Below are 132,500 nucleotides of genomic sequence, written 5' to 3' on the forward strand. Positions count from 1 at the left end.
GTTTTTATTGAATTAATTTTACGCATATGATTTATTATATCTAAAGTTTTAGATTATATATAAAATATACAGTAAATTAATGTTATTTAAAATAAAGTTTATATAAATTAGATAATTTTATAAAATATTTGGTAGATTGAAGTTATGACGGCTTATTAATGGCTCTTAACTTATTAATTATTATATTGTATTTGTATATATTTATTTTGAGTTAAAAATCACTATTTATTTAATAATAATAATATTATAAATAAGTCACTGATTGTATATAATTTAAAAGATTATTAATGTAAATGAGAGCTATAAAAAACAAATAAAGTATATTTGTTGAAATCATAAATACCAATCTATGTTTTCCATTAAATTAATGTTTTATTTAAAAATATAATTATTTTCCAAATTTAATTAACAWTATATTTCCGTTTTTTGAATATAAGCGATACATTTGTTGTATTRTRTGATAACATGATATGTTTGTTGTCTCCTTTAAAATCATTTGTTCAGATCGTATGACTCAAAACCTCTTAAATATCATATTTCTGTTGTAAAGCAAATGCTTATTCTGACTGTCCCTACAATATTGAATCAATTGAGTCCATCACCAGATGTTAACAAATAGTACTCATTTTAAAACATTTTATCATCTTTTTAATTGTCAAAACTTTACTCTTGTATTTCATTACATTTTCAACCAAATCAATCATTTTTGATAACAAAAACTTTTAAAAATAAATACTTACAAATTTTAATCTATATTATAGATTCTATAACAATTAATTAAAGTTTTTATAATAATAATAATATACAGTATTTAATATTTTAAACATGTCTTAATTATGACTAATATTTATTTAAATAATAATTGTTATATAYTGTATAATATTTCATCAATTTATTATAGTATATAAAATATATATGTAAACACAATATTAGTGATAATTTTTATACAGTATAATCTAACATTAATACAATACATTATCACAATATAAAATCATTTATAAAAAGTTTTTAATGACCTCACTCAACTATAGTTTTTTTTGTTAAATAAATATAACCCATATGTGTAAAAATTGTATAAAAATCATTAGTTTAAAAATAAAATATTAAAGAAATGTTGCGAAAGTTCACATTGTTATTCATTAAAAATACTACAATAAAAATACTACAATAAAAAACCTCAACAAAAAATATCAATTTTATACTGTATTTGTATGAATTATATTTAATGCTTTTATAACACGTGAACTTAGCTAAAAACCATTTGAGATATCATATCACAAAAAATTGCTTTAATAATAATAATTTTATTATTATAGACTATATATATTTTTTTATCCATTCCCATCCCATGATATAGTTTGAAACACCAAAATAAAAATGCATAGAAAATTTATATTAACGTGAAATACACTAACATTATAAAAATCTATATAAGAAGTTAAGTTTAGATCATTTTATATCAAATACTAAGTCATGATATCACAAGTGATAAGCGTTTATAAATAAAAATTATTAGGTTTTAAAAGTTGTTTTAGTAACCGCCTTTTAATTAATTTCTATTTAAAAAAATTAAATATTTATTTTATATTGATATTTGATACACAAATCAAAGCAATTATGAACTGTGAGAATCAAAATCAATGTTTATAATGTATTTTATTAAACAAATTTTACTGTTTATAAGTTATTAAAACAGTTTTTAATTGTACAAAAATAAGCAGTAATTTAATATTTATAAAATTACTGTTAAAATAATATGAATAATAAAAATATAATATATTGTATATTCATTGAATAATAATTTCTTTCTAAATTTTATTCAATTATAATAATAACTCCAATTTAGTTGTCAGAGTCTATACAATCTTAGTTTAAAAGAGTGTTTATGTTATGGAGACACCCGTCTCATCCGGACATTGCTTAACATGTATTTGATTTGATATATAATAGTAATAGTAATATGTTTATAACTTATGAATTAAATATTTAATTTATTGTTACACATAGTATTAAAAACAAGTGTGAAACATGTTTATTGAACTCATGAGCTTTAGTAGCCGTCACGCATTCAATGGCTCAAAGATTACCACAATATTACAAAAAAAATAAACACAAAGCCATACCTGTATTGTGTTAGTAATACAATAGAAAAATATATAAAACCATATATATATATATATATATACTACAATCTAAATACCTATTTTGAAAATAGTCGATATTATTAATAAACTGTCTATAAATAAGACACATATTGGACTCCCTGAGCCTCAAAGATTCCGATATAAAGTTGCTTACAATTGTATACACGGGTCTAAAGACCTCAAACTGTGAGCTAAAACTGTGGGCGATATTCAAGTTATTCAATGAATTTGTCGTCTCATATCATATGCATTGACTCTATATTTATTGAAAATCTCTCACAACTATAACAATGAGATCAGATTTGAGCAAACAATTGAATTTACGGCTAAACTATGGTATCGAAAGAAGTAATAAAAGAAGGGAAAGACAATAACACATATATTTAATTTGTTTGAAGCAATTGCTTAAATGAATCAATTTTTGGCAATGAATTACGTGACGAGTGTTTGAGTGGCTTTTAACAAGAAATGCTTCAATTCTTGAGATACCATTTAATTTGTTTTATATTATATATGGCATTAAATACCAGAGTTAGTCATTGATTTTTGTGGACATCACTTGAATGCTTATGTTTAACATTCAATCACTTATTATAATCTTTCCCTCTCTTATGATATCAAAAGTAAAAAATATGACTCAATTTTTTTAAAAATTAGAAATAATTGGTACTGAATTAGATTTGAATTGTAGTTCACATTATTAATATTACTGTCCTTGAAATAAGTCATAAAAAGTTAGAGTATGAGAAGCCCAATGCCTTTTAACTGCAACTAAACATAAGATTAATGACTAAAACACTGCGGGAAACAACACTTTAATATAATTCATATGATATGAACTTTCTTTACACACATTTGAGAGCAACAAACTATCTTTTCTATCATTTCTTTTTGTTAGTAATAATAATAATAATAATTATGATATTTAGTTATAAAATTATTAGTATCACTATTATTATTATTTTGTTGATTCCTTATCTATTGCTTATATGAAAAGTAATTTATAAAAGATTATTATTAATATTTATAATTATTTTTCTATTGATTTTTTGTTAATAATGTAAAGTTTTTAAAGATAACACACTGTATTTTTATTATTTACTWAMAGTATATTAATTAAGCTAAATTTTAATAATTTTTTTTGGCCCCAAGTGGTCATAATATCATTAACATTAGCGTTGGTTGTTATGAGATATTTTGGTGCAATATATCTGACTGTAAATGGCATATAAAGTGCATCAAAGAGTAGTATCTGTTGTATAACACATTATTTATAGTTTATGTGACAAATGTCTTGCAATATAATCACTGCAATGCATGCGATAATCAGTAAATATATGGATTGAGAGACGATTCGCAATTCATTACTACAACTCATGAGATGTTCACTGAGAGACACAAAGACACACATCATTAATAAATGTAGTTTTTGTCTCCCATTCCCACCCATACCTTACGTATGCTTTTGTCAAACACAYACACATACACACACACACACACAAACACAAACACAAACACACACACACACACACACACACACACACACACACACACACACACACACACACACTTAACTCTCTCACTCGTATAACAACAAATTATTGTAAAAATTTGTCCATTTGTGTATAATATACTATATATATATATATATATATTGCTTTTACTTTTAATAAATTTTGATAAATAGATTCAAACTATACTATAATAGAGGCAAATATTTTTTTAATATAAGATTATGTAAATATAAAACACAATATATTTTGTCCATTTTATGTCAAAATCCTTGTGAATATGATTTATTCACAGATAAATTATGTAAAAATATATTGTTTAATATACTCTATATATRTATATATATATCAGGGTTAAGTAAGGGGGTAAAGCCAAAATATCCCCCTTAGATCGAGATTTTGGGATTTTACCCCCACAGACTTTTTGAGCAAATGGGAAAAATTGTCACTTAAAACGAGGAGAAATGACTTCCCCTAAAATTTCGGCACTTGGATTGAAGTTTATAAAAAAATTAATTTTAGTTGATACTATTTTAGTAAGTGTTATGTTTTTAAAATTTATATGAATCTAATTATTGATTAAAAATAAGTAAAATAGTTAAAATAATGTTAAAACTCATCTAAAATAACATTAATTTAATTAAAATATTAAACTAAAAAATTAAAAATTACTTATTAGTTGAAAAGAGTAATCATATTACAATTTAAATATAAGTTTAAGATAGTTTAAGAAGTTAGTTAAACAATAAATACTTATATTATAAAGATTTTATTAATAATTTTTAAAATTTTAAATAAAAAAATTTGAAAATATTTTCAATTTTATAACTAATATAACTAAAACTTGTGAATATTTACCTATTTTCCTGGGAATTTATACGGGAATTTATGGAAATTTTAAGTAATTTACATAGGAATATTCGGGAAATTAAGGAATTTTTAGGGAATTTTCTCTTGACTCCCCCTCCTTGATTTTGGATTTTTGAAAAAATTGCCGTTTAAAAATGCAATAAAAGTCTATACCCCACCCTATACCCATTCCCAAGATTTTTCGAAAATTTTGTAGTTTTCATCCCAGTCTACCCCCCCTAAAATCCAAAACCTTGCTTAACCCTCATATATATATATATAATACAAATACCTGTAACAAAAATATGACAAAACAAAGACAATAGATGGGAACAACCAAAATATATTTCTCATGATTTAATAATACCTTTACTATTGGTTATCACTTTCATTCAAAAAAGCACATAAAACAACAAAATTATTATATTTGAAAAATAATACAAAACAACATATTTTTGATAAAAGATTTTATGGCAAATATATCATTGCAGTCACTCGTATAAAATATTTTGTATACAATCAGACTTTACTGCAATATATATATTCAATATTTAGACGTTTTCTAGATTTATATTCTTATATTTTTCTTTCTGTTTTAATACTCGTTTTTGTGTATAATTTATTATATTTTGTTTTTCTGATGTCTAACAGAAACGCATAAATAAAACACAATAAGTCTGACTTTAGGCCATTGTTTTGATGATTGTTTGAGTGAGAGTTGAGAGCAGTTCTCACTTTTATGGCTTATGTATTAATGGATTAAATTTTATAAGTTATGACATTAATGACAGACAAAAATCAGGTAAAAATTGAGTAAATAAACTATAATTTTTATAAAACATTGCAATATATATATATATAATTAAGTAAAAAAATAATTGCAATTATTTGGTTCAAAATGTTTTATGAGACAATATGTTTGTTTTGTAATTCAAATAAACGATTAATTGAGTGATAGGTAGGGATAGGTAGGCGTGCGATCAATAAAAGTATGTTTTGCGTGAGTCCTGAAGGAAATCAAATAAATGGATAGTAATGGCTCTCTCTCTTTCTCCATGTACTCCATGTACTCCATCACACCATATATAACAATATTAGTTTGTTATGTGATGTATAGTATGTACATTGTGTATATTGACTGAGCCAGGAGTCGCCAGTTTTACTGACAGGTATGGTATGGTTCCGTATGACTCATCCGGTGCTGAGAAATCACATTTGGCTCCGACAGTAAAGGATCGATAATTTAGTTAAACCATAGCAACTGACAAACTAATATCATTTTATTTTATGCAGCCATACGTACCGGCGCCTCATTTATAGTGTGTATTATATTTTTAAGGCTTTGATGGCTCTAACAGTGCACTAGAAATACATGAAAAGGCTTACATAACAATATACGGTAAATATAGACACGACATGTATTGTGTAAATGAAAATATATGTAAAGTACACACAAAAAGGGATTATTACATGAAATCAAAAATGTTTTGTTACTTAATTTATAATGAATTTTATGAATCACTTACTATAATTAAAGCCATCATTATAGCATAGAGTATTGAATTGTAGTTTTTATGATAAATATTAAAACTTATTGGGGTTTTCCAGTGTTATATTAATCTTTAAACATAACATTTTATACAGTCATTAATGTAGACAAAATTTTCTGCAAATTTGCTTTCATTGAATTACTTTAATTATTCATAACATTTTTATAAATATTTTATTATGATTTATAAATATTTAGATTTTACTATATTATGACGACTATTTTTGTATAAAATATTTTATGCAAAAAAATACAATTATATACATGAATATATGTATTTACATAACACAATAATAATTAAAGTAAAAGTATACACAATATTTACTCATTAGTAAAATATTTATAAAATTCATGAAATTCTTGTAATTAGAGAAAATAGTTGTCACAAACATACATAACATTATCACAACAACTAAATTTCATATAAATATTAAATCAATTTTATAAACTTATGAAATAATTTTAATTATTACTTATGTGTTTGTATTAAATTTACGTTTAGTAACAAAACATTGAATGCCTCAGAGTATAGTATCCTTTAAATAATAAATATATATATATATAATTTAGTCATCTGTTTTTAATTAAACTTTATTTTACAATGAAATGTCAAATTTATATATGTTTTGAATTACAGAATTTTTTCATTTATTATAAGAAACACCAATTCATGACTTAAGTAATGATTTTCCATTCACTCGACATTTGTATTGATATACTGAATAATTTTATGATAATTGATAGTCATTTACTTAATAATTCTATTTCATTACTTTTTCTTAAAATTAAATTATTTTTGATTTAAAGTACAGTATTATTATTAGAGTTATTTATTTTATAGCAAATAATAATACTAGTGATATATCGTACTATTAATATTAATTATTAGATGTATAATTGATGTCTATAAATATATTTAAACAAAATAAAATATTAGACTTAATAGCGATGTTTATCAATAGTTAATTGAATARTATTTTTTATGGTGCGGACAGTTGACTGTCATTAAAGCGATGAATGAGTAATGATTTCAAACGTTATTCTACGGTCACTAAACATAGTGTCTGTAAAGTGCATTAAGTCATCATTGCATACAATGTTAATAATTATAGGTTAAAGTTAATTATTATTAATTCATTTTTATTGCACATCTATACAAATCTATAATATAAAGAAAAACAACAATTATATAAATTATATTTTTTTATAATAAAAGTTATGAAAAAACAAATTAATAAGTATTGCTATATCTTTTAAATATTTATTAATACATACATAAATTGATTGTTGTGTGAATAATGTGATAATAACCAAATTGTTAGATCCGATTAAAGTGATTAATCTAAATGTATATAATGTTATAATATTAGACATTTTGGTCATTATTATCATTCTTTTCTTAATAAAAATTCCTGAAATATAAGCAAAAATCTATATTTTTCTTCTTTTAGTTATTTCCTTCTTTTTGCTTTTTATTAAGTGAATCTAATATTACATAAATTGTATCCAATTTATTRGTTGTTTATGTYTGTATATACTGTATAATAATCATTATATAAATAGATCGATACACTATTGCTAACTATTTATTTGTCTTTAAGAGTATAGTATGTTTAGATTCGTGACTATATTTTTGGTTTACAATCATAAAAGGTTTGTGAGATATATCACAACAAATAAAAGTAGAATCAAAATAAGTGAAGATTTTATTTTAGAAAAAGTTTACTTTTCTTGTTTATTGTCAAAAAAATGTTATTTTAAACTATCTCTTGTTTTATTTTTATTTGTCTTAATTTTTTTATAATATGCCTTTTCTATTGTATAAAAATATTTAATGTTTTCTTATATTAATATAGAAACGCAATTATTGAGACATTTAGAGGAATAGATAAAGTAATTACACCGTTATATACATATATATCTTATGGTTTGTAAATTAATCCATTATTCATCATTAGGTGCAATGAAAGTGAGAATAATGTTTGAAAGTTTGAATGCAATACAAGAAAAGATTAGAAAATAAGTGATTTCGAGACCAAAAATAATGAGATAAAGCAAAGGCTGTAATATATGAATCATATTAAAGAATTAGATGAAAGACCTAATGATATACTTGTTTACAAATTGTCAGCTTTTACTCTAAGGTTTGTTTGTATGCTTTTCTCAGATATGCCACCAAAATATCGATAGAAAAACAAMTTTTACAACATTTTCATTATATATTAAGTTATAATTTATACTTTTGATAATATAATGGTATTATGAGATAACAATAATAAGTAATTATAACAATAGTCAACAAAAATGACTTAATAATTATAATAATTTCATTAAAAATGTCAAACTATTAGATAATTCAAATGAAACAATAAAATAAATTTTATTTTATATTTTCATATATTTTAAGTAATTTTTAATATTTTTATATATAAATAGCATAAAAATATATAAACTACTTAATTAACTATTATAACACATTAATGGTTATTTACAGTAATAACTATCACTAATTTTGTTATAAAATTAACCAAACATTTTTCACACATAAAAATAAAAAATAGTTTTAGTCTTATGTTGTGATTTATACAGTAATTGAATGACTCTCTGAAATTCAATACTAATTTTGACATCAAATAGCAATCAACTCTGGCTTTAATGTTAACGAAATTCACATTATTTACTACTTTAATGTAAAACTTATGGCATTTATTTCCACATTTATTGCCAAATAGTCTTCTATAACAAACATTTGCTGTTATGGCACTAAAACTCCATAAGACTCTCAACTATCATAATGTTGTCTATTATCGGTACCAGAGAAGGGTTGGTTGTCTTCATTGGTTTCATAGACATTAAGACAACACTAATGGCTACTATAAATAAAATAGACTGTATATAACAAATGATTATATTTTACCAATATATATATATATATATATATATATTAAAACAAATTAAATGATTTAAGTTTGACTATTATCTTATTATTTAACAACTTAATAGCTAATCTAATGCTGAAGCTACAGGTGCCTTAATTTTAGATTTAATGATTCAACATATATAACTAATTTTAATGAAATCAATATTAAATTTTGTTTGTTTTTTGATACTTTATTGAATTTTTAGTTTGAATAAAGATTATATATTTTTAAATAACATTTATATATAGAAATAAAATATAGCAAATGTCTTATTCATATTAATCTTGTTTAATGTTATTTAAAGTAATTTATGAGCGGATTATATAAGTATAAATTGAATTGAAAACTATTTTTACTTTAGAAGAGAGGAAAATAAAGGGAAACTGACGAACAAATACAATATATTTCTTTATTCATGAGAATCGACCAAAAATTGTTAACTTTTTATACTATACGAGACTAATGCGTTTACTCTAACAGTTATATATATATTATAATATATATTTATATATACAGTATATATATATAAATATAAATATCTTCTAATATATTGAATGTGACAATTGAAAGCACTTTTACCTTACAAACTGAGCGCATATGTTGTCTATGATATCGATTTTGCCATTCATTAGTTCATAAGATATTCAACACAATAGAAAACTAAAGTGAAGTAAAACACCAAACTTAAGGCACACAATAGTATACTGTTTATTATGTATTCATAATGTTTAATACRGAATATTACCTCCCGTTCCCATTAATATATAATAAAATTGGAGTTTCCCTCTCTTAACAATCAACGTTTCAAACAAGCAATTTATCGTAACAACAATTGTTAGCTATAATRTATAAGACATAGTTATATATCAATTTGAAAACACAATGTAATAATAGTATGTAATAATTAAGTGAATTTGCATATTTGATATTTTATTAACTGGTTTTATAATCCAATAATGATTTTATTACTAAAAAATTATCAATATATAATAATATTGATTAAGCAATAATCATAGTAATATTAAAAATAAAAATAATAATCTTACTATTAATACAAAAATAACAACAATTTTCATCATATAATATTACTGTACTATAAAATTAATATTAATATACATACATATAACAATAAATATATTATTTATACACTTGATTACCATATAAAATTTGATGTTACTATTATATTTTAAATGAATTTTAGCAAAATTATAACTAATAATAAATATTTTTTATGGTAAAATTATTATTGTATGTAATAATCATATAAAATAAAAAATAATATAATATAATATAATATAATGTGTATGACTTGTCATAATATCTTATTACATATTTTATAAATTCATGTGACAGTACACAGAATATTCTTAAGGTAATTCTTATGGTGAATAATATATGATAAAAATATGTAACATTTTATAAATTTTAATTTTAACATAAAATCGAGAATTATTATACATTTTGAGTTTTACTAGTTTTTACACAAATGTTTTTCCATATATTTTATATATTTTAGTATAATGTAATAAACCAAAAGACTTTATTGCATATAAAAGTAGAAACTCTCTCTCTCTCTCTCTCTCTCTTCTACTTCAGGCAATTGAAGCATTAAATATATAAAAATGCAAAAAAAGTAATTTTAAGACGACTTTCACTCAGTTTAAGCTATTTTTCTTGTTATTTGCGTTAAAGAAATTTTATGTTATATTGGATTTGATACTAAATTTTAGTGAATTATATCGATCTTAATCTAAACACTGAATACTATTTGGCTTAGAAATAATAGTTTTATGAGTAGTGCTATTGTCGACAATATAATACATTTGACAATTTAGCACAAAATATAATGCAAGTTATTTAATGCCATATAATAATAAAATAATTAGTTTTTAGTTTTAATATTTTCAAATTATTTGTTTCTATATATATATATATATTATGAAAAATTTACTAATCCATTATAAATCAATTAAATATATGTCATTATTTTTAAAATGTTATATAATTTATATTATAACCTTATAATAAAATTATAATTTTTATGCAATTTATTATCWAGTGATAGACTATCTTTAAAAAAGTAAATTAATATTTAATAAGTTTGAAGTATAAGTTATGAAAATTAAAAAAAATAAATTTTATAATTTTTATTTCAACAAAAAATAATAAAATTAACTAATTTCTCACTTAAATGAGTTTCACACAAATTATCTTAAGTTGCGATATATTTAAAAAATAATCTCAGTTTATATGCATTGAATGCTAATTAATATATTTTTTGCTACTTTTAATTTTACCGAAAATAATTTTATACATCAAAAAAGATAAAATATAATAATAATAATATTAACAGTGAATATCATTTATCTAATATATAGTTATTTAAGATAACATATCTTTCTAATAGCATATATACATAAAAAGAAATGCAAATTATTTCATAAAACATTTGTCACTTTGTTATCATTAAATTATTTAAAACTTTTTTTCTGTCAAATTATTTGAAACAAGTGTTTAACAATTTATGGTATTTTTTGTTTTGTTTTTTCTCATTAAATCTCTCTCTCTCTCTCTCTCTCTCTCTCTCTCTCTCTCTCTCTCTCTCTCTCTCTCTCTTTCACTTTTAAAKGCAAACCAAATGAATAAATAACTCAATAATTATAACATTTTCTAATCATTAACTCCAATCTTCTCAACAAAAAAAATGAAAACTTGTTTATAAATAAAGATAACAAAAAAATCTTTAAATTAAAAAACTAATGAAATTTATTTTTAATTTATTATTAATAAAATCACTTAAATTTAAAAGTGTCTAAAAAGGTTTAATAAAATTATTTAAATTTATATAAAATATGCCTTTTTTACTAAAAACATGTTAAACATAACATAGACTGTAATGAAAAAAGGCTTACAATATATTTGTTATTTTCATTATATAAACCCTATTTGTGATCATAAGATATGTGTMTAATATTTATGAGTTATTTATTAGTTCCTCACAACTGTTGGTGACCTCTAGTGTGACAACAATTGACAAATCAATTGGTATTTCAAATATAATATGATTTGTTGTTATTGTTGTGTTTTATCGATAAGTTTTCAACAATTGTCACCAATTGGTGTCACTTTTGGACATTAAAACTAATGGATATATTTTAATGTCTTATTTTCACAAAATCTACTGATTTTTTGTCAACCGATGTAAACAACAAACCAATCGATAATTTGATCAAAACTTGTCATCAAATTATCAGATGATTTGATGTTTTTATTACTCTCATTGATAATCATTTATTTGATAATTTGTTGATAACTCAAGACATGGAGGAAGTGTTATATAATCATCTGTTGGTCGAACAGATCTTTCGGCACATCCGATGCATTCGTCARCTGAAGAGTATATCCCGTGTTTGTAAACTTTGGCACAACTGTAGTGATCGTGAAGTGAAGTACCGGTGCTGTCGTCTTCAGTTGGATCACATCTTCTATTGTTTTCCAATTGAATCGTCGGTATTGTCGGACACCGATCTCAATGACATATCTGATGAAAAACCTTTTGTATTATCTGATCCACAATTACTTATCAAAAAACTTTGTGAATATTACCGAAATGACATCCAAACGATACCCGAAATGATTATTATGTTTAACGCGAAGTTAAGCCGTGAAGACGGTTGGTATTCGRCWCTTAAGGTTAACGCTTACCGCAAATATCTTCCAAAGGACTGTATGTTTATTCATTTGGAGAGTCAGACCATTATTGGCACTTCCAGTCATAATTGCAATCCATATCCAGTGGCCAATGGATTGGCCGGTATTTCACATTTGCTGTTATCAAAGATTAGCGGCGTTTCTATAAAAGTGTTTTTTGATGACGAAATACAAAAGTCATTAAAAGCAGATCCAGATATCAAATGTATTATATTTTTTGAATCTTCGGCAGAGTTTGACCGGAAGGACAGTTCGGGTCAATATCTGTGGAACAGCTGTAGTCATCATATGTGGGATGTTATGAAAGAAATGAACTTTAAGTTAGCATTTGGCGGCACACGTCTGGCCGCTATCGATGTCTGTGACGGCCAACAAGCGACTGAACCTCATAAACCTTTTGCATGTATAGTGATTAGTGGCCAGAATGTGAACGCATGTAGTCTTGAGATTAAGACAGGAAATGCCGAATCAACTGAAAAGTTATTAATTGAATTTAAGTCACGACTCGGTTTCAATGCTGACGATCAACGACTGTCCACAACATTTGCTTTTGTCTTCTGTCGTGTCATTCCCTACCGATTCAACCGTTACTGTCATTTCAAAGAGGGTGAGCCCTCACAACTCATTCATAAGATCTTTCCAAACGTCACTTTTATTGGTTCAATAAATGTGATGAACTTTGGCCACAATTATTGGCCGGCACTGCCATTCAAGTCCGATGAGGACAGCAATTATCGGACCACACATTTTGACAGCACTATCATTGTGTTGGTTAACATATGTAAGGATTCCCATAAATTAATATAAATTATACAATAATTAGTTTATATTAATTTAGTTTTAAGAAATTTATTAATTGAAGACTTATTTTATAAGAATAATAAATACTTTATTTTTAATAAAAGATTTTATTGTAAATTATTTTATTTAATATATTCTAATCTTTAAAAATTATTTAAACCAAAAATATCATATTTCATATTTAAAAATTATTAACTCGATATTAAATTTAAAATAGTTATATAAATATACTATAARTACTAATCTGAAAATTGCTGTTTGTCTTAATGTAAAATAATTTGAAAATTTTCATTAGGCGTGGTTCACATATTACGTTAGCACTTGAGGGGAGAGGGGTTAGACAAAAGCGAACTTTTACGAACGAGGGGGAAGGGAGGGGTAGAGACTTTAAGAACCTACGCATTTAGATAATATCTTATTTCTTGAGGTGGGGAGGGGAGGGGTAGCGATTAGGGACAAGCGAACGTAATTTTTAAATGACTACATGCGAACATAGGGGAGGGAGGGGCTCTAGATTTCTTAAAAAGTGCGAACGTAATATGTGAACAGCCCCTTACAAGTATTACTCTTAATCTTAAATGAAGATTAATTAAAATTATAATGAAAAAACTAATTGTTATAACAATATATTTATAAAATACAACTTTTAATAGATTTATTTATTTATTGAAGATAACAAAATTGAATTTAAAGTTTGTATTATTATCTATAAAAAAATATGTGAATATTGTGAACATCCTTTCTATACTGTCTATCAAATGATAATATTTTTAATTTGTAGTCTAGTATTATAATTGTGATGAATCATAAAATGTTATTTAAAGCGATAAAATTAAATAAAATTATTAAATTTATTGATTTTACAATATTTAAGGATTAATTATTTATTGTTAATAACTAAAATAGTTTTTTTTGATGGCAAAAAAATATGCTGTATTATACAATAAACTTCATATAAGGTATATTGATATTAAGTAACATAAAATTTGTTTATTAATTATTTTTGAGTTGCAATTTAATAAGTATTTTTTATTTTAACAATTTTATAAAATAATAACTCAAAATAGTTCAATCAAAAAATTATATACTTATAGTGTGTGACCAATTCAATTGCCAATTCAAAAGTAAATTAAAGTTAATGTTTTTTTGCTGAGAGTCGTCAGTTTATAATCCATTGGTTGCCATCAGTAAACCTCTACAGTGTCTACACAATACATCTAATAATACTTAATTTTTTATAATATTAAAAAGTACTGTAGGTTTTATTGATATATTACTCTTTTCGGAAAGTGTATGCGTATGGTGTCTAAAAAATTAAAAGCTAAATTTTTCAATTAATATTATTTAATTGCATTCAATGTATGTGCCCTATTGTTAAGCAACATTTAAACATTTGTTAAGTAATTTTTGGAACCCTTCCACAGAACAGCTTTTCTTCTGTAAGCGAAAAAAGAGATCGATGTCTTCTACGATATCCTCTATTCCTCTCAGGTTTTAACCATTAAGGAATGTCCCCAAAAATCGATACAAGTGATAAACTTATAACTCAATATCGGGAGAATAAAGTGTACGATGAACCATTTTTATTAATAACACCATATCTTTTTTTAGTCACTTTTAATATTTCAAGTTACCTTCTGTTAGCTATTTGCTTAGGTGTAAAATCATTAAGAATAAAAAACTCAAATTTTAAAAATATAACCGATTTATTTAATATTATCAGAGATGATAGTTAGTTTTACCAATAACTTAAAAATCATTTGAAAAAATAATTTTGTGGATCAGGGTCGTTAAGGTCTCACAAAACGTCATAATTCACAACTCATTATCTTAAACTTCTTTGACTGTCTGCAATTGATCTGTAACCATCTAAAAATATACCATATTATTTTTGTATTTGATAATCATAAATAAATGTATCATAATCAGTTTCAAATCGATTGACGTCTTTAATAAAGTTTAACAGAGCATTTTCGATATCATGACAAACTCGAAATGAGTTCAACATTTTTTAAAACGATTTAACAAATTTTTCAATTCTTTCAGCCAAAAATTTGAAGTCACAATTTAAAGATAAACATCTTATCTCATAATTAAAAAAGTAAAATCAGTGATACCTTTAAAAGTTTTTACAGTAATAACATTACTTTTAGAACATACATAATGCGCATACACTTTCCGAAAAGAGTATTATTGGTTAAATAAATTTCCTTTGTTATCAATATCATTTATACATTACATATAAACTGTAGTTTACAGTACATCAATAATACTGTAGTTACGGTATATAAATTAATTGATACGATTTTGTTTAATTTTTTTAATTATATATGATATTTTAAATTTACTAATCAAAATTGTTGTACTTTGAAGTATAGACAAACAATTTTAAACTAATTATATTGTAATATATAATAACTTATATTAAGTAAAACTATTTTTAAAACTTATACTAACCTTCAATTTGGTGCAAACTCTGTTGTTTCGTTATTATAATCATGTGATAGTTAAATGACAGTGAAATTAAATAAAAATATATATTAAATCTACGGTATTTTATACTTTAATATATTCAATTTTATATCAATTTAACTTTTATTTGTTATTAAAAATCATCTATATATGTAATGTATATACTGTAGTATATTAAATCTAAATTAGTGATAAATAATTTCATACGATTTTAATACATTAAGTATAGCATATAACTTTATATGATATTTATATTTACCTGTATTTGCTTTAATAATATCAAGTTTTAAATGATAAATGAATTTATTATTGAGTTAATTACATAATAAAAATCTAATGCAATGTAATTTGGTGTGGAATTAGCATTTTATTTTTATATAACATCAAAGCTATTAACTTATATAAAGCATTGCTATTATTGTTTGTAATGCAAAATTTGTATAAATATTATACCTTATAACAGTATAATTATAATAATTTACTATAACAAATATAATCAATTTATACATTTATAACATATTTATAACCATTGGTTAGCATATATTGAGATACATAATAATCTATTAAAATATAATCAATTTTAATCTATTTATCATTACTTAAATTAATGAGCAAATAATGATGTTATATATAATAGTAAATACTATATAATTTATTTCTTATATCATAAATATACTGTAAATTGATGTCAAATTGTTTTGTTTGTTTTACTTGTTGTTCATATCTTCAGCAATTGAGAACATGTCTAATAACGAGTCGATATTTGAAGATAACTCAGAGGACTGGGARCCCAATGATAGGTAAGTAGACTACAAAAATACCACAACTTTTTTACTTTAATTAGGAAATTATAGTCCAATATAGAGATAATATATAAATTAGACACAAAACTTACTTTCTTTAGCAAACATAGCGTTAGTATTGATAGCAAAGCCAACACCAGATATAAGGCGTGGATAAAGCAATCATTAGTTAATAATGACTTAATAATGGCTAATATCTTCAGATGGTTAGAGCCCTCGCAGTTGATTAAGTGTTCCCGAGTTTGCCTCAAATGGCGAATCTTTACACAACTAATTGCTTATAAAAGACATTACTTTTCGCATCAACTTTTGTATTATCCGTTATTATCAATGCAATCATCACTACAATCGGTACAAACATTTGATGATAAATATCAAAATATTTTGAACCAATCACTGGAAAATCTAATTGAAGTCTACAATAATTATGTAAAACATAATAAATTTAAAGAATTTCATTTTATTATTGTCTTTTCAAGACTTGAGTTCAATGAAATGCAAGTATTTCTGGCTAATCATTACCTCCCGGATGATTGCACTGTTGTTCACATCAATTGTCGCAATCATCAAATCTTTGGTACCCAAGAGTCACTTCTAAGAGATCACCGAACTTTGACTTCAGATCAATACATTGAATATCAGTCACAGTTTGATCTGTTGTCCGGAATATCAGTATTATTGACATCACGATCGGTACCAGGATTTCAAATGGATGTCTATCAAGACTCTAAAATAATGGACATTCAACCAGATAGACACCTTAAAGGTATAGTTATGTTACATATATGGCGATCACTTTATGGACATTTTAGTCGATTGAAGACCGATAGTCAATATTTTGAACATTTGGATCAATTTATTAATAATTGCAATAATAATATAGCGTTTGCCGGCGTGACTGTCGATAGTTTGGTCACTTCTCATGTTAATAGATCCCTTCAGTACATCGATTATATCTGTTGTATAACTTTTTCAGGACCTAATGCTTATGCTTTCAGTTTTGTTATTGATTTTAATGACACAGAGATTTATAACAAATTATTACAAATAAACAATGATTTAAAATTTAAAATCAAATCAAATCCCAAACTAGAAACTATTGGTTTTATTTTTGGTGATAATGCCARACATGCAATCATTGAGTTGAAAAGCATTTTCAACAATTYAATTAAAATCATTGGCTGTTCTGGTATTGGACACGGTTTAGACAATAATTATTCACAGATATTCAACAATCAATACAATGGCATCAAAAACAACATTAATAAGAAAAACTTATTCTTCAAAAAAGGAAAATGTATTTTACTTGTCGTGCAAATCAACAAAACATATATTAATTAACAATTAATTGTGTCTTTTATAATTTTTAACGTTTTTTTAAATGAATAAATTGACATATTTTTGTTAAATTTCAAAATATTATGTCGACAATAGTCTCTCTTTTAAATAAAAGATACGGAAATTTTTGTGACATTGATCTTTGTTTGTGATAATTGTATTTTCACACATATGGCAGTTCATGGCGATGACCTAACACCTGACTGACCCCATCAAAGGACATCAAAACAATAAATTTTTAAAATATTTAAGATTTTTCAAGACTGTTATCATAATATACTTTATAAAAACTTATCGGTTCGTAGATTTCATATAAAAGTGTCACTCCATGACAGTCAACATCCGTGACATTACATTATTTAGTCGTTTAATTGACACAAATTGTTTACCAAAATTTATATATATATATATGTTATTTATTATTATTACTTAATTTACAATTTTTATTWAAATTTAATACATTTCTTTTGTGTAAAATGCATTTATTATTAACTTTGATTCTATTTAATTTTATTTCAAAAATAACAATTTTAAAAAAATTATTATCCTAGATATGAATGCAATTATTGTTCAAAAATATRTAAATAAAAAATATATTTTATAAACTWATTAAGATTTATCAACAATTGATATTTTTAAATAATATAATAGATAATTATATTCAACTTATCAATATATAATCTGATAATAACAAATAAAAATAAAATTCATTAAAATCTAATTAATAATTACCTTATATTCCATGTTTGATATAATGGTGTGCTTGAAAAGGACAGGGATATCGTCGGGCACAGGATTCTCCTTTAAGTGCATCCTTTGCCACATTATAATACATTTTGACGGTCGGTATTAATTGCAATTTAAAGTCTCGTCTCTCCACAGCAATACTATTATATTTAAAATAAAATATTTTTAATTAAATTTTGAAACATATATTAAAAAATATGTTTTATATAAACCCGAAAACATTGATTATAGCGTTTTCAAAGACCGGTAATTTAGGTTTTTCACCGCTTTTTAACACTTGATAATAGACTTTACAGGTGTAGTACTTCTTGCAAATAGGATTCTCGATTTTTCTTGCCTTTTATTAAATCAATTAATTAACATATATTTAGATTAATTAATTTATTAATAAACTTACGGCTAAAGTGCTTTCAAATAGTTTTAAAAATTTATAGGTTTCTTCATTATTAAGAAGTGGTAATTGTCTATAAGTATAGGACTCATTCACCAGTGATCTCTTACGACGACCCAAACTACTGAATAGACCTAACGATACAACAAAATTGTTTAAATAATTTATTAAGTATTAAACTATTGACTTACCTGCTAATGGAGATGAACCGGTAGTTAATGCAATAATAGCCGGCAACATAGTTAGTCCATATAACAGACCGCTCATCATTAGAGTACTCATACCAATCTGTCGGGCCATCGCTGGATTGTAGACTGGATTGGCATATAATAAACGATTTGGTGATGTTTGTGGAGAATTGATTGATGGGACAGTAGTTGGTGTGTTGTCTACAACCGGAACAATCACTTGTTTCCAGTGCTCCTCATTATCACTCTTAGCTGTCGATACCTTAGTTGTCATGTTTTGTGGGGTCTGTGTTGGCAATGATAGCTGTGATGTGGGAGTCGTTTGAATTTTATTATTAAATTTGAAGCTATCGATCAACTTATAAGTGCCGAACACTTCTTTGTCAGCATTATATCCGTACAAATCATGAGATAAACTCAATACAAACAAATAAAAACAATAATTTACAAAATATCCCATTTTATCATTTATATTACAAAACTTATGTTTAAAAAATATTAATTTTTAGATGCATTTCATAACTTGAAAAATAATTGTCATTCGATAAAACAATTTAGTAGAAAATTTTTTGAAAACTTATTTCAAACTTTTAAATATTTCAAATAAAAGCTAAACTCAAGACAACAGTTGGTTGTCGGGGCTGATCCACACCCGCTAGTCGTCCATTAGACATAAAGACACGCTTTGATGAACTCAATGACAGCTTAATACCAAACAAAACGATGAAACACTTGGACTATAAGAGACAAACACTACTTTCTGATCCGTAACGGGTTTTGGCTAATAAAAGACAAACTTATCAAACGTTACAATAGATGTGTTTTTATGCGTAAGTGAGTGAGTGAGTGTGTGTGTGTGTGTGTGWGTGAGTGTGTGTGTGTGTGTGTGTGTGTGTGTGTGTGTGTGTGTGTGTGTGTGTGTGTGTGTGTGTGTGTGTGTGTGTGTGTGTGTGTGTGTGTGTGTGTGTGTGTGTGTGTGTGTGTGTGTGTGTGTGTGTGTGTGTGTGTGTGTGTGATGTGTGTGTGTGTGTGTGTGTGTGTGTGTGTGTGTGAGTGAGTGAGTGAGTGAGTGAGTGAGTGAGTGAGTGAGTGAGTGAGTGAGTGAGTGAGTGAGTGAGTGAGTGAGTGAGTGAGTGAGTGAGTGAGTGAGTGAGTGAGTGAGTGAGTGAGTGAGTGAGTGAGTGAGTGAGTGAGTGAGTGAGTGAGTGAGTGATTGAGTGAGAGAGAGAGAGAGAGAGAGAGAGAGTGAGTGAGTGAGTGAGTGAGTGAGTGAGTGAGTGAGTGAGTGAGTGAGTGAGAAAAAAGAGAGAGATTTTACAAAAATCAATAATATTATAGTTTTTGATCATTTATTTATTAAATCTATCCGATAGATTGCAATACACTATAATAACTTAGAGTTTACCATATTATATATAATTAATAAATTATAATTATTATTAATATAATACTACAGTATTATATAATTTATATTTCTATTAAAACTTATTATTTGTTTAATTTTATATAAGTTTTATCAATACTAAATACAAAAACTAAAATTTAAATATTATTAAAATAATGATTTTTTATAAGTTTTAAACTATAATCTATAAATCTGCTAATATTATAAAATTAAAATATATCTAATCTATAATAAACTATCAATAACAATTTTTGTTTACTGATGTAAAATCACAGTAAGATTAACAAAAATTAATGATAATTATTTTATTACTTTTGACGACAAAATATTATTTTTTTAGATTTTTTATTAAATTAATTTTTATGACAATTTGTCTCTATTTGCATGACTTAAGGTATTACAAACTCGTCTTAAATTTTAATTTGATTAAAAATCTATTGATTTCTACTTTCATTTTAAATAAATATCGGATTTTGAACTCAAAATATAAAACACAAAAAATCAATGATTTTTCAAAATATTAATTTGACTTTCTTTTAAATGTTAGAAAATCAATATTAAGTTAATGGCCACACATTTACAACTTGGTTTATATCATATAAATTTTTATAATATTCACTAAAGATAATGATAATATAATTTACGTTATACGTAAATAATTTAAAAATATAATTATAATTAATCAAATTTCTTTGCTGTAATTATAATAATGAGATTACCGGGATAATTATGATTAGATAATGAAAATATGTCAGAAATAAATAATAATTATTGTGCAAAATATTATTTTTTATAAGAATTATCTCTAAAGAATATAAAAAATAATAGTAAAATATTCAAAAACAAAAATTCATATCATATAAAGTCATATCAAATAGTTTTTTGTGAATTTTACTATCAATTCACATCACTATTCAAATTGAGTTCAATTTCCAGATGACTAACAAAAGTCTTCTCTCTCTTGAAAATTCAATACAAAAAAAAATATATATTTATTCGTATACTTATAATGTATAAGTCATACATACATATAGTTAGATATATTACTGCAAATACAGTATATATTGTATAAACAGAAGTATTTCTATTATAGTTATCCTTCAGATTTGTTGAATAAAAATCCTTTTTTCATAAATCACAGCTCAAAAGTTTAATGGTTTGCAAACGTTTTTTTCTTTTAACAATATATTGAGAGAAAACATTTTAAAAATGCATTTTCTGGTGATATCAATATTACATGACTTTATATATTGTAAATAAAGATTTCCAATAATAAAATATGAATGAGTGTTCAATTCAATGAAATTAAATTCAATGGTAAATATAATATTCAAGTCTTAGGTTTTCTATGCAATATAAAGTGAAAAACTTTTTTCAATATTTTTCAATATCTTTCTCTGACTCTCTCATGACTTAACAATATTTGTTGATTCATCTAAACATTTGTAGACATTGATTAAAACTATATAAACGATTGATTTTGACTTTGATTACATTTCAAGGAAGTCTGCAAATATTGACGTATAATATATTAAATATAGTGACTGTATATGATATATATGTGTGTTTGTGGGGATAAAACAAATATACCACATCTCTCTCTTTTTCTCTCTCTCTCTTTCTCTCTCTCTTTCTCTCTCTCTTTCTCTCTCTCTTTCTCTCTCTCTTTCTCTCTCTAATACATTAAATTTTATGCTCCATTAAAATGTTTGACATAATAATAWTAATACAAGAAATACAATATYAGATTATTTAATTATACTATTTYTGTACCRAAAATATCAAATATATAGAAATCATAAAATATATAAAATATAGTATTAATAAATWTAAAAACAGTAGTGAATTGATATGAAAGCTATATATTAACTTTGTTTGTTATTTATATTAAAGACAACTAAATTGTTTGGATGGCTTTGACTTTATCTATAGTTTKACTTATATTTGTTACGATTCCGGTTATATAATGAACACAATATATACAGTGTTTGTGATATATGAAGTGCATTCAATTGACTATTGATTTTGAATTACACAATAGTTTTGGTGAATCTATTTTTGAGCTCAAATGTATTATTGAATCTACAGATACTCATAATACTGTATTATATATTAAATATATGCRATAGTATCTTACAATTGAAGMRAACATAMAATTATTTWTATAAATGTTTAATTTATTATAATTGTCAAAACAATTCATTTTTTGATATTAGTTAATATATAGTATAAATTCTTTTAATAACAACACGTCTATTATATAACAGAAAAATAGTCATTAAGAGTAAACATCAAAATCCATTGGTATTTGTCTTATATTCAATAGTAGTATATATTTAGTTGTAAAAATTCAACACAAATTAGTCCAGTCATGCATTAGTTTATATGATTTGAAATCCAATGCATGTTTGTAACCAACATTTCTTACTGTTATTATTGGATATAAAAGAATTGAATGGACAACACATTAGAGACTACTATATAACAACACTATAGAAGAATAGATATCAGAAATTGAGTTAATATGTAATATATTTTACTATATTTTCTATTATTTTTCGATACAATTGTTAGCTTAACATTGAATCCACTTTTATATTCATTTTCTTTGGTAAAGACTGTCGTGTATTGTGTTTTGGTATCATTTCAAACACTTTCTTWTATAGAAAATAATATCATTCTTTAGTAYACAATATAAACCATAAATTGTTTGAAATCGGATAATAATATTTTAGTTAATTTTTATTTTGGTTTTTATATACTTATTAAATAAAAAACAATATAATTGAAAATTTTGCCAATTTTATTAAATAATTTTATTTAATTAAATTTCACAAAAAATTATAAAATTTACAAACAATATAAAATTTAATATAAATTATGGGTTTTGTGTAATATAAATATAACTTTGACAATATAACGKTTTWYTATATGCTATAAAATAAYCTGATGTAGGTCTCGCAAYCTAATCCTAATTATAATAATAGCAATATACATCCTTAATCAATAAATTAACATTAATTAAAAATACATTCAATTAATATTCAATATATTACATGACTAYTTAATGTGRTATTTGTGGATCAAAAAATAACGCTACATTRTCAAACCTATATGACACTATGGCCATATATATATATATATATACGGTATATATAAACACATATACATAAACATATATACTGTATATATATATGTCGATGTTTGCAATAATGATTTCTATTAWCAATTGTTATGTGTTAACAATCTGTATCTCATTGTCAAGTAATCCCAATCGGACAATATATTCAATATTACAATATATATATATATATACTGTATATTACTGACGCAATTTGCAGTAATTTGGTACAATATCATTGTTTCTGTTTATAAATTATAATATTTATATTGTTAAAAAGTTGGATAAAATAATTATACATAAATTTATATATTAATAAAAAACTATTGAAATATTTTTTTATAATTGGGTTATCATAATAAAAAAAATTGTAAATGATACTACTAAATAATGTATGCTATTTATACACTAATACTACAACATTAACTCTACATTATAATTTTTGCTAATTACAAAATTGAACAAATAGTTTAGTTAAAAAAATTTTAATTTTTGATAACCTTTCATATAGTGTAACAAATGAGAGAGAATTTTAGCATTTACTGTATATATTTCATATTTATTATATACAGTATATACTATATACCATAAGAACAAAGACAATACAGTATATATATATATATTTATATTATATTTGTATTTTTGATAAAAACAAAATTCATAAGAATATTCTTAGTTTTATATGCTTTATATAATGTGGTTTATATGACACATATTATATACGGTATATAATATATAAATATAATATAACATATATTTATAACATTACTATATCTATGACTTTTTATCTATTTATCAAAACACATAACATATTCTTCTCACGAAAAAAGTTGACTCAAAACTCAATGAAAATGTTTTGCCTCTCAATACTCGATAAGGAATGTGTGTTCTCTCGACTACTAAATTAAATTTCTCTCTCTYTCTCTYTCTCTTTCTCTCTCTYTCTCTYTCTCTTTCTCTCTCTCTCTCTCTCTCTCTKTCTGTCTGTTTCTGTCTCTCGATTTCTTTCTTTTATTTTGTATTTTCTCTATTTTCTCTATTTTTAATAACATATTTATAGTCGTCTATAACGACAAATATGTCTCTGTTTTCTTGAAATAAATGATTTTAGTTGAAATGTGTGTTTAATATTTCCTCCAAAAAACATGTCATTCATTGCATTATTTCACTTTCGTTTTGTAAATATTTTATTTCACTTAAACTTAGTTGATATATATATATATATATATAYAWATAWATACCAAACATATCATAAATGTTTAAATATTTCTTTTAAACAATTAAAATTTTAACTTCTCTCTTAAATGCTCAATTTAATATTTTTATTATACTATTAAATTAATAAATTTGTCATTAATAAAAAGTTTTATTCAATAAAAGTTAACAATACATTTTTTAAACAATTTATTTTTTATATAATAAATAAGTAATATTTGCAATACGATTTGTTTAAAAAAATAATTTTGAAAATTACAGTAATTTTGCTAATGATACATAAGTTTTTTAATTGTTTTATTATTTTAATWCATTATTAATACATAAATAAATTAATTTAATAAAACTAATTTTAAATATCTTATTTATTAGTCTAATATCTTTATAAAAAAAGAAAAATTCAAAATTTTGTTAAAACAAATCATTAAAATTAAAATCAAATTATACACATATTTTATGTTTTATATTTAGGTGTTAATTCTAAATATATAAAATTTATAAATGAATTATTAAAAGTCCTATTAATAGCAAAATATTAAATAAAAGATAAAATAAAAGAAATAATTATTGAAACAAATATTATTTTTAAAATAAATGTATATTAGAGTAAATATATTTAAAAGCTATAGATAATTTTAAATATAATCATTATTGTTTGAAAAAAATTTAAAATAATGTCTTTCAAACAATTATATTCAAATTAATTAAAACTGAAAACAAGGTTTGATTGCTTAGACTAAGCAATAGAAATATTTTGTACTAAATGTGAAATTCAAATCACAAAGTAATTTGTATTTACATTATATCATAGTTTGAATTTACTATTTGCTGACAAACGCATGAATGAACAAAATATTTACAATTTGAGAGCTCATACTTTTGGGTCAGTTTACGGCTACCACTGAGTCTATACTATTAATGCCATGAATTTAATATCTTTTCCTAAAGATTAGTGAATAAAAGTTTTAGACAATTCTTGAGGGATATTATTGGACAGAGAAAACACTCAAACAAATTAGTCATTCATTTCTTTATTTCATTAAATCTCATCTCATTTGCCATTTCAATGAAATCAAATAAAATTTCTATAATTATTTAAAGTCAACACTTTGTTTGGTCAATGACTATACTAACTATTAGACGATTAAATTGATGAAAAATGCTAACAATAAGTCAATAAAATTTATATACTAATACATCTATTATATGACACTAAACTATAGCTGCTAATGAKTTAGTTTTATATTTTTAAAAATATTTATGTGAACTATATAATAGATAACACACTAATAATATATAATACATAACAAAAATAAATTACACATAATTTGACTAATAATTTAATAAATCTTATATATTCTTCATACTTTACATATTCAAAAATTCAGTTTATAATAAATTGGTTGAAATTATTATTATTAYTTTATGTAACAACTTTTTAGAAAAAGATAACTTTTATTAATGAATATTATTTTCTCTATCGTAATAATAGAAGTAATAGAAATTATAATAAATTGCTGTTTAGAGTATATAATTGTTGGCATAATTTTAGATAATGGATCAAAAAAGTAAAGTAACCATTAATTGTGTCGTTGATACATAAGCTTATATTAATAGGGTTGTAAATTTTTTATTTTAATGACAAATTTTTAGTAAATTTCCAAAATATTCTTTAATTTTTACTAGCATATAAGATTTAATTTATTTTATATAAAGAAGTCAAAYTATAAATTATAATTAAAGTATATTTTTAAAAATAATAATATGTATTTTGATTTTTATATAAATATATTTATAATTTTATGAAAACTTTTATAACATATAATTTCAGCAAAATATTTATTATAAAACAATTTTTTAAATAAATTTTTATATTATTATTGTTAAAAACTTACTGTACAGTAGTAATGTATGAAAATAGTTTACATTTTGTATTATAATAAAAAGCTAAATAAAGATTAATTTTAATCTTTATCTATAAAATTGAAGTATTTATTTGCATTAAAACTCAACTAATAATTAAAAAATCACTAATTTTTGTGTCTATCTATTACTTATACTTTCTAACTAAATATAATGAGTCACTTAATGACTCCATTGACTCCAATCCCATATATTTGAGACACTTATCGATGAAAAAAAGTTGTTTTTCTTTATAATTTTAATAATAAATTTCATAATAGATTGTCTTAATGTTGTTTTTTCAGCACAATCTGAATAATGGATTTAATATTCAATTATTTAAGAGTTTTATATATTATAATATTCAAATCTCTCTCTCTCTCTCTCTCTCTCTCTTTCTCTCTCTCTCAAAGTTTTATGACTTATTTCTGTGATAAAACCATTAAATAATAAAAAAGAGAAAAGAGAGACTAATCTCAATATAAATATCATTAAGGGGTAATAAAATTTGCAAAATATAAAATAAATTTAATGTAATATTTATAATAAACATAAGTCAAATGTAATGTATTGTCTGAAAAAATGTGTCCAAAATATTTATCCATAAAATAATAGTCAATTGTGTGCACAAAATTCATTTAACAAATTACTAAATGTATTATTATTACACACAAACTAGTGATTAATGAGTGAGAAAATAATTTAGCAATAAGTTTATGGCTTTACTTATTAAATGATTGAGAGATACTGATATCAAACACACCAAACATATATACATTAAGAGAAATAACATAAAAAACAAATCCTAATCTAGACTTTCATACAATTTATCGCATTTTTCTAATGACTTATGTGTCTAACAACTAGACTAACCAATTGTACCGATAAATACTGTATTATATAATTTATATTCAATAGAAATATTTATGTTTATGTTTACAAATGATTTTATTGTAATTCAATTATTTTTTATATATTTAGATATAAATAATTATTTAAAAATTTATAATATTTCTGACAGAATATGAGATTAAATGAAATTATTTAAAAGTAATTATCCATTTTAAAAGATAACATATTCAACACATTATATGTTCAAAAACACAGTTGTGATATATGCATACATAGTATGTAAAAATRTATAACAATTATATAAATTAAAATATTAAAAAATAAAATATTTAATTCTGAATTCTGAATTGTTTGATATATTTTGACATTTCTACAAACAACATATAACTATAGATATTTGGTATCATTTGGTGCACCAAAAGTCATGTCTATTACATACAATTTTTGGTATGTGTTATATCACGCCATTAGATGATACTATCATTTAATTCTTTAACATTAAGATCGATGTCTATTATATTTATCAAAAGACCAATCCCTGGGTATTGGTGTGTATGTATGTATGTATGTATGTATGTATGTGTGTGTGTGTGTGTGTGTGTGTGTGTGTGTGTGTGTGTGTGTGTGTGTGTGTGTGTGTGTGTGTGTGTGTRTGTGTGATGCGGGYAATAGGTATAACATATATATATATAACCRATTGAATGAATTTCGATAGTTTGGTGACACTAAATAAATGTTAATATTATCACAAATATATAAATAACGGACAATATGTCAAAATTATTGCAATTCATTGGTTATGATTAAAGGCACTCATATAAGGCAAACAATACATTTTTATTGAATGAATGTGTGTTAAACTCATTAATATTACCTCTCTATGATTATTACTCTTTGTTTTTATAATTTATAAATTTTATGTTTTGTTAATATAAGGGTGATTAGCAAATTAACTATAAAGATAAAGAGTAAATGCATAATGAGATTATGATGCAAAACRATTAAAACAAAATAAAATAAATAAAATTGGTATTATTAAATAACATAAACTTCAATGATTGCGTGTTTAAGCATAATATAAATACTGTATATACTGTATTGTATTGTATATGGTATCATATTTTACTAAAAATGATTGTACATTACTATCAAACTTATAAATCAAACAATAAAAATAATTTTTCTAATATACTGTAGTGTTGTGTACATTATTGTGTGTTTTTGAATTGTTTATTTTTAAAATATGTCACATCCACAAATATGAAACATTTATTTTTATTATATTTAATTTAATTTTAGGCATTTATTAGTTTAAATTATAATAATTTTTTATAATTTTTAATGAATGAATCAATATAGTATTTATAACACAATTCATTACAAAATGCATTACATTCAAAATTGTATTAAAAAATTATTGATTCTATATATTGTATATATATTTGTGTATTGAAATGATATGCAAAAGTTGACACATTTTGATAATTGAAAGTTTGCTATGAATTTTAATTGCTTTTTAGATTAGTTGTGTTTCTGGTGKTATTGATGTCACCAATTGGTTGTCCATTAGTTGTTAGATATCTAATCTTTGCGGCGACGAAACCCCAAAATTGACTCATATTTTTGAATTGTTTTCTACGGCACAACCAAATACCGATGACAAGTGCAACCATAAAGGATAACAGCAATACTACCAGTGCTTGCAATGCCATTATTATTCGACAATTTGGTTGTTTATCAATTGCCTACACTTGTATTTAGTAATAATGTTTGTTAAATTGACATTTTTATTTAAATTTTATTAACAATCATTGTCTCGCACATACATTTGTAATAATTAATACATGTTTTAAAATATAATTGATTGTTAACTAATAATTAATTGCAAATTAATTTATTTAATGTAAAAAACGAGACATTCATTGAATCGATAGCTAACACATGAGTTACATATTATTGCTTGTGATATGTTGTAAATAGTGGTACTATTAATCAATTAGTCAATGAAAGCAAAGGCAACACTTAATCCCAACACAACACACATATTGTGCACAAAGTTTTATATGTAATACCATATACTCGTTGTTATTCTTTACTCACTATTACTATAAGCCATGACTTTATACCGTATATCTGATACAGAATTTCTATTTTATATATCATTGTGTGTTCAGCTCTTAATTGAATTAATTTTATTGCTATAATTACCAGTAATTAATGTCTTTCGCAATAAATTAATTTAAGTTATGTTATGTTTTTTTCGATATCCCAGTCCAATGGTGCGGAAAGTTATGTAGTCTTCACATGCAATCATTTATTTGTTGTTCAAGTCTTATACCTTTAAAAGAATAAATCTTTTTTCTGTTTTTCTATATTTCTTAGTGACTCTTATTTGAAATGCATTGTATAAGAGGTTTCAAATTGTATGTCAGTTTATAACATATTATAATGTGTTTAGAAGTAAAGCACAAATGAAATGATGTTAAAAGCAAACATTCATTAGAATATAATATATAAGTCTATTAGCAGTCAGTGAATAAACAGTATGTTTGTTATATAACATAGAATATAAATATAGAGTTTTTACTTTATTTAGATGTGATTTCTCTTGAATTTAGTTGCATTTTCTTGCACTCAATTCCCAGATATTCTATTAAGCCATAAGTCAAGCAAGTTTTGGCTCTAATTATTGATTTTTCTTTACTTTATTTGAATTGTTGTCGATATTATTCACATGCAATGAAAATAGGCTTTGAATTTATTGGCAAAGAATTATTTGAAATCAAAATATAAAACACTTAAATATTGTATACATTTTTGTAWTATTAATATATACATAGACTATATAGAAATGAATTATCGGATTTAACAGTGCATTACAATAACAGTCTAAATGCATAACAACTTTATATATTAATGTTTTTGCATTAGTATGATATCAGTGGCTCTCGAGTCACACAACTGATGACAGGTCTGTCTGTCTGTKTTACTCTCTCTCTCTCTCTCTCTCTCTCTCTCTCTCTCTCTCTCTCTCTCTCTCTCTCTCTCTCTCTCTCTCTCTCTCTTTCATAGCTATTGTTCACATCTGTTGTCTTCAATCATTACCCGTGCGATCGGCAATATTTGACGCAACGAAAGGGACAGTAATTCATATGAGCCATAGGATAGTGAATGCTAGCGATGGCAATGTCTCTCATGAGAGACAAACAACAAAACAAATTACATTTTCAGTAATCTCTAATAGATTAGGAAAAAGTAGGAGTCATACAAATATACAGCTTTTACTGTTACAAACACTTCAATCAAATCAACTCCTTATGACAGCAAAGCTCTCACTTTCTATAAATGGCTTTAATATCATTTGAAAGCCTCGTCTCTATTTCAAGTGATTTACAAAATTTATGTTTACTTTAAAACTTATTTTCAAAGTTTTTATTACATTTTTCTCAATAATCAAAACGAGTTCTCATTTCTCTAAATTTACTCAAACTCTTAATGGAAATCGGAATTAGATTTTTGTTATATAATTTTATATATAATGTTATATAAAAAAAAATAATAATAATAATAATAATATAATGTTATTTTTTGTTTTTATAATTTTTCTATCATTTAGATTTTATGGGATATTATTTTATTGACCAAAAATAATGTTAACATTACAATCATAATCTTTAAAACATTACAAATATTGTTTGAAGCAAAGATTTATATAGTATATATATATATATACAGTATATACAATTTATATATAAATATTAGCTAAACATAAATTAGATTACATTACCTGATTATTGATTACATAAAAAATATTTGACTTAATAATATAAGTAAGCATACATATAATAATGCACACACTAGATATCAATTTCAATGTAATCGTTGAAATAAATAACTTTTATAATATATTTTGCGATCAAATATAAGTTTATTATTGCTATTTCTTTCACTCCATTTTTTGCTCAAAAAAGACTAAGAAAACATTGTTTTGTCATAACGTTTACATAAAATAAAATAATATAATGACAGAGAAAATGGTCAATAAAATTGTTTTGTCAAATATTTTGCAATATAACAAGTATTTATTATATAACTATTTATATAATACTTTATCAGAATAAAACTTGTTATATATATATATTGCTAATATTCTTATAATAACAATAGTATTATATATGMAATTATCAGTATATAAATTATTATAAATTGAATGAATTGCACACAATTTAATAATTAATCAGTAAAATGTTGTAAATCAATTTTTATTTATAAAAATCTAGATGATTAATATTTTTGTCATTATTTTTATTTTATTATATAACATAGTCATGTATGTGTTTGACACATCACGCGATGAGATTTAAAAAAATATTTTAAAACAAATTATTTTTTATATATTTTGTCAGTTATTAAATCTAAAAAGGTTTTATATATGTAATAATCTCAAGTGATTATTGACTGTGATAAATAAAATCATTTATCTGCTAAATGTATAATAATGATAAAAACATATTTATCAAAGAGAAAATTTTAAATTATTTTTATTTTGTTGACATAACATCTATCAGCTATAGTCACTATATTTTAAAATCATAGACTTTACTGCTATTTATTATTATCTCGTTATCAAAATGATTTAGTTTTTAAAAGGAAAATGCGTTATTGACTTTACTTTATCGATCAGATCGCAGCCCATAATTACTTGAATAATAGAGACTAAAATCATAATTTTCAAAACATATGACACAAAAAGTTTTCCAGTTTTGTTGAAATGTTAGGACAGTATGACTGCAAAGACACGTATTGTACAACTAATGAGTGTCGACAACAATTCTCGTTAGCTTTTAGTTTAGTTAGCAGACAAACCCTGTATCTTATATTGTGTATACAGAAAACTATAACTAATAATAATAATAATGACTAAACTTTTCTACTCTTTTTTTATTATAACTGGATATAATACGATAACATAGTATACTATACTACTATATATAACTAGTAATGTTTGTTAAGCTACCGATTCTGTAGAAATATTCTTGTGTATGACTGTGCAGTTCATACGGTTGTGTTATAAACACCGGAATCGACGCATTCGGTTGTCTTTCATCTGTCGCTTTCACGTGTGTTTGCTCTCCGCCTCTCAAAACCATTACAATCGATATCCAGTAGTGTTATATAATGTGAGCTAACGGTGCCGTTTCGGCCAAACAGTCATTTCTCACACATCCACACACATTGGGAGCCCCAGCATTGCCTTTCCATTAGAAACACATCATCAATAATAACATTGATTTTTAACAAAGTTCCGCTTCTCCTACTATTTGCTGTGCTATGTGGCGGTAATACCAGTATTACACTACACGTGCTCTTGTCTAACACATCTTATCTCGTGTTTTTAAATCATTAGATAAAAGCATAAAATGTGCTAAAAGTTTGTTGTTCTTAAAATACATAAAGAAAAAAACCATAGGATTTGATACTTTAATACATGTGTTATATAATATAAAACTTTTTTCCATTTGTTACACTATTTATATATTTGCGATAAAACATATGTCACGTATAGTTTTATGGACAGTAACACCAAAATGAGTTGATATTCATATTACATGGCATACGTTATATGTCAATAATGATGGGTCTGTCTATCGGAGCTTATTTCATGATACCATTGATTTGTCTCGAAGGTAACTAAGCTTTAATCATATTAATATTAGTTCACTTTACTTTACATTTTATATATTATTATATATTTAATATTAATTTATTCAACTTTATTTTAATTAAAAAATTTGAATTCAATAAAATTCAATTATTAGAACTGTTTGTTTAAAATAATTAAAATCAGTTTATTTTATTTATTTATTATATTTAGCTTAATATAAAAATTAATGTTAAGATGAGCATAAAACATACACATGTGATGATATAATAAATGCAAATAGTTTTACTAATTTTGTTCATAAAAATAATGCATAATCTCATAAATTATTTATTTGATGATATTTATGCAAACAAATGCAAATATATATATGAATTATTAATCAACTTTATTTTATAGTCTAATACTATATTCAAAGTAATATCTATATTTATTTAAATACAAAGTTATTAAGCAGGTTAAATTTTCTAAACTGTTTTGTRTTTGTTTACTGTAYGTTATTTTTATTTTAAATGTTTTATAATATACAAAAATAATGTTAAATTYGTTTACTAAAATTGATTTCTTTAAATATATTGTTGAAAATTTTAAATAATATTATATTAAAAAAATTAAAGCAAACTTTTATTTATAAAATTATTAATATATTATAAGTCAATATTAGAATTATCAAATTATATATTTTATATATAAATATTTATTGCAAATTTTATTATATAAATTGTAGAAATAAAAAATAATTTATACTAAATCAATAAACTATTTTATGAAACAAATTTAAAATACTAAAAGCTTTATGGATTTCGCATTATTATATTTAATATTTTAATATGTTATAAAAAATTATTATAATTTAATAACTAATAAAATTTTTATAATAATTATATTAAAAATAATATAGTATAATCTTTTTATTTTATTGATAATTACAAATAGTAATTACATTTTTAAATTAAATACTATGTATTATAATAATTTGCTGATAATTACAAACTCTTCAAATGATTCGTTGTGTATTATTCTGTCTGTCCATACGTTTTTAATATTTTGAATTTTGACTTTAGATTCGGATATTTGATAAAAAAAAGTATAATAGAAAAAGTAATGTATTATCACTTAATAAACGGATAAAATGGTCGACAAATTTAGATAATAAATATTATAAGTATATGTAATATATATATATAATAGTATGAATCAAATGCAGAATTTTCTGATATCATATTTACAAATATGTGTTAGTATTTGTTTTTAGCCCTCATTGCTTACCTTTGATCCCATATATAATATAATTGATTTAATTATTATTTTTCCAATTATTACTTATGAGTTTTTTGAGATATTGGTAATTTTACTATCAAATAGCTTTATATCATATTTTATCTGTTAATAAATTTCATTGAAAGGTGTGTCCATTATAAGCACAGATAAAGTTTGTGACAAAATATTTTTTTCTTTAACTTTTATTTTTAAATGTTATCTAAATTACAGGTCGTATAATAGATACCATATTATAATATTATAAATACTATTTACATTTGCAAATATTGACTGTATTTCGATTAAAATTATTTTTATCTAATTATCTAATTATAAAAATTGCATTTTTATGTCACTAATAACAAATACACAGTATTATCGTATTATCAAATCATTAATTTGTTAAATTTATAAGTTGCTACTTATTATATTATATCATACAATTTTAATAGCTTTCATGCATAGTATATAATACTATATTATTGTATTAAATTATATATACTGTATATAAATAAATATTTGATAAAAATATAATGTGATATAATTGCAATTTTGCTTTTCAACATTTATTTTTGCTTTTTGTATTAGCAATATTTTATTACTTATATACAAAATATAATGATTTTTATAAAKATAATTTCCTAATTTAAATAAAATTGTTATTTTTAATAATGACTTCACAAATATCAATAATTATTAAGTTTTATGTTGTCTTCACAACAAATAATAAAAATTTATTTAAAACTTACAATTGAAGGCAGTTTTCGGTGATAGTCTGTCACAGTTTACATAAAACTCGACTGTTTTTGGTCTCAATCTGAGATCATTATCATTGCCGAGTCCGACATCACTACTATATTAAAAGTAACAGTGATATCATTTTTTTGTTACTTATGAACATTTCATAAGAGTTGAGAGCTTTAAATATATTACATTAAAAAATATATAAATATTTTCAAAACAATTATCTGAATTTAAAATATAGTAATAAATGAAATGATTATTTTATTAAAATAGTGTCTATAAGGGAACTGTTACCTCCCGAGTCCAACGCTGGTCAGCGGGAGAGGTGTATCCCTTATGTAAGGGGTAGCACAGACACTGGGGGTTAAAACAGTTAAACAGGGGGTAAAACATTGAGGTTTGGCTGACCGGTAACCTAACCGTCGGTACCCAAACACTCACTCAATAAGCGGTACAAAACACTAGGCAAACAACTCACTAAACATACAATACTTTACAACAGTTTTAATCAATAAAACAAAACATATAATAATACAAACTTACGGTACGACTGACTTATGTCGTCCGTGAATAGTCTCACTCGAGACTAAAACTAAGACAAACCCAAAATATACAAAATGTTTACCCATTTATAGCAAAATTATAATACAAATTAATTCAATACCATTAGGAAAAATACCAAAACTTATATACAATTAATTATGAAAACATATATACATTAATATACAAAAAGTATTTAAACTTTGACTACAATTATAACATTAAAAATAGCTTAAACTTGTAGTCAATCTAACTCTCGGTTAAATGTCTCAATTTAAATGCTAACAAAAATAAACACATATAAATTTCAATAGACTATATAAATAAAAATTTAGCTGGCATTTTTTAAATATCAAAAATTATAAAATTATATATTTAGTACAATTATTTTATAATAATTTTTATATGTTTTACAATATATTCAGTTAATTTTGTTTTATAAATAATTTTTAGTTTACTGAACATTTCTGTTTTATTTTTTTGTCATAACATTGTTTTAYACAATGTATCTGTCATTTGAAATAAAAATAAATAAGTTATAAAAAGCAGAAAATTATAGTAATATGATTAACGAGACATTTATCTATTGATAAATCAATAAAAAAAATATATATAATATATATGCTATAATACAGTACATGAATTGAGAAATTACCACAAAATTAGATGACATGATTGCACTATATATTAATATTTGTTATTATATACTGTATATTTTATTATATATATAATATATAGTATACAGTAYTTGTAGTAATACTAATAGTATTGATTTATATTTATAAATTGGTATACATATACTGATTCTCAATAGCATTAATATAAGTTATAATACTGTATAATGTAATACATTTCTTAATGAATAAACATTTGCTTATTTTATTTAATCACTTAATTATTCACTTTAATATCAAAGCTGTAAATTATTGTTTGCTAATTGTTAGTTTTTATGACAAATTAAATTAATTTATTTTATAGATAATTTTTTTAATATTTTATTATTTTCATAATTTCTTAATAATAATTTTTTAACAATTGACGATTAGACTACTATTAAATATTTTATTAATTATAATTAAGTTATATATTTTTAAAAAGTTTTTACTATTCAATAAAATATTTATTATATAAACTTTATAATACAAAATATATTTAATAATATTTATTTTCTAAAATAAATTTTAATTAATTAAACTACATTACATTATAATTAATTGATTTTAGCATTATTTTACAATAAATTATATTTAACTATTTCATATAATTTTATAATTATTTTAGAATGGTTACTAATAAAAAATACATAAAAATTAAAAATGTATTTTTGTATTATAGAAAATTCTAAGTTTAAATAAATAATTTTTACGTATTTTAAATCCAAAAAACATATTTTTAAACAGGTAAAAGCATGYTAAACATTAATTAGTTTATAGTCTACTAATTTGGTAATTACATGCAATTACATTAATTGCAATTACTCTCATATTTTCATTATCCATAAATTCCATACAATATTATTAATAATTTGATCCTTTCAATAGTTATTAATGATTTCATTAACAGAATATTCATATMTCATAAATTCTAAACAAATGGTATTTTCTAAATTGTGTATTAAAAATATTRTATATAAATACATATATAAATATTATATAAATTAATATCAATATATATAGTACTTTATATACTATAAAGMGATAAACATATAAAACTTGTATCTGTCTAACAGTAAAATACACTGTATAGTGAATATGTAGAACATTGTGTTATATAAAAATATTTTAAGGGGCATTAAGGGGTATAAATTAGTAATGGGGCACCTCTTAGCATATTAAGATGATGATATATTATATGCTATTATCATTATTAATATCATATTATTGATGCGCTATTATTTGATATTAATACAGACATCCTATCCCTAAGGGTTTCTTACAAATTATTCAAAATAATAAAATTTATAACAAAAACATTATTAGTAATATAGCATATGTTGTTTATGACATGTTGTATACTGTAAATGACATGCATTTGTTGTAAAGTAAGAAAATATTGTTACTTTGATAATATGATACAAATACTGTATTATGAAAACTATGTCTGTGTTTAATGTATTAAATAATGTGTAAAACATAATATTTTGATCCATTCATCGGAAAAATAGCAATGAAAAAATGTTTGCCACAAAAATATTTGCTAACAATAAACAGCACACAAACCCTCTAATCAAATATATTTAGTGATTGATTGCTTTGCTTTCTGTTTAACAATTTTATTCATTTTTCTCACTTTTCATCTGAAATACATTTTTTAATTCATTTTCATTGTTACACCAATTCTTCGTTTTGATAAAAAAAATCTTTCCTCAAGTCTTGATATTAAAAAATGGTTTAATCTATTATTTGAAAGCAAAGATAAAACATTTTTACATTTAATAATAATGATTATAAATTCTTTGTATGGAAAACTTTTTTCCGGTTAGTTGAAAAATATTATTTGATATATATATATATATATCAACTTATTTTTATCTTAGACAACAATAAAATATATAATATATATATGTGTGTAGTAGTAATCAGTCATTTTATAGTCATAGTATAAATATAGTATCGTATATTATTATATTTGCTAATATATGCAATATATAAAAGCAAAAATAAGTTAGATTTGTGAATATTGTATGAGTGAATAAATTCTGGATATAAATTCTTTATATATTTTAATAGTTGTATTTAAATCGTAAAACTGATAGATAGATAGGCAAACAAACTGAGAGAAGAGAAATATTGAATATAAACTATGAATTGGAAGTAAAACTAATCAAAATTGCTTTAAGCGCTAAATGTATTTATTTTCCTTTTATATCATTTTTATATAATATTCTTAAATAAGTCTAACTAACGAAAAATATCTGTAAAAATAAATCTCACAAAAATGAAAGTAACAAAAAGATAACACATATATACAGTATATATATATATTATGTACTGTATGTCTGTGTCTGTTAGTGTTTGGCAAAAAAGAGAAATTTCTAAAATAATAAATAAATTTCTGTCTATAGGATCCTAATGTTAATTTTGTGCTAAATATTTGTCAGATTCTAACAATACATTATAATCTCAAATAATAACTAAATATTATTAATAGTCGTTTAATAATATTGATAGTAAAAAATTGATATATAATATTACATTAGAATAAAAATATAATGAATTGATAAATAAAATTTTACAAAAACTATAATAATAATTATTTATATATATACGTATCTCATATGTGTAGTAGAGTATTGTACAATATATCATTTCTTATTAATATAGAAATACAATCTCATATTATAATAATAAAGTAAAATTTCTGGAGAAATTTACTAGAAATTTCTATCTGCCCATCTCTAGTGTATGTATGTATATATATGTTTGTTTGTTTGTATTTATTTACACAGTATATAAATTACATATAAATTTATATTTAATTATATTTATGATCACTAAATCGCTATTTCTTTTTTAAAATTTATTTTATAACTTATATTTAACACAATTTTAATATGATTTTATTGTATTTGTTATTTTATTAATCTTATATTTAAGATTATGAAAAATAATGTTGAAATGGTTGTCCTTTTTGTAAAATAAATCCATAGAGATTTGGACCAAACACTTGATTTCCTGGTTTGGTATCTTTTTTTATATTATAAACATCTATCTGTTCAGTGATCTCAATGGTATACCGTATACCACATCAACACAAAAGTAGTGCTCAAGTAGTTTGAGAAGTCATTGGATAACTTCAAGCAATGTTTACAATCATATGCTTTGACTCAGCAAAAGAAGAGTTAAATCAAATCAAATTATACAAAATGTCTACTAATTTACATAAATAACACACATTTATGTTGAGATAACTAAACAAACTTATATAAAAAGTCTTTATTATTGTTAACATAAAGACTAAACTAACAGTATTTCAACATTTTTAATATCAGAGTATTTCTAAACTATTTTATTTGGGAAACCGTTATTTCAAACTAAACAATATTATATTAAAAGCAAACTTAATTAGTTCAATGCAAACATAACTATTTGAAAATTAAATATATTTATTTCAAAGTGAATCTCATTATTTCAATTAATTATTTATTTCAATACTTAATACTGTAATATGTTTTATTGAAATTTATTATAAATTGAATATCTATTAAACTGATAACATATTCAAATTACAAATAATTTACTATTAATATTAATTCAATTCACTATTTAATCCAATTAGTATTTTTTACAAAATTTAAAATAAATTAAAATATTTTTATTTAATATAGTATACAATAAGCTTTTCTAAGCATTAAAAAATATTTGATGAATAAATTAAATTCAGTATTAGTTATAAATATTGTATTTGTAAATAACTACAATTTTATTTATGTATCGATATTTATACAATATTTTAATGGTATTTACTTATTGCATTTTATTCAATCATAATATTTATATACTTAAATAATGTTAGGGGTGATTCACATATTACGTTCGCATGCACCTTAATAAAAGCGTCCGCTATGTATTGCGCAATAAATAAAATTACAGTACATAAACATGGYTGTATTTGAGAAATTTTTAGCATCCTATAAAAATCGTGTTATTTTAACATAGGCTAATTGACACTAAATTCACCAGGGTCAGCTTCTGACGGACACTAATTTTTAACTTTTTTCTCACTTTTTAAAAAACCAGCATTTATTAGTGTCYTTAACCCCTCTAAGAAATAACATAAAATACCATTATATTTATAAATAATTTATTAAAATTAAACAAATCGTTTAAATAATGTATTATAAACATGAAATCGACAATAAATTTAGAAATAATCCTTTGATATAATGTTTTGAGTTAGACATCAATTAATTTAAACACTAAAATAATGATTTAAAAGAATATTTTATAAAATTATTTTCACTTTTAAAATATYCCAAAAACTGGAAATAAAACTATTTCTATTCATAAGTCATATATTTATTCAAAACGTTTTTATCAAAAGATTAACTTTAATAAAAATGAATCCTTGAATTATTTAATTGCGAAMGTTCTTAAGGTCTCTACCCACCCCTCCCTTAAGTGCGAATGTATTATGTGAATCACCCCTTATTTTGAAATAGTTTTGTTTGCTTTAATAGATTATATTTTAAGTAATATTTTGAAGTTATAATTATTTGTTTTGTTAACATCAAGTTTTATTGCCAGTAGATATAAATATTAATTAATAATAATTTTTATTTAGTCACTATTACATACAGTATATAAATGTTATAAATAGTGGTTTATATTAAATAGTTATCAACTAATTATTATATTCATTAAATATTCTAAAACTACTTATAAATGATATAAAAATTTCCATTTAATTATTATGTTATTTACACATAATTAATATAAACTCATTTTCCAATATCCGATAAATAATTATTTATCTAAATTTACATGCATTAGCTATTATTGATAAACTATAATATTTATTACTTATTATTATTAATTATAGGCATAATTCAAAATATAAATATATTTATGATATATTGCCTGTACTTTACAGAAAAAATCAATAATTGGAAACTGAGTTTCTATACAAAAACTTTACATAAAATATTTAAATTCAAAAAACTTATTTAAATAATAATAATAATAATAACTTAATTATTTTTTTGTTTTAGTAATTAATTAAATTTAATAACTATCATATTTGCGATTACATTGAATTTAATTTTCTTTCACAAATCAATTTAATTGAAATTATATTCATTAACCATAAAACTTGATGTTAATTAGTAATTATAATTTAGATACAGTATATAGTTTATATTTTTCAATTTATTAAAATAGTAAACTTTTTTGTTGTTCAATAATATGTGTTAAAAGTTATAACATGTTAATCAATAATCTATTGTATATAGTATTCAATGAATATACAGTATTTTCAATAATAATAGTATCTAAAATAAAAATAAAAATACTTTTATAAAAATTAATTTATTGCAAATTTGTATTTATATTTTACTATAATTTTTAATATTCCAAAAATATAATTTAAATGTTAATTTAATTATGATTCTAATGAGAGATAATATTATTTGTGACTTACAATTCAATAATATTTGGTCCAAATAACTATTTATTTAATAAACATTTTTAAAAAATATTCTTTATATTATTTAGACAATAGATTTGATATATTTATATGTTGATAGTTATAGATAAATTATAATTAAATTAGTAAATTATATGCAAATATACTAATTATATGTTAATTACTAAATGTAAAAGTTATTAAATATAAATTTTATATCGTTAAATTTTATAATTTATTATATTATTCAGCATTTATTTACACAAATTTTCAATTACTGCATAATTTGAATAATATCTCATTTTTAGTAAAGATTACACTAATTATCACAAAATAATTAAATATTTGTTTATATAATAAAATAGATTGTCATATAATTAATTGAATAAATGATTTGACGCATTATTTTATATTGATATTTAATTTTCAAATTGATTTAGTCGTTGTATTACAATATAATAATAAGATAATTCATTTTTAAATTAGTTTTGAATTAATTAAATATATTAAAATACAATATTATTTAATTGTGCTAATTATAAAATAATTTGCAAAAACAGTACATACTATATATTGATATACATTATATATATATTAATGATTTTTATAATGTGGTATTATACGATATTATTTATATATGATATCTTTTTAAAATAATAATTGATTTTTAAAAACACAACTATAATTTGATAATTAATATTATAAAAAAATTATTATTAAATAAAATACAGTATAAAGAAACAATGATTATTATGTGAATAATTAATAAAAGCTCATTATAAAAGTTATTAGTATACAAAATTCATAATTACAAACTATGTTATAAACTATTTATCACTAAAAAACTTATTTTACATATAAATTTAAAGTGAATTATTATTATATAAAATTATTAATAATAGCTACATTTCCACTACATTTTTTACATTCACATTTTTTCTATATTTTTTATGTAAATAAATTAATGATTAAAATATTTTTATTATCATATAATGTTATTATCTTTATATATATACATATATATATATTATCTAATTTATAGCTTTTACAGACATCTCTGTTATAGTCATTGAAGTTATCAAATAATGTTTATTGTTTCCTATCATTCAATTTTCAGGCCTTTTATATATTTCATGTGTAAAAATATTGAGACATTCAATCCCACGTATGGTTGACGCCAGTAATACAAGTGAACTGATCCTCGACTGTGAGTATGTCTACGACGCCAATGACATAATGCTTGTCGTTAAGTGGTTTCACAACAACTCTCCCGAACCTATATATCAGTGGATCCCAGACCGCGGTGTCAGATATGTCAGTGAACTACTTATGCCGCGCTTTGATATGAACTATTCAGTCAATCCCAATGACTTGTACTCTAAGTTTAGAGCACTTAAACTTAAAAATAACATAACTGTCGACTTAAATGGCAATTTCTCGTGTGTGGTCACCTCATTGGCCGGTCAAGACATTAGACAGGCACAGATGGTTGTCTATGGTATGTATTACTTATACATTCAATTATTATTATTTGTCACTAAATATAATTCCCGAAAGATTTGTTGAAAGCATTGCATTGTAAAACACATACATTACATGCAAGTGCTCTCTCTATTGTTTCAGACCATCATTTGTCTAATAATTTATACAATGGTTTAGTAAACCACATGAGGAATGATTGCACAAGAATTAGGGATTTGTTTTTAAAASACCAGATATCTGTGTGAGGAATAGATAATAATAATTTTGCCAACAAATGTGCCAAACTTTACTTTAATATAATCAGACATTAATTTGTTTGACTTAACATAAATATTTATTATAGTAGTTAGTCTTCAAACTTGAAATCTCAAAAGTCATATGAATTTGTTTACATAATAGTTATACGAAAACTAAAAGCTTATACAAAAAGCATTGCAGTGATATTTGCATTAATAACATAATATTAGTGTAAATCTATTTCTATATAAAAAACTATAAACAAATATACTGTTAATTTTACAATAAAATACTAAACCACAAAAACTTTTACTAAATTGTTTTTAATAGATAAGAAATAAAACATTTTTACTCTTTATTTCTTTCTATCTTTTTTACTATAATTATGATTATATAAAGTACTAAATTAATTATGACAGGTTATAATATATATAGTATATACTATGTCTATGACCTGTTTATAATAAATCATGTTAAATATTTTTAATAAATGTTTTCATAAGTAAAAATATATTTTATAAAATTTAATTATTTTTTATATTTTCTTATTTCTTATATTTCATTTTCTTTGTAAAACAACTGTTTAAGTATTCAAAGAGCATTGCATTTGTATTTTATTTTGTGTGAAAAATGATACTCACTTTCATATCATTGGTTTTAAAGGCAAATGGGATGCAAACAAAAGGTCGTTCCCTATGTGAACACAATTTATATAATTCTTTAGATTTCAAAAACTAAAAATTTATATAACGATAGAAAAAGCCTTTTAGCATATAATGTAAAAGAATAACTAAATATTTTGTAAAAACATAGAGAAATACATACAAACAAAGAGTATAACAAATAAATTATTATATATTTATTGAGTTTTGTGTTTCATTTGTTTGGCATTTTAAATCAAATATTGAATGACTGCTATATTTTATGTTTTATTTTTCAAAACCCTTATGCAGTATATATTAATATATAGTTGTTTCCAATTTTTGAATTCAAATAAATAAATGTATAATAAATTGTATTTTTCCAATTTAGTTGTTTTTCTATTATATTTTGAAAATTGATTTAAATTCAATCAATTTATAATAAATACATAAAATAAGCATCTACTGTATATAATTTAGATTTTATATGTACTGTATATACAATTTATTTGTTAACCATTGATGCGAACACTAATCATAAGTCAATATTGTGTATTTACTGTATATGTAATSTCCCGGTGCCCAACAGTACCACCGCAAACGTTTGACTTCAACTATACATCATTGCCGACGGGTGTCCGAGAGCTCGAGTGTCGGGCAAAAGGTGTTTATCCAAAACCTTTACTCACACTCTCAGAGCAAACTACTAACAGCTCAAACTTTCACGCCTTTCCCAAAGTTGACGTCAATATACATCAAAATAACGGTAATTATTTACAGAGTTATATACAATAACTATAACATAATGTACATCAAAATGTATGTCAATATATAGATATTGTGTTTTCCTATTTTTTGTTTCAAATTTTGTTTGTCTGAGTATTTATATTAATAAAATGTTAASACAAATGTTAAGACGTGAGTGACATTAAGTAATAATTTTGATTATATTTTACAAACACTTTCAGAGACTCAATATTTTGATGCAGTGCTGAGGCATCGGCCGCACCAGTCATCACATATGGGAACTGTATTTGAGTGCAAACTGGAAATACCGCAAACAAATTACATTAGAAGAAAGCGAATCAAAATATTTTTCCCGTCGAGTAAGTCATGTCTTCAACAAAAATAGTTGTTTTAGTTTTCGTCATATATTTTATTTGTATTCATTTGGTTGCAAATGTAAGCACAATTCAACCGACTCTACGGTCAACAAAAAATTAGATTATCGGCTTATTTGGTATATACTGTATATACTGTATATATATATATACCGGTGCTTTCATGTCTGCCCGGCTATGTTTCTCAAATAAAAATAATCTAATATAAAATAATAGTGTTTTTACGTGTATTTGCTGTTTTTATGATGATTTTTTCAAATGTTGTATTAGTTTTTTGATACCATAATATGCATATAAATTGTATTTTTAGTGCAATTTACTGTTTTTAGTTATTAATAGTGATAAAAATGCATAAAATACTGCTTTTGMATTCAATATTATGAATTGGTTAGTCATAGAAATATAAAATTGCAAACATGCAAATATATTTTTTATGAATTTATATATAATTTTACTATATTTGATTGGTACTTATAATTTGTTATGAATATAATATTTAATATAAATTCATTGAATCAGCAATTATTGTGTTTGTAATATTAAAATCTTAAGAATCTTATGTTAGAATATTTTGAAAATATTTATTTTATAATTCAAATATTTATTAATAATAAATATAAAATTTATAAACAACTTCACTATTCTGAAAATATTTATAACTATTTTTTATTATAAATCAAAAATCTAAAAATAATTATTATGATTGTATTATATATAAAAATTATATGTGAGATAAATGATTAATTAAATTATAAAAATACAATAATACAATGGCATTATTTTATAATTTACACATTTATTAGCTGTTAATATAATAATGAAGTCTAATTGATATTTTTAATTCATTATAGTCTAGAAATTCTATTATTATATATATAGGAGGCATGTATCACACACACACACACACACACACACACACACACACACACACACACACACACACACACACACACACACACACACACACACACACACACACACACACATGTATATACACAATTTTAAAAACCATTGAATTTTTTTATATRTAGTATAATTACACAGAAATTCCCATTTATAACACTAATGCTTGCAAACTATAATTATTAGGGACTAAATTTTAGCACAATATAAAAATCTATATATTGATTAATTTTCGCCATTTATGCATAATTATAAAATTTGTCACTTTACGTATGATATATATAATCTCTATATGGATACATATTTGTTAATAATGTAGTTTATTGCTTTAAACAAGTRAATTAATTATTTTAAAAATATATTTAAAAATAAAACAATTAAAAGTTGTTTCATTTATTATTATTGTTAAATCAAAATTGTTTTTCAAATAAAGTGCTATTAAAGACAAAYGTTAGACCAAAAAACAGTATCACTAATAGCGACGAATAATTATTGAGTTAACAAATTGCACCCAAATTCTCATTAAATGAACTTTTCTTTTAATGTCTTCAAACAACTATTGTTTCACTCCTTTTCTCTGATTTTTATTACCTTTTTGTGTACTWTTTGTGTACTTTTTGTGTACTCTTTTGATTACTGAAAACAAAAAGAATAATCGATTTAATTATACGATTCATTTCATTTGTAGAAAAAAGTTAAACACAAGATTAATGTTACAAATGTATGCCTAACTTAAAATGCTTTACTATTTGTTTCATTTTTCTATTTAACTAAAAGTTTTTATATTTTTTTATATTTATAGAATATATCATATTTCCTTTTTATATGTAAAAATAAAGTATTTTATTACTCAAATTATTATTTTTTTATTATTGTTTTCATTAAAATATAAYTTTTGTTTCATTTGGTATTATTTGTTAGTTTCAGTGAAATTTATAAAAAAATAAAATATTTTATTATTTATTATTTATGTTGTTTAAACAAATATTATTAAAACTTGTTACATCTTTATATTTATGAACTAAATAATAATAATAATAATAATAATAATAATAATAATAATAATAATAATAATAATAATAATAATAATAATAATAATAATAATAATAATAATAATAATAATAATAATAATAATAATAATAATAATAATAATAATAATAATAATAATAAAAAGGAGGCACAGTGGTGTAGTGGTTAGTGTGTAGGGCTATGTAGTGTAATGGAGAGTAAGATCTATAGTTCGAGCCCCGATGTGGTAAAGCAATTTTTCTGAAAAAAAAATTGTTTTAACTGTGCTTCCCGTCCCTGCCCAACCAACGCTGTTTAGGACGGCCAACTTAAGTAGTATGGGGAAAGCGGGGTGCTAAGTGAGGACGAGTTTCTGCCCGACCCGGGTATCGGTACTTCGGTATCGGTGCCCACCTGGGGGTACCCGCAAGGGTGCTCCCACCCGGGGGTGCCTGTAAAAAGGTGCCCCCACCCCGAAGGGACGTCCGCAAGGATGTCCCTTCACCCTTCGAGTAGTTACTCGTCCTCACACGCAATGGCCACTTTTGTTTCAAAAAATAAAAATCCTATTTCAACAAACACATGTTAGTGGTGAGAAATGGGTGGCAATAGACACATGTTAGTGTTGAGCTTTCTCTAGGGACCGGGACCCCGTAAAAAGGCCACAAAATATATAAATATGATTACACGTAGTCGTAGGAATAACGGGGGGTGTTCGGGAGGTACCCTCTCAAATAAATCCCGCGTTCAGCAGGTAGGCATTGACTGCAGTTCGTTAAGTATGCATCATATCCCACGCAGTGATGTGCTATGCGGGCAAAGCTGTGATGTAATGCGACCGCAGACTAGTCAACAAAATCAGACTAACCTCCAAAATGTTTCAGTTCAAGCTGGTTCTCAGCAACAACTGACCAATTTGGTTGACAAATCGCAAAAGCGCATGAGATGGACACATGAGATGAATACCTTGATAATGCGCGAATACTACAGATCAACTCGACTCGAAACAAATATGACTGATTACAGAAACGAAATATACTTAGCATTCAAACAAAAATATCCAGAAAAATGTAACGGAACAAAGAATTGCAGACCAAAGGCGATTCTTAGCAAAGAATAATAAAATATCCCCGATTGAATTACAAGAAATCAAACAACAAGTGGCACATGAACTATCATTAAATGAAACAACTGAATTAAATACCACAGTAGAAGTAGTGCCAGAAATAGAAGAGACACCTACAACAACAGATAACATAAACAATACAAATGATGAAATAAACAGAATAACAGCAGAAAATGAACTAAAAACATCTTTAGAACAATATAAAGACTTTGAAATAGAATTCAGACCTAAATTACCAAAAATAAGAAGTGGCATTAAAACAAGATCTACTATAATAACGATAAATGATATACTTAAAGATTACATCGAAGAAAATATGTCGTTAGCGCAATTAATACAATAACGTATTGTGCAGCAGTAGCAGTATCAAGACTCTTAGGCTACAAAATAGAACACATTCTACAACAAAACCAAATCAAGAAAATGTAATACCTAAATGGCAAAAGCGAATAGAGACACGGATAGAAGGGAAAAGAAAAATAATTGGAAGAATAACGCAAGTGTTAAATGGAAACAAATCAAAAAGACTTAACCAATCATTAAAAGATATATACCGATCATTACAGACAAAACCTGGAAAACCTGAATTTGAATCCATAATCCGAAATTACAACGACACATTAAAACAAACAGTTCAAGCACTATCACAAAGAATAGAAGATATAAAATACAAAGCGAAAGACGAAAACAAAATACAATGTTCTATAATAACGAAAAAATGTTCTATAGAAATCAAAATAAAATAAATTCAAGCAATAATAACAATACACCACAAATAGATGAAATAGAAAACTACTGGAAAGAAATCTGGAGTAACCCAAAGGAATATAAAGAATCTAATTGGATAAATGATATTGAAGATGAAAATAAAGAAATACCACATATGACTTCAGTAAATATAATTAAAGATGACTTAACCGAAGCCCTCAAGAAATCCCACAATTGGAAAAGCCCAGGACAAGACAAAATACACAACTTCTGGTATAAACACTTTACAACAGTTCATCAACCAATGGCAATAGCAATGAATAAAATAATACAAACAGGAAAACCGATGACTTCCTCACTTCCGGAATAACATATCTACTCCCAAAAACAGAAAATACATCAGATCCCAGCAAATATAGACCAATCACTTGCCTAACAACAATGTATAAAATTCTAACATCCATAATATCAACAAAAATATATAATCATTTAAGTAACAACAACATAATAGCTGAAGAACAAAAAGGCTGTATAAAACACTCAATGGGCTGTAAAGAGCAATTAACAATAGACAATATCATAACAATAAGAGCTCGTCAAAAACATAGAAATCTTGAAATGGCATACATAGACTATAAGAAAGCATTCGATTCAGTCCCTCATAAATGGTTATTAAGAGTGTTAAAACTATATAAAATTGACAACACATTGATAAACACATTAGAAAATATGATGAAAAAATGGAATACTAAATTGTGTGTCAATACAAATAATGGAACAAAAATAAGTACAGAAATCAAAATAAATAGAGGAATATTTCAAGGAGATTCACTCAGTCCTCTGTGGTTCTGCTTAGCCATAAACCCACTGTCATCACTACTTAAAAAGCTAAAAGGCATAAATCTAAAATCAAGTGATACAAAATATAATCTAACACATCTACTATATATGGACGACTTAAAACTATACGCCGAAAAAGAATCTGATTTAAATGCAATGCTAAAAACAACAGAAACTTTCTCCAATGATATAAATATGGAATTCGGATTAGATAAATGTGCTATAATGAAACTGAAAAGAGGAGTCTATTCTGAAAGAAATCAATACGAAACTGATAACGGATATATAAAGGCACTAGAAAATGGAGATATATATAAGTATTTAGGAATTAAGCAAATGCATAAATCTAAAATGACAGAAGTTAAAGAAGAAATAAAGAAAACATTAAACCAAAGAATAATAAAAATACTAAAATCTCAACTAAACTCAAACAACAAATTCAAAGCCATAAACACTTGGGCTATACCTGTACTGACATACTCGTTCGGAATAATAAAATGGAGTAAAACAGAACTTGAGACCATTGAAAGACATATAAGGCGACAACTTACAATGTTTGGACTACACCACCCTAGAAGTTCTGTAGCACGACTGTGTGTTAGTAGAAAGCATGGGGGTAGAGGGTTACTAAACATTGTAAGCCTTGAAGCCAAACAGCGAGAATTGCTGAGAAAATACCATCAACAAAAATGCAATGTCTCAGAGCTCCACAAAATAACAGCAACACTTGATAACAACTACACACCTCTAAATCTCAGCAATAATGAACATCAAATAGAAATACAAAATGAAAAAGAGAGGATTAACACGTGGGCCTCAAAAGAATCCACGGTAGATACAGAGCAGAACTCAACCAAACACACGTAGACGAAGAAATGTCTACAAAATGGTTGAAGTACGCCGGTCTTCATGGAGAGACAGAGGGGTTCATGATGGCAATACAAGATCGAGTGATTCCGACACGAAACCATCAGAAATACATCCAAAAGCTAAATATACCAACAGACAAGTGCAGGATGTGTCATATGGAGTCCGAAACAATAGAACATATACTAAATGGGTGTAAAGTACTCACAAACACCGAGTACCTAAGCCGTCACAACCAAGTAGCCAAAATCATACATCAGGAATTGGCAATAAGATTCGGACTAACCAAAGAACCATTACCATACTATAGATACGAGCCACAAAGTGTAATGGAAAGCAACAGAGCCAAGCTCTACTGGGATAAAGAAATAAGAACAGATAAGACTGTGGCCCACAACCGCCCAGATATAGTACTAGTAGACAAACATCAAGATAAGGCGTACATAATAGACATAGCGGTCCCACTAACACACAAACTACAGGACACGCATAGTGAGAAACGCCGAAAATATACAGACTTGGCCTATGAGATCAATAAAATGTGGCGCATTAAGAAAGTTGAAATCATACCTATAATCCTGTCATCAATGGCCGTAATACCGAAAAATCTGGCCCTAAGTTTGGAATCACTGGAAATCAGAAAAACTAAGATCTATGAAATGCAAAAAGCAGTGATACTTCAGAGTTGTAGAACAGTCAGAAAAGTACTAGACTTGAGTTGAGTCTAACCAGTCGTGTCTCTGCCACCAAAAGTGGCCGACACAACTGTGATCACACCGGAACAACCGTGATATACAAAGATAATAATAATAATAATAATAATAATAATAATAATAATAATAATAATAATAATAATAATAATAATAATAATAATAATAATAATAATAATAATAATAATAATAATAATAATAATAATAATAATAATAATAATAATAATAATAATAACAGTTAACATTATTATGAGAAAAACTTTAAATTTACAATCTTAAAAAATTATAATACTAATTTTTAAATCTAAACAGTATAATTAATGTTTAAAAATTTCAATTAAAAAACGCAAAAATAGATATAAATGTTTCATAATTTAAACTAATAAAAATGATAKCTATTTTGACAAACGTTCATAAAATAAAAAGATCTGTATCATAAAAAAATATATAATAAATTTAAGATAATAATAAGCATTTACARAAWTAAACTAAATTAAAGTTCTTGTTTTAATTTTAGTTTTTTATCTCTTTATTTCGATTATTAGTTTMACAATTTTTTAAGTATCTTATTTATTAGCAATGTTTTGGGTTAGTCTTATTTATATTAAATATTGTATATTTGTTGTGATGTYATAAAATATCGATTAATACCTGTATATACAGTATATATAGTAWATAAATAAATAAATATTTATTATAGTATAAATAATTTAACTAATATATAAACTATTTTTAAGTAATGAGAATTTGGATGTTATGTATAAATACAAAGAAAATTATACGAATATAAACATAATTTTAACACTTTTTATATAATTTTATTATAACACTATAGACATTATAGTAATAAAAATTAATGTCTCGTCGCTAACGAGTGATTCACAGTCAGAATAATAAGATATTAGAGATTTTTTGAGTGGAGTTACGCCTAAAATCAATTGTTATAATATTTTTCTATTCATAATCTGTTTTATCTCTAAAAGAAAACGACATAAACTTAGAGTTGGTTTTATGGTTTGGTATCAAAAATGTTTGACACAATATATCAATTGATGCATTAAAAGGAGCTTCAATTGTTTGGCCACTAATGGCTCATTTGAAAACCCAAATGATAGTCATTTGGACTCTTTTGAAATTTAAATAAAAAAAATTACACATTTATTATTTTTATAGTTATATTATTCTTGTTTATTATGAATACATTTACATTGAATTAATTTTTGTCTCTTTATTTGCCGACAGGTTATGTATCATCCGATGGTTCATCGGCTCCGAGTCTCATCTCATCGAGTCTTCAATCATTTGTTTCCTTACTTTTGACTCTATTGTTGCCACAAATTGTTATAATATATGTAACAAATATTAGTATAATTTTTTGATACAACATCAATACTATTGTAAAAACAATGTAATAGTTTTTTTGTTAAGCTAAATATTAAGTGTATATAAAACTATATATACATAGTATACATGCTTTAAACATAAATATAGTTGTAGTGTATAATACTGTAAATGTTGAAAATGATTTGTTGGTCCGGAAAGCCATATAAGCAAAGAAGATATCATTTTTGTCAATAACTTGATTTGACTTCAAGAAAGAGAGTAAAAGCTGATAATAAAAGTGATGAATAAGTGTTTTGTATATAATAACAAATGTTAAGTGTTTTTATGCATTAAATCATATATAAAAATTATATTAACATTACTAAATATAAAAAAATGTATAAAAATTATTTTGTCATCAAAAATTATTTTAATGATTGTGTTTTATTGATAATTTTGTCAATCTATTAACTATTAATTTAAAATAATGTATTCATTAAATAAAAAATTTATAAATGTTTATCAAATTTTTTTATAATATATGTAAAAAACTAATAATGTTATATATAGTATATGTCATTTTTCTCTTACGTAATGTAAAATAAATGAAATGTTTTTTTTATAAATATATATGTTATCAAACCATTTATTTTAATTTTCATAAAGCAATGTTATCAAAACATATGATAAATATAGGAAAACAAAAAATTTATGGYATAGATTGTAAAATTGAAAATAAATTGTGATTAAAAAAAGCATTAGCTTCAGTGTAATATTGTATAACAATATTTTTAAATTTGGTGTCCACAGTATATTTTGACGTATCTTATATTTTGTCATTTATTATCTATTAAATATTTGTTTGGTTATACTATATATTAATGCTAAGAAAAGGTCAGTCATGGGGACCGAGTATTTCACTACTTATTATTTGAGTATTACTTTTGCACAAATGATTTGGTATATTAATAAAATAGCTGACAATCAATGGCTATATATTGCTGTAGTTGTTAAGCAAAAAAAGGGATGTCAATTGAAAAGGTGTTGTTTAATAGTTTGCAGTCAAACATAATCTCCAATAAGTCACACAAATAAAGAGCCAAATATTTTGTTCATATATTAAAAGATAGATTTTGTTATAACTTATAAACAGTAAGTTTGAGAGGAGAACAATGGCTAAGGTTTGTCATAATATACAACAAACGCTTCGTTCAAATATTTTGGTTTACAGACACATCCCTTTCCATTGACTAACAATAGGTTTTAATAGTGACGACACTAGTGTTGATAAAATATACCTAAAAATCAGGTCATAATCTTTTTTAAACACATAATTCATCCATCATTTGCACGCCAATGACATCTCAATACAAAACTCTTTACGTGTATTTATTTTATGTCATATTCGCTATAATAATAAATTGCTTTATTTTTTTGATTATAAGTTATTWTGATAACAGTTATACAGTATCGGTATATACTATATAGCGTCTACAGTATTATTACAGTATTCTATAATAATAATAATGTTTATATTATTTATATTATAAAAGTCTATGTAATAATAATAATAATAATAGAAGTGTTCAAAAAATTTCATTCACTAAATGTATCAAAATATGAGAAAAAAATAGAGAGAGAGAGAGAGAGAGAGAGAGAGAGAGAGAGAGAGAGAGAGAGAGAGAGAGAGAGAGAGAGAGAGAGAGAGAGAGAGAGAGCATTTGTTTGTTGACTTTTAGTGATAAAACTTTATCAATGCTTTGGATGCTTCACATGTTATACCATTGATTGGACAGGGATTTGAGTGCATACACTACATCACACTCACGCACACATAGCAAACCAAACTAAAGCAAAACATCGACTTTCATTATATACTCATCAAAATTTTATGTCTAAACGATTTTGTGATATCAAAAAAAATGTTATATGTTATCTACAGTATATAAATTCAAACTTTTTAAGACATCTTAAAAATAATTTTATGAAATTAAGTTTTTAAAATTAAATGATTGTCATTTTTATAACTATTTAATGCTTTTAATAAATATAAAAATACAGTATAATTATAATTAACTCATTAGTTTACTACAATTGAATTATTATATAAATTTTATAAAAGCAAATATCTTTCTATAATAACTAATTTCTAATTTATATTAATTTATGGTTAGTTTTATAAAAGTACAATCATATTATAGTATTCAATAGTGTTTATAACCAATTTAAAACCAATGGTATATAAGTTATTATAATTTATTATATAATATATGTATTATTTTAAATCAGTAAAATTAAAACAATCAATAGTTCAAGTGACATATAGTATTAAATTGTGAACCAAAAGCACAATTTAATTTTTAGTGATATCATTTCATATAAAATTTTTTATTTATTTTAGACTAAATACTTATTAACTTAAAGATATTAATACTGTACCAGTATATACAGTATTTTTAAATATAATAAATATTAAATAGAATCTAATAATAAATGAATTATATTATAATATAAAATAAATATTTTTTAATAAGTTTAAGTTTAATAATAACAAAAGTATAGAATTTTATTAAAAGATACATAAAAACATTTTGTAAAATTGTGAAATATTATAGCATAACATTTACTTAACAATGACCTAACTTATATATTCCATTAAATATATAGGTAATTTAGAAATTATAAAAAATAATCTATTTAATATCGATTATGTTAATAGACATCAATATTATAAATTATAAATTTTATATTTATCTCGAATTTAATGTTTTATCAATAAATACTAAGCAAAATTATTTTTAAAATTATTATTTAATATATTATAAATAATCAATAATTTACTTTAACAATAAAATATATAATATAAGATAAAAAATGGTTTGCTAAAAATAATTTATGTTATTTATCAATAGTTCAATATTTAAACTCTACTGTAAATAAGTAAATAATTTTGTTATCTATTGTAGTAAAAATAATTATGAAATTACAGTATATTAATTATTTGATATATCATTAAATAGTATTTATTTTTATCAAACACTATATTATTAAATTTAAAATTATGCTTTAATTTGTCACTGCGACGAGTTAAACAAATTTTAATTTAAACTTTATTAAAACATTCAAAAATATAGTTAACTTAATAAATACAGATCTATACTTTAACATTATATAATAATTGTTAAGTGAAAGKTTACYATTATAGTAAAATTATTACAATGTATTTAAKRTTAAAGTATTTGATTTAGTTAAGTTAACAATATTTTTTAACGGATTCACAAAGTTTAATATATGCTCATAGATTTTATATCCATTTTTGTCCCATTATTTCACTCAATTCTAATGTAATTTTTTTATGTGTTGAAGAAATAACTAAAAAATAAAATATTTAAAATCACGTAAAATCCTGTATTTTAACAAAACTAATTTCTCATTAACTAAAGTTATGTCAACTTTATATCAATACATTTATATCAAATGAATTATCTATAAGAAATGGATCAGTGTTTTCACTTTATTTGTTTAATTTTTTATGAAACTGAAAGCATTAATAAATAAATAACATTTGGAAACAACATAATTATTTGGAAAATATATAAATTGATAACAAATTAGATACAAATTAATTAATTAAGTTACTGCTTCATTACATATTTATTTTTAAAATAGTTAATCTTATTATTAATGTATCGATAGATTTGTAATTTATGTAAATCAAAAAAGTTTAGCAAATATAACTGTATTTAAAAATTAGTAACATTAACAAATTTATTGAATAATGAATCTAATATAGCGTCATATGATTTGATAAAATCTAAAATAATATATAAAATGTATTTTTCATATTTAATTAAAGATGTGTCGACACATCATATATCTTAAACAGCAAAAAGACATACATTTTTGTCTCATTCACTTCATATATCATATTTAGGTATTATTTGTGTTGAAATAATATTTTAAAGATTAATATCAACAAACTATAAGTAAGTGCAGTATTTCTCTAATACTTTTATCTAAACTGACATTTAAAGAGACTATATGTTTGAGGGAACGGCAGGTTTACATATTTTATGCATTAGTCAACCAAATTAAGTCATTTTTTGAAATAAAAAAATATGTAAAAAATTATTACATTTTATTAGAATATGCCTGAAGTCTAGTTTCATGTTTAAGACTTTGCTATTTTCAAAATCTATTAATTATTAACACAGACTTTATTTTATGACATTATTACACATTTTAAACTATAATAATAAAAAAATTAAGATAATTACTCAATTTATAAAGTTATAAAATTTTATATTTTCACTAGAATTTTGAACATTGTATAAACTATTTTATATTTTTATTTTATACAAACTTAAATTCATAGCGTAAACAATAAAATTGTATTAAAATAATGTTTTTCTATAATTTTTTAGAAAATAAGAAAACAATTTTTTTATTCCACCAGTAAATGTAATTATTTTTATCATTATTTGTTATATTTAAGTCTTGTATTAAAAAATATTGTATTTATATCATATATTCAACAAATTTATAAAAAGTTTGTTTTTATAAACTATGTCTGTGTTTGTTTGTCACACTTTTTACGAATTTTGAAATTTTGACTTAAATAGTAATACATTTCTTTGGAAATATTGTCAAAATTGCGATTAAAKTATTTTTTAAATAATTCAATTTTCATTTCATAATWTTAAATAGTCTATTATTATAATGGGTGACAAAAATAAAAATAAATATTAATTGMAAATACTAATATTTTAATGTAAACTTTATTATACAGTATTAACTAATATTATAATCATGTATTGACCATCATAAACATTAGTACTATTATAATAATTATTAAATTTTTAAATAATTTTTTATATAATTTATATTATATTAAATAAACAATATTATTGTATTTTATAAATAAAAAATTATTTATTTATTAAATTGTGATTTTATTATATGAATAAAAAATATTAATTGTTCATATTTTAGCAAATGTTTAGCAAATTTCAATATTTTTAGTCAATAGTAGAAATAGCAAATAGAAATAATATATAAGAAAATTTCTATTAAATTATTCATGAATTTTACTTTATTAGTATACTATGGGATCTATAGCTATTGTAATACTATATGAATTTTACATTAATGAAATATAACACAATACATACTGTATATCCAGTATGTATACAATATCTTTACTATACACTACACTACTATATAAATAGGATCCCTATATATAAAATTATTATAATTATCTAAATATAATTACAGATTTTTGTAAAATTTTGGTCATTATTTAATTATATATTAGTTTAATGTATTAAATAAATTAAGATTTTACTTTAATTATTAATTAAAATACTAGTAATAATATTTAATTATTACTTGTAATTATATTGTATTGTTACAAGATGACAAATATTGATAGAACAAAATTAACATGGTCATCCCAAAGACATAAATTTCTTTTGTAAACTTTCTAAAAATTTCTCGTTTTCGTCAAACACTAGTCAATAGTTAACAACAAACTTGATTTAACTTACTATAGAATAAGTTAACTTAATTTTTGTTAAAGTTTTAGTTATAATAATTATAAAATTGAAAATATTTTTTAATTATTCAATTAAAATTTTAAAAATTATTAATAAAATTTTATATTATAAGTATTTATTGTTTTACTAACTTTATTTATCTTAAACTTCTATTTAAATTGTAATATGATTACTGTCTTTTGACTAATAGGTAATTTTTAATTTTTTAGTTGAATATTTTAAATAAAATAATGTTATTTTTAGATAAGTTTTAACGTGATTTTAACTATTTTACTTATTTTTAATTTGTTGAGGAAATCCATTTTATATTTAATTTAATTATAATATTTTAATCTTTTTGTTTTTAACTTATTTTGATTTTTATTGTAAACCTATTTATATGCTTTTAATCCTTTTCTTGAATTGTTGATCGATTTGATCGATCAATGCCTACCTGTTCTTAGAAGTGATCGCTCAATGGCCGTCTTCATGGCACCAGTTGATCGATCACTGACCTCACATACATACAGCCAACCAATAGCTCCACTTTTCCTACACATACATACTTGTTCTCAAATACAGTATAAATACTGCTGTATTCATAGTATACTCTCTCTCTTGCACTTCTACTTCAGTCACAGTCACTGCTACCCATACTGCCCAGTCAGTACATACCGGCCTTCAGTGCCATTCATACCATTACTCCATTACACACACATCCATGTGCTCTGATAGTCCCACTATCCATACCATTAAACCATAGTTTTAATTATCATTTGAATTGTGTTATTATAATAAAGTATTATATCTGAAAGTGTGTCTAATTATTGTCTTAACTACACATCACCGGATCGATCACCACATCTACCATTCCTTCAACGCAAGCATTGGCTGATCGATCACACTTCAAGTCTACCATTTCGCTGGCCTTCCAATAGTAATAGACGTTATCAATAGTACTACGGATCGATCCCTGGCCTACACTCTGGTCACCACTTCTGCAGATCTGTATATCACTTTGACACATAAAGTGCCTCTCAAGTGATCCTCAATATCAGTTGATTAGTCTTTGACCGATCAATTGATACCGTTGTGGGAATTGAGGGAAACTATCGGTTGTTGGTCTCATACCGACCCACGCTAGACAACTGATCCATAAGTTAAACCAAACCGCACACAACAAATTTATAATTAGATTTATATAAATTTTAAAAACATAATAACATTTACTAAAATAGTATCAATTAAAATTAAAATTTTCATAAACTTTCAAAACAAACTTTCATTGGAAAAATTGTCGATTAATAACGAGGAGAAATGACCCCCCTTAAATTTCGGCGCCGAAATTTAAGGGGGTCATTTCTCCTCATTATTAATCGACAATTTTTCCAATTTGATCAAAAAGTTTGGGGGTAAAATCCCAAAATCTCAATCATAGGGGGTATTTTGGCCTTACCCCTACCCCCTTACTTAACCCTATATATAATATAATATTATTAACAAATAAAAGTATTGATAATTTTGTAAAAATAAATTCATAAAATTATCATATAATAGAAAGATACTAATTTATATTCTTATATATATTCTATTATATTGTACTGTATTGTGCATAAAGTAAATGTGAATACATTAGCACAATATATAATTGAATTAATTGTTTAAATGTTAAAAACAGATAGCAATGTAATATATTGCATTAAATTGCAAAATTGTTTATAAATTAGATTAAAATCTCATTTTATACATATAGTAAAATGCAATGCTATTGACCAGTATTTTATCAGTAGTTAATACAAATAAACGGAAAGTCTATGTCTGATACTATCCACACAATTGTGACTCAACTATGGCTTCACTAWTAGTATAGTTATATAACTATCGATTTCAAAGTCTCTAATGTTTAACGACTAAAACCTCTGCAATACACCACTGGTTTTGGCAAATGTCTTGTAATTGTTTTTTATTTTACTCAAACAATATTACAATAGTCAGAACCAATACTACTATTTCTAGAATTTTTTAGTATATTTGTTGTTATTGTTACACTTAAATTTGTTACAAACAATACTATTATGCGTATAATAATGTATAAAATAATCACATAAACACACACAATAAATAAAGTGTGTTTATGTGCTATTTTTCTCTCTYTCTCTCTCTTTCTCTCTTTCTCTCTTTCTCTCTCTCTCTCTCTCTCTCTCTCTCTCTCTCTCTCTCTCTCTCTCCCACTCACTCACTTATTTATGAGTGTGTGTGTGTGTGTGTGTGTGAGAGAGAGAGAGAGAGAGAGAGAATTTAAATAAAACTATATTCTTGATTGAAACCTAAAGAGTTATACTGTATATATTTACATGAATTTTATTGAACACAAATGTTTAGATGTACAGCATTAGTATAGACAAAATAGCAATCAATTTAAGTAAAAATACATTTTTATATATATAGTCATTTGGAAACATTTTGCATTAATAATAACCATATATTGTATTAAACTACAATTGCTTTCTTTTGAGATGTTATTTACAATTTTTTCCTATAATAAAAAATTGAAAAAATTGTAAAACATTTTATTGAAATCAATTCAGAATTTTAAGTAAATTTTTAAAAATAAAAGAAATTTATGCAAAATATTGTATAGTAAATGTAAAAAAATCTCAAATTATTTGTGAACAACAAAATAGAAATTGAAAGCAAAAGAAAATCAAATTTTTGAAGAATATTATACATAAAGTGCTATAAAAGGATTGGGAATTACAATACTTTATAACACTAATAATGTATTGCTTTCCKTCTCTTCAATGGGAAAGTCTACATAAGTTTTACTCTCTCTCTCTCTCTCTCTCTCTCTCTCTCTCTCTCTCTCTCTCTCTCTCTCTYTCTCTCTCTCTCTCTYTTCTTTCTTTCTCTCTCCTAAATTCATTTATAATTATTTTATTTTTACATAATAAGTGGATTGTGTTTTTTCAATTACAATTAGATAATTGTCTAAATTGTATTTTTGTGTAAAAAATGCAATTTTGTTGAGAAACTGTTTGATGTATATGATTAAACAAAACATTAATATATTAAATTTTGTTTCATAATGTTTGATAAATTTATCATTTTTAGTAGTTTGTTAAAGCATTTGTCAACCCATCAAATTTAATTAAAAATTAATGATAATAAATTTAACTTTGTCGACTATGATTTATAAATTATTTATAAAACTTATATAAAATATATTTTAATTAGCTAGAAATTTTGTGTGTATTATATTGATAATTGAAAATTTGTGGTAATTTTGAGGTCATTGGTGTCCACACAAAAATGCCAATCATTATCAATAATATGTGGCATTATTGTCACAATTCATCAAATATAAGTTTACTTGATATCCATATAATAGACGTCTAATACCCATCGATATTAAGGATAATATAATACGTGCTTTGATTTAAACACCATTAAAAAGATGAGAAAATATCTGAAAAACACTATTTAATAGAGAAACTCAATATATAGACAAACTTAATATATATTTTCTATGAACTTAACTATTGAATAGACTTTTATGGTGTGAATTGAATTTATTTTCAATTGATTATACGTTTGACTTAATGGCAAACAATGTGATACTTATTTCAGGCCATCATTTAAGTAGTAGTGTTATTCACACTTTTCTTATCTATTAATAGAAAATGTTTGATATTTTTTATATTATTGTATAGTACTGTATAATACAATATATAATACAATAGAGCAACTGTTTTGTTAAAGGTTAAGTTTTCATTAAATTAAAAGCCTATTTAACAAATTTTCTCTTATTTATTAATAAAATATACAACAATAAACATTTCTTTTAGTATTAAATCGAATTTTTAGAAATTAAATTGAATTAAATTATAATTTATCAAATAAATTTAATTTATAATATCAAGTGTATATCAAATTGTTAAACAAATTTCAAAAATGTTTTTTATTCAATTGTATCACTAATTCCTAAATCAAATTAAATTCTTAAATCTTTTTATTTTTTGACAAACAAAATAAAAATTTAGTTTTAATCCAATTAAGTCCAATCTTTTTAATGATATATAGTGGAAGTCCTCATCTAAAACTACTCACCAATTAGTTCAATGTGTCTCTGCTTTAAATGAAAAATATTTTTCATATAATTTAATTAAAACTGCCGTAACTATAGTTTAACTAAATAGACACAAAGTCTGTCTCTYTTATATATTACTAAACTTTTCATATAATTCATTACATTCTTCTCTCTCTCTCTCTCTCTCTCTCTCTCTCTCTCTCTCTCTCTCTCTCTCTCTCTTGTCATTACAATGTTTTAAAATCAAAAATCGATATTAAGTTTTTTTTATAAACTAGTTTTGTTTTTATAATTAAACTTATAATTAAAATCAAACTTCTATTAATTTGTAATAATTGTTAAAATATTTTGTTTAAAAATCTAATAAATTGAAACAAAAATTAAATATTTATAGTTAGTTAAGATTTAATTAAAATTCATGCAATTGACAATATTTTATAACATAAGTTTATCTAATAAATTAATAATTATATACTTTTAATGAAATTGATTTCATAGATATATCAAAATAACCCTAAATTCTATATTATATATTATACTGTAATTAATAATAATAAATTAAATCAAATACTATATATTAATAATAATTCAAATCAAAATATAAAATTACAACAATATTATTAATCATTTTTATTATAATATAGTTTATTAGTATTAAAAACTGTAAAACTATTGTAAAATAAATTTTATTGATTTGCTTATCAATTAAGTCATTTGTAGACAAACTTAATGATCGTTATTGAAGTCAAAGTTAGAGATAACGAGCAAAAAGTGAAAAGCACTGCACTTTTGCTTCATTTGTTTTCATAGTTAATAGACATTCAGCAAAATTATATCAATGGTTAGTCTCAATGGTAGTCAATAGTAGTCTAAATGTGTATTACTATTGACTACACATCGCAAATGTAAGTGCAATGACAGCACGTGTTTCCGATATATAGTCTCTTTAAATAATGAGATGAAAGGCATTGATAGGCATTACATCCATTGTCTCACTTCTCAAGACGTGATCTGCTTTCACGTCATGACATCAAATCCTATCATAAATGAGTCAATCGTTTTGAATGCTAAGTACTGACGACCAGTACATTAGATATGGATTTTTATTGTCTTTATTTCACTAATTCATATATTTTTAGATTACAAATCTTCAAACACATAATACCCAAACACATAATACCCAAACACATAATACCCAAACACAAACACATTTGACCCAATATTATCAAATGATCCAAAATCAAAATATATAAACTTATTTGACTTCAAATTTTAATTAACCCATCTACATTGTATTATTATCAGGGTTTTAAAAATGGCAGGCATAAACAATAGATGCCAATTTTGCCAAATGCCTGCTCTGCCTCTGCCATGCCCTGGGCATCTATTTTCAGGTGGTGACACCTATTATTTTAATTTTATATTATTAATTAATTTATAAAACATTGTTTTTATAATATATTTGCTTGTATTTTTGTTTTGTATACCTTTAATTAAAAGGTAATATAATTGGAAATAAGTAAATTAATTGTAAATTTAATTAACACGTTAAAACACTAAATTACATTATTATTTTATAAATACAGTTGCTTTTTAGCAATTTAAATTGGCAGGCAAATAAAATAGATTCCAAAAATGCCAGGCATTTATGGCATTTATTTGGGCATTGCCAGGGCAGGCATTTATTTTCTTAAAACCCTGATTATTATATATCTTATATTTTATTTTAATTTAAATGTTTGCATTGTTTTATAATTTATTTTTTATTTAGTCTAATATTACTTTAATAAATAATTAATTTTGATTTTATGTCATATGATTTGAGTTAAATGTGTTTTATGTATTTATATTATAATTTATAAATTTTATAAGTTTGAAGCTTTAGATTTTTGGAGATTTTGAGTTTGACAGCATTTTTACTTATATTATCGTTATATAGTATATACTGTACTTTGAAACTAACTTATATATTAATAACTTATTAATAATTACTAATTATATATTTTTTAATTTGACAATTATTTATTTGCCACAATTTATTTTTATTATACTATATTTAACATGTATTAATCTTAAATTAAACCATTGAGTACCGTAATTCAATTGTGGCAATTATACTTTTACTATAAAATATTGATTTTTGATAAAACATTTTGTTGTCTTTAATGTTTATTTTGCTAACATATGGTAATAATTGTTATATAATTATACTATTTTTATAGTACTTTAAAATATTTACATGAATTAACTGATGGTCTTTTAAAAAGTGAATGTTTTTAGTGTTTATAACTTACAGTAAGTCCTAATAGTCTAACAATTCATTGGTATTTCGTGTTTGCGAAACAATAGCACTTTTACCGGTACATCATATGTACAAATGTGATGGCAGTTCCAAATACTGTATATATTAATACAATACTATTTAATCATTTTACAAAATATCAAATTTAAATCTCTCTTTAAAATAATATATACCAATATATATATATATTTATAATATATAAAATCTATTTTCATTCTCATAGTTTTCTAATAATTTAGTTTTTTCAATAAAAATTTCATATTTGAAAATAGAGAAAATGATAAATTTAAATTAACATTCGATAATTACATCTATAATTTTATAATAATCAAATTATGTTAATTGGATTAAACTTAATTAAGATATATTATTAATATTATGTTATTTTCCAATCTATAAATATTCAAAAAAGGTTGGAAACGTATTTCTAATTATAAGTTGCAGTAAAAAGTCTATTAAAATACAACAATAGTATACTGTATAACAAAAAATAATTTAAAGTGAAATTTCATAATTATTTGGTTGTCTATTGTAAATGAATTTAAATAATTGTTTTTCGATGTCATTCAATAAAGAAGAGGCGCCGATGCGAAACAAGTCTCGATTCAACCAATGGTCTCCTAATTGTGATTTAATTAATCCGATCCAATCAATGGCATCTTGTGCTGTCTTTAGCCCTCCGGCCACTTTAAATCCAACCCGAACTCCAGTCAAATGATAGAAATCGGCAATAGCTCGGGTCATAACCACACCTATGGGTAGCGTTGCGTTGATTGTCTCCTTTCCTGTCGATGTCTTTATAAAGTGAGCGCCGGCTAACATAGCGGTCATACTGGCCTACAATGATAATACTGACTAACCTTTAAATACATTAATTTGATTCATACAAACCTTATAGATGTTATCAAGTGATGCTAACTCTCCGGCACTAATAATCACCTTTAAATGAGCGCCACTTTTATCGCATAAACTTCTCATTTGTGTCAACTCGTCATACATTTGACTCCAATTGCCAGTCAATGCCAAAGCTCTGTCCACCACTACATCAATCTCTTGAGCGCCACTTCTCACAGCAAAATCTATTTCATCGAGTCTTGTATTAACAGAATATTGTCCCGAAGGGAATCCAGTGGCCACACAAGCGATGGCAACTCTTAGACTATTATTATCATCAGCTAATATATTGAATGCGTTGACACAATCAGAAGCTCTCGATGGATACACACAGACAGCCGCAGTGGTCAACGGTTCAGAGATTGRAGTATTTGCTGTGATTTTTTCCTTCAAATGTCTTCTTAATGGATTCAATGCCCGATAACAAAGTCTCTCGACATTGGCTTCCGTGTCATCGCCTGAAAGTGTCGTCAAATCAATACTTTTGATGGCAAATACTAACTCATTGATAATGGTTTGAGTGTCTAATCGATGGTATCGTTGTTTGATAGCTTCGGACATCTCTTTGACATTATATGTATTGATATAAACATTGTCCACAAGTTGTGTGTCAAATGTCATCACTTTTGTGGCCATTTTCTGTGTCTTTCGGAGTGAAACTGGTTTTCAATTATAACTTAAGTATAAAACAGTTTTTAATGAATCAATTAATTGATTGTTTGTTTGATATACTGTATAACATCTATGACTATGAGATTCAATGTTACAAACTATCTGTAAGTTTTTTACAGTACTTGTTATCACTAATTGATTATTGATTTCAATACTGTTATAGACTAATAAAATATCAATAAAATACAGATAWATATATATATATATATTAGACTCAATTTAATTTACAGTTAAACTTTTAAAAACTTTTTCTAAGTTTGTTATTAATCACTACTAAATGTATTTATTTTTAATTTAATTATATTTCTAACTGTAAATTACTTATTTAGTTATCACTTATAAGTTATAATATATTTGTTWTTTAAACAATTGAAATATTAAACAATAAATATAATAAATAAATAATTATATCAATCATATTATTGTATTTACATTATTATAACAAAAAGCTATTTTATTGATATTAATATGTGTTGTGATCAGGGTTTTAAGAATATAAATGCCTGCCCTGGCAATATTGTCATAAAACATTTATTTTATTTGCCTGCCAATTTAAATTGCTAAAAAGCAACTGTATTTATAAAATAATGTAATTTATTTGTTAATTAAATAATTTATTTATATTTCCAATGATATTACCTTTTAATTAAAGGTATACAAAACAAAAATACAAACAAATATATTATAAAAACAATGTTTTATAAATTAATTAATAATATAAAATTAAAATAATAGGTGTCACCACCTGAAAATAGATGCCCAGGGCATGGCAGAGGCAGGGCAGGCATTTGGCAAAATTGGCATCTATTGTTTATGCCTGCCATTTTTAAAACCCTGGTTGTGATTCAGTGACAACTTGTGAATAATATTGCAAACAAATAATTATTATTTGATAAAATAATACTTTACTTGAATATCAATCCGATTCCCAGTTAATGCCCGTCCGGTTAATTAAATTTAAAATAATTAAAATTAAATGTTTATAATTSTAAACTTTATTTTAAATATAATATAATTAATTTATGCATTAATAATCAAATTATATTTTATGTACTAATATTATATTTTAACAATTTTTATTGCAAYACATAGACGACAGGTAACAGCAGATCCTGTATAACTGGGATCGCGATTAACACTTTTACTCAAAACTACGTATTTTAATGTAAACGCAATGTTTATAATTATTTTAATAAATAACGTTTGAATCCCTTTATTGTAAATCTAATAAAATATATATAAAAATATTTTTGATGTTTTGGTTCCCTTTGTTGTCGTAATAGACGTATAAATGTCAAGTGATTTGTCAGACAATAACATAACATAACGTAAACATTGAGTGAAAATACTTACAAAATGTTTGTTTCATTGATATAATGTTGCGATCGATGGATGACTTCATTGATTGCAGACATCACCAGTTGGTTCAGTGATATCATTGACCATCAGTTTGATAACATCATTGACTCTCTGGTGGACATCCAGACAGCCGTATATCTACTCGTATTAGTGACGATCATATCATTGATAATTTGGTTGAATTGGTTGATATCACCGATGGATTTGTATTCAATGGCCATGAGTTCAACGCCAAACAACTACTGTATGTCTTAATCATTGATTTTTACTATTATTTTCATTAATGATTTAATATCATTAGTTGCGGACTTCTGGTCCTATGATAGTGAAGCCTCCGAAGTGAACGATGACTTCCCGCCCACTGAAGATCCCGTTTGGCTGTTGGGTATTAAATACAGTTCACTTCATGGTATGAGTTAACCATTATTTGATTGCAATTATATTATTATATAWTATTAATTMATTTGAATTTTTGTTGATATTATAACATATTTTTTAAAAATACAGAACTCGACGAATTAAGAAGTGATATTAAGTCTCGCATTTGGATTACGTATAGAAAAAATTTTGCACCAATTGGTGGACCTAATGGTCATACCAGTGACAGTGGATGGGGTTGTATGTTAAGGTGTGGTCAGATGGCATTAGCACAGGCACTCTGTGTCAGGCATTTGACTCGKGACTGGCGGTGGACACACAATGACACACTAGAATCGGATTTACAATATCGTGAAGTACTTAAGCTGTTTGAAGACAAGAAGACATGTATTTATTCAATCCATCAAATCGCACAAATGGGTGCTTCAGAGGGTAAGCCAATTGGCACCTGGTTTGGACCCAACACTATTGCTCAGGTCTTAAAGTAAGTTTTTAAATGTCTTTAAATTTTATATATTTTCTGTTAAAATATTATTTATTTATTATTAGAAAATTGTCTGCATTTGATAAATGCAATGAAATAGTAATTCACGTCGCGATGGATAATATGGTTGTCATCGATGAAATCAGTCAGTAGTTCTACATTTGTATATATAGAATATATAACAATAATAAATATAACATTAATTTAATTAAATTTGTTTAATAATAATAATAAATTAATTAATAATTATTTTTTGACAGAAAATTTATGTAAAAAATCAGATAATAGTCAAGAAAACGGTGAAAACAATTCAAAAAATTCATGGAAACCATTAGTTTTATTTATTCCGTTACGTTTGGGTTTATCTGAAATAAATCCAATTTATTTTAAATCACTTAAAACAACGTTTGCAATGAAGCAGTCTCTGGGAATAATAGGTGGTCGACCTAATCATGCCTTATATTTTATCGGTTGTGTTGCCAATGATTTGGTATATTTAGATCCACACAATACACAGCATTTTGTTGACTTAGAGCAGTCCGACTCCGATGACTCCAGTTATCACTGCCTTAAGGCCTCCCGTATGGACATTAGTCTTCTGGATCCGTCAATATCTTTGTGTTTTTATTGTGACTCAGAACAAGAKTTTGATAGTTGGTGTCATTTAGCACTACAAGTGTTAAGATTAGGTGAAAAACAATCGTTATTTGATTTGATTAAAGAAAGACCTTATCATTGGCCTCAATATGAAGAACAGTGTGATTCAGTTATCTCATCGCAGCCAACCTTCAGCTCAATTAATTCCGAACCGTTTACTGAACTCGAGACAAATGGTGACTCTGATGACGACGAGTTTGAATTATTGGGTTAAATGTTAAAAATATAAGATTTTAAGACCAATTTTGTTATGAAATTAAATAAATATTTTATAAATTACTGAAAAATTGTATATTTTTTRTTTATTTATTAAAAAAATCATTATTTTTAATTGTTTTAAACTATAAAATCATCTGAAATTAAATTATTTTTATTTATATTAATTTTAATATTATTTTATTTCTGTTTAATACAATAATAAGATATATTATATTTTTAAAACATATTAAATTTAATTAAAATAATATAACATTAAATTAAYACTTATCATAATAGAAACGATAGTATTTATTAATACAATTTCATGAAATATTTAATTTCAATTTTAATTGTTCTCATATTTCTCTTTATCTTTTCTATCATCAAAAATATCATATAATTATTTATTGTCTAATGAATGGGACATAATTTTTTAAAAATAGCAATGATATTTCAATTTCAAATTTTTGTATTATTTGTGACAAAATATGTATTAGAGGTAAATAGTGAGTCTCGAGACGTAACCACCGATGACTTCCAACTGGACTGTCTTCTCACTCATAATAAGTACAGAGACAAACATTGCGCTACTTCTCTCAAATTTAGTCCTAAAGTATTATAAATTATTTTTTATATTAATTTTTATTATATATTCAATTAATGTCTCATTTTCATTGAATTAGCTAAAATTGTTAGCCAATCGACGGGCAGTTTATTTATCGACAAATGAGGGTCAAAATCATAGTCGAGTCCAAAACGTGGCATTTGGTGAAAATAGTTATGTTATGCAATACCAGAACTCGACATCTGTTGACTGCAAAGCCATTGTAGAGAAGTGGTTCAATGAGAGAAGACTTTACAATTGGAGAGACGACACTAAAGTTGGATATCATTCGCGACATTTCGCTCAGATTGTATGGAATTCAACGCAAAGACTTGGATGTGCTTCAGTGGTGTCCAAARCTAGTCATCTATACGTTGTTTGCAATTATTATAATTTAAAGCCTTTTCCACAAAACGTYTCACAAAATATCATATCAGAAGAGAAATGCGATCAAATTCTTAGCAAAAGAAGTTTTAAATATCGGGAACTGACAAATGGTCTCTGGAGTCAACAATGTCTTAATGAACACAACCGTATCAGACAATTGCATTCAGTCCCACCACTCACTATCAATGACCAAGTGATCACTTTATTTATATATTATTTGTTTGTGTTTTCTTAAAGTGAATGAAATTAAGAGAGAGWGAGAGAGAGAGAKAGAGAGAGAGAGAGAGAGAGAGAGAATATTTGATTAACAATTAATGTTTTAAACAATATATTACTACAGATGCTTGAATTGGCACAAAAGCGAGCTCTAGAAATGGCTCGAAAAGGATTTCGATTTTTTAGACATAAGAACTGGCGTTGGGGTGAAAATATTCATTGGACTAAAGCAACAAACAATAGCATAAAAGCCATTAATTGTAAATTATCAATTGGTAAGTGGTATCAGGAGATTAACAATTATGATTGGGACTTCCGTGAGACATCCAATGGCACAATAAGACATTTTCTCCAAATGGTTTGGAGGCCAACCAATATAGTTGGATGCGCTCAGATCCAGAATGTGGAGGAAACCAAGGTGGGGTTTACACTGTATGCCTGTATGATCCCAAAGCTGATCTCCATTACTCTGACCTTCATTGGGTGAATGTATTTCCGGATATTTCAAAAATAACAGAACAGCCGACAGAAATAATATCAATACAACAAAATTCTGGAGACGATTACGGACACGAATCGGATGAGTTGGACGACGAAACAGAACTCGAGAAAGAATTTAAAGATGTWGACGACATCATCGACACAAATGCTTACTTAGGACTCACACCTGCTGTCAGTTTGGAAGATGTCTTCATTAAGACAACAACTCCTGGTTTAGCCTTTGATCGCAACGAATACCTTCACAAACGCAAAGCTAGTGATAGACGAAAAACTTAAAATATTTTTATTATTTTACTTTTGTATTACAATATTATTAATTACAACTCTTATATTTCATTTTTAGCACTATTAATATAATTAATATATATTATTCATTAATTAATTATTGTTTTATTAATATTATTATACAATATTTTTTATTCATTTTATTAATTATAATATTTATATTATATTTGTAATAGTAGATAAATACTATAAGTTATGATATAATACAGGTATTAATTTTATACATTCTGTACATTAAATACATTTCACTAAAAGACAATACGTTATATACAATATASCAGTATATTTTTTATATAATGTGCTGTAAATGTTWTATAATGTTTATAAYGTATATTTTTTAACATTTACATATTAYAGTATGTGAGAAACGTTTAACTATAATTTATATATAACGTTTATACCAGTATATAAATATTATGACACAAAAAAAATATGAAAAATATGATAATCACAGTACAAATAATTTTATTGAGTGATCAGTTTTATTTTTGAGTAATAGTTTTATAAATAATTAAAAATTTTATCCRTGATTAATATATACTTCTACTTTTATTTTTCTATATTGATATTTTTACACAAACACATTGACAATATGAATATACAATTCTGTATTGAAAACATTATACCGGTTCAATATATATAACAATATTTTTAAGAAGATATTATTAATTATAATGAATTTAACAAAAAATATAAATAAATGTTTATTAGTATACATTATGATATAATATATTTAAGAAAATGTTTATTAAACTTATTTTTGAAAATAAAGTTATAAAAAATTATATATTTATTGTATATTTTCAGTTGTATTTGTCATTAGAGAGTTGTAGCGATTGGTCGGACTGTTTGTCTATAAAGCAAACGCTAATACTTTATCAGAATATTCTGTCATAAGAACCAATAGTACTGAGCATTAGTTCATAAAATGTCATTTTAGTTATGCATACAATCACATCACACAATTTATTTGTAATTTTATGCATAAGTTTAACTATATTTTATTAAATTCAAACATTAAATACACATCACTTTATCTGTAAATACATGTAAATTGTTCATAAAATAACATATCAGACAAAGTAAACAAATAAAAAGTGTCTTCAAAATCATATTTTAGTTTTTAAAGTTTTGTGCCTTTTCTACTTTTAAACATTTATTTTTTAAATTCTAATTTAATTAAAGTTATATGAATTTCTCCGAATTACATAAACAAATAATAGTATTAATATTTATTAAAATAAAAATGTATTTTACTTTAAAATAATTTGAATATTCAGCAAAAAATTTAAAAATACAAAATTATCAAAAAATCAATGATCAAAGTAACCAAAGACGCGGCTACATCACCAACAGTTCCCATAATAGCCCAACAATACTACTGTACGGTCACGTGTTGTAATAATAACAACTGTAAGCCGTCGACAATATTAAAAGGTGTTAGAAATCCATATTATTGTCCAAATCGGCAATTGGTTTCCAATGGACTAAACGGCTGTCCAAATGGAGTACCGAAAAGTTGTAGTTTTTATAGTACACCCATTCCTTATACACCAACTGTTTCACCTCAATGTCTCGTAACCGACAACTTCTATATTAGTGGTCACGGATGCTTCAGAAGAGCTGTGCCTACAATGCCTTTATTTGTTGCCATTTTCCTAACATTCCTTAATCTTATACTTCCCGGTTCAGGTATTTTTTAATTTTTAATAATTTATATAAAACATAATTATATAATAATAAAATTTAATATTTATTTAAAAAAAACTCTTGTTTGAAAAGTCTAGAATTATAGTGATTAAATCAATTAATTATTATACATAATATAATGTATAATACGGTATAAAGTAATTTATAATAAAATTATTGGTTTTATTTATTATAATATAAATAAATTAAAAATAAATCAGTACTAATTTTTTATAATTTATAACAATTGTTGTCTTTATTATTTATATTTTATACAACAATAATTTTAAATAGTTTAAATATCATACTTTATTTTTTAGTATAATAATGTATTATAATAAACTTTCCATAGTTTCCTATTATCATTAAAATAAGTTTATATAAAGTATGACTTTTTAATTAAGCAAAAATATTCGTTTATAACAATATCATTGTTATTTGAATATACAATTTGAATGTACTGTACTTACTTTATATAATATTATTTAAATAATAATTATTATAGCTGATTTCAAATGTTATACAGTAACTACTGTATTATAAGTTATTGAAACTTTAAAACTTTAAGATCATTAATTAACTTTTCGATTTAGTGAAATCAATTGGAAATATTAATACAATAATAACAAATAACAACATTTACTACTGAATTTAATTATACTTTTGTATACTGTATACATTTTTTAAAACATAACATTGCAAAAAATTGACTTAATATATAAATAATAACTACGTTTAACAAATCTATTTTAGTATTTATATTACACAAAATATTGAATTTTGTGTTATACTTTATTTAGGATTTTGATAATAAAGACTTTATTATAAATATTAAAATAATGTAATATTATATGTTTAAGTAAAATGCATTTCCTAAACATTTTATTAAGATATCAAAAGCAAAAATCAATTTTTTTATTTTTCTTGTAATCAAAACGTATAGCATTAAAGCATTTAATAACAATTATTAGATAAATAACTTATTTCACATTAGCTTTATATTTAATACAAATAAATCAATACTATTTACAATATTTTAATTCAATGCTAACTTAAAAGCTGATTTGTTATATGTTGCTATTTAAAAATAAATATTTTTTATTAATGATAATAATTGTATACTAATTTAACATTTTTAATCACAATTTTTAATAATTCAATAATTTAAGATAAAAAATAGTGAATAAAAAATTAAATTGTTTGTAATTCAAATTAAATGATAGTTTCTATGAAWATTAAATTTATAAATAATTCATACAATTTGATACTATATTTATATATTTATACTAAACAATATAAATATAATGTTGTACCTTGATTTACTATTTTTTAATTAAAAATATTATTAAGTTTCTCATATTATATACTTTATTAAGTACTCTATTGTTACCGTATATGAAATATTGTAAATATGTTTTATTAATTTAATTAATATTGTTGATTTATTAATAGTTCATTACATTAGGCAAATCTATTGATTGTAATCATATTATCATAAATAATAAATATATAAACTAAGCAAAAAAAAAGTTTTGATTAGTTATGAACCCTAACCTTGACATATACCATATACAATATACCTGTGCTAAATGCAATTGAAACGATTAATATTGAATTGCTGTATGATTTTGATATGTTTTTGTTGCTATTATATGATATTAAACGTTTGGTATTAAATTTATGATTTTAATATATATATATATATATTGTATTTAGAGTTTAGAAAACATTGCCAAAGGAGGGAATTCCGCAATGAATTTCATCCAATTTTTTCAATCAATCCAATCAAACAACAAATAATTTATTCTTATTTTTTTTAAGAAACTAAATTAATTGAATTTAAGACTTAAATCAAAATTAAATCAAGTTATTTTAAAAATATTTTAATATTAAATTTATTGATATAAAATGCAGATCTAATTAAAAATAAATTTATATGCCATATGTGGTTAAATATTTGTTATAAAAATGTTTAATAACTAACAATATACTGTAAGTCATTATGTTAAAGTTAATTCCCGGATTTTCTCAGGGAATATAAAAATATGGAATTTAGTAAATTATTTAAATGGAAGTAATCCTATGAAACCTTAATTGTATATATAATATATTTCAATGAACAGTACTGTACATTATATTACAATAGTAATTATGACTATAGTTTTAATAGCATTTAGTGAAATGCACGCAAATTAATGAGATATACAATGAAAAAGTCATTTACTTTGGCGGCACGTTTGGTGACAATGAAAATAACAGACAATATTATACGTATATATATATACCTGACTAGAGTAACAATTGCTAAATTGGGACAAACTTTTAGCCACTAAACAGTAATAATATATAACTCATTAAAGATTGTGTTTTCATTATGAATGACTCATTTAAATATATTGATTATCATTCAAAAATATATTTATATCACAAATATTAAAATAATACAATAATAGTATAATATAAGGTCATAACAAAATTAAAAATAAAATTATATGACTTTTTGAATTTTAGTGTTAATGAAACTTATTAAATCACTTTTCATTTGTCTATTTGTTAATTAAATTTTTTTTATCAGTATTTAATAATAATAATAAGCTATTATTATTAGAAAACAAATTAATTATTATAGATATTAACAAAATTAATAATAAATATAATAAATTGATACTTTTAGGTACATTATTGGCTTCATTATCAATACTATTTGGTTGTAATACAGAATATGGAGAAAGTCATTGGTTTAAAGCATTCCTCATATGTTTGTGTTCAGCACTTCTACAGACAATTACAGCTATTCTAGTGTTTGGATGGGTTTGGAGTATAATGTGGGGAATCGTATTCATTAAAAGTATTACTTTTTGTTTGATAAACATTAATATTATCTCTTTTATAACACCGATTGTATAAATTTAATGATTAATTTTGGGTATAAAACTTATTCATATAAATTGATCAAACAGTAATAAAACAGACCTCTGTTTAGTGTTTATGTAATACATATTACATGTAGTTTCGAAAAATAAAACATTTATCAATGTTTCAGAAAAACTTGAGATAAGGTTTAACTTAATTATAACAAACTTTTCCTATAAGTATTTTCTAAAAAAAATAATTTTCTCTTTTTTCTAAAAAATATTTTTCAGATTCTCTAAGATATGGTGACAAAAGAGATATTTATTCAATGAGTCTATGCTAAAGAAAATATGTAATTAATTTGAATCAAATATCACATTCAACTGAAATGCAATTTAAATTATTCCCATTTCTCRTATAAAACATACAAAGCATTAACAAAAATTATATTATACTGTATTTAGTTATTAAATATTAGAAATTTTAAAATGAAATCAACTATAATAATAGAATACTATTTTTCAATACCAAATTAAAATATATTTAAATAAAAATAAAATTAATTAATTAATTAATAGTGTACTTTATTAAACAATGTTTAATCAAATTTTACAAAATAATTGACAAAATAAAGTATCATTTAATAATCATTTAATAATTTAAAATTCAATATTAAATGGATAATACAAATGGTTGGCCACATTCGGGCCATTCCATCGGATATGTATTATACGTCCCTCTTCTTTGCGATCAAAACTCTCAATAATAGCCAAGTCTTCGGCAGACAATTTAAAGTCAAAGACATCTATGTTTGAAATGATGCGCTCTTTTGTCACACTTTTAGGAATGACTGCAACATCTCTTTCCACTTGAAACCGGATTAATATCTGAGCACTACTTTTATTATATTTTTTGGCCATTTCTTTGATCTTCGGGTCTTCAAGAATGGACGGATCGTCCGGCTTAGCCCACGGTCTGTCCGGYGAACCTAATGGACTGTAAGCCGTAACAACAATATCTCGTTGACGACAAAAATTGATTAATCGTTTTTGATTGAGATATGGATGACATTCAACCTAATTATAYCAAATTATTTAATTAATAAATAGATATTATTGTCTATAAATGGCTCACTTGATTGACTACAGGCTTAACAGTGGTTTCTTTAAGAAGTCTATCAATTTGTTGTGAATTAAAGTTTGATAAACCAATTGATTTAACTTTYCCTTTATTCAACATATCTTCTAATCCGCGATACGTCTCAACAAAATCAATATCACTGACTAAGACTTCTCCGGCAGCGTTCTTCGGAAACTTGTCGTCGCCTTCTTGATACCAATTGGCCAATGCATGAGATATAGGTCCAGGTATTGTAAACCGAGTGCCTTAAGTGACTGATCCAAACACAGTTCGACGCGCTCTCTCTTGTGGTAAGTATTCCAGAGTTTACTTGTAATAAAAAGTTCTTCTCTCTTAACTTTTCCCGAAGTTATCGACTCATTGAGTGCACGGCCGACCTCTGCTTCGTTACCGTAACCAAAGGCACAGTCTATGTGTCGATAACCGGCTTCGATGGCATCTTTGACCGCTTCATATACTTGTCCTTCGGGTGACTTCCAAGTGCCCAAACCTACTAACGGCAAATCGCGTCCGTTATTCAACTTTAAAGTTGTTGATGTCATTGTCTTAAAGTTACGAATCAGTTGTAAATAATTGGGAAAAAACTTTATATTTATAGTCTTTAGACTAATTAGTATATCATATATTGATGGGAAGTGCTCTGCAAAGGATTGCTAATAGCAGTTCTTCAGTACTTTTTGATGATGTACTCAACACATCTGTACTTTTTAAAAGAGTAGTCAATTAACACTATGTATGACAAGTGTTGATAATGAAGAGACACGTTATCTAATCAATGGTTATACCAATCAAGTGAACCATTCATAACATAAATTCAATTGACTTTCTCTTTAAATGATTGGTTGACAGTCCTATCAAATGGCTTTCATTAACTGTTTTGGCTCTTAATTTTGAATTAACTTCACTCTCAATACAAGTAACACATAATATGACCACTTCTTGTTGTAAAGTCTTCAGATTATATGATATACAGAGTACTAAAAGTTTTATAATACTTTTGATTAATTTATGTACAAATAATGGACAGTATGTCGGATGTAATGCTTTATCTTTATATTATCTTTGGTTTGTATTAATTGTTTTTGGTATCAATTTAATGGACAAATCGGTGATTATATCGGATGAAAATGTCTTTAAAATATTCAGTAGTTATACTGTTATATAGTTTGTAATAATACTGTAGTTATTAATACATATGTATATCATATGATTCATAGCTATAGACAATAATAACAATTACTATTAATATACAGTTTTGTTGTATGAATACAATAGTTTGTATGTAATGTACAGCCAATGGGAGTGAAGGGCGCAAACAGTGAGTCTTATTATTGGTTGAATTGATTAAAAGCGGCAAATGATTTAAAAGCGCCAAAAAACACAATACAAGTGATTAGACTTTAGTGAAGACATTAAACTGATTGACAATCAATTTTAATGACACATCAAGTGATTAACAATCAGTTTATCRATAATTTGTGACCATTTAAGTGAAAGACATTATCGRAAATGAGTGATGAAGAGACAGGTACTGTATGTCATAAGTTAGTCACAAACGGCATCTCATACTATGTTTTTGTCCTTTAGTTGAGGTCACAACCCGTCGCGAGAAGCGTAAAGTTAGTGCACAGTTGTCTAAGAAGTTATCGGCGTTACAGAAATTGAGACAATTAAAGGGATCGAAAAATAAGTATCAAATTGAAGATGAAATCGATGTCTATGAAGAGGTMGATGAAGATGAGTACTCTGAACTTGTGGCCAAAAGACAACGTGAAGATTGGATTGTCGACGACGACGGCGCCGGATATGCGGACACTGGACACGAGATATTTGATGATTGCGACGGAGGTGAGGACGACGGATATCGTAAGTCATCAAAAAGGGATAATTCATTGAAAAGTAAAATGACACCAAAGAACAAGTCTCTGATTGCAAGCGATGACAATAAACCGATTAAAAAGAGTAATAATATTAGAGATATGTTTAAGAGTTTGGGAGAGAATAGGTCTTTGAAGAAATCCATTAGTGATGTTAAGGCTAATGAAAAGGATGTCGAAAGCATTTTGGGTGACATTTATGGCAAAAATACAACAATGAGTTCCACACCTAAAGTAATGAATCTTCAACACAAAGATGTAATTGACGCCAACAAATACATCAAATCCTTATGCCATTAATACTTCATCAGTCAAAAGACTTCCTAAACGAGTACTGACTAATGGTTCCGCTGGAAGACCTTTGAAGAAACGGTCTCTCATGTCTGGAGGTGACTATGACTTCGACAATATTATTGATTTCGATGACTTTGATTTTAAACCTGAGGTCAAAGCAGACATCGATGAATTAAATAATAAAATTGATAAACAAATTGACGAAAAAAATACATTTGAAGACTTACCAATGAAAACTATATCAGATAGTGAATGGAGTGCTTCCAGCACTAACAATGACATTCAAACGATACCAATTGCAGCCATTTTACCCAAAGAGGTACCATTCGAGTTGGACAACAACAACAATAAGTTGATTTCATTTTACTGGTTTGACGCACATATCGATCAGTTTAAAAATCCAAGTATTGTCTATTTGTTTGGTAAAGTTTGGGTCAAAGATATCAAACGATATGTCAGTTGTTGTATTCAAGTCCGTAATATTGAGCGCAAGATTTATTTGGTTCCGAGAGAACACATGTTGAACGATGAAACCAAAGAAGTCAAGATTCAAGACGTGTACAATGAGTTCAATGATATAATCGCTAAAAAGCTTAAAATAACTCAATTTAAATCGAGAAAAGTTACTAAAAAGTACTCATTTGAAAACAATAACATTCAAACTGAAGCGGAATATCTCGAAGTCTTGTATTCGGCTTCTCATTCGGTACTTCCACAGAACATGAGTTCTGGAAATACATTTAAACACATATTTGGAACCAATACATCTGGTCTCGAAAATCTATTACTTGATCTCAAGCTAATGGGTCCACAATGGCTCACAATCAAGAATCCTGAGATTTCTGATCCACCCGTCAGTTGGTGTAAGATTGAGCTCATTGTTAATAAAGCGAGCGCTCAGATCTCAGTGGACAGCCATCAGAAACCGTCGCCTGATTTTACATTAATATCACTTAATATGAAAACATTTGTCAATCCAAACACAAAACTTAATGAGATTATTGGTATCTCTTGTTTTGTGAACTCTTCATTCAATTTTCACAAATCAAATGTTGGATCAAAATACGATTCACACTTCTGTGCCATCACTAAGCCATCTAATAATTGTGGTGTTAATCTTCCGTATGATTTTACACCAAAAATGGCACTTAAAAATTACAATAAGACAAAAGTGGATCCGTTGAACTCTGAGAGAGAGCTTCTCAATTATTTTATGGCAAAACTGCATCAATTGGATCCCGATATCATTGTTGGTCACGATGTTTACAACTTTGATTATGATCTACTCTTGTCTCGATTTGCTTACCAYAAAATAGCTATGTCGTGGTCAAAGATGGGTCGACTTAAGAGATCTGGTATTCCTAATAAAGCTAAAGATAAGAATCAATTGTGTGGTCGTCTTGTGTGCGATATTAAAATATCGAGCAAAGAGTTGATCCGCTCTAAGAGTTATGATTTGACACAATTATCGACACAGATATTGAAGAAATCACGTTTTGAAGTCGAACAACACTTTTTGCCAAAATATTTTGCAAACTCTAATCAACTCTTAAGACTTATTGATCTTTTTATGAAAGATAATGATTTAATTATTAACATAATGTATGAGTTGAATGTATTACCGCTGGCCCTACAAATTACATCCATTGCCGGCAATTTGTTGTCGCGTACATTACTGGGCGGCCGTTCCGAGCGTAACGAGTATTTACTTCTTCATGCATTTCACGCTAAAAACTATATCTGTCCGGACAAAGTGTTTGCAAACAATGGTAAACAAATTGATTACAATGAACTCGAGTTAAATACCGAAGCAGTTGTTCAAAAAGGCAAAACCTCCCGAAACAAGAARGCCGCCTATACTGGTGGTCTGGTATTGGAKCCTAAAGTGGGATTCTATGATAAATATATACTTTTAATGGACTTTAACTCATTGTATCCGTCAATTATTCAAGAGTTTAACATTTGTTTCACAACTGTTTCACAAAATGTACCAAATAATGATAATGAGATCACTGAGGAATATATACCAGAAATTCCAGATTCAGAACTTCCTGAAGGAATACTTCCTTCTGAAATCAAAAAGTTGGTCGAAAGTCGAAGAGAAGTCAAGAAATTGATGTGTAATCCGGATTTATCATCAGATTTAAAACAACAATACGATATCAGACAAAAAGCTTTAAAACTAACAGCAAATAGTATGTATGGCTGTCTTGGATTCAGTCACTCACGATTTTATGCCAAACCATTGGCCGCATTAGTTACTTATAAAGGACGAGAAATTCTTATGAATACTAAACAATTGGTTGAAAAAATTGGTTTGGAAGTGATTTATGGTGACACCGATTCCATTATGATTTTGACAAATTGTGTCAATTTTGATGACGTAAAAGCTATCGGTAGTAAAGTTCAGTCAGAAGTTAACCGTCTCTACAGACTTCTTGAGATAGAAATCGATGGCGTATTTCGTTCAATACTTTTGCTTAAAAAGAAGAAATATGCGGCACTGACTGCACAGAAGTTACCTAACGGTGACATCCATTACACTAAAGAAGTTAAAGGTTTAGACATTGTTCGTCGCGATTGGTCTATATTAGCGAAGAAGGCCGGAGAACACATTCTCGATGAGATTCTAGCCATCGATAAACCCAGTGATGTCATTGTAGATAACATTCATAGCTATTTAAATCAATTGGCAAATGCCATCCGTAATAATGAACTGCCTATCGATGAGTTTGTGATTAGTAAAGCATTGACCAAAAATCCCGAAGAATATCCCGATAAGAAAGGTTTGAGTCATGTGACAGTCGCTCTCAGATATAATGAGTCAAATAAAACCAAGAAATTAAAAAATGGAGACACAGTATCTTATGTTATATGTGAAGACAGTTCCGGAAGACCAGCCACTCAAAGAACATATCATTGCGATGAACTCAAAGAGAAAAACTTGAAGATTGACGTTAAATATTATTTGAGTCAACAATTACTACCTGTTGTGTCTCGACTTTGTGAACCCATTGATGGAACCGATTCACACATTTTGGCTGAATTTATGGGAATTGAATSTAATATTAATGCTATGAATCGATCCATCATTGAAATTGAGACMGCATTTGAAAGAGGGGAACATAAATACGATTTGTGTAAACCATTGATTTTTAAATGCATTAATGAAAATTGTGCTCAAGATATAGTAATCAGAAGATTATTCAAGAAATTTGAAGATAACAAAGAAGACGAACAAATAGACAAATCATTGGCGAAGAAGAGATTAGAATTGTCTTTCAATCGATGTTCTCACTGTAACATAGAGTTCACTGATATAATGTCCAACAAATTTGAAGTCCAATTAAGACATTATATAAACAAATTTGTCAACGATTTCTATCAGAAGTGGATGATCTGTGACGACCACACGTGTGCCTATAGAACTCGTTTAATAACCGGTCGTATGTCAAGAGTTGGTCCCATTTGTCCGAATTGCAAAAATGGAAATTTGTGTCCAGAGGTTTGCTATTTATTTTAAAATTATTTTAGGTTTAAAATTAAAGATTATATATTTATATAGATAACTGATGCCCAACACAATCTCCAATTAACATATTTTAAACATTTGCTTGATTTGGACGCCGCAGCYAAAGAGGTTTCCGCGAGTATGTGTCATATAAATGATAGTTTGATTTTGATATTTATTTTTTTATTGCTATTATATTTACGGTCTTTTAATTTGAAACAATTGTTTTTCTTACTCTTAGGTGACATAAAGTTAATTAAACTGAATAGAGAGCACTTGTTTAGTAAACTCAAGTCAGTGGTCCAAACATATCTAGACTGGAACTCATATAATGAATTGGATATGAATTATTTGTTCAAAAAGTTGAGACTTAAAAAGTAAATAATAATTGTTATATATTTTATAGCAAATAATTATGAGTTTATTAAACAGTGTTTAAATCTTTTTATATTAATTTTTAAAAATAAACTAAACTTATGGGTACTAATGTATATTTTTCTRCATAATTTTATTGATATTTAAATTATTTCATTTTATCTATTAAATATGACATAACATTCTATCAATAAATTTTAATTTTATTTACCGGTAATTAACATATTTAATAATTAATAAATATTATAAACAATTATAAAATATTACGTTTAATTTATTAAACTTTACAAAATTAGTAATTTTTATAAATAAGTTACAATTGAATATTCAATAAAATATAATTATATTTACATTAAATTAATTTTTTTAATATATTAATTTCACTCAAAACTTCTTAAATGTATTTTATAATTTAAAATTACTTTACCATAACTAACAACTTGTAATAATTTTTCAAAAGTTKTATTCTTAACGTACTATAATTAAGGCAAATACGGCAATATATTATTAATGCGATTCTCAAGTGTTGCTAAAAATTTTTTCATAAAATAAAAATACAGTTATTTCCAAAAAAATTGTTATTAAAATGTATAACAAAAATTTCAAGCAATTAGTGGTACTTTTTATGCTAAAGTGAARCTATGGATGTGTTCAATAGCTAGAAGTAGTTTTTGTCTTAATTTGTCTTCAGATGAATAATTTTCGGGTAAATCCAATACATTAAAGCACGTGTGAGACACCGGTAAATGCTCTTCGCTGGTCTTCATTGGCTGTATTATAATCTGTATTAAATAAAACTTTAGTTTAAAACAAAATATTGAGACAAATATTATAAATAGATTTACATTTACGGCTTTCATTCCAAGAATAGGTATTCTATCGCTTCCAGTGAGGAATAAAAGAAATTTCTTTTTTTCGGTGTTTGTTAACGAATGAAATACTTTCCAAAACATTTTGATAGTCTGGTGTTGACTATTAAATGGCTCTTTATATTTGGTTGAATGAGTTTCCATAAGTTTCCAATCAATCACTTCTTGACCAGTGATGAGTTGCATGAGTTCTTCAGCGCGAAACAGTGACATAATACCAGAGTCTTGATTGCCGTCTTTGTTTGTCGTCGACAATACTTTATAGAAGCCTTCCTTAAACTCTTTAAACTGCATTTTCACCGATTCATTCAATATATAATTCCAGTAGAGTTTGACATAATCTTTGCGATTCTTGTAATTTAATATTTTATTTTTRCCCCCTTTTTCCAACTCATATTCAACAGGAAAGTCGTATCGGTTTAAAGTGATTGTGAAATTCATATCACCGTAAATGGCATTAAACTCGTTTTCATTATAAGTTGTGTCTTCAATATCTTTAAGACTTTTGGTCAATACTGGATCCAATGAATTTAGATCATCCAATTCTAGCGGTTCATTCAATAGTTTCTTATAGAGAATGAGTGGGAACGGCAAGTATATGATAACTTGATTATAGATGGCCAGACCACAGATGATACCAATTAAATGATACATAACTAAATCGTCGCTGTCGTGTACTTCTCCCGGATTGAACCAAATAGTGTTGGTTTCAATGTATTCACAAAACATACCATATTTTTTGTCCAATACTTCTTTCATAAGTAATAAAAAGAACTCTTTTTTCATACCAATGCCGGCGTCCACTCCCTCTTCGCCTTCAAAATTAACTTTCAAAGGTTTCTTGAAATCTCTGGGATTTTGATTTCTAAACACTAAATAATTGATAGTTTCGTGAAGTATTGAATTGCGACTAACAGTTAACACTAAATATGGATTTCCTATTAATATAGTGTTTCCAAACAAAATCGGGTTCATCATTGTGCTGATGGCGGCATCGCTTTGCTGTAGTTGTGAATCGGCGGCCAATATTTCAGTTTTGGCCGGCGGGTCAAATATAAATGCAAAATCACATAAAAATAAAGCTTTGCGGCCATGAGTTTGACGGCTATAATGRAATCGGGTCTCGAGCCAGTTCTTGTAATCTAATCCAACATTAAAGTGATCACTAATACCTTCGATATAGAACTCCTTATAAGAGATAATATTATGTTTTTCGTTAACTTTATTCAKTATTGCCATAAACTCAAGACTCAGACCTAAACACTCATGAAGTGTGGCATCGATTTCATGTCTTTCATTGTTTTCATTTCCTATATTTTGTTTATCCTGAATGTCTAAGAGTTCTTTGACATAATTTTTAACGTTTTGAATAAACTGTTTGAATAATTTTTCATCTAATCGTGAAAACCACTCCTTAATAGCATTTAAAGCAAAATCATTTAAACGAAGAACTGATCGCAAATATCCGGCGACTAATTGTCTCATTATATCTCTATCTTTATATCCAGTTTTAAATAAGTGAAACAATGGTAACAATAAATATATTCGAAGAACTTCTGGATCTAAACTATTTTCATCGTAAATATTCGGCAAATTAGGTATTAATTTAAGTATTGATTGATAAATAAGTTCTTGAATACGACTGTTCTTTGTTTTCTCGATGAAATTGAAGCCTTTTTGTGCCGATTCCCAGTCAATGGCTGGTAATAAAGTTTCTGATTTTGTATTTAAATCAATATAACTGGAGTTCCAACACGAGACTGATGTCAAAGCATTTTCGATATACTCGATGTCATCCGTCKGTATTTTTTCGCCTTCAAGTGATTCATTTAACTCTTTTAGTTTATTATTATCTAATTTGTATATCTCTTCAAAACGATAGTTATATCTGAAATCCAACGGACGGTTTCTATCAGAAAGTCGGACGACTAAAACAAAACTTTGATCTCCTTTTGAGGCAATAATCTCTTTAAGGACTAGTTGTTGGCGTTCAGTATTAAGTTGTGTATCGGAGTCGGGATCCGAAATGTATTCATCAATTTGTAAAGAGTCTGCATTTGTGGAAACAATACCSTTATCGGTGCAAATGAATTCTGGTTTACGGTAATCACAAATTTTATTAATRTCTTCAGGTTCTTCAATAATAGCCATTTCGTCTGATGATAGATCTGCTTCAGTTTCATCTCCATCGGAAAACTCCTCGATAGACATTTGGTCGTCGCGAACATAGTTTTCAATATCAATATCTTTGGTCGGAGTCTGTGATCTTTTAGGAGTGACAGTCGGTGAAGGAAATGACTTGTGTTTAGTAACAGGCAATACAGATCCGGACATATTTCTCAGTGAAATATCTTTGACGCCTAATTCAATCCACTTTCCCATAACACTGTTTGGCACACTTTTGCTTACTTGAGTACCAATACCGAGTTGTCCGGAACCATTGAGACCAAATGAATACACTCTACCACTCGGTTCAACTGATGCTAATGTATGGCATCGTCCGCACGATACTTGTGTAACAGTATTGCCCATCAGTTCAAATACACGTCGGGGAAGTATTTCGTTGTTATTTTTTGCGTGACCCAACTGACCATACATACCAGCTCCCCATGAAAAAAGTCCGCCATCAGCGGTCAACGCAACTGAATGTTCGTCACCACAATTAATAAATGATATCCGTTGTGAACGAAGAGTTGTTTGAATTGTTGGAAGACATCTATTTTGCAAATCGTTAAGACCTAACTGTCCGAACTCGTTCTTTCCCCACATATATAAGGCCCCCGTATAGGACAAGACGGCTGAATGAGAACCACCGCAAGACAACTGACGAATGGGAACCGATCGCAACAATTGGATCTCAATTGGACTAAAAAAATATTTAATTTTTATTAAACAATTACCAGTATTAYTGCAATTTTTTKAGTCAAATACCTGTTCTCACAATTGCCTTTCTGACCATTTCCTAACTGTAATTTGAAAATAAAGAAATAATAAGTAAAACTATTAGCGATAAGCAAATAATTTGTGGTCAAAACCTGTCCGAAAGCATTTGAACCCCACGAGTATAAGATACCATCTAAAGGATTATCAATTTATTAGTAAATGTATTAATAATAAAATTGCATTACTTTTAGTGAGTGCCAGACTATGATTGCCACCGCAAACAATCTGAACAATACATTCAGCGGCCAATCGCTTGACTAGTGATGGTTTGTCMACCGATTCGTCCACATTATTACCAATACCTATGAGATCGTTATGAACTGTATTTATAAGTGGACTTAGRTTTAAAACCAGTTCATACCTAACTGTCCAAACAAATTGCATCCCCAACTAAATATCTGGCCAGCAGTGGTCAGAGCAAGTGAATGGTTGGCTCCACAGCATACTTGAGTTACCACATGATGACTGAGCGCATCAATCACTTCAAGCCGACGCCAACTGCCTTCGCGACCCAATTGGTGTCTCTCATTKGATCCACAGCTCAGTAAAAGACTCGTATCGTGTATGTGATTGTGAAGGAGAACCAGTGTATGRTTGCGACCGGAGGACAGTTGTCTTAATGAGTATTTGCGGCGATCGACCACTAGTTTCTGTTTGCGCGGCAATAGGATGTGCTCGTCCTCTATACCACCCAAACCTAACTCACCGTTAGATGTATTGCCCCAACAATACACTTTAGCCATCAATATAATTATCACTAACTATCACACAAACTGATCCAATAATGTCTAWYATATAACAAACACAACAATCATTGCATACTTAAAGTAATCAACAATTGTATGACAAATGTTAGTCAATACGAGATAACACTTATAACTATTAATAACATATAAACACATTTAGCAATCATTACTAATCCTATTTAGACTGTGATTCAAATYAAAAACATATCATTGAATTTCTATATCTAWATGTTTTAATTTATTTTAGAATTTAGTAATTTAGTATGCACATTTTCTAGTTTAAAATTATTTAAAATTTTAATTATAATATTMAATTAAGTGTTTTATTGACAAATTRTTAATACAAATACTTAAGTAACATTAGTCACAGTCAATATAAGCATAGATTCAATGTATACAATACTATACATTCAATGAATAATAATAAAGTATTTTCTCGAATATTCCGTAACATTTGTGCACTCATTTCAATGCCATTCAATTGAAAGTGCATAACATATAAGTGTTGTTAAAATACACGAWTCTAACAATTTTCAAACCATTTCAATATAATGTAAAAATTTATTATTTTAAGAAATTTATAAAATTTAATCAATTTATAATAATTATTACAATCAAGTTTCAATAATATCGTTTGAAAATGTAAATCGTCTTTTCAAATAAAAGTATATTAAAAAAAAGTAAATTTAATAAATATCTATGATTTTAGAATTAAATATTAAATGTTTTAAAACTTATACCTATAGTACAGTACAATAATATCAATGTTTGAAAAATGTTGTTAATACAATAGCGTATTATAAAGTATATTACAAAAAAATTTAGTAACAAAAAAATTCACAAACAAACATTAATAAAATTATCTAAAAAAATTGATTAACTATTCAATTTATTGAAATATATTAATAAAAATATTAAATGTTATTGAAATTATGTAATAATAATAATTTTAATAAAAAAAATAAATATTTTATCATTGTTAATATTTTTCTATAATTGTAAAATACACAGTACATTGTACAAAATTGAAGTACTACTACCTACTCATAGATTTGTCACAGTCTTAAACAGTGTACTATAAAATACAGTATAATTGATATATTAAATAAACTTTATATTATTGTCAACCCTGTTTTATATAGTATACTACTGGGTTTACTGTACTGTTATGTATTCATACAAACTATAATTTATAAAAATTTTCAAAACATAATSCAATCATTAGATTGTTAGTGCAATACCTCTTACAAGTTAGTAAGTGTTAATAGTTTAACATAATTTATAATAAATAATACACTATWAATTATTTTTAAAATTAAAGTTTTATATTATCATTTTATTTTTGAAAWTAAGTTTAATTTAGATTATTGAACTAAAACCATGGGTTTATTTCATAGACAATTTTAATACTGTATAAATATATGCATTTCAATAGAAACTTTAATTAGACTGATCTATGTATTGTCACAAATTCATAACTTAATTCAAAAAGAGGTTATTGTGTGTAATAAATACAGTAYAGTATTATACTGTACAAAATTTACAGGTATATCAAGGTATACAATGTATACTAAACATTAAGTATACCAAATACAGTACTTTTCAAAAGCTTGTGTTTGTTTGAAATTATGAATGGGCAGCACCAGTATCAGCAYTAGTATCAGCACCAGTATCATCAGCACCAATATGATGACCTCCCTAAGCATAATTCAATAACTCTAAAAWCTTTACTATTACTTTTCTATTGAATTGAATATTAAAATAATATAAAACGGSGAATTAAATCAGCTTTTTAGTGTCTAATGTTTAAAACATGAGTGTAGTATTAAAAAAARCAATAATAATWATTATWTAAAAATTTAKTGGATTAAATTGTCACTTAATTTCTATGARATTTGATTTTAGTATATTSTGTATTATTTGATATTTTTTGTTGTTGAAGATATTGAATATAAATTTTATATTATAAAGTAATTAATTTGCATAAAACAAACAAAATATAGTACCGTTTATTTAAATAATTATCACTTTGTGGTYATCAGAATAGATATCGAAAATTATTAGATTTTATTAATAAAATATCAAACAATTATTAAATTAAAATTATRTGTCACTTATTGTCAATAAGTTATTKGCATCTATAAATTCATTCACATAAAATAACATAATGATATAATTAAAAATATTTTTTAATCTAAAWTGATTTAAATTAATAAATATAAATTAACATTATTCAAACTTTATTTTTTTTTAATACACTTTTAATTTTACTTTCACCAATTTTCATATAATAAAWTTTCAAATAAAATTTCWTTTTCATATATTTTTTAYTGATTTGTATAAAAAATAACAAATTTATTAGTTTTTTACATAAATCATTTTTAAAAATTAAAAGATTTTAATAAATAGTATTAAATAAATATTAATATATATTTATTTATTTTGAAAATTATAGATATAATAATGTTATAATTTTTAGTTTATTATACTATGTCTTAGCCTTAGTTAACAAAATTTATCCTATTTTTATCCTAAATTAACTGATTATTATTTGTTATTACAGTATAATTTAGTACTACTTATAGTATGACTTGCTTTTCAATAAAACAATATTTAAGACATAAATTTTATATTATTTTMTTATWTAGACTTAACAATACAGTATATATAAATTGATTGCAATRTCAAATTAAAGATCAAAATGTGAGTACAAATGATAATTAGTATTAAAAAATAAAAATTTGCAAATAATRTTTACAAATATCAATATTTATCTTAAAAATAAATTAATGTTTAAATAAAACAAATATATTCTTTAGTAATATTTATTTTGTTAAATATATATATATATGATATTTYAAAACAAGACAACAAATTATATACAGTATTTTGGTTATGAATATGTCTATGAATATAATTAAATGCTATTAAATATTACATTTAATCTTAATTGTATTTAGTTAAATCAATTAGTCATTTATTATTTAAATCAATTATTATTATTATTATCTATATTTTATATATAATTATTACTCTTTCACTGATTTGTTGATCACATGCTATACTATACTGTATTTACTTCATAATCACAATCAATGGAAATATGTTTCATCTCTAAATTCTCTGCAAATTCAACACTGAATCTAATAAATCAATTGTCAATACAAAGCACCGCCCGTTTCAAGTGTTTTCATAATATTTTCATTACAGCCTATATATACAAACAATATATAGTATATGTCTTAATAAATTCTCAATTAAGCAAAAAAAAACAATTAATATTTGTAATGTTGATTAATCTAAAMGTCTATATAAGCTATTATTCAAGTTTGTTTAAAAATGTTATTATTATTATAATTATTTCGATTTCTATTAAATCAAAATGAATTATTAGCACTATTTAATTATGAATATATGTTAAATAAATGTAAAGTTTACATAATTGATGTTTCTAATGATTTCATAACTATTTGACACAAATCTACAAAATGTTATTAAATTTAAATATATATATACAGTATATATATTGTATAGTAGTTTATTTTGTATGAAAGAAGGTATCTATTAATTTTTATGTGAACTTAGTTTATATTTACATAATACTATAGATATTCAATATTTTAATAATTATTTTTTCAATAATTTTATGGATATATATTGAATAGAATATAAAACAATAATATAATATTCAAAATAAKATATACTTAATTTCTTTAAATTTTTAGAAAGTTTTTAACAAATTTATGTCTATGTGATCCTAATGTCAATTTAGTTTTCTTCACATTTTTTATTTTGTAATACAATTAAAATAAATTATTAATAATAATTAAATATTACTAACARTTAAGAATATTAATACATTTTATCACATATTTTATAAAAWTTATTAATTTAATTTAATTGSGATTTATTGAAAATGTATATGGGAATTCCATAGTATAATAGCAGTATAAATTACTGTAGAAATTTTCTTAGTGAAAATTACTAAAAATTTTATTTTATATTTATAATTAATATTCTAAAAGTTAGTTTCAATTTCATCTCTATTYTATACAATATAATGGTTAAGTAAGATGTAAACATAAAATTCATGACAACCCAGGAATTGATTAATTTATTGATAAAAAAGACAAACAAAACAATATTATTGTAAAAACAATTTTTGTTTTATTAAATTAATAATAAAAATACTTGAGATAAGACAATCAATTGTGTAATAGAAAATCAGAATTATTAGTATTAAAATTAATTAGTTTTGTTAAACTACTTAAAATTAAAGTACTTATAATTAACCGCTTATCATATGATGTCACTGCTATTATACAGTTTGAAGAAAAACTAAAATATTGTGGCAAACATATTGGTGTTTATTTGTAAACTTTATGATTAATTATTCACTGAATATTTATTATATACACAAATTAAACTTATTAGAGATATTTTGGCAAAATATTGAATTTTAAAGAGAAAAATAAACTGTTATTACTTTGAATGCATGAGCGCTGAGCATATGCGTGATGTAGGATATGGTGATGTGGTATCACCTGCTGAGAGATATAAAGTTGGCTAAAAATGTTATTTATATTAAATAATGTCCAAAATTAGATATACTGTACAGTAGTTTATATGACAATACAACTATGAAATACTTGTAAGTTTGTAGTACTCGAGTGTCTTATCATTGTTGACAACAAAATCATTATAGAATCGGTCGGTTAGCTGTCAATGTCTATAATACCAGTGGTGTAATACAAGTGAATACTGACAAAATCATAAAGTATATATATATATATATATCATACAGTATCACATATGTTATGTATGTTTTTCAACTTGTATTTCACTATCATTCACATGTAGTTTCACCTAAAAGTTTACTGTAAGCTCTTGTAATAAGATAACAAAACTATAAGTTTGAGAGGATAGGCACTCAACTTATAGCACTGTTATGTGAGAGTCGTGGTATCGATGAAAAATGAAAAACTATATTAAGACATTGTTTGCTTACACATTGTATGGTTGTTCAGTATTGGTCGTTATCGGTGCTCAACACATACCAATTCAATTGCGATGATATGGTATGTATTACTAACAGTCACCACAACCTAATCATCCCAACCTTTACTCAACCAATTTATGCCAATCGCTTACAAACTAATCCCCACTTATGTACTACCAGTTGACAGGCCCTCAAAACCCGAGTTAAGTAGGGTTGACTTTAGTCACTATAACTTTAAATAAGCATTTCATAACAACCAAATACTGTATTAACCAAATATCAATAAAAAAAAGTAATGCATTAATTCAAAACATTGGTATAATTAATTTTCGTAATACATATAAATAATATTATTTTATAAGCAATTTATTAATATATTTATCTATTTTTTAATTATAAGTCTAAAATATTAAGTTTGTATACTGTATATTGAAATACAGTATAATATTTAAAGCTGGTGTGTCACTTATTATATATATACTATAATAAGATTGTAAGTGTACAACCCTAATCATATTTGATATTATGAATATATAAACTTAGATATTGTTATACAACACAAATACTACAAAAGTATTGTATTTTTAACGGCAGAGACATTCAGATAGAGAATCATTTATATTGAATGAAAGTGAGAGAGACATACATTTAAATGAAGTGATTGTAAATCATTAAAAACTTTTTTTTAATATGTTTGACAAAACAAAACTGTAATAAATGCTACAAATATATGACTATTATATTGTGTRTAATGTAATAAAATACTACTGAGTATTATTAACACACAATCTGTGGGTAAGTATTAGCAAAAATACACACTTTTTTATGAGCTTTCATTCAACACACTAACCGCTACTTCAATATATTAACTATTTGTTAATTAAGTCATAAATTTTATAATTTATTTATATTTGCTATAAAATATTATTTAATAAATAAATCTGTGACCACTTCCTCCTCCTCTAACAGTACCTAACAATCAGGTGTTTAACCAATGAATAAATTAACTTAAAAATCATTTACAAACTAATACTTTGACTTTCAATTAAAATTATATTAATCATTGAAATGATTTTTATTACAATAAACTAATATTTTCTTTYTTAAAATAAACTCTTTTGTTTAATTTAATGATAATATTATACTAATCTGTAATTGTTATAAACAAATCACATTTAATGACAATAAATTTGAAACAAAATGATTGACTGAATATATGATTAAACTATTGATACAATATATCACAAATAAAAKCATTTATTATTTGATAAAATAACTGACTTTTTTGGCTATTATTTCATTTATGAAATATAATTGACGATAAATTTTGAATATTATTATTGATTAAAATCATTTGATACTAAATATCTGATCAATTGATGGCTATTTTAGGTGCAAATGAAATACAAAGCATTGTTGCGGACCTTAATATGCATACAAATGATAAGCTTATCTTTAAGTTACTGTAAGAGTTGTCTAAACCATTGATGACATAGTAGTTGATTAACTAAAACCATTTACTCAGCACTTCCACGAATCAAATCCGAGATACAGTCTCGTATGGTTTACCCGATCGGCTCTAATGTCTCTATATATTGTCCCGTTATTGCCGACGACACGGATCTACTGTTTTTCGAGTGGAGTCGTCCATTGGATCAGCCCATAGTAGTCAATCATCGCACGCGGATCACTGATAAAGGTGTCTTAAAGATAAAATCAGTGATCATTGAAGACAGTGGAGAATATTTGTGTAAAGCYATCAATGGTTTTGGATCCGTCACAACCAGTGTTGTACTTGAAGTTCAACCAATTGGTTATTTAGAGACATTAAATGCACAAAAAGATAATATCTATCCCATCGACTCATTTGATAGTATATCAGCTGAAGACTACARACCTCAGCMTAAAGTTAGTCAACGAATAACTGGTCGACAGCGCGGACGCAACAAATTGAAACCAATTGTTTTAAGTGCTTCTGTGGGCGAATCAGTCAACATATCATGTGATAAGAGAGTTACTGGTCATCGGATCAATTGGTATAAGAACTCACAGATCATTTACAACAGTGAGCTTTCGGTCGGTTCACATAAATCTGGTCGACATTTGACTCTATCGCCCGTACGGGTGAGGGATAGTGGTCTCTACACATGTGTTGCTTTGGATGACCACTTCAACAGTTCTGTGAATCTCGTGGTTTATGGTAAGTGACTATATATTAGACAACATATACAGTATTAATATCAGTATTAATAATAATACATTATATCTATGTTTGCTAATTATGACTACAATTACTAACGATAATTATGATATTAATTATCTCATAATTACTGTATAATATGTATTATATTTTTTATTACTATTTAAAGATAAATTTCTTAATTATAATTAAAAWWTTTTTAGATATTTTWAAATTTTTGAATGTTATTTATATATGATATAATAAATAATGAGTAAATATAAATWAAATTAATATTAATTTAGASGATTAAAATTTTTCAAACCATTGATTATTGATTTTTACTGTTAGACAAACCAAAGATGACTGCATTACATCCCATCAATAGTACTGTTGTATTGGGAGAACCGATAGTTTTCTACTGTAATATCAGCAGTCAAGTCAAACCTATTATTCAGGTAATCATACTATTAATTATTAGTCAATATTTGTGTTAATTAACTTTTTATTAAATATTTTTATTTTCATTATTTTAATTTATAATTATCAAAAATTATGCTACTTATTACTAAAAATTATTATTTTCTTATTTTMTTATTAAAATATTAAACWTTAAATTATTATTATAATTATTAATAKTAAAAATATCATTTAATTACCGGTAACTTTTGTCTTTATTTACCGTATCGTAAATTATTTAATATTTACTGTTAAATTATGAATTAGATTTATTAATTGATTAGACATTACGTAATTTAATTTTATTAGTGGCTAAAAGGTATGACTGACATAAATGAAGCAATAGATGAAAGTGTGGTTCCTATAAAACTGAATCTTTTTAAGTCGATATTCAATTCAGAGTACTATCAGGTACTTAAGCCAAGTGAGGTCATCGACAACAAGAATGACACTTATTCTACAACTTATGTGATTGAAAGGACACAAACTACCGATTCTGGAGAATACATATGTTTGGCCGTTAATCCACAAAATGTCAACTTTGACTTTATCTACGAAAGCACATACTTAAGGGTACAACCAGTGTATCCATTGACCGGTGCCTCCAATATGTCCAATGATTCTAATGTCTCATTAACCGCTATTTTTTGGATATCTGTGTCTGTGGTCACAGCTGTGGTCCTATTTTTGGTCGTGTTTTTGATATGTCTTAACCGAAAACGAATTACAGAAACACGGAATTTACAGAACAATATCAATAACGACATCGAAGACAGTATTAGTGTTACCGACGGCGCCAATCGATACCGATTCACACGTGACTCGACTCCCAAAAGGGGATACATTTCTGGCATTGCTTACAATCAAATGAACCAAAATTTTCAGACAAATCGTTTGAATTACTAAATAAAACCTCAAATTAGTAAATCGCAAAACATTTGTTGTATAAAAAGACATCAATTCATAAAATTAAATATTCATTCAAATATAATTTGTTTTGATTTATACTTAATAACACCACTTGTTATAAATGTGTTATTATTTTATTATTTGTTGTTTTATATAATTACTATGAAAACATTTTTTAGATATCATTTACCGTAATGTGTATTATAATTYTGTAAAATATCAAATAAAACATATGCTTTTAAAATWRAATTTAATAATAATTATTGCATTGGTTATGAAATGATATGATTTTCTAAATTAACAATCATTTCCATTGAAATATAAAAACAACATATTTGTTATTTGATTTAATCAATTGCATTTAATTTAATTCAATAATTAAATAGACATTAATGGATAAATAGAAAATTAGGATTTATTTTTAGAAATTATAAAAGTAAACAATTTTGAACCTATTTTTACATAACATTTTCGGGTCGTTTACTAAAAGTCAAGACAAAACATTAATGAATAGTTACACAAAAAAGTCAATTAAATTATAATAAATTAATACACAATTAACTCGATAATAAACATTTAAAAATATAATAAAAATTAAATTTTGAATTTATATAAAAAATATTTTAATTATATTCTGATAAATGGCTGACAAGAGAATAAAAATTGCATTTACGTTACGGTAATTCAATTTTAAATAAATATATATATATTTGTATTTATTTATATTATTTAATAAACTTTTTATCACAAATTACTAGAAAAGACTTGAATGTAAAAAACTTATGGCTTAATAATACAAATGCTATTATTTTGCAAAATGTTTGTCTCAAAGCTCATCCTTTGTAGGATTGGTTGCGATAAAGCTCTCAATGATATTAAGCCTTCCCTGGAGTTCCTTCTTCTTGGTGTCCGATAGTTTACCGGACAATAGATTCTGAACGCGTTGTTTCTCACTCTCGAAGAATACGTGTCCCCTTTCGATGGCTTTCTCCATAATCTTCACGTAAATGTTTGCTGACTTCTTGTCGGTTTCTTCTGTTAGTTTGTTAGCTTTACTCTTAGTCGTCTCGAAGAGTTTCTTTTGTTGGTCTTTAGTCACTTTATCGGCGGTAAACTTGTTGGCCAAGTCGTCAAACTCCTCGAGACACGACTCCAACACAATTTTAATGCCCGCCTTTGACCTCACAAAAGCTTTGAGTCCATCGGACTTAAATTCTTTGGCATCAAATGTGAKACCATTTTCTACATCTCCATTGAGGAAGAGYTTAACGACTGGGAAGTCATCCTTTTTGATGCCATATTTGTCTGCCAAGTCTTGATTCTCTTTCTCTCCGTAATCGCGAACAGGTATGTCAGCAATCAATAGGTTAGGTGTGGCTCTTAGATCTGCCGCTACTTTAGCCCACTCTTCTTGTTTCTCACCGAAAGGATAGGCGGTATCAAAGCGGACGAGCGATGCCTTAAACTTTGGCACAATCTGTGGCAACAAATGGACAGTTAGTTATCAAACACTACAGTAGTCTATACTGTAGATTGAAATACCTTTAGAAAAGTGAATGAATCCAAACCAACTGATCCTTTAGTGTCTGCAATGACCGCAACGGTTAACACATTGAGTGTCAATAGTGTTAGTGATAAGCATTTGATATACATTTTCATCACAATATCAATCAATTGAATGCAATTAATATTCAAATACTAAATACAATCAAATGTTTGCCACAAAAGTCCAAACAATTTGAGTCCAAAATATTTGATTCGATTTTTATTCTCTTTATATTAAAGCCAATGACTCTACACATAGACTATATATCTATAGATTACGTTCATTGGGTWTAACATTGAATACTATATATTACTAATAATAGGGAAGTTATTGTCAATCACTTGAATAGTCTTTATTTATGAGCGTTTGGTTATACAATCAAATAGAATATAACGTGGAAAGTGTTTATTGGCTGCTATTAGAAAAAGTTTACATTTCTATCGATACCTCTATTGACTAACACTTAATAAATTTTATATAAATTATAAATACTGTATATATTATAGAATTAATTAATATATAATATTATACTATATTTTATATCATTATATATACTATAGATTATTATTAATGCCTGTATTTTAATAATTATGTAAAAATATAATATATTTATACYATTGAATTAAATATTTTAAAGTATACTATAATTTAGTAAAAAAGTTAATTAATAATAATTTTTAATTAATAAAATGCATGATATTTAATAACATTATTAATACATATTTATTTAAATATGATTTTATATTTGAAGTGATAATAATTGATAAATAAAATTGGTAATTCAACTATAACATGTTTTAAGTATTTCAATATATTAACTTTATCTAAATATATAGAAATACTTAAAACAAATTATAGTTGAATTACAAATTTTATTTATCAATTATTATGACTTCAAATATTAATATTTAATTTAAAGCATAAAAAACAGAAAAGAAACTTATTTTAAGTATTTGTTATATTTAAACAATTATTTAATAAATTTACTTTTCAGATATTATTTAATATATTTTTATGTAAAAATATAATAATTTTCTATTTTGTTGTTGTTTTTTATTTATATAATATTATATATAATATACAATTATTTTTATAATACTAATTTATAATTGTTTTTTTCTATACTATTACTTTAACTATTACTGTTACTTATTACTACTAACTTTAATAATTAAATATATTTAATTAATTTAATTAGATAATAAATATTAAATATCTTTTGTATTATCAACAATATCATACTACAGGTGTTTAAATTCGCAAAATTGTAAAAACAAAAACTAATGTGAGCCAGCATAAAATTATATTACTTATCAGCAATTATTAGCACATTTTAGTTTAAAGTAAATAAATTCATGTTAATAAAAGTAAGGTTATACTTATAAAAAGTTATAATATATCACATAATGGAAATTTTAATAATTTCAAAGTTTTAGTCAATAAACAACTATTTTAAAATTATTATATACTGTTAAATTATGTGATATATTATAATTTTTTATAAGTACTTATATACTTATTTTTATCAATTTTAATTCAATTTTAGAAATTATAAATTTTCTATTATTTAAAAAATCTATGTTTTACTAAAACTGTGTACAGATGGCAGGTGTTGTACTTTACTGTTAAGTTATTAATAGTATAAATACTATTAATAAGTTAATACAGTACTACTGTATTATTACTAATAATTTATTACTTTTTATTAAAAATAACTTCATTTAAAATAATAATACGAAGAAATAAAGAAAATAATTTAAACAATTGAATTCGTAAACATTATGCAAAAATTGATGCTTAAAATTAATACTAAAATCATTATACAAATATTTGTTTGTAAATATAAAAAATAAATTTTTTTTATTACAATTATATAAATTTATTACAAAATATAATTATCAATTTATAACAATTAAATCAATTAATGTTTTGATTAAAAATGTTTATATAACAAAAATATATGCTATTAACAGTATGTTATATTTATAGTTACATTGCAGGTTATTTAGGTTCAAGTAAACTTTCTCATTAAATAAATATATTACTATACATTGTAATTATAAATAGCTTTTAAAAATATAAGTTTCAATTAATCAAAGTATTTTAAATAACAAAAATCTATTGATAATAAACTATTTTATTTTATAATCTTTGGGATTCACCAAAACTTAGACAGAATATGAGTTTTATAACACCTGTTAATAAATGAGATTTAAAGTTTATTTATAAATTAACTATTAATGTTTGTCGTATAAGATATTTATTAAAAGCAAAATATGATTTTTATATTATAATCAGATTTTATAAATATTTTAAGTTTAAAATAAGCTATAAATTTTATTTTAAAATATGCAGCAAAATCATTTGTATTATATTTAGTGATATTAGACTAAATTTCAACAAAGTTTAACCTTAAATTTATTTAATCTAAATCTTAACTTTGTTTTAAAATTTTATTTTAGTCTAAAGCAGCAATTAATGAAAATATAAATTATTTAATTTTAATCTCAAAATTATCATTAAATGTTAAATTCTAATTAATATTATATAAAAAAATATTGTAGTAATATAAAAAATAATTGTTGAATTATGATATAGTATTTAGTAGTCATAAATTTTGAAATATATTTCAAATATTAATTGAAATATAATTGAAAATTATTAATCATAAAATTGAAATATATTAATCATGAAATATATTGATTTTAAAACTTTTTACTTAAAACTTATTAATTTTGTTGAATATATTTAATTAATTAWTTAATATTATATATTTTTAAATATAAACTTTCCAAAACTTTTATTAACATTACTCTAATAAATTAAAAATAATATATTAAAAAATTACTTAATAACAAAATATAATTATACAATAATAAACTTAAAAACAATAATTTTGCTATACTTTTAGCTTTATGAAACCATAATAATAAGTGCAATTTTTCAATGTATAGTTGTAAAATTGCAAAGTAGATAATAATAATAATTTATAGCAAAACCTGTAAATTGGTTACAAAAAATAACTTTTATTATACATTAAGAAATATATGTAGATTGATATTGTTTGTACAGTTTGCGCTGTGTATAATGTTTTGTATAATATTGAAGTAGCCTAAAAAATAGCACTTTTAATATATTATTTAGCTATTCAATGGATATTGAAGTAAATAAAATAGTATATCATTAGATGATCTCAACAAAAATATCTATTATTATAAGCAACTCATAAATAGGAGCCCACTTTCTTTAGTGAGTAAAATACTGTATGTTATAAAATAGATGTATAACTGCCAGTGCATCACAAGTTTCACAACATCCACTTATAATATATATATAAAGTACAGTACTATACACTGTATACCTGTGCTCATCACACAAATGCATGACTATTGTATTATACAAAAGAAATTATAAGTTGACTGCCATTTATATAGCAATCATTGAAAACTAATGTTTACTGTACTTGAAATAAGTGGCCACACATTGTGTATATCATAACATATTCATTAAGATGTTTGATATCATTAGTAGGGATTGAGATAATGTGGGTGTCATTTAAATGTCTCAGTCTATAGATATTATAATATAGTCTAACAAAAAAAATTGATGCAATTTTGAAGACAATACAGTTGACTGTTGACGACCACAACTTTATAACCACATACTGTAGTAATCATTATTTGCTTAGTAAGTCTAGTCGTACCTGTATTTGAATACATGAGCGCAAACCTATTTATTATTGACTCATTATATTGTTGTCCAAATACTATATATTACATAACAATAATAAACCAAATAATTGATATCATTATTGTATATATTATTTAGCAATATTTATATTGACTTATTGTTATATATTTCAAAGTTTTGTTAATTATAGTGTAAAATAAATCTTCTAAAAATGAATTTTTTGAATTGCAATATAGGTTTAGTTAGAAAAACATTTTTTTCAGACATACATTTTTCATACTAAATGTATTCAAAAAACAAATTTGTTATATAATAATGGTTGAATGCAATTTACAGGTATATATTTGTAATAAAAATAGCTAATATTGTAWTAATAAAATTAAGGCAACAGAAGCTAACATATACTGCAATAGAAATGTATTATCACTGCTATTGTATATAATTGAAGTGAATATTGAAGTTGAGTTTAATTATGAGTTCAATTTGGGTGCGGTATATAAGTGGCCAAACAGTCACTATAGCGTTGCCATCACACGTAATATTAGATATTATTTCATTAGAGGATTGTCTGATGAGATACCAGTGCTTATGAACAATCGATTATAAAGTAATAGTTTTTTGTTAAAATTAGTTATAAAACACAAAATTTATTCAATGCATAATAAGAGATTAATCAGCAGTTGTACAGTCAACTCCWGTTATTTATTAATTATATTAATACTTAATTTTTGGGTAATATATTGTAAATAATAAATTTTTAGCTTTGTATGATATTTAATATAATAAAATGTTAATGTATTAATAAAATAATTTTATATAAAAAATATAATTTTTTGTTTTAGATSCTGATCAAAAAACATTATTTAATTGTATATTTAATATATTTTTATAAATATTCCTGTAATACATTAATTCATCAAATAATTATAATAATAGAACACAAMTAAAAAATATTAAAAATAAAAAGCTATAGTTATAGCTATAGTTATAGTATATAATAATAAAATTATTATATTTTGAATAAATTTGTCGCTGGAATAAAATCATAATATCGTCAAATGTATTATATAGTAAAATGAGTAATGATTTATGAAATTGAATGAAATTATAGTTAATCTAAATATTGAATAACAATATAGTAATAACATTATTATTATTGTAGAGATAGTATAAAATAATAATACATTGCATATAGAAAAAGAGTTATTATAACAACAAAAATGTTAATCTAATTTTCTCATTATATCAATGCTATGTACTGTAGTATAATAGAGTACTGTATATACTATATAGTATATACCTGTACGACACATAATGAGGGAAACACTTATTATGTGAATCACAAATGGTGTTCATTGAGATTAATTGATGGTTGACTTTGACTATACAGGTATTATACTGTAAAGTTGTGATGAGTGTCTGGTTTGTTCAATAAGACTCCGGTCATAAAAAATAGTCGACTAAATAAATGTTTGATTCAACCGACATATTTAAGTATATACTTTGTCAGACAGATAGTTCACCACAGGTTTAGGCTGTAAACGCTTTTTAATATTAATATAGCATTTGAAGATAATTTATATTATTTGAAAGTAATGTTTGTAAAATGCAATTACAATCGCTGTGGGTTACAGTCATCACATCCCATACAAACCTACAAAATACTGTTTCATACAAATGTTTTTACAAATATTATATACATATAAGGTTCCCAACATTTCTCCAATTTTCAAGTTTACATTTTATTAATTTTATTTTAAAAATTATTAAAATATATAGTACTTTAACTTTAAGTTTATAGTATAAAAACTTAATAGTATATATTAAAAAGATGAATTTTTTTATATTTTSAATAAATCATTTTTGTTTAAAATGGCTTTTTATAAAATTATTTTTCGATAAAAAGTGTTGTCCTATGTTTTTGCTGTTTTAAAAGTCATAAAATGTTGATATTTTGACATTTAATTTGACACATGTGGCGACACTTAGCCCTATCCCTCCAAACTGATGTACTTTAAGATCAAACCTCTATTAAATTACGGCAAAWTCAAAGACAAAAAATTGCTAAAAGATTGTCTTATTGTAACTCTTCTGACAACAAAATTTTTTTGAGACTTTAATTACAATTTATTTCATAAATAAGTAGTGTTTATGTTATATCATTTTAAATTAAAAATAATATAACAAAATAAAGTACAAATTAAATATAATTTTTGAATTAATAACAATTTTAAGGTACYCTTTCTTAATATTATATTTATTGATTTCACTTAAAAAATGTGAGTCCACATGGGGTTTAATACTAAATATTGATTGTTAGTAATATTGTATATAAAAAAGGAAGGGTATGTGAATGTTATTGGTATATAGTATATTGAGTCGACTATCAACTGGACATCGATGGCCAACTCAACGTAATCGGGGAATCGGCGGTAAAGTAATTAACGAAAAAACACGTGTTAAACAAAAAACGTTTTATTGATTCAAAATTATACGACTATTCGCATTCAAGTCTCAACGCATACTGTAAACAGTATGGCAGCTACCGGTGCTGTTAAGCGCATTGCGCACCTGTAGTCGCCATTGTTGACTTGTAGTGGCGCATAGCGACACACTCGCCACCGGACAGGACCGGCGGTACGGCCAAACGGGATATATCCAATATATCGGCAGTTATAGGCGTCGGTATTTTCGTGAAATTGGTGTCGTTTTCTTGGTGTTTTCCGATATCTTGAATCACGCGAATTATGTCAATATTAGGGACGTCTGTCGGATCGGGATTCGTGTTCTAGATGTCACCGTCGGGTTTCTCATTAACAACGCTATCTCTACGTAAGTAATACCGTAATAAATTCGACGATGCGATACCATTGTCTTAACCATTGTTCCGTCCTTTACGTCTAGTTGATCGATACGGTAGGTTTCGGGTTCGATTTGGTCAACTATACGACACGGACCGATAAAATACGGCGTCAACTTATTACGTGACGGATGATTATCGGGTAAACGGTATTTAACGATATCACCGACACGTAGGTCTGATTGTTGATGCCTTTCGTCGTGTTTTTGTTTACGTATATCTTGCGATCTACGAGACCTATCGGTAGCCAATCTTCGACCTTCTTCGAGTCCTATCATCGGGACTGCGTGTCCATCGGCGACGATACCGAAGTAAAGATATCTCGGCAAGAATCCGGTGATGCCGTGAATCTGATCGTTTTGTGCGATCAATACGTCTGATAACACTGTCGACCAGCGGACCGTCGGTCGATCGATAAGTGCCATACGCATACCCTTTGCGATCGCATCGTTTGTTTTCTCAACTAATCCGTTGCCCTGCGGATGATACGGAGGCGTGACGAGATGGCGGACACCACGGTCTTCAAGATATTTTTGGAAACGTTTTGACGTAAACGACAACCCGTTGTCACTGAGTATTGCTTTCGGTCGGCCAACGCTGTCGAATAGCCGGCTTATTAAGTTAATGGCTGCTTCGGTGGTATTGCGTTTGACAGCCGCTGCCCACGTATATCGTGAATGATTGTCGACTAATACGATTATATATTGAGCGGCGGTATTCTTCGCGGACGTACCCATCACTATGGTGTCCAGCGACCAGAGCTGATTCGGACAGTTGGGCGTCGGTATGGGACGAGTAGTACCGTGTGTTGTCTCGTTGGGCGGCTTCACTAACTGGCACGGATGGCAACTTTTCACATATTCGGCCACATCTATGCCTATTGTCGGCCACCAATGTTTGGCCGATATTGTTTTCAATGTTTTGGCGATTCCGGGATGATTGATGACATCGTGGAACTCGTTTAAGACTGCGCTAACCATCGAGGGAGGGACGACTAATTTAGTGACTCCATGAGAGGTAACGTTTACGAGTCCTTCGATTATCTTCGGCTTTCGGATATTATACGCTTTTATTTCGTGTTGTTTAGCGGCAAATCGGTCTAATCCTATGACCATAACTACAGGATTTCTGCTGAACGCATCGGCGGCCAAGTTTTTTTTACCCGGGCGATGGTGTACGGTATAATCATATACGCCTAACCGTACTGACCATCGGAAAAGACGACTAGACGGGTTGGCCACACCAAACAGCCATTTAAGGGCCACACAATCAGAAACAACATCGAAGTGTATACCGTCAAGATATACGTGGAAGTATTCGACTGAACGGACAACGGCCAAGCATTCCAATTCGGCCGAAGAGTATCGGGTTTCGGCGTTATTTAATTTCTGCGACCAGTACGCTATCGGTTTAATTGTGCCATCGGTTTCGCGCTGCGATAACACTGCTCCTAATCCTACTGTTGAGCCGTCCGTCTGGAGAATCAACGGTAGGTTCGGGTCATAAATTCGGAGTATCGGTGTCGAACAAAGAGCGTCCTTTAGGCCATCAAAGGCGCGTTGTTGTCGGTCTGTCCATACAAATGGGACGTCTTTTCGGGTTAAGTCCGTCAACGGTTGAGCAATTTTCGAGAAGTTTTCGACAAATTGACGATAAAAGTTCGCGAGTCCAATGAATTCTTGAATATTTTTCGTTGTCTTCGGTATAGGGAACTCACGAACGGCTTTGACTTTCTTCGGCGACGGCTGAACACAACCGGCGGATACTATGTGTCCTAGAAATTCGACAGTTTCGGCGAAGAATCGGCACTTTTCTCGATGTAAGCGGATTCCTTCTGCGACTAGTTTTTCGAATACCTTTCGGAGGAGTTTGCGATGACTATCCCGATCCCGAGAGTGGACTAGGATGTCATCGAGGTAACATTCGACACCATTGCCGACCAGTTCGTTAAGTATTTTTCGTATCTCGCGTTGGAACACCGAACAGGCGTTGGTGAGTCCCATAGCGAGTACTGTCCACTCGAACTGTCCGTAAGGCGTCACGAATGCGGTTACTTCCATCGATTCTTCGGCGATAGGCATTTGCCAATAGCCCCACGCAACGTCTAGTGTTAAAGACGGTAGATCCGGACAACTTGTCGATCAGATCTCGGATTATCGGTAGTGGTGTACGTTCACTGACGGTCTGTGCGTTTACCTTTCGGTAGTCGATTACGCTACGATAACCACCGTCTTTCTTGACAACGAGGAATAGCGGTGATGCCCATGGAGATCGTGACGGACGGATGAGCCCTTTGTCTAACAGACCATCGGTCTCCTTCTTCATCAGCTTTTCTCGTTCGGCTGAAACCCGGAACGGGCGTTGAACAATCGGAACGGCATCGGGTTTCAAACGTATAACATGTTCAACGTTACGTACGCGGCCGACATCCTTGTCGTGTCGCGCAAACACGTCGTATTCAGTGAATAACGGATCTGTCGTTTCTTCAGCAACATTGACGACAGTCATCATGTCTATGGAGGCTTCCTCGACGATCTTAATAGCGTAACTTTCTTTTAAGCGTACTTTCGTCTCCATATATGCTATGTCGATCCCAACGATGACGTCATACGAAATATCGTCCATTACATGCATCGACACTCAGGCGGTTTGACGGTCTAATTGTGTAGCGACACGGACTTCTCCGAGAGTAGTCTTGAAACCGCCACGGTCTTCACTTTGATACCTCGTCCAGCGGGTCGTAATCTCAAATCATCGGCGATTTCTTTTGATAATATCGTCAATTCGGATCCGTGATCCATGAACGCGTTGACAGGTTTGTGGTTAATCTTCACGCCGTAATGGCGGTCGTCGTTGATAACTATCGCATTCACTGCGGCTGTCGCATCATTTCCAGATGTCGGTCGTGGTGCTGGTGGTTGTCTAATATCCGGACGATGGCAAAGACGCATCCAATGGTATTCGGTAGCACCAAATCGCTTACAGCGGGGACAAGGAGCTGTAGGTTTGTCATCATTTCGTTTCTTTCTCCAATCGTATTTCTTGTCGGGTTTCTTCTTATTTTCGGTTTCTTCCATCGAATTAACTCCGGGATATCGCTGTTTCTTTCGTGTCTCTTCTATTGATACGGCGATGCGGAACCAATCTTCCGGAGTATTCGGGTAATGGGCGGCCAGATGAGGTTTATACCAGTCGGGCATACCTTTCGTAAGTATGCCAACCTTATCTTTATCCCCGACCTCTGTTTCGTCCAAAAGTCGGCGCATGTCGTTATAATAGGACAATACGGATTCGCTTCCTCGTAGTCGACGCTCGGATGCTTCGACTATCCCGTGACCAACTACTCGACCGAAGCGGGCGATTATCTTTGATCTACACGTGTCCCATGTGATATTCGGACGCTTGCTGGCTATCTCTCTGCAATACCAGCTGAAGGCATCGCCGGTCAGATGCTTGGCCAACGACGTTAGCTTCTCGTTATCGGTAAAATCGTATACTAGGGATCCGAACCCTATTATCCATTCATCAATCGGAACTATCGATTTGTCGCCACTAAACGAATCGCACATCTTCGAGGATGTCTTGACGGGTGCTACCATCTGTAGCGGTCTCGCATTACGGTTATCTACGAAGTCCAATCGTCTCATTGCGTTCGCATTTGCCAATCGTCTGGCGGTAACACCGTTTTGAATAGCCTGTTCGCGGGCTGCCGCAGCGGTGCGGGCAGCAGTGGCCAACGTGGCCATACGCTCTGCCAACTCATCGAGGTTGGTGTCGGCGTTGATTTCCTGTGTTAGGCTGTCCAAGTCGTCGGCTATATTCGTCATGTTTTCGACATTATCTTCGGGAATATCTTCGGTAATATCTTCGGCGTCGGTGGGCGGCAGGGTTGCCCTATAGTTATTACCGGATCGGAGAGACATCGGTACCTTCTTCGGTCTTTTTGCTTCTTAATAAGCTCTTGAAATCGTCGCAAAATGTCGGTTAAAAGTAAAGGCGTCTAAAAAACCGTTGAATTTCTCATTCAAACGATTAGTCGTAAAAACGGTTAAAACGGGTATAAAAATCGGTGATTTTGCGTAAATTCAATCCTGCCGACTGCGCCAATTGAGTCGACTATCAACTGGACATCGATGGCCAACTCAACGTAATCGGGGAATCGGCGGTAAAGTAATTAACGAAAAAACACGTGTTAAACAAAAAACGTTTTATTGATTCAAAATTATACGACTATTCGCATTCAAGTCTCAACGCATACTGTAAACAGTATGGCAGCTACCGGTGCTGTTAAGCGCATTGCGCACCTGTAGTCGCCATTGTTGACTTGTAGTGGCGCATAGCGACACAATATACTGTACCTTAAGTTGTGATTGTATTGAATTGCATTAATGAAATTATTAGTCAAACTATTTGACTGATGCTTTAATACATACAATTTGGGTTCAAAATTCAATGTAATATAAGTTTCAATATTGGGTTGAGTTGGGCGTCAAATGAAATTATTTTTAAAGAGATATTTTGTATATTATGGAAGATTCATCTCTCTCTCTCTCTCTCTCTCTCTCTCTCTCTCTCTCTCTCTCTCTCTCTCTCTCTCTCTCTCTCTCTCTCTCTCTCTCTCTCTCTCTCTCTCTCTCTCTCTCTCTCTCTCTCTCTCTCTCTCTCTCTCTCTCTCTCTCTCTCTCTCTCTCTCTCTCTCTCTCTCTCTCTCTCTCTCTCTCTCTCTCTCTCTCTCTCTCTCTCTCTCTCTCTCTCTCTCTCTCTCTCTCTYTGTACTGAYTGTGTAGCACAAGTCTAACTGATGAGCACCTCCTCATCACAATCTAATTATGATTACCTCGTATTTGAAGCTAGACTTTAGTTAAAAATATTAAGTAGAGTACATACAAGTTATAGTTTATTATTATTCAAAACAATTAATAAAAATTGTTGATTAAAACCACTTTATCATTGACTGGAAGAGTAAATCTCTGATACAGTAAATATTGGATATGTATTAATGTAATAAACATTATTTGATTAATGAGCAGCCATTAAAAATTGATTAACTTTGATATCCATTTAAAGGCAATATCATAAAACTGATGGATATTAAAAATATACATATTGTATAACAAATTGTTATAATTATATTGAGTTAGTTATTAAAGTCAAATTAAAATTTGGAAAAATTATTTTATTAATATTATTCAATGTTTGACTTATTTACTTTTTAGCTAAACTTAGTTTTCATTTCTTACGGCTATTTAATTTTATCAATGAATTTATGAAAATATATTTCGCTAATGTTTTTGTTGTTTGTCTGCTACTAATAACGATAGTTGAATAGCTAACTATTGAAGAGAAAATAAAAAATGAAATTAGTTTCACAAGTTTCACAACTTTTAGTAATTTGGTGAATAAAAAGCCATACCTTTAGTTCATTCAAAATGATTTACTCACTAAAAATAAAAAACTTAATAAACAGATTAACCATTGAATAGGAAAAGATAATTAAGTTTATCTTTATATAAATGATAAAAAGTAAAAAAAGAGATTTATAATTTCCTTTCAATTATTATTAAAGTATAAAGTATTCAATAAATTTTATTTGATTACATTTTCTGAAATAAGATGTTTTTTAGTTTAAGACAAGTCGTATAAATAGCAATAGATTTCTAAATATATATTTTATAATAGTTAATACCTTTATATATCTATATTACAGTTCTACTAGTAATTTATAGATGAGTTTTAAAAAACTTAATTCAGTGTAATTAACGTTATTTTTATTTTATCTATATTACTATAATTAAATGGTTTAATGAAATTTTAATAAATCTAAACGCAATCAAAGATTTATTACGAATTGCAATCATTGCGATTAATGAACTAAATGTTAATCTTATCCGACAATTAGTTTGATTTGATTTGTAATGTTATCATAAATTTATTAAATTTWWCTGTCCCTGTATTATCTTAATATTAATACTTATATACAAAAACAAAAATAAGATTAATAACATATGTAATATAATAACATAAGTTGTATTTTTATAATATAATTTTTAGATAATATATTTAAAATTATATAAATAAAAATTTAACAACTTAAAAAGTTTTTAAAATGTTACTAAAATTTATTTAAAAATTAAAAAATTAWATATWTATATTATGAATGCACAAAAATTATTATAATTTGCACTTATTTGAGTAAATCTATTAATATATCATATTTATCTACTTACTATTAATTAAACTAATTGAATTTAACATTTTAAAATTTTATATAAATTATTAAACGTTTTGCTAATTATTTAAAAATGATTTAAATTAATAATGTAATTGAAAAATATGATTTGTTTAGTAAAATAAATAAACGTCTTTTCGGAAATCAAAGTTTCAAGATTTGTATACACAATGTGTATACACATCCCATTATAAAATAATAATTTAATTTAATAACATTAAAAATAATATTTGTCTGAGATARAAATTGGTAAACTAATGTAAAATAAGATTATTTATTAAAATATAACAATTAAAATCTAAATTCAAGTTTACTTAACAGATATTGCTACTTTTTGTATCGATTAATCAAAGTTATATAAATATTAATTATTTTATGAATTTCATTAATATCMTAAAATTATGTAAAGTTTTATAGCCTTTTTATAAAGTATTATTGTCTCCGTTTAAAAAAACTTATAACAAAAATTTAAAGAAATATATAAACAATTAAATCACATATTTATTCAATATATACATTGTCTGTCATCACAACAGGTATTGTGGTGTGAGATGTAATTTAGCCCTCATTTATGTGATGAGTCTTAAGCACAGCGGGTAAAGCCATATATGAAGAACTGGTAATTATTTTATACTCAAACTCTACATGTCTTTTATAGTACTGTATGTTATGTAATGCAAAAGACCACCCAAAARGTCCTTAAATGCAATTATGACCACTAATTTCATATATATTTATTATAAATATATATATAWATWTATATATATATATATCTCCCTGTGCTCATCAAATCAAAACAATCAAGTTGTAACAATTACTATATTTTCATTTTAATATTTAATATAATAAGACATTATCAAAAATAATATAACTGGAAATTAATTTAAAATTAGATTTTGTATAAAAACAAGATTTATAATGAAATTTAAAAATATTCTTTAATTATATACAGTTTTATTACTTTATATATCATAATAAAGAATGATATTTTATAATTTATAACTTACAATTTTTTTGTGTGTATAAACTTGATATATACTTCAGTTTACTTAGATTACAATTAAGCATTTTAATAATATAGATAATTTAAAAATTGTAGAATTTAAGTAATGTAATGATTAAAATTCATAATATCCTATATATATATATATATATTGCACTGGAATTTTATGTAATAATTAAACTATACTTACTATTGTTTTAAAATAATTATTTTTAATTAATTTTCATATTAAACATGACTATAATATAATTATAAATTTTATATAATGAGTAAATATATCTAATTATTATAAATATTATTGAGATTCAGGTGGAGACTTATATTACTACAAATATTCCACTAAATTATTCTATAATAGTTATAAATCACAACACAGACACATATACTGTACAAGTACTGTATATAAGGTATATAACTAAACACAATAAAGTTACTATTATATATTAAATTACACATTTTTTATAGATTGTAATTTTTATATTTAATATATACAGACACCACAACCACTACTTTAATTAGATCTCAAAAGTCACTTAACATTAATGAGCAAAGGGTGTGACACAACTCAAATAAGAGTCTAACTTAATATTCACATAAATAACAGGTATATAAATATATATAATAACTACAATGAATTTGCTTAATAATACTATTAATATAATATATATATAACAATTTTAAGAGATTACTAAATTTCTATTATTTTTTAGTGATAATTCGGTTTATAATTAACCAAATTAATGATTTTTTGTTTATATATATTTTTATATATTTTAATTTCGTATTTTATAATAGTTTTTTTTTAGAAATCACTATTATTTTCGTTCAATCCTTGAAAAGCCCTTTTCCTCATTTGTTTATATCTTTGTCTATTTTATGATGTTTTATTTAAATGATATTATTATGAAAAAGATAATATTAAATTTGATATCAATATTATTTTGAGAAAAGTCTTCAACATAAATAAGAATGATTTGATACCTAAATTATAAAGTGATTTGAATGTATGAATGAATATAATAATATATAATATAAATATAATAATATACTTATATAGAGTTTTTATATTATGATTTTGTGTATTCATATTTCTGATAAATATTTGTCCATAAGTTTGTATTATATTTTTTATGTTTTGGTATATCATATCTACATTTTTTATGTGTTAACTTCCTTTCTTTAATATAAATTAAGATTTTTTTCAGACCATAAATTATAATGTGAAGACTATTTGATATATGAGTGACAACTGATATTACTTGTATCCTGTGCTGTCTCAACATTACAATAAACACAATTGATATGAAAAAATAGCTGTTACTTGTTAGGTGAGAGAGAGAGAGAGAGAGAGAGAGAGAGAGAGAGCAAATGCCATGCAATGGTCTAACCAAATATCGGCGACTATAGGTAGACCCCCAACGTTGTCATTCATTTGATTCACTTATTTAAAGTTTATTTACTTGTGGTATTAAAATTTGTTTTCACTTATATTATGACTGAAATGTATATCTATACATAGTATACAGTACAGTACATTTCATATTTTGATAAGTTTCAAATAAAATTATAATTTATTAACTTTATGTACTGTGATATCTAAATTGATAAAAAATGCTATATATCAACAGTAAATACACCAAATAATATTAATGCAAATTAAAATAATGTAACTTTCCAGACAACTTGAAATCACAATAGCTACCGGTGCGCAGCTATAGCATGAAGTGTCACTATATCTGTAATTGCAATCTTTACTACGATTCAGTTGTCTATTGAAAAGACTATCAATTTATGTGTTCATTTGTTTCTCGACATCAAACCTATTCATTCATGTTTTTAAATTATAATTAGCTATAACTACAAGTAGTAATGTATGAATGAAAATGTTGAGAGAAATGTCAAATGAAGCAAAAGTTTTTCATAACTTTTTAAAAACATCTCATTAAAGCAATGCTTAAACAACAAAATATTGCGTGAATTAATTTCTTGTCTTTTTTTTGAAAAATTATTATATATATAAAAAGCTATACTCTATTATTGAATTTAAAATTACTTAACTTTCAATTATATTCATTATAGTTGTTTTTTAAAAATTATCTTTTATTTTATTTTTTTCTTTAAGATTGAGTTAAAAATAATGACAAAAATGACAACAACGGACAATGAAAAATATCATGTCTTTTGAATTAATTGAGATCTAATTATTTCAGCATCTCTTCTATTAAATTAAATTTTATTTTTTTTATTGTTTCGAGAGTTTTTATGTCATGTAATAAATTGAATGTTATAAATGTGTTTGCATTTTAAATTTAATTTATTTAAACACACCGGTGAAAAAACGTTTAGCAACAAAATAATAAAAAAAAACAAGTTTCTCATCCATTAAATAATATATACTGTTTTTAATTTGCAATATTCTGTAATCAAATTTAAAACTAAGTCTTTTATCGGATTTGTTTTGTCAGCGATGACTAACAACTGAATGATAGACGACATCCGGTCTGTCTACCGGTGCTCTGGTCAGCAACTAATCAGTGCTACCAATGTTTGGATATATTTATAAATTATTAATACTGTATATATATATATATATATAGTAATTATGAAAAGGGTATGATTGACATTTTGCTAATGTATTATTTAAAAATTTTAATTCATTTAAAAAGAGTTTTTCAAAAAACAGTTGAGCTAACATTTGTTAAAACATTAATTGAAAACATTTCATAAAAAACGAAATATAAAATTATGTAATAAATTATAAATACATTTTATACAGTATTATATCATTTACAATAAAACATATTAAATGACAAAATATATATTAGATTAACTAATGAAAAGATTCGTCAAAATTTATCTCAAAGAAACTGAATATTAAATTAAATACAAAAAATATTATAAGATTTTAACGGATCATTCATAATATAATAAAACATACAATAAATTTATAAAATTTGTGGGAATTGTGTGTCAGAAAAAAGGATGTCTGAATTGATTTAAATTACAAATTAAAAGGAAACGTTATTTTGTGTTACATAATAATAAAAATTTAAACTAATTTGAATTTTAAAATTATTGGTTTCACTGTGTGTTGTTGAGGCCCAACAAATATTTTCCCCAAAAAAAATCTTTTAAATTGGATTTTCAATTTCATTCAAATTGCAATTTTAATGCAAATTATGGTAAACCTCATGACTTATTGAATACACACCAGTTGTTTATGTTTGACAGTTGTTTATATAATTTACAAAAAAAAATTGTTTTATAAGACATTATAAATCTTAATATTGTTTATTGTTGTTCAAAACAATAGTCAATAATATATAGTTATAAATAAGTTTTTTAACAGTTGAAATAATTCAATTAGAAATTTTTATCTAACTTTTTATATTTTTAAAAATATAGTTTCAAATTATTTACTACTCAAATGTCAAGTAATGTTATAATGAAAGGCATGACAAGCATTGAAAAAAGTTTTGGGAAAAATATTTTGTCGATTGAATGGCAATTGTTGGGGAACTGGATCTCTGACAATGGGATGACATTTATTAATAATGTCTATTCTTAGTGTTTAAAGACAACTCATCGATCAAATACCTGTAAGACTTACATATATATTGTTGTTATTGTTGTGTATGGATGTGATTAAACAATAAATAAATTATTTGCTATTATTATATTACGATTGTTTGTGTTTAACATGTTATTTATGACCAAATTATTCATTATATAAACGGTATGTAAAGCTCATGTCAACAGTGAATACCATTTGACTTRTAGTTAGTTTGCCATTGAATAGAGTCTATTGCCTATAGTATACACTACTGTAWCTTKAATTGCATGTTAAACAATAAGCAATTCAATTATTGTAATGCAAATGTATTAATATATATATATATATATATATATATATGAATTGCATTATTACTATAAGTTAGTCTATAACCCAGGTATGCCACCCAACCGTCTCAATATATGATTAATTACTTAATTAGTCATCTTATTGATCACTTAAGGCAACCGTTATATTCAATAACTATTATATTTATAATTATTATAATAATACAAATAGGGTTGAATTGATAGTGAGGTTCAATTGACTCATTTGATGAGTAGTCGTGTAGTTTGTGATCAAAAGTGATGCTATTTTCTTGAGGAATGTCTTCTTAAGCATTAGTGAAATCCCGGTGCGACTCATATATCCCACTGAGTTTCAATCAAATGCTCGTCAATTTATTTTTGTCTAATAATAATTCATTATAACTTTTGCCATAACTATTACTATTCAGGATACACAACAACAACAACGATAGAGAGCTTTATTGATAGCCCGGAGCTAATGATTTTTTCCAGATCTATATACCGGTGCTGTCTGTATGTGAATGTATGGCATAAACACTGTTTGTCGACTAAATTAACTTTTAAGAGCTAAATATTAAAAGAGAGAGAAATCTCATATTTCTTTCAAAAATAATTGAATTCAGACGAGACGTGATTCATAATAATATCATAATTTGAGTCACAATCGCATCGGACGACGCCTTCAATGTATTCAACCAATGGTTATATACTGTATGTTATGTTATAGTATGAGTTCATCTTAAAAGTCTTAAGATGTCTCTCATAAACTGATCTCAAACTTAACTTTAATCAACTTTTGAGTGTTTAAATGATATCAAACAAGAAAATTACTTTTAAAATAAACATTATACCGGTATAATGTATATGTAAAATATATACACACTTTATATATAGCGATATATATATATATACAGTGAATAATTTATATGACATAACCCTAAAGTTCAGTGATTATATCAAGAATTTTTTGATTTTCATTTAAATCACTTTAAATTACAACAAATGCTTTCTCATAACTCCTACAAAATTTTGAATTGAATTGAATGTACAAAAATAATTTATATGACATTTTTTCAATTAATAAATGTTAATAAAGTTGTTAGTCTACACAATAAATTAAATTTATTTATTTTTTATTAAAAAACAACAATAATTATATTAAATATAATGAAATATTTAATGTAATATAAACGTATTAATGTTTTGTTGGATACAAGTTTTTAAACTAATTTAAAATACTATTATATTTTATTCCTTAATTTCATTCAAATATATCACACAATRTATTAATAAAATGATTTAAATAATTTTCTAATTAAATAAAGCATTTATTAGTTTGTCCGATGAATTAACTTTATATTATACACTGTAATAATATACAGTATAAATACATGTCGGCCCTCACTGAAGGTATTAAATACATTAAAACCTAGTGTTATAATAATTAATTGATTAAAATTAAAATTTTTAATTGAGTTTAAGTTTTAATGATTTGCGAGCATCTTTGTATTCAATAATTAATGGCTAAACATAAGCGTTTCATTTATTAAAACACCAAAACAATAGATAAACCAATTTTTCATTAAAATTGCTATTATATTAAATAAAAAACATGAATTTACTATTTGATAAAATACCWGCCTTTTAATAGATATAAAGTAAATATATATATATATATATATATATATATATATATACACTRTATGGGTTCAGTTGAGGTAATTCATGTAAAGCTCCCTCCTCTTAAACATTGAAATCGTTTTTAACAATTTTTTTGTTTTATTTTAACTATAAAAAAATCAGTTTTGCTTTGTTATTAATTTTATTATACTGTATTATTTCCTACATTATGATCCAAAACAATAATTATTATTTTATGTTAAATTGTTATAAATTAATTAATAAATAACAAGCAATATATAGCAATATATATATAATGTTATTCTCGTGATTTATAGATATTAAGCTTAATTTTTTTTAAAAAGTTTTACAAATGTCAATTTAAATGCAATAAATTAAAAAATTGTGTCAATTAGTTTGTAGTCTATATAAATAAATTAACTACATCTTCTATTTTTAATGTAATTAACAAATAAATCAAAGTTCAATTAGTTTTTTATATATTATTTGAAAATTTTTATTACTTTTATAATATAATGTTTTTAAGTTTAAAATAACCACAAAAAATTATCATGAATAATTTATATCAAGCACTTTATAATTTAATAGATTAGTAAATAGTATATAATATTACTTAAATTTAAATAAAATTTTTAGTATTTTTGTTAGTTATCTTACCACACATATATTTATTATTAATTTTAATTAAAAGAATATTTTTAATGAAATTTTTCATTAATGTATATTTTTATTAGGGTTGATGGTATTGTAATTTGTTTAAACTAACAATATTACTTTTACATTAAATAAATTAATATTATTTAAACTGTAATATAATATAAAGATTTTTATTAAATAAATATAATAAACTAAACATTATAAAAAAATGATTAACGATAGACAAAATGGTCTAATTTAACATATTTTTAGTAAATAAAAACTAAAGAAGTATAAAATTGTGATATTATTAGAATTTTATTGAATAATATACAATAGTGTAGTATATATTTATAAATAAACCAATAAATAAATTGTTTAAATTGTATATTTGATATATATAATATAATTTAARCAATTTATTTAAAAATAATAAAATTTTGCTAAATAATATTTGTTTACTGTATATTAATCTTAATAAAAAGATATTACAATACGTTGCGTTTACTCTGTCAGATAATAATTAATWTTTTAATAATAATTTCACATTTAAATTGTTAAATATTGATTATATAAGTATATTTTTAAAGTAAAAATAAATTACCAAAATTACACAAAAAAATAAATAACTGTAATTTATCATCCCTGGATATGAAATATTATATACCTAATTTAATTTATTCAAATCATGTAAAAATAATAAATACAAGTGACATTTGTCTAAATCACATTTATCATACATTAATATACTTATAAATATACTTTTATAAATATAATTTAATATCAAGCAAAAAGTTATTTTTAGTATATTTTATATAAATTCTACATTATATATAATATATCACTTAATTGGCTCTAATGGTTGATTGCAATAAATATAATAAATTAATTATTTTTGAAATTATTACTGATGTCTACTTATGATTTTTTTGTATAATATATTTCATTCTACAAATGAGACACTAAAGTACATTATATCATATAAAATAAGTTATTCAATTTGGATTCAATAATTGCCAATTAAAAAGATAATTTCTATCACTTGTTTTCAAAAAATTCTGACAATAAAAATATTTTGTATCACATTATCAATTTTACGTGTCATTTAATGGGCACTTTAGCTTAATGTTAAACTATATACAACAATCACAGACATTTAGATAAAATATTTTTTTATCAAATAAAATACTATACATGACTAAATAAGTAAAATACGTTAAGTAATTATATTAATAATTTATTTATATTTAATATAATACATTCAACATATTGCTTTTGAAATTTAAAAATTAATGTGAAATTAACTTTATTTTGTATTTTGACTAAATATAAGCATATTATAGAATAAGATAAAAAATGATTTAAACATTAATAGAGTTTATTGTTAGAGTAAAATGCTTTATATTATATAAAAAGAGAGGGAGAAAGAGATTAGATATTAGATATGTATATGTATTTGATTTGTTATAAGAGATAGTCGTTAAATATTATAATTAATTGCTTTAACAACACTATATCATCTTTAGGTGCTGTTTATGACTAATAATTATTCATATGTTTGCTAAATAAAGGTTGGGGTTGTGTTATGTGTTGGGATCAGATTTTTTGTTTATGTGTTTATATACTATTATAACATGTATTTAAGTAATACCAGCTATTAATTGTTTAAAATGTTATTCATAGTAAACACACACTAAACTGTCGGGAGGAGAGGTTTTATAATATAAGGTGTTTAAAGAAAATAGAGAGAGAGAGAGAGAGAGAGAGAGAGAGAGAGAGAGCACTTGTTGCTGAAGTTCATGTTTACAACAAGTAATGAAATTATTGAAAATATTATGGCATAAAAACCTGAAAGCATAAGAAAAATATCATAAGGCTATTTATATAATAAATATAATAAATATTATAAATATTGCATGAAAATTACTAATAATTTTATAAGTAATGGTTTTTATAATATTTTTAAAAGTATTGACTTTCAGAAACGCCATTTAAGATATTGCTATTAAAAATATTAGTTCTCAACATTCAGATAAAGAGAGAGAGAGAGAGAGAGAGAGAGAGAGAGAGAGAGAGAGAGAGAGAGAGAGAGAGAGAGAGAGAGAGAACTATATCTTCTATGAATCCGTGATAACACTTAACTTATTTTAGCAGTTAAGTCGTGCGTCCGACTGCCTCCCTGAGCCTAATCTTAGATATAGTAAATTATATAACTTTTCAAATACAATATTGGATTTGTTTGGTCAAACTCAGCATAACATAACATTTATTTTTTTGTAAAAGCTTTTTTTATCACCCAATTTATCGGTTTTCAACTAATTAAATGCTGGTATAATTGCCACACGATTTMTATATTTATGTGAGTAAACCAATTATTAAAATATAGCAATAGGAAGACAGCATATTAAGAGAAAATTGATAACATTTAATAGTATTGACAGTGAATTCAATACTAAGATTTTATCAAATCAAGTAAAATAAATAAAAGTAATAAAATATTTGTTTTTAAGACGAGTTAAAAAATTTAGTTTTACTTTCCAAAAGCTTTTGAAATTACATAAACTTTATTGAATTGTGRCCTAAAGTCAAACTTGAAATCAATTGCTTTTTCTTTAAAGATTTATAGAAAAACATAAATGTTTTCATTATTTAATGTTAATAATTGTTTATTTTTATCAAATAAGTTATTGAACTGTTTGTTTACTTGTAATTAAAAGTTATTCATTTATTTGCAATTCAAAAGTAAAAACATTAAATTGATTTGATTTATAATCAATTACACAAATGAATGTCACATTTATTGGATATTCGCTTATAATTATTGTTACTATATTAGGCTTAGACTTTAAAATTCAATTTGTCTTTTGCTTAATTGTATGGTTAATGTTATATAAAGCGAAACAACTACAACAACAAAGTAAAAAACTATTAAAATTGATTTAAATAAATAGTTTTAAATAGTTGAGGAGCGCCTCAACAAAATTTTTATGTTATATTTAAATACATTGGAAAAAGCTTTTTATTTTAATTATCTAATAATTATAAACCAAATAATACTTTATTCAATACTTTCTCGTTTGTTATATAGACAAACAAATTATGGGCAATGAATGGCTATTGACATAACTGTTGAATAATACATGACTATATAAAATACCAAAAAAGACATAATCGACTATTTATAGGATTTTAAACAATAAATTTTTCAGTTAAATTAAATACTTTTTCAATAAACATCTTAGRTCTGAAAAGAGACACATAAATAGTTTTTAAAACCAAATCAGTGAATAATACTAAAAGAAATGCTATTAAAATTACAATAATTTTAAAAACAATAAAGAATTTATTTTGTAGTTTATTTAACTRGTTTTTATTTTTTACTAAATTTTTATTATATTTTACAAATTAGGAATTAGTTTTATTAATATTTATTATTATTATGTTATTAATAACTAATATTCTTAAATATATAAAATAGTTAAATAATACATGATTTATATATTATATAATTTATAAATTAAAATAAAAACAAACATTTTAAAATTATATGCAAATTGCATTATGTAACAGTTATTAAAATTTATATTTTCTATGTTGCAACTGTTATTATATGACATAATAATACTTTATTTACAAWTTTAGATTATTTTAATATTTTATGTCTGCATTATAAATATTTTGTACTAAAAAATTTAGAATAAATACATTAAATATTTAAAAAGCAAACTAAAAATTTATATTAATCATAATTGTTATGTCGTGGGCCATGTAATAAATTGCAAAAAAACATTTAATTGTAGCATAAATAGGTAAAAATATGCATTAATTTTAAATAAGTTTATCTATTTAATATATAAGAGATAGTTTATGATAAGGTTTACCTGTGGTTTACACTACGTTTGACCAAATAATTGGTCTCATATTATTCAAAATTTATACTATTATTATATAATAATATTTAATATTATATATTCAGTTAGTGTTTGATAACAACCATAAGTCCACTTTTATGTCCAATTTTAAGTGCCTTAAAGTATGATTGCATAAAATTATATGAAATAACTTTAAAAATTTGTAATTCAATGTCAGAGATTATACATTAAATACTGTAGTCTATGGATTGGCAGTCATTCACAAAAATCCTGTTTAATGCATCGCTTAACAAATTAATTACATTTATTATTATTCGTATTATTATTACTATAATATTATAGTACTGTACATAAAATTATATTTTACTATTTATATGAGTGTATAATATATTAATGTGTTGTCTATTATTTTTGTTGTCTATTTTTATAGACACATAAGTTAAGTAAGAAAATTAAGTTAAAAGAAACACTTTTGATTTGGTTTGTTATAATTGACTTAGTTTTTATTAAACATGCGATGCACGCAATAAAATATTATATATACTATATTAGACTACAGTATATACTACAGTATAATCATTATAATAGACGAGACATTTATCAGTAATTATCGTTTTAACGTTATTATCAATGAATGAATAAAATCAAAGTTATTATTTATCGTCAGCTATAGTCTCTCTGTACTATCACTGCCCGAACTAATGTCTCTCTACTACTGTTTTCCGGTGATCATGACATCAAACATTACTTATTATATTATATAACTATACATAAGTACAGCACATACCTCCTGCTATTATTATAAATATAATTATCTGAATAAACGTAACATAACGTAGACATAGAAGAAGTAAGAGAGAGAGAGAGAGAGAGAGAGAGAGAGAATTAGCTATAATTGCATTTGAAAGTAATATATCAGAAAGTTGTTTGCATTTAAAAGATACAATCAATGATTCAATTTGTGTAAGTCATTCATAAAATCAATTCAACTATAATTACCGTGAAATACAATTTTAGTAAATAAATATGAAATTGTCTTATTTTTGTAAAATATATTCTGTAAATCTATTTTTAAACAGAAATTTATATAAATATTCTTTATTATAATTGTGGTTATTATGTTGAGATTAATTAGTTTTGTGTTTAATAATTAACTTTCAAATATAATTTATATTACTATATATAAAATGATTTTATATTAATGATCATTATTTGTGCTTTAAAATTATAATTGTAATTATAAATATTAATTAGATTTGCTAATTAATTACATCATATTAGCAACAATTTATTATTTTTWAAATTTTGATTAAAAAATTTATTAGATTGATTCATTGATTAAATTGAGTAATAGATAACTAGTAAGTAAGTGATTGAGAGAGAGAAAGAAAGAAAGAGAGAGAGAGAGAGAGAGAGAGAGAGAGAGAGAGATCCCTAGTCGTGATCATGTAATTCACACGAAATCTACTTAAAAACATTTATTAATACAATTTTTCAATTTCTTAGAGTGCTCTCTCTCTCTCTCTCTCTCTCTCTCTCTCTCTCTCTCTCTCTTTTTCTGTCGCTTTTTTTTTATTATATTTATATACTAATTAATTAAATTATTTATAATTTACTAAATAGATAATTGAATATCATTTTTTAGTTATGACCGACAAATATTGAARTATCAATAAATATTAATTAATTATAAATATTTCAAAYAAAATATGAAAATTAATATTTTGCACCAGATATTCAAATATTGAATAACTACAGTATTACTAACTAACAGTTTTACAATTAGTAACTAGTTTTACATAAAAAATTAAATTTTGTAAAATGGTTTTATTTAATAATTTAAACTTAGAATTGATAACTAACTGCAATTATCTTTACTAAATATAGCATTATATTACTATTAGGTTTTGAGTAAAGTGTGAATATTTGAACAAAAATTTTAGAGGAGTTATATTACTCTAAATGTATTTATATCGTGACAACACTTTATATAATTTTCATAATTTAATTCTTACACTATTTCTGTATTTAAATTTATGCCAGTAATTCAATGATATTTTTTTGTAATTACACAAATTTTAATGCATAAAATGAAATGCAATTTATAAATAATTTAATAAATAATTGTTAATTTTTAGTAGACGTTTATTCATTTATTTTATTAAACAATATACGATTATTTTAATAAGTTATAATTAATTCAAATTAATTCAAACAGTAGCAATTAATAAATTTACAATATTGTATACTAAACCAAAGTTATTATATTAAAAAWATATATAACTTAAATAAAGTCAATTATCTATTGGCTTAAATGTTAGGTGGTCTAAATGCCAAAATGTTAAAAATTTTAAAAGTACTAGTTTTATATAATATTATAGAAATGACTGATTATTATTAAAAATATGTATATTTATAAATATTTATTATTATATTTATTTATAAATTAAGATCAATTTGATGTTATTGATGACATAATTATTAATAAATATAATTTTATTTTATAACTATTTTGCATTATTAGACACTTTAGTATAATCTATAAATAGTGAGTATAATGTATAAAACAATAAAAATTACCATATTTATAATTTTATAATATAAATTAATATAATATTATACWGTAAAAACTAGTTTTTACATAATTGATTGATAGTAACAAATTYTGTTTATTTGCTTTTAACATTTGTTCAAATAAATTTTTAAGTTTTAATTTAATATATAAATTTATATAAATATATATCAGGGTTGAGTAAGGGGTAGGGGTTCAAGCCAGATGACCCTAAGATTGAGATTTGACCCCCTCAGACATTTAGACCAAATTGAAAAAATTGTTGCTTAAAAATAAGGAAAAATGACCCTCTAAATTTTTTTTAAAAGTTTATAAAAATTATTATTTTAATTGATATTTTACTAAGTGTTATTATGTTTTTATAACTTGCTAATTTGATTATATTTAAAAACAACATTTGATTGAAAATAAAAAGATATAATAATATATATACTGTAATACATAAACAATATAAATTATTTAAACTTTAAGAAAAAAAWTWAAAATGTAGAATTGCTTAATAACAATTGCTTTTATAAATTGCAAATTTAGTATTTTTATATTTTAGATAATTTGCAGTCAAAATAAAATAATGTAATATAAAATATAAATAGTAATATATATTTTGTCGTTAGTGAATATTGAATATTATTATAATTTATAAAGTTAATATCCAAAATTAATTCATTTTTATTGTATTTAATATATTTTTATAAATGTTTTTCAATAAAAATTGTTTATTTAAAAATATAATATATTAACTAAAATGTAAACTAAAACAAATACAATTTATGATTTAATACTCAATTATTTTCTAGTATATCATAACTACATAACTAAATTACACATAATTTTATTAATGCACGTAAATTATATGTAATTTATAATATTTAATATTAATTATATAACTTGTTATATATGATTCAGTCTAAACAATATTAGCATAATTTGAGTTTTTATATTGTAAAGATTTTATGAATTATTTTATAATTTCTAAAAAAGAAAATTCAATTTTAATAATACTAATAATAATAGCATAAATATTGCATAATACAAATAAAATATAAATTAATGATAATTATTTCAGTTTTTTATATAATTTTATTTAAATTTTTTCTGGACCGTTAAATTATTTTTAGTTATTAAACAAAAAATATTTCTAAATATACTATTGATATTATAATGTATATATCAAAATTAACAATGACTGATTTATAAATAAAAAACTGTAATAAAATAAATTGTATTTAATAATCATAATTTTTGATATAATAATAAAGTATTAGATCAAATTAATTTTTATAAAAAAAACATTGAATTTAGGCAGCAGTGTATTTGTATTAATTATTAATAATATTGTKCCAATGTTTTATATACCGTATTGTAATTGTATTATTAATTATAATAATGATTGTAATAAATAAAGTCAATGGGAACGGGATGTGTTAGTGTATGAATATGTAATAGATATTAAAGTTCTAAAYAAACAAAATATTAAAAATTTATTAGATAAATGTTTTGGCATTTTTATTGAAAGTTGCCTTAATATACAGTATATTTAATATTATTTTCATTTTAATTATATTATTTTTTAAATAAACATTTATTTTCATACCAATTAGGGGCGATTAACATAYTATGTTCACACTTTTTAAGAAATCTAGACCCCTTCCCCTATGTTCACAATTTTTAGCATCTAGTTCTTCACAAAARWTCGCTTTGGCCGACCCCCCCCCCCCCTCAACCCCCTCCCCTTATCAAATTACCAAAATTAATTTTAGTCAGTTATTTATATAGTTTTTGATAATTTATAAAATAATAGTAAGCTTTTAAATATATATTAGTTTGTATTAAAAGTATTTATAATTTTTTAAAACCAAGAATGTGTGGTTAATGTTAGTAATAAATAAAAAGAGTTAATAAATGAATGACTTCAACACAAATAGCCATACAATTAGTTTCAGTCTTGAGATATAAGATATTATTTGAATGAAAAATTGGTTGTGATTTATGTACTTATTGTTAAATAAGTAAATATTTATTTTATTAAAGAATTGATTTTAAATAATATATTTTCAACAAACTATTAATAGACAATACAAACATTATAAGCAATTTAAAAGAATGTAATAATAATTTGCATTGAATTTAATGTAATCTAAATTTTATTGTTTGTTATTTATTACTGTATAAGTCATATTAGATAAAAATTAAAATAAAAAGCATGAAAAAATAGTGATATTAATAAAAATATGGGCTGTTAGGTACTGGTAGATGATGTGTTGGACCTCCCTGTTTAGGATTTGGAGGGTGAACTGTACACCGAGAGAGAGAGAGAGAGAGAGAGAGAGAGAGAGAGAGAGAGAGAGAGAGAGAGAGAGAGAGAGAGAGAGAGAGAGAGAGAGAGAGAGAGAGAGAGAGAGAGAGAGAGAGAGAGAGAGAGAGAGAGAGAGAGAGAGAGAGAGAGAGAGAGAGAGAGAGAGAGAGAGAGAGATYAATAAAATGCATGTAAAGCAACCAATTTGTTTGAATAGCTAACTTAACTCACAACTTGAGGTCTATTATTAAATTTACTATTATTTGGTTAGTCATTGATAGGACTCTAAAATAACGTAAAGAAACGCTTATTTAAAGCAAAACCAATGTGTCAAATATGTTATGATCAGAGATCAACAAAAATTTACTAAAATTGATTGACTCTAATATATAATTAAATGAGACACAAATGTTTTGCTGAAAAGGATGTTTTGATGGCCAATCATTGCAATTATAATATTGAGGCGTTGTTTCATAAAAAAAAATCAACAAAAATAATGGTAATAAAATTTATCAATTGTTGCTAAGAGCCAAACACACACATAGACAAGCCTATGGATATGTTCACTAATACACAAATACACGATATTTTAAAATACTTTATAATGTAATCAATTGATTGAATTAGCATTTGAAAGAATTGATGAATAACAACAGTTAATTTGATAATCAATTGCAATGTCAGTCAAATTGAGTAAAAATATAGTAAAAAGAGGAGAAATTTGTAATTTTTGATAATTTTTCATTAAAACTCTCTGAGAGATGACTAGCCCTCACACAGGGCTCTCCACTTGAGGTTTGCATTGAAATACATCAAAACTTTTGAGTAAATTTTTTAAGAGTTTAGCTTAAAATGTTTGAGTTTTTATAAGACCAAAAACATTAGTGTTTGTGTTGAGTCTATACTAAAGATTCAATAGCCCTGTACTCGATCTGTTCATTTAATTAGTAAACGTCTCAACTGTTTGCTGATGTGCCCCAACTGATAGATTATCCAATTATAGTTTGCATTACAATTAGATTCCGGTAGAACTGTTAGGCAGTGCACCGGCATTAAGGCATTACCGGCACAACAACAACAACAACAACTACAACATTAAATTCAAACATAAGAGCTTTTGTTTAAATTTTATAAAAAAATATTTTTATTTTTTAATATAAAAACTATCTCCTTTTAATAATAAAAAATCTTTACTGGTAATAAACGTCATAAATTTTATATTTAAAAYAAATTTAATATATATTATACCGGTATAAACAATAAACTATTCAAGTATTGCGCGGCATTAGTATAAAAGTTAAAAAAACATTTTTTATATAAAAATTTTCATGAATTTTATATTTTGCATAAATTTTTGACCCTAATTCAAACTAGTGTAATRTGTAATATAATAAGTTTTATATAATAAAATTAATGAGATATATTGTTAGCGTAGACTGTCTTTAAACGTGATCTCTCATTAACCTCACCGATGGTTTCGTGAATGCGATGCTGAGATAAATATGGTTATCGCGCCCCAGGTGTTAATGAGCCTGGCTTATTTATTACAGGTATGCCAACTAAAAGCACCGACTAATAAATAATGATCACATACTCTACAATAACTATACATACAAAAGCTAACCATCACTTTTAAGCCCACTCTTTCAAATTATCTGCTTATATAAAAATTTATATCAACAAAAAAGTCTGTGGTTTAAAAAGTTAATACACTTATACTATAAAATACTACAAATATAAAAATATTTTATAACACATATTTCAAAACTGAGAAAACCTACTTTAATTCATGTAATTTAATGCAAATCCACTTTTTATTATATGATATATAATATTTACAAATATATTATAAAATAAATGTATGTAAATGTAAATAATATTATTTTTTCAAAAATAATTACTAATATCAACTTCCCAAACAAATCAACAATTTATCACTGAATTAACTCAAATATTTATTTATTTATTTATCTCAAGTTTGATTATTATTATTAAATGGTGTATAAATATATTTTTCAATTTTGTTATATTGTTTATTTAATCACAACTTAGCCCTAAAATTGTTATTTTAAATACAAACACAAATATAGTGTTTATATGTGTGCTTTAAACCGTACGTATAAATTATAATATAAGTTCTAAGTTATTATTTTAATATTTTTGTTTTTATAACTATATATTAGTTAAGTATCAAATCATGATTTGCCGAACCCATTATAGTTTATATTAAAATATATTTTATGTTTGCATATACAGTAAACATAACATATAAAAATACAGTATAAATATATAAGTTATTAATACATATAAATATTATATACTAAATTATAAATATATGTTTAATAAATTAGTATAAAATAGTTTATGAAATATTACTTTGACAGCAAAAAACCATGAATTATATTAAAGATTTTTAAGTAAATAATATTTGCGGTATTTTTTCTAAGATAAAATTTAATTGAAAAATATTTTACAATTTTATTTATTTATTATTATCATATATTTTTATTATGATATTTTTGGATATTTATAAATAATTAATATTTATTACAAATATCAAATAAATTAATGTGAGCAATATATTGATTAATATATTTGAAAATGAAATTATCCTAAATATTATATATAGTTATTATTATTATATATTGTTAGTAAAAATACTAATTAGTAATAAAAGATAGAATAACATCACAATTTCACATTTCAATTAACACTTTTATTATAGACAATAATTATATATTTTTCTAATTAAAAAATGTAATAAATATTATAATAATAAATTAATTAATTAAATTGCTGAACACATCTATCAAACCCCTCCCAAAAATGGCGATTTGCCCGAAATGGTCAGTAAGTTGAGAGAAGTCAACTCCAAAAGCCCTTCATCTCAGACACCCAAGTCTTTCGCGGTCTTCTAACTCAATAAAAAAATAATTAGTAATAAATGTGTGAATCATTGGATTTAAAAATATCATAAAATTAGTAATTGCATTGACCAACAATAAGTTTTATATAATAAAAATAGATTTTAGTGCAAAATTATTAAAAAATTGTAAAAATCAATATTTATTTCAAATGCAAAATAATAATTAAGCAAGCACAGTTTCTAATATAAACTTTCTATCATCTTATTTTTTACATATCAATCAATTTTTCAATCAAATCAATAATAAAAATTTATTTATTTTTAAATTTTTTAATGAATTATTCATTTGTGACAATATATTGATTGAATATTGATTTGACATTATATTGATAAAATTAGTAAATATAAATCAAATCAAATTTTCATTATGAATTTACATATCCAAACAATTAAATAATTATAAATAGTATAATATCAATGTTTTTATGTTTTATTAAATCAATGAATTTTTTTATCGTTTTTAAAATAGAAAGTTTTTGAATTAAATAAATAATGATTGTATTAAACAAATAATTATTTTATAAAACTATTAATCATATTTTTGATTAAAAATATAAAATTACAAATAAATAGTATTTTCGATTTGTTTTGCTAACAAAATTTAAATTATTATTACAATTAAAATATTTGAGAATATAAAAACAATAGTATAACGTTTTTTTGAAATTTTTTCATTTATTTATAAATTATTGTAATTTGATTATATTATTAATAAAGTGAATCAATTTGTTTAATTAATCATATCTTTTAACAAAAAATATAGTTTATGTAATTATGTTAATTAAAAATATTATTGTATTAAATATATTGATTTTTATTACAGAAAAACTAGCATTTCTAAATATGTAAGTTATTTTATAAATGTTTAAAAAATTATTTATAAAACTTATTATTTTATTAATATTTTATAATAAATTATCTAAACTTATAATCATTTTTAAGCATTTAATTCTTGTTATTCATTAAAGTTTAGATAAACAATTTACATTTTTGTTTAAAATAATTTCATTACATCTTAAAAAAATATTTAAGTATTAATATATTTTAATGTTTTTCGTGTTTAATTTATTACTATTTTTTAAAAGAAATAATGAATAAACATTAAATTAAGATTGAATTGCTTTATAAAATAATAAAATCGCTAATTATATTTTGGCAATATATTTATTAATACAATAATCATTATAATTATAATGCAATTTTTCTTAACTGAAAAATGTATTAAATTTTTTTATTGATAAAGCAATTATTGATGTATTGAATAATTAATATATACATTGATAGCTAATTATAAAACAAACTTTTGTAATCATTTGATTATAAAATATAAAATTAATGTATTTTCTTTCAAAATTATTTTTACAATCATGATATTAATCACTATTATGCAAATATATAAATTCATTGATATTATTAACTAAATAAGCCCGTATTACCAGTATAATTCATAACAATATAATATGCAGGTGCAATGTAAATGTCATACAATGGCATCTAAACGGTGCCCAACCCTATTCAATGTACTTTAATTATAATCAATGATAAGTCAGCTCTGAAACAGACATACCATTACATAATTCTTGCAATAAAATGTTGTTTAACATTGTTTTCTTAGTTTGACTTTAATTAAACTTAACTTAAAAGTAGACTGTAGTTAAAGTAAATGGTAAATAGAGCTAATTTAATTAAAGCAAGTTTTTAATTTATCAATATATTTGGTAAATAATTATAATTAAAATACTAATAATTACATAATAACATAACATAATAAACTATCATAAGTTATTGTTTTTGCACTACTTATTCTTAAGTATATATATAAAATATGTGTACCTAAATTATATTTATTAACCTGTAATAAAACAAGCTAATAGCAATTAACAATGAAAATTATTTTTTATAAATATTATACTTGTATTGCACAAAAAAATAAATATCGATAAAAATTGCGCTCAAATAATATTTTCTAAACTGTTAAAACTGTCTATTGTTAACATTGATCTTTAATACATAATCTGTAATATTTTAAGTACTTCAAGAGTTATAGCAAATAGTTCAATGTCTGATAGTTATGATTTATAATTTAACACAATTTGTTATATAATAAATTGTAGAGTAAAGTAGGGATAGACCTCCGATAGAGATAAATAGAGATCAAAGAAAAGATGATTTAAAACAAAAATAAGTTATGATTTGTAATATTTATACCAAACAATTATGTTTGTTTAATATTAGTACAGTATTTTCAAGTAATAGTAAGTGAAGTGCAAGTGTAGCCAATAATATAATAAATATAAGGTATACCATAAAGATTGTGATCTCACTAATTGAGAACAGACTTTTGGAGTCACACTAAATGCCATTACATTAGTATCTCAAGTATTCAGACATTGAAATATACAGTATTTCATTGGTTCTTATAATAAACTTTGTAAAACATATCGGATGTATGTATGTATGTACGGTATGTGTGTGTGTGTGTGTGTGTGTGTGTGTGTGTGTGTGTGTGTGTGTGTGTGTGTGTGTGTGTGTGTGTGTGTGTGTGTGTGTGTGTGTGTGTGTGTGTGTGTGTGTGTGTGTGTGTGTGTGTGTGTGTGTGTGTGTGTGTGTGTGTGTGTGTGTGTGTGTGTGTGTGTGTGTGTGTGTGTGTGTGTGTGTGTGTGTGTGTGTGTGTGTGTGTGTGTGTGTGTGTGTGTGTGTGTGTGTGTGTGTGTGAYTGTTTATTATACCCRACGATAATAACAATAATTTA

The 132,500-nt window shown here is 24.8% G+C and overlaps 13 protein-coding genes across 15 annotated transcripts; 8 read left to right on the forward strand and 5 right to left on the reverse strand.

Moving 5' to 3' along the window:
* Positions 1–12,016: 12,016 nt before the first annotated feature.
* LOC128965836 (uncharacterized) lies at positions 12,017–18,306 on the forward strand. Its single transcript, XM_054312614.1, has 5 exons — positions 12,017–13,466; positions 16,689–16,758; positions 16,863–17,072; positions 17,241–17,758; positions 18,278–18,306. Exons 1-5 carry the CDS (start codon positions 12,296–12,298, stop codon positions 18,304–18,306), a joined length of 1,998 nt encoding a protein of 665 aa, XP_054168589.1. The 5' UTR covers positions 12,017–12,295.
* Positions 18,307–18,832: 526 nt separating this feature from the next.
* On the reverse strand, positions 18,833–33,070 carry LOC128965837 (uncharacterized). The gene is made up of 5 exons (XM_054312615.1): positions 32,982–33,070; positions 19,429–19,841; positions 19,244–19,371; positions 19,059–19,183; positions 18,833–18,986 (listed from the first exon to the last, which is right to left on the reverse strand). Exons 1-5 carry the CDS (start codon positions 33,068–33,070, stop codon positions 18,833–18,835), a joined length of 909 nt encoding a protein of 302 aa, XP_054168590.1.
* A 435-nt stretch (positions 33,071–33,505) lies between these two features.
* LOC128965838 (uncharacterized) lies at positions 33,506–54,222 on the forward strand. Its single transcript, XM_054312616.1, has 6 exons — positions 33,506–33,607; positions 43,367–43,747; positions 45,199–45,375; positions 45,578–45,715; positions 53,135–53,244; positions 54,193–54,222. Exons 1-6 carry the CDS (start codon positions 33,544–33,546, stop codon positions 54,220–54,222), a joined length of 900 nt encoding a protein of 299 aa, XP_054168591.1. The 5' UTR covers positions 33,506–33,543.
* An 11,395-nt stretch (positions 54,223–65,617) lies between these two features.
* Positions 65,618–67,657, reverse strand: LOC128965803 (deoxyribose-phosphate aldolase-like). 2 transcript variants are annotated; one of them, XM_054312577.1, is made up of 3 exons: positions 67,614–67,657; positions 66,030–66,708; positions 65,618–65,975 (listed from the first exon to the last, which is right to left on the reverse strand). In XM_054312577.1, the coding sequence occupies exons 2-3, from the start codon at positions 66,666–66,668 to the stop codon at positions 65,634–65,636; spliced, it is 981 nt and encodes a 326-aa protein (XP_054168552.1). In that variant the 5' UTR covers positions 66,669–66,708; positions 67,614–67,657; the 3' UTR covers positions 65,618–65,633. The 2 variants fall into 2 exon arrangements, with proteins under 2 accessions (XP_054168552.1, XP_054168551.1); XM_054312576.1 differs by lacking the exon at positions 67,614–67,657 and having other exon boundaries at positions 66,030–66,848.
* A 323-nt stretch (positions 67,658–67,980) lies between these two features.
* On the forward strand, positions 67,981–69,913 carry LOC128965798 (cysteine protease ATG4A-like). The gene is made up of 5 exons (XM_054312568.1): positions 67,981–68,307; positions 68,365–68,472; positions 68,571–68,925; positions 68,991–69,070; positions 69,186–69,913. The coding sequence occupies exons 1-5, from the start codon at positions 68,097–68,099 to the stop codon at positions 69,794–69,796; spliced, it is 1,365 nt and encodes a 454-aa protein (XP_054168543.1). The 5' UTR covers positions 67,981–68,096; the 3' UTR covers positions 69,797–69,913.
* A 295-nt stretch (positions 69,914–70,208) lies between these two features.
* On the forward strand, positions 70,209–71,758 carry LOC128965802 (uncharacterized). Its single transcript, XM_054312575.1, has 3 exons — positions 70,209–70,393; positions 70,464–70,964; positions 71,112–71,758. Exons 1-3 carry the CDS (start codon positions 70,226–70,228, stop codon positions 71,472–71,474), a joined length of 1,032 nt encoding a protein of 343 aa, XP_054168550.1. The 5' UTR covers positions 70,209–70,225; the 3' UTR covers positions 71,475–71,758.
* Positions 71,759–73,089: 1,331 nt separating this feature from the next.
* LOC128965839 (uncharacterized) lies at positions 73,090–76,658 on the forward strand. The gene is made up of 3 exons (XM_054312617.1): positions 73,090–73,465; positions 76,137–76,310; positions 76,606–76,658. The coding sequence occupies exons 1-3, from the start codon at positions 73,090–73,092 to the stop codon at positions 76,656–76,658; spliced, it is 603 nt and encodes a 200-aa protein (XP_054168592.1).
* Positions 76,659–76,974: 316 nt separating this feature from the next.
* On the reverse strand, positions 76,975–78,388 carry LOC128965804 (aldo-keto reductase family 1 member B1-like). The gene is given in 3 exon segments (XM_054312578.1): positions 76,975–77,391; positions 77,450–77,652; positions 77,655–78,388. Coding segments are annotated over 3 exon segments (963 nt in total). The 5' UTR covers positions 77,998–78,388.
* Positions 78,389–78,753: 365 nt separating this feature from the next.
* LOC128965809 (DNA polymerase alpha catalytic subunit-like) lies at positions 78,754–79,699 on the forward strand. Its single transcript, XM_054312582.1, has 2 exons — positions 78,754–78,983; positions 79,043–79,699. Exons 1-2 carry the CDS (start codon positions 78,965–78,967, stop codon positions 79,630–79,632), a joined length of 609 nt encoding a protein of 202 aa, XP_054168557.1. The 5' UTR covers positions 78,754–78,964; the 3' UTR covers positions 79,633–79,699.
* Positions 79,639–83,541, forward strand: LOC128965794 (DNA polymerase alpha catalytic subunit-like). The gene is made up of 3 exons (XM_054312562.1): positions 79,639–83,131; positions 83,192–83,276; positions 83,379–83,541. The coding sequence occupies exons 1-3, from the start codon at positions 79,712–79,714 to the stop codon at positions 83,516–83,518; spliced, it is 3,645 nt and encodes a 1,214-aa protein (XP_054168537.1). The 5' UTR covers positions 79,639–79,711; the 3' UTR covers positions 83,519–83,541.
* A 438-nt stretch (positions 83,542–83,979) lies between these two features.
* LOC128965795 (probable E3 ubiquitin-protein ligase HERC4) lies at positions 83,980–88,261 on the reverse strand. Its single transcript, XM_054312564.1, has 7 exons — positions 87,686–88,261; positions 87,510–87,626; positions 87,417–87,457; positions 87,313–87,347; positions 84,358–87,247; positions 84,133–84,294; positions 83,980–84,041 (listed from the first exon to the last, which is right to left on the reverse strand). Exons 1-6 carry the CDS (start codon positions 88,065–88,067, stop codon positions 84,136–84,138), a joined length of 3,624 nt encoding a protein of 1,207 aa, XP_054168539.1. The 5' UTR covers positions 88,068–88,261; the 3' UTR covers positions 83,980–84,041; positions 84,133–84,135.
* Positions 88,262–93,016: 4,755 nt separating this feature from the next.
* LOC128965797 (fibroblast growth factor receptor-like 1) lies at positions 93,017–96,683 on the forward strand. 2 transcript variants are annotated; one of them, XM_054312566.1, is made up of 5 exons: positions 93,017–93,148; positions 94,462–94,534; positions 94,595–95,269; positions 95,600–95,706; positions 96,017–96,683. In XM_054312566.1, the coding sequence occupies exons 1-5, from the start codon at positions 93,086–93,088 to the stop codon at positions 96,611–96,613; spliced, it is 1,515 nt and encodes a 504-aa protein (XP_054168541.1). In that variant the 5' UTR covers positions 93,017–93,085; the 3' UTR covers positions 96,614–96,683. The 2 variants fall into 2 exon arrangements, with proteins under 2 accessions (XP_054168541.1, XP_054168542.1); XM_054312567.1 differs by lacking the exon at positions 93,017–93,148 and adding an exon at positions 93,645–93,864.
* Positions 96,684–97,246: 563 nt separating this feature from the next.
* Positions 97,247–98,434, reverse strand: LOC128965807 (endoplasmic reticulum resident protein 29-like). The gene is made up of 2 exons (XM_054312580.1): positions 98,159–98,434; positions 97,247–98,093 (listed from the first exon to the last, which is right to left on the reverse strand). The coding sequence occupies exons 1-2, from the start codon at positions 98,273–98,275 to the stop codon at positions 97,443–97,445; spliced, it is 768 nt and encodes a 255-aa protein (XP_054168555.1). The 5' UTR covers positions 98,276–98,434; the 3' UTR covers positions 97,247–97,442.
* Between the last annotated feature and the right edge of the window lie 34,066 nt (positions 98,435–132,500).

This window comes from Oppia nitens, unplaced genomic scaffold (genome assembly GCF_028296485.1).
Source record: "Oppia nitens isolate AA-2021 unplaced genomic scaffold, nextdenovo-longstitch-racon4-pilon3 scaffold18_pilon_pilon_pilon, whole genome shotgun sequence".
NCBI lineage: Eukaryota > Metazoa > Arthropoda > Arachnida > Sarcoptiformes > Oppiidae > Oppia > Oppia nitens.

Excerpts from the sequence above, each read along its gene's own strand:
- LOC128965837 (XM_054312615.1), bottom strand. The coding sequence starts at position 33,070 with ATGGTTTTGAGAGGCGGAGAGCAAACACACGTGAAAGCGACAGATGAA. Across the intron at positions 19,372-19,428 it reads CGGTTCATCTCCATTAGCAG|GTCTATTCAGTAGTTTGGGT; the intron begins GTAAGTCAATAG and ends TTGTATCGTTAG. Across the intron at positions 19,184-19,243 it reads TATTTGAAAGCACTTTAGCC|GCAAGAAAAATCGAGAATCC; the intron begins GTAAGTTTATTA and ends ATTTAATAAAAG.
- LOC128965838 (XM_054312616.1), top strand. The coding sequence starts at position 33,544 with ATGTCAATAATGATGGGTCTGTCTATCGGAGCTTATTTCATGATACCA. Across the intron at positions 33,608-43,366 it reads ACCATTGATTTGTCTCGAAG|GCCTTTTATATATTTCATGT; the intron begins GTAACTAAGCTT and ends TTCAATTTTCAG. Across the intron at positions 53,245-54,192 it reads CACAAATTGTTATAATATAT|CTGACAATCAATGGCTATAT; the intron begins GTAACAAATATT and ends TTAATAAAATAG.
- LOC128965839 (XM_054312617.1), top strand. The coding sequence starts at position 73,090 with ATGATCAAAGTAACCAAAGACGCGGCTACATCACCAACAGTTCCCATA. Across the intron at positions 73,466-76,136 it reads TCTTATACTTCCCGGTTCAG|GTACATTATTGGCTTCATTA; the intron begins GTATTTTTTAAT and ends TGATACTTTTAG. Across the intron at positions 76,311-76,605 it reads GGGAATCGTATTCATTAAAA|ATTCTCTAAGATATGGTGAC; the intron begins GTATTACTTTTT and ends AATATTTTTCAG.